The 144,179-nt window shown below is 37.2% G+C and overlaps 1 protein-coding gene across 1 annotated transcript; it reads right to left on the minus strand.

The window, feature by feature from the left end:
- Positions 1-32,883: 32,883 nt before the first annotated feature.
- LOC149238264 (ankyrin repeat family protein) lies at positions 32,884-100,527 on the minus strand. Its single transcript, XM_089372970.1, has 6 exons — positions 100,159-100,527; positions 82,926-83,013; positions 34,677-34,741; positions 33,680-33,748; positions 33,488-33,537; positions 32,884-33,300 (listed from the first exon to the last, which is right to left on the minus strand). The coding sequence occupies exons 1-6, from the start codon at positions 100,261-100,263 to the stop codon at positions 33,189-33,191; spliced, it is 489 nt and encodes a 162-aa protein (XP_089229096.1). The 5' UTR covers positions 100,264-100,527; the 3' UTR covers positions 32,884-33,188.
- Positions 100,528-144,179: the final 43,652 nt, after the last annotated feature.

Consider the following 144,179-nt stretch of genomic DNA (forward strand, 5'->3'; position numbering starts at 1 on the left):
ATGTAAAGGTCATGTAAATACCTATGATGTGATAATTGTCAAATTCAGTGATATAAGGACTATTGTGGTCAAGTCATGCAATCCCATCTTTTTGGGCATATGATGTAATTTGTAAACCCAATGTGACTGAGTGATTGATGTAAGTTTGAGTCCTTGGTGATAGGAAAATTCATATTCAGATGAGTCATAGAGTCATGTACTTCATTGCACACCCTTCATAGATTTCAGCATGTGCTCAGAGGGAGCATGGTTAGTATTCAGTGTCCATACTCAATAGTTCATATCTATAGTGCTCAAGGGAGAAGCCTTCATTCAGCATTGGTCAACCCTTTTCCATTGATTTCAAAGGGGAAGATTCACTTGGTGTTTGAAAATATTGGTGCTTAGCTTGATGTGTTGCAGGTTGTGGTGACCAAACACCAAAGTGGTTGTCATCAAGTCCAAAGGGGTAGATTGTTGGAATTATGACTAATGTGTTGTCCTTGATGGAAACCTACTTGATGTATTTTCTTTTTGTTGGCAAATTACTTGATGAAGATGTCAACAAGATGTGTTTACATGTGACAAAGATTATGATCAAAGGCATAGCAGTTCAGAGATAGAGGAATGATAAAGACGAAGTTTCAAGAAGTATATTCAGGTTATGTGAAGAAAATCCATGTACACACGTGGATATGATGAAGAAAATGTGTGTACAGTTTCTGCACCACGGTATTCTAAATACCAAGGGTTTTTACCATAGTATTGACCCATGGTATTGAGCCCAACAATGCATATTTGATCTCGTCCAAGAATACCATTGGCACTAGTATGGTTTTGACCTATGGTATTGTCTAAGGGCTAAGCTATATAAGGAGACCTATGGTATTGTCTAAGGGCTAAGCTATATAAGGAGATGAAGATCAAAGTGTTTGGTGTACAAGTGATGAATATTTCATGAATACTTAGATCAGAAGCAAGTGTGCATGTAATGGGTTATTATTGATTTGTTTGATCTAAAACTAATTATGCACTCGGGAATTTGATGATGGATCAGATCCAATAGATCTGAAATGACAATATTGGTTGTGGGTTGATTTGATCTATGATGATAGCATTTTGACGTGTGATTATTCTTTGTATTCTGAGATATGGGTATGTCTGAAGTTCTGTTATGCAACAAAGGTTTGTGCCAATAATTGTAGACCTATATGCAGGTTTGACAATCTGAAAGGCGCGTACACACGTGGATTTAATATTTTTAAGTCGCATATCTATTTAAATTTGTATGTGGGTTTGATTCCTGAAACGCGCATATACACGCAGAAATGTTTTGAGGAAAGCATGTATATAAGTTAAGGTTTTGCTGAATAAGATGTTTTATCAGGCTAATCAATATTGTTGTGTTTTTGTTGTCTGTCAATGAAGTCTTACTTAATGATCTGGTCTTAATAGTGATATTTGAATATGAATTAATTGGGATTGATATGTTGAAGAGTGATGATGCTACTATTTGTATATCATTGATGGTTCTGTGATTATTTAAGAATGATTTAGTGGTTATGTGTGTGACTTAAAAGTTTATTTCATAAAGGTAGTGATTCAATTTCAGGGTTTAATGCTTTAATATTTGTATACATGTATGCTTCAAGGAAGTCTCTTGTACATGCAAGTTTGCTGAAGTAAAGTAGTGTATATATTCTGACATTTTATTGATCAGGGTTTTTAGTTAGTTCAGTGAGTTGATGCAGTGTTTGGGTTTAGTATTGGTATTCTGGTTACAGTGGTATAACTGCCTTGGCTATTTGAAAATAAGTTGATTGATTTGGGTCTCAGTTGGTTCAGTGATTGGTTCAGTCGGTTCAATAATTGAGTGACTTGTTGCAGTGATCAGTTTTAGTTTTGATATTTGGTAGTGGGTCTAGTCTGAAAATTTGATGAAGCATGGCCTACATATTTGATGTTTTGTATCAGGTGGATCCAGTGTGAAAGGTTATGAAATGTGATCCAAAATAGTGTAGGGGATTGGAGCTCCCTTCCAGTGGGTGCTGGAAAACAAGAGAAGGATGTAGCCTTCTGCAGGTGGGTGCCTGTGTGTTGGTATGAACCTGCACCAATACAAGACTGTAAGAATTATTTCATCATAATAAAAGAAGACAGAGACGACATCGGTGGTGGTTTTTCCCACATTGGATTTCCACCTAAAAATCCTGGTGTTCATGTGTGTTACTTATGTGTAATGTTTTATTTTGTTCTTATTACACATTGTTACTGTTTTATTAATTTTTAATGAGGTATTGATACACTAGTTCAAGTTAAATAGATGTTGAATTAACTGAAAAGTAAGTTTATTGGATATATGTTAGTTGTCTGCATGACAGTCGCTTACATACGTTGGTTTCTTTCAGTAAAGTCGCATAGAGAAATATAAGTAAGAAAAGAAAATTTTAAAATATTGTATCACCCCCCTCTCAGTATTTTTCCCAACATTCTTAGCAATTTTGAGCTTCCCAATTTTTGTAAGTAGGTTTTGATTATGATTCCTTAGGCATGAAAACTATTCATTTTCTAATTTTTGGACTTCGTTTTCAATGTTTGAATTCTCAAGTTTCTCATCTTTTGAGCTTATGATTTGTTCTAGTAATCTTTGGTTAAGGTTCCTAAAGTGAGAATTTTCTTCATCTTTCTCCGAGACATTCTTCTTGAATTCTTTCTTGAGATCTTCCTTCTTTTGTTCTTATCTTTTATTATATTGTTTTGTATCCTTTTTCTTCTTGATTTGTGCAAATAATTTTGGACTGTGATCTTTAAAAGAGAAATTTCCTTGTCCTTTTATGTTAAACCTTCATAATATCCTTAAAATCATTATATTTTTATTGTGATACCTTCTTATTTTATTAAAGTTTCGCTATTTAGTATTCTACTTTTTAATATGTGATTTATTTTGAATTTCTAACTATAATTTTTAGGTAGATTAGATTGTGATATTTTGTGGAGACAATGTTTGGTGTTTGATTAAAAATTAGATTTCATATTTTTTTTATTCTCAAGCTATATATTTTTGGTTACTTTTCACTTCTTATATTAAGTAATTATCTTTATTATCAGAAAATTAATTTGCTCACAGTTTAATATGATTATGTTTAATAGTTAAAATACATTTACAATCTTTATATCCATTTCTATTGATATTATTATAATTGTTAAAATTTTGAAATAATAATTTTAATTTATTTAATTCTAATAAAAAACCCAAAAGCTTGGATACCTTCTTATATTCAAAAATTTGAAATGATAGTTTTAATTTCCTTAATTTTAATAAGAACCCAGAACTTTGGTACCTTCTTATCACCTTTCAATGATCCTTAATCTTTTAGGTGATCTTTTTAATTAATACCAATTTCACTTTATAAATGTTAAGGCCCTATAAATAGCTTCACGATTTTCCAAAAAGACCTTTATTAAATACCCCTCTTCTTACTTATTTAGATAGGAGTTTATATTTACCACCATATACTACTCTCCGCCTTATAAATATTTTGGTCACAATATGTAATATACTAACCCTAATTCATGTAAGAAATATATGATGCAATGTTTCTCTTGTTTAAATAAGCCTAGCTTTAGATTGGTAATTCAATAATTGATTTGATTTTTAGAGTCACGACCCTTCAAGCGTGTTTTAAAAATCATCTCCTATCATCAACCATGGAATATTATTTCCCCTTTATAGCTTAAGTGACATTCTCAACCACAACAAACTCTTTCTTCTTTTTAATTTGGTGGAAAGGAAAAAAATATGTTAGAACAATGAGTCCCCATTCTCCCATGTCTATTGAATGAGACACCTAGAAATGTAATGGATCAATTTATTTAAGTGGAAATTAGATAGCAAAACAGTGGCTACTTAATGTTTTGGATCAACCATTATTGTTCCTTATCCATTATTCTATTTAATTATAGTTCCCATTATCTTAGTCGACAATAACTCTAGACATGCCCTTGAAAATAAAAATGGTTACTACTATGGTGGTAGCCATGATTATATAGAGATCATTGATTATATCCATGTATTTGTTTTTATTTTTGTAAAATGCTCTTTTCTATTATTATTATTTTTAATCCTTAATTGGATGAGGATGAGTTAATGATTTTTTTTATTTTATTTTTTTTCCATGGCAATGACTACTAACAACTAATATTCAATTATTTGATATTCTTTTTTGGCAGCCAGTGATTTCCAAAAGAAATTATTATTTATCAAATGTTATATTGTAATCAATGGTTAAATTTAATAACACATGCTTCTCAACTAGAGTTTGTGATTTTGCAATAGATTTTAAGTTTGCATTAATAGATTGTCTTATTTAGCTTTTTAAATGGATAAAAGTCAATAATAATCAAATAAATATCTAAATTTAGTGTGGCCAAAGGTCAAAACAGTTTCATTTCCAATAGAAATAAAAATTTACCAAGGGTCTAGTTGCTAAAGATTAGCATCAGACTTTGATTAGATAATAAACTTCATGAACCATTTCGGTTCATAAACTAAATTTATAAAATATTTGAAATAATATAAATGTAACCACCTCCTCCCACACTTACCCAAGTTCATCGGTCCACCGGGGTAAATATGTGATGAGGAGTTACTATGATATGATTCAACTTCCTAAGTACAGTTAAGTAAGTGGAACCGACGAACCGAAACTTTACTGACCTCCCTCGGGTGCTACAGGAACCCCAAGAGCTGAACCACCCTTCCAAGTGCCCAAACCCTGAGTTAAATCTCTTTTTCAGTGACCTGGACTCCCATATTTCGGCATCACAATGCCTAAATTCGACTATAACCCTCCAGTTGCATGCATAAGCCTGCAAGGGAAATATTTCAGTCAATTTTACCTAGTTTTGTGCCTATGACCGCGAGACCTGAGCCACTTTTTTAGGGCTAGTCTCCAGACCACTGCCTAAAACTTGATATAACTTTCCATAATGACAAATGACACAAATTCCAAGCCTCTAACAAAAAACTTGATCAAGTACTTGACCTAACCAAGCCTAACCATGATAGACATTTCATCGAACACATGGCGAACATGTAATCTATAGGTCATGAATGCATAATTAAACATAGGGGCCTGATACTTATCTAAGAATCATCAAGAAGGTCTAATTCCTTCTCATAATAGTTTCAATAACACTTGTTAGTCCATGCATTCATCAACCATTCATATATTCATCAAACATGTCAAGAGCCATAAACAATATACATCATATAACCAACATATAACCAGCCTATAAACCATCAAATAACCAACATATAAGCCATGGAAACTCAATCATAAGATCACCATCATAATAAATGCATATGCTCATAGATCACGATAGAAAATACCTCTTATTAATATATGAAAATTCCAACCAAGTCAGGGACTTCCGTGTACCACCCGACCATAGATTAGGTTGAACCAAATCTTTCTTTCAGCGATCACCCCCATGCCATATTCCCAGCATGAATGTGGGATCTCATGGAATAAGCCAAGAAAACCAAACCAAGGCTTCTAGAGGCCAAACAAATCAACCCTCAACCAATAATTCCACCTCATGGTCGGGCATCACTAACCATCACCGATCAATCTCTATCCAAGTTGTCCAGGGCTCCAGAGAATTTGTTTCAACCTGAATTCTAGGACTAGTAACTCAACCCATAGCTGCTATCAAGCTCCAAAACATTTGTCTAACCAAGGCTTCTAGGATTAGTAACTCAACCCACCAAGGGCTCCAGATAATTTTTCCAACCAAGGCTTCCTAGACTAGTAACTCAACCCATCAAGGGCTCCAGAGCGTTTTTCCAACCAAGGCTTATAGGACTAGAAACTTAACCAAAGTTGTTACAGGGCTTCTAGAGCGTTCATCCAACCAAGGCTCCATGAACTAATAACTCAACCCACAGCCATAAGGAACATGAGCACCAACCATAAACAAAAGGTAAAACCCACAACACCATGGTTATCTGGGAAATGGAAAGGCTAGGAAAAACCATAGTCAATTGAGCCAATCCTTCATGCCAATGACATATCATAACCAAATAACCACATGCATATTTCATGCATGTCAAAACTAGCAAGGAAATCATACATGCAACTCAGTACCTGCAAGAAAAACCAGATGTAGTTGTTGATCCTGATGTTCCCTTAGACTTTCCTGCTCTTCCTTTGCCTTCTTGCTCCAAATCCAAAGTATGCCACAATGCTCCAAGAGTGATCCAAGAAAACTCTAAGTGTGCAATAGTGTGAGAGAGAGTAGAGAGAGCTCCAAGCTAAAACTAAAAGAATCCACGAACTGGTCCTCATAATATATTTTTATCATTGAAGCATCTATTTTCTTCATTTTCCTCTATTTTCCTTCAATTTCCTCCTCATTCAATTATGTGACCTTTCACCTTCCTTTTCTCCCATTTTCCATTATTTTCATAAATAAAATGCCAAATAATGCCTCGTTTCCTTTCCAAAGCCTTTGTCAATGCCTTTTCCAATTTCCCTTGGCCATAATAAACCAAATGAACACCCATTGGGATGTTTTTCCCACCATTTAGCTTGGAATATGTGTCCCATGACCTTTCTCTTATATTTTTTACATGAATTTTTTACCGAGGTTGTTACAATAAAGAAATACATATGGATAAATAATATATTAAATACAATATATGAGAGATGATAGTGTTGAATATGATACAATAAAGACCCCATATAAATGCCTAGGAAAGTGCATTTTCACTAAGAGACATGTCTTTTTATTAAGACGTGGATTTTGATTATGTTGTGCATGTTAAGTAAAACTCGACTCAGTAAAAAGGGTCAAAGTTGACTAGTCAAATAGTAGTGGTTTTGGGCACACTTTTTTGAGTACCCATGGTTTTGTGCCCATGGAATTCATGTAATGGAGCCTTTAAAATATAGGTAATGAATTTATCATAATAGGCCAAGGGATGTCAGCGGTGAAGACCCCCTTGGCTGAGTCTTGGCCAAGGGATCTAATGGGGTTTTCCCAAGGTAAACATTGTGTGCATATATGTTTTTTTAACATATACTTGTGTTAGATCCAAGTGTTGGCTTTAGCGGGACATGATGAAAACGAAACTAGGGGTCTCTCACTTTCATTTTTTTATGTTTCTAATTCATGTTCCTATGGGTTATGGGTCCACAATCCACCTTTAATATTTGATGTAGCACCCCTTTCATACTATAATTGAAAACTCCAAAATAGCATTGTTGTTGTTCACCAAGAGGAGTTAATGGAGATTTTGTTCTCCCCTCAACACATGCCAACAATAGATTATGTTGACAAACCCTGAACACACCAACAATCAACTCAGTGCCCCTCTAGGGTGTGATCTCTAAATTCTTAATATGCCAAGTCTATTTGACGTTGTAGGTTAAGCATCGAACTGCATGGGCTAAATAGCCACATATCCATTTATGTTAAAAAAATAAAACACAAGCCAAAATTTCGTACATCAGCTAGGCACATGCAGCATTAACTCCTCAACATAATCCATGCATTACATGTTTTCCAACCAAACAATGCATAGAGTGCAAAAACATAAATGTCATCAACGAATTTGTTCACTCAAAAAAAAGGAATTCACAAATATAAATCAATTTAAATCAATTTAATAATTCTACTATTGCATGGTGCCTTGGCTAGCCAAATCTTCATTCTAATGGTCACCCCTTTTCAGTGCTTGAAGGCTACAATTTATATTGGAAAAATACATCATTGTGGATCACTTCAAATCCACGATTTTCTTCACAAGGCTCTTAACATAATCCCTAAGATGCCTCATGGATCTAATTTTTCACACTTTTAATCCTTTACAAAATAGATATTACCCTACCTTTTAACAGTTGCAACTTCCAGAACTCGTTCTTACTGATTTTCTTGGAGATGGGTTGATGCACCTGCATCAAACTCCCAAGGTAAAAAAATTTATGACCTCCTAGGCATATGTTTTCTAATCATTCTATAACAGCTTCAACTCATGAGCTACAACTTGCCTCTGCAATAACAAGTATCCACCTTGTTACACAATACCTCACCTAAATTTCTCCTATGTTTGGGCTTTTGGCATCTTCTTGGTTCTCTTCTTTGGAACCCTACGAGCACTCCTTGTTCTGAGTTGCTGCAAATCTTCTCACCTTCCTCTGTTGTCACCTACATAGAGAAAAAAAATATCTTACCATATCTCCAATCAACATGCACCTTCTTCTACTACTCCTCCAGACTACACAGGAATCTTTTGTGCTTATATACCACTTGATGAAAATGAAACTAGGGATCTCTCATTTTCAATTTTCCGTGGCTCTGATTTTTGTTCATGTGGGTTAAGGTTCCATAATCCACCTTCAATATTTTATGCAACACCCTTTTTCTAATAAAATCGGAAACTCCAAAATAGTGTTGGTATGGTCCACCAAGAGGAGGGTATGGGGATTCTGTTGTCCCCTTGAAACATGCCAACAAAAGATTGTGTTGACAAACCTCAAACACACCAACAATCAACTCATATCCCCTCCATGGTGTGGTCTTTGAACTCTTAACACACCAAGGTTATTTGATGTTATAGGTCAAACATCAAACTGCATGGTCTGAATAGCCACATATATGTGCAGGTTAAAAAAGAAAACATATGCCAAAGTGCTTACATTGGCTAGGCACATTCAGTGTTGACTCCTCGACACAATCCATGAACTACATATTTTCTAACCAAACAATGCTTTAATTAATGCACAGAGTGTAGAAACATAAATGTCATCAACGAATTTATTCACTCTAAACACAGGAATTCGCAAATAGAAATAAAATTAAATTAATTTAATCATTCTACTATTGCATGGCACCTTGGATGGATAGATCTTTGTTCTAATGGATGCCCCTTTTCAGTGCCTAAAGGCTACAATTTATATTGGGAAAATACATCATTATGGATCACTTCGAATCCACGATTTTATTCACGGGGATCTCAACAAACTCTGTATGATCCCTCATGAATCTGATTTTTCACGCTTTTAATCCTTTACAAAATAGATATTACCCTGCCTTTTTACATTTGTACATTTTAGAACTTGTTTTTGCTGATTTTCTTGAAGGTGGGTTGATGCTCTTGCATCAGGACGCCTTTGATTTTTAGGTTAGCTTGACTCAGGAAAAGAGTTAATGTTGACAAAGTTAAACAATAGTGGTTTTGGGAACATTTTTTTTATCACTCAAGGTTTTGTGCCCATGGAATTCGTGTAATGAATAGTTTAAAAGGAATGGAAAAACTTCATTATAAGTAGGCCAAGGAGGTGAGTGATGAAGGCTCACTTGGTTAGCTTGGCCAAGCTTTGGCCAAGGGACTAATGGAATTTCGTTAGTTGGTTTTTCCCTAAATTGGGTTTTCTAGTGTAAACTTTATGTACATTTTTTTTTGTTTTATGTTTGATTCTAGTTTATTTCCTCTTAATAAATCTAATTCTCTTTGGTTAATTTTAACAAGGTATTAGAACCAAGTGTTGGATTTAAGGGAATTCCTTTGTTGTCAAGGATTTATTTGGCTTGGTGGATGTGAGATATTGAAGGCTTGGCTACATGGAGAGATGGAATAGAGTGCTTTTGAAAACCAGTGTAATCCAACCAAAGTCAAGGGGGCCTAGTGCATGGGCAGTGAAGGCTGAATCAACAGATGTAGAGGTAGAGCCACAACAACAATTTGTGAAAGTCTGGCATCAGAGAAACTTGTTAGTGAAATAGATTATGCAGAAGCAAGGCTTCGAGAAAATCATGATACTATAGAGAGAACTGATGTTGAGGTTTGAGAACAAGTAGCAGAAAGATTTTTGAGAGGGAAGTTGTAAAAGCAAGGGAATGGGAAAAAAGAGTTATTCCAACGAAGGTTGCAGTGGAAAAAATGAGGCAATGAATAAATGAAAATAACCTTGAATCCTTTTTTTGGTATGATGGATAGAAAAAACAATGCACCTAGGTAAAGAATAGGGACCTCGAATGTTACTATTGAGGTACAATATCAAAATAGGGAAACCTAGAGCTAATGATTGTGATGTTGCAAATCCAAGGTTGGGAATTGAGATGGAGGAGATAAAGTGCATGTAGTTTTAAGTCCATGGATATAGAATTGAGCCACTTAAGCGAAGGAGGACTCATGTGGAGGTTGAATGGGCAGATGTAGAAGGTCTTGTGTAGAGGAGGAGGTTTTTTGAAGTGATCATGGATGGATGCCTATTGTATATTTTGAAGGGAATGGAGGTTCTCTAGGCTTGTGAGTTAGCGCAGGTAGAGAGAAGTTGATGATATACCCAAAACCTTATTTCTCAGGTCCAAGTAGGTTTTATCCTATAGTGGTCTTAGCATGGGCATGTCATGGTTCATCTACGGGGTCTTCCTTTCAATTGCAGTGAGAGATACATTTTATATGCCAACATCAAAGAGAGAAAAGATGTGGATGTCAATGTAGAGTGGTGCCTTGTCTACTTGCAATAGCCTAAAAGGTGAGGAGGAGAGGTTATTATCATTGATGTTTCAAGAATTCATGGATGCTTCAGAAGAGTTTTCTTTGGGCAGTGATGTGGTTAAGCCATGGAAGGGCAAGAGAATCATGAGAAAAAAGAGGTAGTGTCAAGTTTCTCACTCATGGGATAATTGTGAAAAACTAGCGAGTCTGATGTGCCAACACTGAATAATTAGCAAGTTGTAGGCTAGCAAAATGGATTTGGCTTAGATTGGTAGGAAATCCAAATTGATAATGGACTTATGCGTGCAAATTGAAAGTGATATCTTGTTGGCATATTGTCAACATGGAGAGGAAAAGAGGAATGTAAGTGAATTTTCATTTATTTATTTATTTATTTATGTTTATAATATTCTTTTATGTTTAGTAAAAACTAGGTGGTATTCATCATATGGATCTAGTTAAGAATTTGATGTTTGGATGCTCTATTGATCTTGCTTTCAAATCACATGTTAAATGCAATAAGAATGACTTGAAACATTTTGATTGTGTAATTATTTATGGAAGTAGTATTCTTGGAACAAAGAGTTATGATCTTGTGCTTCATGCACATTTGCATGCTTAATTACCTTGGGGATGTTTGTTAAGGAATAGTAATAAATTGCAAAACATTTTAATTAATAAGAAAGTATTTTTGATATTATGATAAAAATGGGAGGATCTTCTTTTTGGAATTTTCTAAAAGAATGGTGACTCTTTAGGAAGGATCTTGGTTAGAGGATTGTGTAGTTACATAAAGATAAAGCTTATAATAGCACCTATGTGAATAGTAACTAAGTTTAGAAAAAAAATAGACCTCCCATAGTTATTGAAAGAGGAAAAGTCCACATTATTAATTGTTTATTGAGATAAGCTACTATGTTTTACATAAAGGACAAATTTCAATGAATAGAAAATGGTAATTAAACTTTACAATTTTGAGGAGTAATAATGATGGTAGGAAATATTGAAGAAATATATTTTCCTAAGAAGATTTTTGAATCATATTTGCTAATATGGATATATAGTTATAGATGAATTATTCATGTGTGCATTTTAGTTAACCTGGTATAGTTGCATAATGGTATTTATGGGACTTAAAGGTTTGTGTTATGGAATTAGAAGAAAAACAAGGAATTTAATTTAACATTATCCCATTGAATTTCACATATTATATTTGAAATTAAAGTTAAGGCTATAAGTAATTACCCAAAATAGGATTAAAAGAAAAAATAAAAAAATAAAATTATTATGAAAACAAGTAGCATAGGAAAGGCAATAATGGTTTTCCACTATATGATTGTTAACATTATACATTGATTGATTCATGTAAATTATGAATGTTAAGTATTTGTGTTGCATGTAATTTTGAAAATCTTGGTTTACGATTTGATGGATCTTTATGGCTTCCTACGACGGTAGCATAGTTGTTGTCATTTGGTAAGATTTGAAATGCATAAGAATGAGATGGTAATATATGACAACAAAAAGGGAAGTTAATAAATGGTCCTTCAGATAAAGGTAATTATTAACATGTGGAAAGTGAAATCAATAGTGATTGAGTTGTGAAAGTGATTTGTATTTATGAAACAATATTTTGAATAGGATGTCTTGATTTATGGTATGTTAATAGTTTTTTCAATGCTGTATAGTATATCATGGTAATATTAACCATAGTTTCCATGGGTGGTATGCTCTTACTATTAGTGCAGCTAAGTATGTTTGGGAAAATATTTGGTTTATGGTTTTGAGGAGATTGTAATGTGGTTATGAATTGGATACGAAGGAAATTTGTGTATTGTTGAGTATGATGAGATATGATTTGTGTGTATGTGGTTCCTTGTGAATGAGATGAAAATCAATTGTGTTAATGAGGAAATCTAGCCTTTGTATAGTTAATCACTTATGGTTTTGCTTGTTAGATATTAAAATTTGTTTTTGTATAACACTCAATTCTTCCTTATTGATTTATACGAGGAAGTTTGAATGAATTTGCAAATAAAACCTATTGAACGAAGAAAAAAATAGATTCAGTTAATTATATGAAATTACACGTGATTCCTTGAACTACCATTATGATGCACGTGAATCTAAGGTTATATTTATGATTTATCTTCATAAAACCCATTTCTTATTACTACATGCAAAATTTAGGCCAAGTTTTGTTCCAATGGGAAAGTATGTAATGCCTCTTTTTTCCTAACTCTATTTTGAGAAGGACTAGGAGGTTAATCCAAGGTTAGGGAATGAAATAATGGTTTTCCACTATATGAATGTGAACAATAGCATAGCATAATTCAATTGATTCATGTGAAGTAAAAATCTAAATGAAGTGTTGCATGTAAATTTGCAAATCTTGATTTAGGGTTTAATGGATCTTTATGGTTGTCTATGAAGTTAACATAATTATATTTGTTGTAGCTTGGTAAGATTTGAAAGGCACAAGAAAGAGATAGTAATCTATGACAACAAGAACAAAACTTAATAAATGATGCTTCAAATAAAGGTAACCATCAACATGAAAAATTAAAACTTGATAGTGATTGAGTTGGGAAAGTGGGTTGTTATTTATAAAACAATATCTTGAATAGGATGTCATGATTTATGGTATGTTAAGTGTTTTCCCAACCTTGTCTAATATACCATTGAAATATTAACCACAAATTCTATGGGCGGTATGCTTTTGTTTTAGTATATCTAATGGTTCTTGGAAAAATATTTGGTTTATGACTTTGAGGAATTTTGATTTGGTTATGGATTAGACATGGTTGGGATTTGTTTATGGTTGATTATGATGAGATATGACATGTGTGTGTGTGATGTTTCTTGTGAATGACATGAAAATAGCATTATGATAACAACAATAACTAGTTGTTGTATTTATAATAAACTGACCTTTGTAGAGTTTTTCTTTGAATCCTATTTATCAATATTCTTTTGCGAGGGAAAGTTATGTTTTATTTAATTTATTTTTTATAAATTTTGATAATAAATTTATTTTGAAACAATCATGGCTATGGTTTTTTATTACATAGATTAAATCTCCTATGGATCTATTAGCGCTAATAGACTAGGAGAATCTTTGTTTTTTCATGAGAGCAAACAGGTTTGATGTTGCTTTGAATCATTTATGGATAGAGTGTGGCCTCTAGCAATCCTTGCGACTTGAAAAGATTGCATAGTTGTTCTTAACGTGTAGCAGAAGAAGGTTCATTTTCCTTAGGTGTGGGTTGGTTTGAGGGGTTCCTATGGATCGTGCAGTTTTTATTCGATGAATTTGTTCTGATAAAATCCACCCATAATGAAAATTTGTTTAATATCTCCACAGATCAAGCAGCGGATCATAATAATAATTCATATCTGGAGGAATACTCTCAGGTTCATGCAAAATATAAAGAAGATTTTTCTTATGCACATTTGGGTTTGCGTTTATATGGGTGCCACTTTTTAGATCTTGAAGTTGTTAGGGTTTGATCATATATGTCATTGTACTTTGTTTTGTGAGTTCCGTGGATAAGGATTGTGATTGAAGATTAAATCTATCTTCTTTGGAAGATCAGAGTGTTGATGGTTTAACAATATGGGATTTGGAGACTGATACCCCCAAGCTTGTGAGATCTAAATCAAATTTGGGGGTGGACAGTGGAAAAGATTTAATTTTTTAGATTTTTATTAAGAATCTTGGTGGGAATACTTATGCTCCTTAGATCCAGGGCTTAGATCTAGTAAGAAACCTAAAGAAGATGATTCAAAAGAGTATGGGTATACCAATTTTATTCCAAGTCTTGGAATATGATAGAAGGTTCTAAAAGACGACCATTGGTTGGAATTTTACCTATTACAAAATATTCAACAATAATTTTAAATATGAGGATGCAGGGAGGTTCCAAAAACCCAAATAAAAAAGGAACCACATCATTCAAAGACGCGCTCAAAGGGGAGGTTGTTTCCACTCCATACATACAAACCTCAAATTTGACAATCCCAAGCCCCTACCTTATTGTGAAGACGGAGAAAGCACCAGATCTATCAGTAAAATTGCCAGAAGTGGGTGGGAATTTTACGGTTCTCCAAGACATAACTCTAATTTACCATTTTAATGGTTTCTTGCCCAAGTATGAAGATCTACATCAATGGATATACCTCAATTGCACCAACAACTGTGATATATACCTATGTGTGAATGGATTTTTTGTGGTTCAATTTGATAATCAGAAAGATCTAGATTATGTCATAAATGAAGGGCCATGGTTTTGGGGAAGGGTGGGTCTTTTCATCACCCCATGGTTTCCAACTTTTGATGCCACAACAATGGTGGTTACAAAGATGTTGATATGGGAAAGGTTACATAACCACCCACTTCCTTTTTGGCACCACCAAGGATTAGAAGGCATTGGAAATTCATCAGGAAGGTTTCTAAAAATGGATCGCGAAAGAATGGAAAAAGGTATATTTACCTTTGCTCGCATATGTGTGCATTATGGAACTTTTAAGGTCTAAAATGGGCCTCCTAAGAAAAATGTAAAACCAAAATAAAATTTATAAGAACCAATAGGATTCAAGATGATGATGTCAACCATGGGGGATGATTCACCATTTTTTGGGTAAAAAAGTAAAAAGATTAAAAAATAATAAAATAATAAAACTACTTTTTCAAATTATCTCCCTAAGTTTTTACTCAAATTTTAAGCGGGAGTACTCATTGGATGCAAAATTTAAGTCCTCATCCAAGGAGTACCCATGTTGCATACTTTCGTTGGACCCTGCTACACGAAAAATGAGAAATACTTGAAAATACGTGATTGCAATCGTGTTTTTCATGTATTTCTCATTTTTCATGTAGCAGGGTCCATCGAAAGTATGCAACATGGGTACTCTTTGGATGAGGAATCAAAGTATGCATCCAACGAGTGTTCCCGCTCAAAATTTGACTAAACCCATAGGGACATAAGTTGAAAAAGTAGTTTTTTCTTTTTTCCCTCTAAAATTTTATGATGTAATCTAATCTTATTTTATTATTTCCACTATTATTTTATAATTTCCTTAAGAGGCCCATTTAGACCTCAAAACTCCCCTAATGGAGATCGGCCTAAGCAAAGGCCTACCAAATCACATCCATTTGATGTATCAAGATTTCAAGTGGACACAATGGATAGACCTTGAAAATATTGTTTTCAAATGCAGAATCTGCTATAACACAGGGCAGCAACAAAACTCATGCCCTCAAGAGAAAAAAATGACAAAGAAAAGATCTCAAAAGCTAAAGGGATGGAAATTTCTAGAGTCACCTTCTTTAAATGTTGAATATGAAGAAATGGATGAGGGTATTCAACAACCAAAAGTGCAGAATCAATATGGCTCCCAAGTCGAGGAGGGAGAAGAGAAGCTAAGGGGTTGAAATGAACATGCCAAGAAAGCCACCGGCTAGTAGCTGATCCAAACTCCTGTAAATCGGCATGAGGAAATTGGCAACAACCAAGGAGCAGCTGGAACAAAACAAACACATGCATCTGAGAGTTCAAACTCAGATAAGGAAGTGTCATTAGAGAAATTTTGAGGTCTAAAATGGACCTAAAAACAAAAATGTACAATCAAAATCAAATTTATAAGAACCAAGAAGATTCATGATGATGATGTCAACCATGGGGGATGATTCACCATTTTTGGAGTAAAAGGGTAAAAAGATAAAATAAATAAATCAACTCGTATTTTCAACTTATCTCCCTACAAGTTTACTCAAATTTCGAGTGGGATAACTCATTGGATGAGTACTTCAATTCCTCATCCAAAGAGTATCCATGTTGCATAATTTCGATGGACCCTGCTACACGAAAAATGAGAAATGCATGAAAAATGTTATTGCAATCACGTTTTTTCATGTATTTTTCATTTTTTGTGTAGTAAGGTCTATAGAAAGTATGCAACATGGGTACTCCTTGGATGGGGAATTAAATTATGCATCCAACGAGTGCTCCTACTTGAAATTTGAGTAAAATCGTAGGAAATAAGTTGAAAAACTAGTTTTTCTTTTTTCCCTCTAAATTTTGATGATGTAATCTAACCTTATTTTATTATTTCCACTATCATTTTATAATATTCCTTAGGAGGCCCATTTTAGACCTCAAAATTTCTCTAATAATGCAAAATCAAAAGGAAATAATTTTCAATCGTAATGGCCACTCTCAATCAAGGAGTCTAGCGAAAGGTGGAAAAAAAGAAAGGAAAAAAGGGGAAACTAATTTAATATTTTCACACTTAGCCCCGAAAATTTTATGTAATTTTTATTTTTGTTTTTGTTTCTCTAGTGCATTGGCCCAAAGGATGATCTTATCAAATGCTTTCAAGCATCTACAAAATGTAATTTTGCTCCTTAATTTTTAGGTTGAATAAAATTACGATTTTTTCTTCGGGAAAAAAATGACCTTTGTATGATTAATCACTTATGGTCTTACATATTAGGTTTTAGGAATTTTTTATTTAATAAAAATCATTTTTTTTCTATTTGATTTATGAAATGAAGGAATAATGAATTTATAAATAAAACCCAATTGAAAGAAAAACAAAAAAACAAAAACAAAATAATTGGTTAATTATATGACATCACACTTGATCTCGGCTTACATTTATGATTGATTTTCATAATACCAATTTCTTATGACTATATGCAAACGTCAAGCCAAGTTTTGTTCCAAGGGGAAAGTATGTAATGTCTCTCCTTGTCTAACTCTACTTTAATAATAACTAGGAGATTAAGCTAAGAATTGATTGAAGAGTTTAATGACTATGTTTCTTACTATTATCTATATATGTGACTTGTGGAATGTACATGATTGATGGGATTTATTTGATGCTCCTCATTGTTTATGTGTGTGTGTGTGTGTGTGTGTGTGAATTTTGAGGGAAAAAAAATGTCCTGAAAAATTCCTATGAAAATAAACTTTGAAAAAACCAATAGGATTCAAGGTGATGATGACAACTATAAGGGAAAATATTTTTCGAAGGAAAGAAAAAAAATATATATATATATATATATGTTGTTGTATTTTCAGCTTAACTTCTTATAAATTTACTTAGCTCTCAATTGTGAGTGCTTGTTGGATGTGTAACTAAATTCCTCATCAAACAAGCACCACTCTGCATACTTTTGATAGACCCAAAATGAAATAAAATGGAAATACAAGAAAAAAAGTGTTCCATTTTATCTCAGTAGGAGTATTCCAAAAGTATGCAAAGTGGATGTTCATTGTATGAGGAATTTAATTATGCATCCAATGAGTACCTACACTTGAGATCTATGTGAAACTATAAGGAAATAAGTCAAAATATGATCAAAAAGTAATTTTATTTCTTCCTCTTTCAAAATACATAACTTTTATTTTATTATTTTCTTTTGGAGGACCATTTTAAATCTCAAAACTCCCCTAATGTAAATGAATACTTATTTTAATAACAAGTGTGAGTTGTTCCGAGTGAATAAGACCTAGAAGACTCCTAAGTGGACTTGATTGAATGAAGATGATTATGGAATCCAAATTAAATGTTGTAAAAGCTTAATGAAACCAATTGATTTTCATTAATATTATATTGATGATATCTTATATTCACATTATAGTAATATTAAGTAATCAAATTATTATGATTATTATATGATATGTGTGTGGTTATTACATGTGCGGTAGATAAGGAAAATATTTTCCAACTTTCCAACAGATGGGTGTGGGCTATAACCAGTGAATCCTTAATGAATGTTTGGAGTCTTAACTAAAGTATAGAGTTTGAATAGAGGAATGTAAAAAAATATGTGCATTATTATGATTGGTGGTGTGTAGTTAGGGTACAAATCTATGCTCCTTAGCAACTACATCTTTCAAATTATGAATTGATCCATGCTAAGTTGAAGAGACCTTAGGTGATCCATAAACTGCTATGGGTTCCATCAAATAATTTGTCACAATAGATATATTAAATTAAACTAAAATCTATATTATGAAGGGTTAATTCATTTAAATTTTAGATCTATCACTACATACTTTGTTTTTCAACAAAGTTATCAATTAAATGAGAATTGTATTGTGCTCTCATTTTTCTAGAGGTCATAACAAATCATGATTTTCATGCCACCTTTGAAAAGTGTTGATGCAACATCAATCTTTATTTTGGAGCATATTTTTGACACTTTAAATTTTCTTATATATTAAGTATGGACCATTTTTTAAATATTAGATATTTTCTTGCCAATTTTGAAAAGTGTTGATGCAACATCAACCCAATTTTTTAGGGGGGGAGCTTATTTTTTACACTTTAAATTTTCTTGTGTATTAAGTATGGATAATTTTTTTTAGATTTTGGTTATTTAACAATTTTTTTTCTTCTTCTTCTTCTTTCCTTGAGATGTTTGTTTTTTAATTGTTTTTAAAGTTTGTATTTTTTCTTCCTTTCTTTTCAATTTTTTTTATAATGATTTTTTTTTTTTTTTTTTGCTAAGTTAAAAAAAAAAAAAAAAAAAAAAAAAAAAAAAAAAAAAACTCAATATTTTGAAGTTGATATGTGTGTGTGTGTGTATTGTTAATTAATATTTAAATATACATCAAATAATTGCCGCTAAAAAAATAATAATTTTAGACCTTTGACAAAAAATTACACATTTTGAACATAGATATAAAATCAAAAAAAATACACATTTTGGGATTTTTTTTGCTAAAGATAACATATCAAATAAATTATTTTTATGGGAAAACTTGAACAAAAAAAAAGTTTAGAAAATATTATTATGAATTTTATGTTAAAAAAATAATAATGTGCAAAACAAAAAAAATCCAAAATTAATAATTCACATAAAAAATAAAGTGAAAATCAGATAATAAAAATACTAAAAATATAACAACAATCATTAGATAATTATTATCTTAAAGTCGAAATATTACAAGTATAACTTACAAATAGTTCTCAAATTTTACCTTGATTTTCATGCATAACTTAAATTTAATCAACAATATCATATAATCCATGCTCATTATCTTCAAAAGCTTCGTTATCGTCTTCTTCCATAGTACTTTATGCTTATGTTTGGTCATTTTCCTCTCCTATTGGATCTTCGGTGTCAACGAATCTCCCGAACCCTTTCCAAGCATTCTATCTAATGGTGATTGAGGTTCCTTTTCCTTTTTTCCCACACATGATTCATTAAAATCCCTTTTCCTCAAACCAATTTCTTACATTGCATCTAGAAGAACTTTAATAGCATCAAATCTTTGCTGAGTAAAATTGCATTGTAGTGGGTCTTTTCTCAATGACTATGTAATTTCTTCATTTTTGTATGTAGCATGCTAGTGTTGTACCTAATCATCAAGTACAAAATAAATAATTAAGTAAATTAGCATAAACACATAAAGAAATTAAAAATATATTGAAGTTCAATTTCATATCATAAAATTTTCTTAAACCTCGGAACAAATCCAAAACCAAATCTCCTTCATTTGAACATAAATCTAATAGATAATTAATCAATGTCTGTGGTTTTTTATAAATGTTAACAATCTCTCAATTTGCATCTTTATCCTCATATGTTTGTTTTCTTACCACAACATCATGAACTAGTACTTGGCTATAACTCTTTCCATTTACTATATTGAGCCAAAAATATTGAGCTATTTTATTAAATTGTGCAAATGCAGTATATTAGTTGGGAATAGAACTTGGGCTTGCTACAACAAGCAAAGCCAAACCCGAGTAATAATTATATTTCCCAAGTGCTAGATAGGCTCGACTCCATGCTCTGTGTCGGCCTAGAATTTTTTTTGTTGTTGCTACTCGACTTGAAATAGGAATTATGCTAGCCAAAGTGTTCAAAAAAATTTGTAACTTCAGCTGGTGTACTTTCTCCTCAATGCCGGCAAAACCCAGAAAGGGTTTGGATCCAAACCTGCTCTCCTGAAGGCCAAAATAATAGTGTGTTTCCCAACTTGTCCTCCTAATCGTACTATTGGTGCACTATTGTATAATTCTCCCCAAATCACCAATAGAATGCTTGTAGATTTCCCCTGCAATTTCCCTCTCAAAATATATGGTATATCGATCCCTTTTCTCCTCCTAAATTCCACCCTAAAACTCTGGTGCAATTCTTGCCAGTGATAGCCTGCACAAGCGATAAAGCCCCAAATTTGAGTTGAGGTTCTCCTCCACTCTCAGCCCTGCAAACCACTTCGAACCTCCTATAAATTCGATGGATAATAACCCCTGACAGACCCGTAAACTTACTAGTCCTAGAGCTACCTCTCCCAAGAAATGTGTGTTCCTTTTCTGCACACAGTTTGTTCTCAAAATGGGTCAAATTCTCCTGCAATCGTCTCCATAACAACTTTGCAGTGATGAAGTCAGACTCCCCTAGAGTGGCATTCGAATTCCACTGAAGGAGGTGAGATTCCTTCCCAGAAATCCTTTTTCTAAGCAGCACGAGTTGACTTCACTAAGCAACTCAAGCAAATTAGTGTTCAGATCTGGAATTGGAAAAAAATCCCAAAATGGAGCTCTTCTCTTCTATTTATCCCAATTTCCTTCTCTCTCCTTTTGGGCCCTCCCATTCGACATCCTTCTCTCCTCCTTCCCTCCAAGTCGAATTCCTTAAGGGAGTTCGAATTTCTCCTTAAGTGGCCCCCACATTCCACTACCCAAATATTTTCTCCTCTTATCTGATGTTTAGGAGTCTCATTTCTCACAAAAATTAATTTTATGTCTCTCAGCCACTTTCCTTAAGTTTTATGCCCAAAATTTCTCCTCCATAAAAATTGCAAAATTGTAGAATTCACTTAACATAATTTTAATTAGAGGGGACATTACAGCATGGCCCTCTAATTTCAGCTGCACAAACAAAATCTTCTATTCTTCCTCTATATGATGAACACTGAAATAAACTTCTAATTATTACAACTAGTGATTTAGCTTTAGAGTGTCTATCTCACCTTGATGCAACTCGATATCTACCTTCACTTCCATTTTGAACAAGGACTGTGAATGGTTCATGGAACCTAAACTAGGTTGATATTTTTCGGGTTCTTTCTTCAACTCCTTTGTTTCTTCTTAATCTCATGATCTCCCCTCTTATTAGACCTCTAATTTACAACCTCGATCCTATCTAAATAACCCAAGATTATTAGTCACGGTTGCCATGAGGAAGTTCAGATTATGGTTTATTTGCAACTTGTTTTTCCAACCACAAAAACCTCTCCTTTACGGGATCTAGAGGGTTATTCACATATTCGTTGGCCATGATTGGTGTTTTATGACTTTTGGATTAGCCAATCTAGATCCCCTACAAATATCCACAATATACCCAAAGAAACCTACTCTAACACTAATATGATATATAAAATGTCATGGATATTCCATTAGATAGTTTGTCACAATAAATTTGATAGAATTATACTTAAAAATCTGAAATCTACATTATGAGGGTTTATTTCTCTTTAGATTTATGGATTTGTAAATTATTGTTTATTATGTATGCATGCAAATTACAATTATGCATAAAATAGAGAACAACAAAATAAAAACTCAGAAACCACAATTCACACAAGACATAACCTAGAAAACCCTTTCAAGAGAAAACCCAGCTAGAAGGTGTGGATGCTCTATTCTCTTTCTCTGAATAGAAAATGGATGTGATTACAAAGAAGTAAGGTTTGTGGCCCATGGGATACTACAGTGCACAAATCCACATGGCGTGCTCTCTCCTTATCCCTCTCAGCTACTCTTCTCTTTTGTGGAACAAAATGCCCTAAAAAAGAATCAAACCCCTTTTCTTCCTAGTGGCCTAATTATAACACATCACAATAGCCTACTAGTGGTTAGGTTTAACTCCCTAATCTCTTAACCAAATTTGCAATATGGATTTTTCTAGAGTCTTCTTCATCATTATCATGTGGCTAGCCCCCTTTCCATGAGTAATGGGGTATGATGTAGCATTATTTCTAATCATGGTCGAAAAAACAGGGAGGTGAACTTCTAAATGGCATAAATTTTGCATAAAGACTCTAATGAGTTAATTTTTGTGTCGTTGAAAAGGTATTAATAATTAGAATAAAAAAAAATGGTGTGTCATTGAAGTGGCAAATTTTTATCCCAAAAAAAACATCGTTTGATGCCTCAAAATGCTCCTAGAAGGTTTTGAACCCTAATTTGCCAAATTGGGTCGCACTAGTAAAAGTGGTCATGTGAGATGATTCCTCCACTTTTTCTACTCTAAAATCATCAAGATGGGTGAAAAAAAATATAATGATCCAATCAGATTAACAAGTGTGAAGTTACACAATGGTGTCCCTTTTTGAGTAATTTTGTTATGTTATTAGAACTAACCAGTTTAGATGATTTCCCGCGGATACCTCTAAAATCAATTTCCTTATCCTCTATGAAAAATATTATGAAAGATCTTAAACTTAAGGACCAGCATTCCCAATGCTTGTAACCATTGCACCCTTAATACAACATCAACACCACCCATTTGGATTGCAATCATGGAACTACCCATTAAATATTTTTCCATATTTAGCTTAATACTATGGCACTTTCATGAACAATTTATGGTACCTACATCTACAATCATTACTTGACATTCTAGTGTTGGAAATACAAATAAATTGTGAAGTTCTACCAATTTCATGTAATTGATAAAATTATTGGTACTGCTAGAATCAAACAACATTGTTACATTTTTATTTTTAATATAATATTCAATCTTGAGGTTGTGTGGAGCACTAATTCCAACAAATGCATGACAAAAAATTGTTGGAGTAGTCCCTTCTATCTCTATATCTTGTGACAACTCCAATTTTTTATCTTCTTCCTCTTCACAATCTATGTAGAATAATTTCTTCTCACCACATTTTTGCCACTTGCTGTACTTGTTATCATAATTGAAACATAGTGTATTTTCTCTTCTTTCATCCATTTGTTGAGGTGTCAACCTTGTCAGTTTAATGAGGTTAAGAAAGAGAGCATGATGTTCTTTGTAATCATTAAAGACCACTCTTCTAGTAACCATATTTTTACTTTGAACTTTTCTCACTAGACTAAAAGCATGTTCTAGGGACTTAGGTTCAAAAATATGTACCTCATGTCAGATTCTTTCCTTTAAATTTCCCATAAAGAAGTCTAACAAATTATCCTCTAAAATTTTCTTTACCCTAAGACTCAACTTTTGAAATTGTGGAATACACTCTATAATTGGACCTTTTTGTCAAATATTTACCAATTGACTAAATAATGTCTTTCTCTTAATATGTCCATAATGTGCTATCAATTCCTCCATAAAAATGCATCAAGATACAATATAATCATTTTTTATTTCACAAAGTCATTGATACCATACAAATTGATTTTGTTCTAAACAAGACTGCAATATTTACATTTTGTAAACCTACCACTTAGTGCAGATAAAAGTATTGCTCCATATGGAATATCATGTTATATGATCATTACCATCAAAGTTCCTCATATCGATCTTTGGAATGAAGTAGTTCCTTGATGTTGACTGGAATTGCTAATTATATAGATTTTGAATTGAAAAATCATGATTATGGTTATGTGATTTAATATTTGTGCTCTCTAATAATGATAAAATACACCCCATATGTGATTGAGTTTCAATATAATGTGCTTGTTATTTTTGTGACTTCCTAGGATCTCCATATTTTTTTTACGAAGCCTCTCCCAAAGAAACTTTTCCATGGAATTCGTGGATTTTTGTATTTCTTCGTTGGATTTTTTTTATTCCTTGACACATTTTTGTATTTCTTTATTTTTTTCCTCAATATTTTGTTCTATATTTTCATTGATCCTTGCACCATGACATCTAAATTTCCAACTTGGATACTGAGTATTGGACATATTCTATTTCTTCACGGATCATTGATGAGATTTCTAGAGGTTTAAGTGGTGAAATAACTTTTTAGGCAAACTTAGAAACCATGTGAGTAAATAATAATTCTCCTATTTTCCCTCTTTACCACAAGTTTTCAATCACCAAAAATAAATCTTATAATCAAAAGTTATGCCAATTGTAACTTATGTACCTTTCGAAACCCTAATTGGTATACTATTTAAATGGTTCACCTTTTCCCTTATATATCTCTAAAATTTAATCCATTATGAATCTAAACATTTTTCTATAGTACTATAATATGTTTGCTAAATTGCAATTCATAATTTGACCAAAATTTGATGTGTCAAATGAAAGTTATGATAATTTTCCCGAAACATGTTGATTATTTACCTCTTCTTCAAAGTGAACTTGTATAGCATACCATGTGTCCAATTTTTCAAATATTATTCTAAAATTTTTACCTAGAATACCTTAGTATTTCTTCTTAGATACCCAAAAATTTCATAACCTAAAACTTCTCTGGAAGAAACTTACAGTAAAATTTCAAAGATCACTCGTTTGAAACTAATTTCAAGAGTATTAACTCATATTAACTTCCACAAAGGTATATTTCCACAAATGTAGAGAACCAGATCTAAAAAATTTAGCAATTGTACCTCAAGATCTCTCCTGTCTCTTAAAAATTTCATGGTTTGAGGCGTTCTAGAAAAAATTTATATAATGAAAATGCCAAGATCACTAGTTTGAAATCGATTTTAGGAACAGTCACAAACCCTAACTTCCATAGGTTATATCTTTGAAAGTATAGTGAACTAGTTGACCATATGTATTCCTCAATCTTTTCAAAATCTCATAATATGAAGCTTCACAAAAAAAGAATAGTGAAAATTGTACAATGATTCGTTTGAAACAGAAAAAACCTAGGTTCTTATGCTCATATTTATTAATTATGTACCTAAAAAATGATGAATAGCTAATAATTATAGCCCATTTTGAAGGGGGGGAGGAATACATTTAAAATGAATACAATGTATAAGATAAGATGAGATGCTCCTAAGACTAGGGCTCCTTGGTGTATATATAGGAAACAAAGGGCACAATTATAATAAGAGTACAATTACAGGTTCAAGTCTACATAATAAGATAACACTAGATATGTAAAAACTCAATTTTGAGGGCTTAATGAGGGAATTTAGGATTAACATGGAGCTTGTCTAGGGATTAACAATAGTTGATTTCCTTTTCCACATGTTTGAGGAAATGGGATTATGTGATGTGGAACTATTTTAGATAGTCACCACCCAAAGGAAATCTAAAAGAAGGGAGGGGTTTCAAAAAGAGTATATAAGTTTATGCACACCTTTATCAACCACCTCAAATATTTAATTTATCTAAGTAAAATAAAAGAGACCCCTATCAAATTTTATTTTAATTCTAAATCTTGTAAATTTACTATCTATTCTTTGACTATTTTTGGTTTATGTAATTAAATCTTTGGTATTCTTTTTGTTAAATTTTACAGGTCATAAATTGATGTGTAATTCACTTTTAAAGCACTAAGTAGGTTATTATAATTAAAAAATCTCTTAGTTCCATAATTCATATTCTGAACCACCATCACATTCTACTCATCAAGAGCTTTCCAACAATACAATTTTTTTCTCATTGAGTTTAGGACACAAAGTTATGGCCCTCAGAAGTTTTTGTATTATCAACATATTCTAGTGACGTGGAAAATGACATGTCCCCAAGATCCACATGGAATATAATTGTATTGAATGTGATGACATGTCAAATGATGTAGATAGTATTAATTCTTATCATTATTTTACTTTCATTGTTTTTGCTTTATTATTTTATTATCATTCTATTTATTTTTTTATTTTTTTATTTTTTTATTGGATAACATTAGCTAACATAATATGGTAACTTTTATGTTGATTAAGGGAATATGGTTAACAAAAAATATTCATGTCTATTGATGGAGCCTAGTTAAAGGGAATTGTTTGTCTATTGACAAAACCTCGTGGCTCAATTGATAGAATTTGGTACCCAATGGTCTAGTGAGCTAATTGACAAAATTTGGTGGGGTGATTTCTATGTCAGTAAAGGGGACCCAAGTAACAAAATGTTTGACATCAATTAACAGGAACACTAGAATATTATGATACCAAGCACTTTGGTTTTTCATGATTTTTAATTTTTTTGGTGGCCTAGTGGTTAAAACTCGTTAAGCTAGTTGATGGAATCTGGTGGTTCAATGGTTGTAATCTAGTGGAATTATTTTATTATTTACTTTTTATGAAATTTGAACAAAACACTTACATAGACCCAATAGTATATATTGTTGATTTCACACACAAATTAAGTGGGATAAAAAGATGAACTTGAAGGGAAAAATCAATTATTGCTAAGTGCCAACTTCTATTGGCTATATCTTGAATTTTAAATGGAAAAATTAAGCAACAAATGGCTCATTTAAAATATGGGAATATGAGGAACATGTTAGAAAAATTACTTTTGCATAAATAGAGTACAAAAGGCTAAAAAGTTGGTTGAAAAAAGAAGCACAAATTGGCTAAAATATTATTAAAAAAAATTACCTATATAAGGGGAAAATTGTTAAACTTAATTACTCAGATCTATTATGTAAATTCATCTTGTATGATTATATTTGACATTGAGATTTTTATTTGATTAGATGTAATTTTTTGTGTCGTTAATTATATATCTATTTGAGTTATATGAATGAAACAATAATAGAAACAATAAGTTTAGAAGCCAAATACTATGGAAAAAAATAATAATAAGGACGTATTCTAGATATTAATATTTTATCAATCTTTTAAAATAACAAAATTCTATTGAAAATGAAATGATTCCGCAATATAGTCATCAATATTCTATTGATTTTCTTTATGATTTTCAAAGAATAATTTCCTTCTAATAATAATATTAACAAAATATCTTTTCAAAAATGAATATTCATTATTATGTTTAATTTGTTTTGTGTAAGTGAAAGGTTTATTATGTTTAATTTGTTTTGTGTAAGTGAAAGGTAGACAAAGGAAGAAAAAATAACTTGAAAGATAAAGAAATTTATAGCGACATAATTGTTGGAGAAGATGTTATTTTTTCTTGGGATTGATTTTCTAAGAATTTTTGGGGAAAAAAATCAAAACATTAATTAGAAAATGCAATGAATGTAACTGTGAAACAAAAGAGAGGAGAGGAGCTATGAGGAATATGGTTATAAAAAGCTATTGGTACTTTAGAACAATGGGGGTTGAAAAATCCAAAATTATAACTAGTATTATTCTATCAAGATAAATGGAAGGACTGAAAACCTAGGAGCTAGGAAAACTTTTGAAGTATAACTTGTATATTGTTACCAAGTCTAATAAAAAAATTGAAGAATGGATGCTTTTTGCTTAGATCTGATACTGAAGAATTATTTATGGAAGTTTGACATAAGAAAACAATAATTCATGGCCAATTTGTTTAATTGTGCATTTCTATCAAATATTTTATCAATTTATTTTCATTATTGGGATCACTTGATGAAATATGATTGTCTAGTTGTGAATTTGATTGCATGGGTATGTTTTATATTGTTTGTATGTGGAATTTCTTCTCACTCATGTTATTTGAATATGTAGGGTGGTTTATGATGAATAATGAATTTCTTCTTTTTTTCTAGTAATGAACTACATGTCTGAAATCAACCTTTTATCACTTCTAGATTAGAATCAGTTAAAGAGTTAAAACATAATTACGTACACACATTAGTTTAGAACTGCATTTATGATTTAGAAAAACTTCAATGAGAAAGCATCATTTTGAGGAGTAATCTATTTAGTGGAAATTGTGTCTATACACCAGTGGTAATGGCCATACCAAGTGAGAGAAAGTATAATTGGGACTTGTCATTTATCGATTTTCCTTTTGTTGGTGGAAGAACTTTTCTAATTATCAACAATTTGACCAAAAAGGAGGAATTGCAAACTAATCCTTCATAGTTATTCTTGAGAATGTATTTACCTAATAATTATTGTTCCTAGTTCTGTTTTGGAAAATACTTCTAGTTCACCTAGGCCTACTGGGAGCATTTCCATTAAGATCTTGTGAAAAATGAACTTTAATAGAGAAGCTGAAATTTCTGATTTTCAGCATGTTTCTGAAATTATTCTCATTTTAAATTCTTTATATATATTTCATGAAAATGAGACCTACAAATTGTTTACCCTTACCTTGTGAGAAAGAATCAAAAGCTACTTACGGGTATTACCAGCCAAATCCATTCATTCATGGAAGTATTTCCTTAATCCCATCCAAATTTTGATTACGAGGAGTTGTGTTTAGAATTAGAAAATCTTCACATGTATGAAAGTGTCAGAGAAGAATTCCTTTCTATATTTAGATTGATTTGCTATATATTTCTTCTGACTAAAAATCCTTCTAGTCAAGATTTAATGGAAGGATCTATTTCACTTTGCTCTTTTCCATGTATAAATAAACAAAATAACAATGATATATATAATGGTATCCCGGTTAAAGAAAATATGAACTCATCAAATAATTCTAACTCTAGCTCTTATTTATTTATTAATCACCTTGAAATCCATCATAATTCTTCTTTTGAAAAAACTTAAATGAAGTTAATTCAATGTCATTAAATCATAGAAAAGAATTTAATTTAAAAATTAATAATGATCATTTAACCAGAAAATATGTTTTTAATTTAATATCTCTAAAAGTGGTTCATCGTTGTATCTAAGTCTATTTGCTAATTACAGTTCAAATATAAGTTATTCTATCAATTCTCACATGGAGTTTCATTTGTATACATATTTATATTCAAATTATAGTTCAGATAGAAGTTATTCTATCAATTCTCACATGGCTCACATGAAGTTCCATTTGTATACATATTTATATTCAAATGATAAGGAAACTATTCTAAAACAAAGTAATTATGAATATTCAATTAATTTAGGGTAGGATTATGAGATGGCAAATGATCAATCTATTACTTGTGTATTATTTTAGTCCATCTAATGATGTTGGATATTCTTATTATTCCTGCGGCAGGCAGGTAATAACGTAATTAATTTTGCATTAACTTTGAATTAATTTGGAGTTGACTAAAAATTAAACAGTATTTCACAAAGTTTTACATTAGAAATTTAATTTAATTTTTATTTATTAATAAATTGATTCATTTATATACATTTTGATTGGCTAGACTCTTATTTTTCCATCATTACATTTTGTACAAATTTACATATCTAGCATTTAACACTGTATTGTTCTCACTGATGTACCGTCAGTCATGTCAGTTTATAACATACGCACTACCAAACCATGCAATTGACAGACGATTCCAGGTGCGAAAAGGAATTAAAACTAAAATTTGTGTGTACATTGTAACAAAACAAGTCATGTCGCAAGATTGTTCCTAAGGAAATCCAAATGGTAAGACCGTGCTCTGCCTTTTGTTACCAGGTCCCGGAAGCAGCAAATTTTCCATTTTCCTTACCAAATTCTGGTTGCAGAGCAACAATGCATGACTCGAGGTGGTGGTAAAATGGAGTGAGCAAATGCAAAGTAAAGATTGTACTAATGCATTAACGAGCTCAAAGTCAGGTGCCATGCCAAATAAACTAACTATTTAATAAACATGCCACAAGCCAATAAAAACATGCCAACGAAGAAGAACTGCGTTTTTTTTCCAACCAACAACCTAAACATCATATGGGAGAGATGAGTTAGAGCGGGAGTTATTAGCCAACCAACAACCTAAACATCATATGGGAGAGATGAGTTAGAGCGGGAGTTATTAGCCAGACCAATAGAACGTAGAGAAGATTGTCAAATGGATTTCAAACATGGCACCAAATTCGAACCATTTCATTCTTTCAAATCAACCATCACCATCGCTAATGAATGTAACATATAAATGTGTACGTCAAATATTACAGAAACTCAGTTGTAATCAATTTAATAACTCAATTGTAATTATAAACCTTAAGCGAACAACAGTGAACAACCATGTTTTTATAACATTAAGTGACAAACTATTGTTAAACTCTCAAACCATTTAAAATTCACATATGGTATCATAATACTAAACAACATTATTTTGATGTTTTATCCAGTGAAAAACCATAAATCACATAACATATAAACTATATGTAACATATATTAATGTCTCCGAGTAGCATTATAACTCCAAAACATTCAGCCTTATACCTCATGATAGTGTGAATAGCATTGCAAACAATCCTATTACGTGACGTGCATTGCGAACAATCATGTTACGTGAGGTTTGGTATGGTAAACATTTATGCATAAAATAATTCGAACCACATAATACAACTCACGAAACTTTGTTTCGTATGCATGTACCCTAAATACCTTTCAACTTCGCTAAGAAACCTTTAACATAAAGCTTGAGACTATAATATATATTCTTAAGACTTTTAACATCATATGTGAATAGTGTTATACAATAATCAAAGTCTTTTTTGTATATCAAACCAACAATACTCCATGTGCTATGACAATCACATATAGGAATATTTACATACAGGGATATTTCTTTGTCTATTTACATATAGGAATATTTCTTTGTGTGATCAAAAGGAAAATACTAATCAATTTTTTAAAACTAATGATGTATATTGTTATAATTTACGCAATGAATATAGATCGAATTTTCGCAACTAAAATTTTAATATAAAAACTGACTTTTACACTTGTTTATAATAATGAGTTTAATTTTAAGAGTTTTAATGGTTTTAGAGGTAAATGTTTTGTTTTGCAGTCATAAATGAATATTTATTTTTGATGTAGTATGTTTTATATGTATTCCACATATTTGAATTTCATCTTTTTTTAAATAAATTTCTATTAATATAATTTTAATAATAATATCATATTTTCATACACAAATTTATACATTAATTATCTATACTATATCAATATTTGATTTGTTTTTAAATATTTATAATTTAAAAGATTTGAGTTTTTTCATTTTTAATAGATATTGAATTTAAATAAATTTGTGTTTAATAAAATCTCAATTCTTATTGTATGTTATCTATACTTCCATAATATGTTGTATTCCTTGTCATATTGTTCAAATTATAATTAAGTTATGTGAATTGAGACTTATTTCTATATAGACTTCTGGCTTATAACCTTGTGCAAAACCACTTGTAAAAATAGATAATATTTACTTGATTTTGGAAAGAAAACATTTGATGGATTGGGCAATGCTAGTAGCTTTTTATGCTCAAATTTTATTAAACAAATCAATAACAAGAGTAACCAACCAATAAAGGCATTTAACGCAAAAAACATCGAATAACTTCAAGATCGTCAGGCCACACCAAGAATACAACTTTATCTACATCTATGGCATAAACCACTGCACAACACATTCTTTGGCAAAATGGGTCATTTTCACATTACAATAATCAATCTACCTCACTCAATCATACTCAATAAATTCAATGGTAAAATGGACTGCCTGTAGATTTCTCGGTAGAATGTTCCAATTTTGCACACAATAGTCAATTGCTTTGTCCCATTATGTTGTTTTTTTGCTTTGATTTAATTATATTTAAAATAAGATAAAGAAGACAATAAATATTCATATAATTCATTTTACAATTTTATCATTATCGGGAGCACTTCTTACAACGTATCATGATATTAAAATATTTTATTTAAACTAAGCGGCAGGAACCGCTAGCTATGTGGCCTTGTTATCTTTTGACATGAAAGGAAGAGAAGATATTCTTGATAATCCATTGGACATTGATGACATTGAGGCACTTCAATCCATGGTGATGGTTACGTCAGATTATCATGTCATCAATTTCAAAGGGGTCCATTTGGACCATAAATATGAGGCCTTAGTCAAAGCTCTTTCAGATGTGTAGGCAGTAGTGCAACCCAGATTCAAGAGGACCAGACACTAGGCACAGAGGTCCCTGCAGACATCAATCCTTCTTTATCTATGTGGACTGTCTCTGAAAAATAAGAACTATGCGCAACTGAGTCTGATGTTAGCTCTCTTTTGGTCTTTCTTCCATGCTTAATACTAGGAAAAGTATATCCTCTATTATGAACTCTATGTTAGAATATTAGTCTATAATTTTTTGGCTCAAAAACAGCAAATGCAATTATTATATATCTATAACTAGATCTCTCGCGCTCGATAATTACATGGATTATATGAACAACTTGAGCAATAATGAAGCCAATCACAAGAATCAACTGGCAGAACCTTAGGGTCCCTGGGAAAATGTAACTTTTGTACCATTATTAAAATATGAGTAACTAATTATAAAAATAAATAGAACATCTATCAGGCCGATGAGATTTTGCCTTCATAACTACCATCTAGAACACTATAAACTAAATGAAATATCTTCACTCAAATTTCCATTGATTTTGTATTGATTGAACATCCATATAGAGAGAGATGACTGAACGTTGGCATAGAATTTAATAATATACGAACTCAACTTATCAAGAACATTTCAATGCCAACCATTACTCTTACATTCATTTTTACTAACGTTTGTAAGATTTTTAGCGATTTTAAAATCTGTTCTACTGATCTAAATAACAAGCTGTCTTGTACAACATTATCAACGAGATCATAAACTCCAGATATTTACAATATTTTCAACATAGAATCACTTTCCTTGATGAGCAAAGTTGTTGTCACTGACAGTGAAAAGACATAAATGAGCACCTATGATGCATATGATATCACTAGTTAATGTCGGTTACATTGAGTTCTAATGCAGCTGTTGCAACATTAATTGAGTTGACAACTTCCATTTTATCTCTGCTGACTGCCTCATCCAAGGGAGTTCGATCAAAGCTGTTTATTTGCACAATCTCAGTAAGTCACATTTATAATAACAGTGTGAATAGAATAAGTTCAAAGTCAATAACGAAATAAGCTAAATAAACAATAGAGCGTCAACTTCAATAAAACATTTGGTAAAGACCTCAGCTCTTTTTTATGCATTGTGGAAGAGAAATTAAGAGCACTGAAAGGGCTATACCAGTTTAAAACAGCTGCATTTGCACCTGCAAGAATCAGCTCATGAACAACCTGAAGATGAGACAAAAGGATGAAAACCTTTAGAATCAAATAAGATCTATGCAAAGCATAAGCAGGGTTAATTGCTTGACAAAATAATATATAATCAAATGCATATGCACACTCAAATGATTTGCAACAATCAGTCCTTAACCTGTGCATGTCCATTCAAGGCAGCCCAATGAAGAGGTGTATTCTCCTCAAAGTTGCGAGCATTCAGATCCTGTAACAGATATTATTTGCAGTATTGCTCAGGTAAATAACAGACAGAATACAAATATCAAAAGATACAAGTAGCTTATAAAGAAGCATGCAAACACCAAAATAAAAAGTACATGCATTAGTCCTTTTGCACATATATTTAACGACTAGAAAAATAAAAAAAATTGTAACATCCTCAACAAAGCATAAACCAGATATGGGTTGTCTTCACAACAGAGCAAAAGAATTTATTGAAAATAGCCTTTAAATGGTTTTGATGAGGAATACATTTTTAGTGTTGTTCAAGTAAATCTCCACATCTGCTAGATTAGAGATACAAGAAGCACAGGATCCTTATCACTGTGTCTTTACAGCTGTTTGATATTTAACTTTGATATATTACTCGCATTCCCATTATCGGCTTTTTTTGGCAATTACTAGCTATAACCACATAAAATTTGTTTGTAGATAGCTGATGAACTGAAAAGAACATCAATGACATGAACTAAGTTTGTTATGACATAGCAAAGGTATGTTCAATTACTCATAAATTGGAGCTTCTCAACTTATAATTATGTGAAAGTGCATGGAACATCAAGGAAATTGCATCCCTCCTCCATAGCTACCCAATAAATTCAACTGCTTTATTCAAACTCTCTTATTCCACATGCATGTTAATACAATACCACAATAGACACTCATGCATTCGAATTCAACTAGAACTTGATAATGACAGATGGAAGTAGGCAATTTTTCATTTCATTGATAGTTGACAACTTGACATACTACAGCAATAGTTTGAAAAGAGACCCTTTTATACAAATCATAGTATCAACCTACAGAAAGATGTCCATCCATTATGTGTCCAGAGATTCTGACTGATAACAACACTATTATATAGCTAGACATGTGACTATAGTTAAGCCTGATAATTCTTTTATCTTGCTTACCACTCCGTGACTGATCAAATAGTGTACAACATCAAGATGCCCATTTGCAGCTGCCATATGAAGTGCTGCAAAAATGAATAGCAATGACTGTTAGACACTTACATGAAAACTGAATGAAGGTACAAAAGAATCCATGGATGATTGTTAAGATTATGATTATGTCAAAATATGAAAGTGTGGCATGTATTTGCACAAATCTCTTTAAGCAGCTGTTACATTTATGCCTCTCATGCACATAAATGCAACTCTGCAATTGTTTCTCTTGTCCAAATCCATGTAAATCACAAATAGAGTTGCACATTCGCTACATGAGGTGGAATCAAACTCAGTGAACATGCATAGCCAATTTAGATGCAGATTTTGGTCCAGTTTACTATAGGTACATACCGCAGATCTCAATAAAAAGCGTTCAACATAGGATATATATTAGGAGTCATATGCATCACATATTCCTCAGCACTAGACTCTTTAATAAAAGCTACAGATACTGAACATTGTACCACTATGGTCCACTGATATATCTATTTCTATTTATTTAATATAGAACGTCAAGGATTAATTATCTTCTCAACCATAAATTGAATTCTTCATGAAAGGAAAAACAACAAAAAAAGGCATGCTACTACATGTAACTCACTGACTGGTGTAACTGGTCATAAAAATCCATAGAACACCAAATAACAACACTATTCTTATGTGCCCGCGGGGCTTTGGATTGATGGTGAATGGGTGCACTATTAAGCAACTCCTTGTGATAGGTCACGATTCAAATCCCCCATGGGGTAGCCAGCCAAAAAATAAAAAACACTTCTTATCTATAAATTGATTTCTTAATGAAATGAAACAGGGAACAAACACATGCTCCTAAATGAAATTCAGCAATTGGTGTGAATGGGCATAAAATCCATGTATTTCTAAAGAATTGGCTACACGTATCTAGTGATTGAGACCATTCCTTCCACTGTTATGGCTCTATATAAGATGATTCTTGTAGAAAGGTACTTAGCTTTGTGAACCTGTAATATGTTAATTTGGCAGCTCAGGGACAAATTCCCTCCTTTGGACAGCCTTCCTCGTCCAGAGAAGACCCTCTTTGCCCTTGGAAGAATTTAATTTGGTCAAGGAAAAATTTAATTTTTGATGGAAAACCCACAAGTGCACAAAAGTTTAAGTCGGCCTGGGCAAGGAAATTCGACCTCCTTGGACACATAAATACAACTCATGTCACATCAATTGGAGGCATCATCACACACATCTTATTCTCTTTGGAGGTTCGACTACTTCTGAAATTGCAAGTATTTTTCCACACGTTCGAGGATCGTCTCTTTGATTGGGCCTGTTACCCACCACTTAGTGGGTGATATCCCCAAGAGAAATTTTTCTCCATGATGAACCTTAGCCGACAACCCCTTGATGCCTCCTACTAGCTCATTGTGAAATTTCTCTGCCACCTGAGCCAGCCATGTGGTCCCTCACCCACTTGTATTGATCGTATGTTCGAAGGTGGGCCTCCCGAATCTAAAGGTATGTCTCGTCATTTGGTAATTGGGTATTGAGTTTACTTATCATGGATACTTTTGGGTATGGATTGATGGGGGAATTTGGTGAAAAGAATGGATTTAGTTTGTGCTCTTGTCCCCTTGATCTCTTTTGGTCGTTACCCTTGGATCTTAGTCCCGTAGGATCTCCTTTATTGACCATTTGGTTCTAGGGTGGTACTATTTGGGAAACCCCAACTTTGGGTGCGTGGTCTCGCTCCTTTACCCGCACATGTTACTCCTTTTACACTCACTATACCGCATTCATCATTTCTCCCACCTGGGTCCACATTCCCATTCTAGGTCCAGATAGGGCTAGCCTCCCTATCCCCTTGCCCCCACATTTGGTTAGGCCAATGATGCCCTGGAGGTTGAAGCAACTAAAAGAAAAAGAAAAAGCATAATTGGCCACATTTAAAAAGAAATTGTACCAAAAATGTAAAACATGGTCAAGACAAAATAATCAACACGTGGGCAAAAGCCAATGCATGAGCTCTACCCCAATCCATGGCCATCACCCTAGTTCCATAGGCCCTAGATGAGCCTCCTTTATCATTCAAGAACCCATGATTGTCCCAACCCCTAGAGGGCAATGAACCACGCTACCTTAACAGGGGTAATCACTACTATATCTTACACATCATGCTCTTGTCCTTTGAGCCCCGAGTAGTTAATGAAAGAAAATTCATAAAAGGAAAAAGGCATATCAAGAAGGGTGGAAAAATCAAGGCCAAGGTACTTCCTGTACCACGATTTCTCCTTCCTATACATTACATACCCAGGTATGGGCTTCCCCTTATCTAGCTACCCCTGTGCCCCAATATGTGGCCCAAGATTGCCCCTCTCATTCCCTACTCCATTCCACTTATTTATCACTTGCCACCCCCATTAGAGGGATGTACCTTGGACATACTATCCCTTTTAAGCGTTGAAACCACTTAATAAGGTACTTGGCTAACCCCCTTTGGAGCTTGGAGACGCTAGCACATGCCAAAGGCCACTACAGGAGGGCATGCCATTATGAAGTGCCCGCGTTGTTATCCATGATTTGTAAACTCTTTTACCCACTTATTTTGACTGGTTGTATTGGAAGCCTAGGGGACGCATTGGATCTTATGCAGGATTACAAGTGGTTTCCATTTGGGTTTGGTCTTCCCTATATGGGATCCTAACCCCCAAAGGTCTACATTGGCCCATGTAGGGTGTGCATAGAGAGCCATTAGCCTCCACAGCAGCAGACAGCACTCCACGGATCTTCATCGATGCTCAGAGACTACTAGCGATCCACTTTTGAGATAATGGTGATATGCTTGGTACATTTTGCCCAACAGGGCCCCATAGGAGCCCCACACTCTTGGCAAGTGTCCCAAGACTTGTACAATGTCATGGCCGCATTCATTCCACCATTCAGAGCCTTGTAGAGGATCTACAGGCATCTCAAATTCATATGGAGACTCATAGGGTCATTTATGTGCCCTCAAACCCACTGGGTGCACCATAGGTCTACTACTAGGAGAACAAGGGGCCACCCCCTTGTCCATAATATTCCAAGGCATTTATTCCTCAGTATGGCACTTCAAGACATTATTAGGCCTTTGGAGGACCCCACGACATGTACATTTTATTATTTGGCCCCTTGTGAAGCTCATTTTTACACTTGTGAGCTAGTTTGGTGGGCTTGTCACTAATAGGGGTTTTATTTGCACATTATTTTATCATTACGGGCTAATGTAGGCCCATAGGCTAATTCGAACTCCTTAGGAGGCTATATATTGATGTAAGATACATTCATTTGGATCATCACTTGACTTGGGATCTCTCTAATCATAGAGAACTTCGCATTTTTCCTTGGAGCATATTTTTTGGAGAGGATGAATTTCGATGTATGGATTTGGACTATTTATCTTGTCTTGGAGCTTTGTCTGGTAAATGAAATGTTGGTTGGATATACTCTATAATGTTGTATGTAAATTTTGATGTTATTATTCTTGTTGCTGCATACTGCTAAAATTAGGGCTAATTGTTGCATAATCCAAATGTGGAATTGAGCATGTTTTAGCTAATTTAATGTATGAGCCAATGTTATATGAATGAAATGTCCTAGAGATTATTTGTCTCAATAAACTTGCATCGTTTGCTTTGAAGTATAAATGCTTGAAGGTCGCTTTTCTTTTCTTTCTCTCAACATTGGATGACGCTGACTTTTCGAGCCTCCTTGATCAAGAAACCAAGTTCTTACTCATCATCATTTGACTCCATATCCCCAAGTGAATTAGGCACTGATTCCTTAAAAGGGGTGATCATTTTAACCCTCTTTTTACCATTCTCCCCTTTTTCCCTAAGTCTAGCCCCATAGGTCACCTAGGGCATCAATTTCCCGGGTCCCCTCCCTCTCCTCCAAATTTGAGGCAATTCTAACGATGGAATCTCCGAGAATCCCAAGCCCTAGCTCTAGGATCGAATCTTGCCTAGGCATCCCCAAGGGCAGACCCCAACAGGATCAATTCAACCTTTTGAAGTAAATATTCTTGTTTGGTCATTTTCCTTCACCTTATCCAGGATAGAAGCATCATCGGTTGTTGCATTCCATCCCCGAACCTGAGATGGGTCCACTTGGCCCCGTGCGGTCCCACTTCTTAATAAAGATTATTTGTCAAGGACCATTTGGGAATCCAAGTTTCCCAAGAATTATAGGGATTGAGAACCTCGTCTATAAGCCTATCCTTTCTCCCTCAACCCTCCAATCCTCACCCCATACCCCTAGCGGACCAAGTCCCTTTCTTAAAGAGCAAGCAAGACTTGTTCTTCACTCCATCCTTGGGAAAGGGTTTTCAAGGTCACTTTTCACCTATCCACTAACATATACTTTATAAGTGATCCCTACACTACTAGGGCTCCTCCCATAGATGAAAGTACATAAAGAGCAGGGAGACTTAGCGGTGGTGACAGTGGGCTAATCCTCCACCATTAGCCTTAACCTAGCAGTTGTCCTCTTAGGAACCCCTTTTAGGTCCCTTGCTAGTTTGATTGGTAACAGGGCTGAAATCTATCTTTGACTAGTGTTGACATGTTGGTGTTTGGGAAGAGTTTGACTGGGTTTGACTTGACATTTTGCATCTGTCTTGGAGGCTGAATTCTTTAGCAAGGAGGAAGAAATTTTATGGGTACTTTGATCTTGGTTGACTGCAGTTATGCAACTAGGGTTTCAGCAGACTTTGACTTTGACTTTGACCAATTTTGGAGGACTGTTTTGGGACTATTTTGACTGCATTTTGACCATTTGATGACAATCTAATAGAAGAATTTGAAAGCATTTTCCCCCTTGTGGGGTTTTTCCCTAGTCTTTGACCAAATCTTGTGTCTCTTGTTATTGCTCTTAATTGTCTTCTATTGCATTTATTGTTCTATCTAAAATTGTTATTTATCATTGGAAGATTAAATTCGATTGCTAATTGAAGAAAAGATTGGACTAAGTGATTGTTATAACATAGAATAGTAGAAAATTAACAAGGTATCAGAGGTCAGGTGAAGACAAACCCAAGGAATCAAGAGACAAAAGCAATCATTTTTGGAAGAAACTAAAGGAACCTATTTGACCTGGTCAAGATGTCTACCTCTTACTTCAAGGACACGGAGAAATTGGGTGACTCATCAATCTTTGTTGCTTGGAAGATCAGGTTGGAAGTCATACTAGATGACAATGACGTTTTGGAATGTGGAAGAAAAGGTACCTGAGCCTCCGGAAAATGCTCCTACTGCTACCAAGGCCAAATATAAGAAAGGTGAGCTCAAAGCCAATAAAATGCTTATTCAGTATTTGAAAGATCTTTTGCTTACTTATGTTGGACAATTGAAGAAATCTAAGGATCTCTTTGATACGTTAGTTGGGATGTATGAGGCAAACAATTTGAATCACGTCCTCTCCTTAAAGAATCAACTCAAGGGCATGAAAATGAACAAAGGAGAATCTGTCCAGTCGTATGTCACGAGGATATCCCAATTATGGGATCAATTGCACACTGTTGGTGAGCCAATTTTTAATAGAGAGCTAGTGTTGGTCACTCTTAAAGGTCTTCCTCCTATTTGGGAAACCTTCATTACTACTATAAGCAACAATGACAAATTTCCGACATTTGATGAGTTGGTTGGAAAATGTACTCAAGAAGAATCCAGGATGATCTCCAGAGGGAGGATTCAAAAGCATGAAGAAGGAGAGCCCTCTGCATTTGTTGCTCGAGATAAGAAAGGAAAGGAAGAGGAGGACCATCTAATTTAAGAAAGCCTGCTCCAACATCTAGGGACTCTAATAGAAGATCAAGAAGGGATAGGGATATGTCAAAGATTGAATGCTATAATTGTCATAGGTATGGTCACTATGCTCAAGATTGTCGAGAAAAGAAGAATGCTCCAAGGTCCAACTACAACAACAATCGTGGCTTCAACAACAACAAGTTCAATGATAGAAGAAGAGGTGATGATGGAAGAAGAAGAGATGCTCCTGATGATCATGAAGAAGGCCATCGTCCTCAAAAGAGATCAAGGAACTCCAAGTATGGAAATAATGTTGCTACTACTCAAACTGAATATGTAATTATTCTGTTCTTTCTAGTTCTCCAGATTTGTATGATGGTTGGTAGATAGTGGGGCTTCTAGATATTTCTCTTGATATCGGGAAGTCCTCTCAAATTTGGTTGAGAGGGAGACCAATCTAAAGATCATCCTTGGGGACAACTCTACCCATTCTTTGAAAGGTTTTGGTTCTGTTAAATTTCATATAGACTCTAGGGAATCCGTTCTTCTTTATGATGTTATGTATGTTCCAAGATTAAAGAAGAACTTGGTATCTATATCTTCCTTGGAAGATAAAGGGATGAGAGTTGCCTTCATAAGAGGAAAGGTCCTCACCTGGCCTATGGAGTCTCACATGAGGGATGCTTTCACCTTGGGATCTAGAATTGAAGGACTCTATAGAGTCAATGGAAGACCACTACGAGCATTGGTTCACGATAGCAATCATCAAAGTGAGCTATGGTGCAGCAGGTTGGCACACCTTCACTATGAAGCCCTGCATAAAGTTAGAAGATTGGTTTCTGGGATGCTTGATGTTCAATCTAGTCATAATGGAGTATGTTCGAGATGTCCTAGTGGAAAGAAGTCAAGGGGACGATTCCCCTACAGTAAAAGCAGGACTAGTGATATTCTACAACTCATTCATTCTGATTTATGTGGACCCATGCCAGTGCACTCCCTTGGTGGCTACCTCTATTATATTATCTTTATTGCTAACTTCTCCAAGAAAACATGGATCTTCTATTTGAAGAATAAGGACGAAGCATTTGACATGTTCAAGAACTTCAAGGCGTTGATAGAGAATCAAACAAGGAAGAGAATCAAAGTTTTCAGGTCCGACAATGGTGTAGAATATACCTCAAATGAGTTCGTTGACTTTTGCAAGGAGGATGGAATCAAGGAAGAGACTATTGTACCATATAATCCCGAACAGAATGGTGTGGATGAAAGAAAGAACAGGTCTATCATGGAAGTCGTCCGAGCCCATGTTGCATGATCAAGAGTTGTTGAAGTTCCTTTCGGGAGAAGCCACAAATACAACAATCTATGTTCAAAACAGGGTTCCTCATCAAGCCTTGGGTAACAAGATTTACGAAGAAATTTTCATAGGTGTGAAGCCCGATGTTGGACATCTGAGGATATTTGGCTGCCCTATGTACTTTCAAGTGCCAAAAGACAAGAGGAACAAGTTGGAAGCCACCAAAAAGATAGGTATGTTTTTTGGATATTGTGAAAATTCTAAAGCCTTTAGAATATATATATCTAGTCAAAGGAAGATCGAGTTTAGCGGGTATGTGACTTTCGATGAAGATGTTTCCCTTGGAAAGGCAAGGGACTTTCCTCTACCTCCTGCTGAGAAGAAAGATGATGATAAAGGCATAAAAACGTGGATTAAACCATATAAAATCAGTCATCTAGAAGTTATAATTTTCATCAACCACATGTCCACAAGTTACAAGTTCTCATTTACATAACATGTAAGGGTGAACATAACCAAAATAGCATCAAGTGCAATCCATTTCTAAACCGAAAATACATCAGCAAATAGGCTCAGATGGCCTCTAACATCCAAAAAACTTGTGCTACAACAAATACCTATATATCATCAAAATCATTGCATATCACGAGATCTTTGTCATTAATATCACCCTCTAAGCAATTAACATAAAATAGAAAAAACATAACATGTCAGGTCAAAATTTTGTTTGAGTGATGGGTACATTTTTAGTAGGGTCATGATAGAGGAGTTCGACAACCAATGTCACTAACATCAAGGTACATAGAGGGCTTGGTGCTCTTGATTAAATACGAGTTCCATACCCTAGTAAATGACAAAATCCAATGGAAATATTGCAATCCCCCAATCCTGAAATCATGAAAAATTTATTAGTCTACTGGATTTTGAGTGAGAACTAAAATTCTACTTTCTCCATATGAAATCCAATGAGGCCAGAACCACTCTCAAACATCCTGAGTGATTTCATGGTAATGTTAAAAATTTAAGTAAAAGGATGAAAATGAAAGCTAAAGGAGAATGTCACTTAAACATTACCATGAATTGCATGTCAATACTAGGGCCATAAGTTTGAATATTACACCAGCCTACTCAAACACTCTTGTTCCATTGAAGCAAAATTGTGTTTGGAACATCTTTGTGAAAAAAAAAAAAATTGCGAAAAAACCAAGGAGCGAATTTTTTTTTTTTCAGGAGCACCCTCCTGGGTCGCTCCCACTCAGAGTGCACTTCAAGGGCGGATTTGAGATGGGGGGCGCTCCCCGCAACCCTAGTATGGGCTAAGTTGCTGTAGAGAGTCCATTGTCAGTGTTGTCAATATATTATCGTTGAGTACTGAGGGAGATTTTGCTACACATTGAATTTAGTACACTGAATAATGGAGTATTTAAAACGCCTCCTAAGTCAACACAATAGTACCTTAGCAAACTACAATATAGACCAAAGAAAAAGGCAGAACCACAGACCTTTCTCAAGCGAAGTTCATGTTATTCTACAATTGGAGCAGCTAAGGGATTTGCAAAAAAAAAGGAGACAGGGAATTGGCTTTTCGCACTTGGGCCAGACTTGGAGAACATGAAGGTGATTGAAAAATCCCTCCTTAATCTGGAGAAAATACTCACTTCTTTCCAAAGTGGGTCAATCAGATCTAAGGCTTCTAAATTAGACCCTAAAACCAACAATGCTTGCCTTGATACAACAGAAGTTCTTTGAGCATCCTTGCTAGGCAGTAAGACTTATAGCTACTTCCTGTCTCAGTGAAATCATAGGATAACTTCACCTATACCTCCTTACAATGATGGTATTATGAGGGAAGTTTTCCAGTTGATAGTACAGAGCTTCCAAGAGTTGGATAACACCTTCGGTCCTAGCTTGGGGAAGAAGTTCAAGATTTTAAAATTCATGGCCGAAATCAAATCATATGACATCATGCTTGATCTGGAGTGCAATGATTTGATTCTTAAAATGTTCCATTGCTTCTTCAATATTAAGGAACATCATCCAAACAATGTCACAACAAACATACAGTGTATTTTGTCTTCAGTTATAGGGGACCATGATGCCATTTGCAATTTATTGCAATCTAAGTGGTCGGCCATTTGGAGAAATGAACAATTTTTATCACCTACTGCTTATGAGCTAGACGAAAGGTTGGTTGAGCAGAACATGAAACTGTTCAGAAGGCAGTTGACCAAGAAGGAGCTAATGAGGATTTGTGGTGGAGACAAGGATGCAAAGGGTATAACAAGAAGCAAGAATGAGTTGAGGAGGAAAAATCTTTGTTTCATCTACAAGGCACCTTGGGAGTTGTAATCACTCATGCTAGAGTAAAATGGAGGAAATGGCAAAGGTAGAACAAGAGGAGATTCCTTCTAATCATTCTAACGAGAGTGAGATGGGATCATGTATTGCAGAGTATGAGCAATCATGTGGAGGCGATGACAGCAGTCTAGCTATGCATCCATGTTTGATGGGTGTATGATGAGCAGTAGATTGTTTTATTACCCACCACCAGTGGGTGACACCCATAGGAGAATTTTTCTCCTAGATTTTGTCTTCAGCCGACAGCCAGCAGCCCCTTGCAACCGCCAGATAACACGATGTGCCACCATTCTCCGCCACCTGAGCCAATCATTATGTGCCCTCGCCCATCAGTTATGATCGTATGTTTGAAGGTGGACCTTCCGACCCCGAAGGTATGGCTTTCATTATGTAATTGGGTATATTTAATTGCTTTTCTTGGACACAATTTGTAAGATCCCAAATATTAGAAATTTTAATAGATCTACCACACTTTAGTGTTCTGATTAAAGTAAACCTTCAACAAGAACAAGAACACAGATGGGATCTAGAATTGCAGCCCTTTATTTATATTATTAGCTGAAGAAAATAACACATGCCCATACAATAAGATTGGAACTCCATGCAGATGGCATGCATGGCTGCTCAACACAAGAAAAAAACAAGACACTGAAGCCCACTTGTGAATCCTGAATGGATCCACCACACAAATGTCACCACGAGGTTTTCGTCCCGGGATCAACTTAGAACTGGCCATGCCAAGTTCTGAACAAAACACAATAAGATAGACAAACTCCCCATGATCCCACTGTTAGGCTCCTATCCCCTTTTATAGGCTTGACGAACTCTCTAGAAACTTCGTTTTATTGTTTTCCCTCAAAAAATGAAGGAAAATACCAATGGGCAAATACCATGGCCAGATTTCGTCAACTTTGACCATATCAAGAAAAGGGAGTATTACACATTTGGACATGGATTAGTGGAGGGATTTGGCGGAAAGAATGGGCTTGGTTTGTACTCTTGTTCCCTTGTCCCAACTTGGTGGTTAATCTTCTATCCTAGTCCCGTGGGATCTCCTCTATTGGCTACTAACTTTAGGCATGGCACTACATGAGAAACCTTGATTTTGGTTGGGTGGTCCCACTTCCCGACACCATATATCTCACTCCCCTCCACTCATTATAACCCCTTTTTCACATTTTTCCCATCCAGGTCCACATTTGTCCATTGGGTCCACAAGGAGTTAGCCTCCCCCTCCTCCTGTCCACACTTTGGGTCAGGCCTAGAACAATGCCCCAGAGGTTGATGCAAGTAAAAACGAAGTGAAAGCATAATTTGGACACTTACAACAAGGAATGTACCATAAAAAGCAAAAGATGGTCGGGGCATAAGAATTTAACACGTTGGAAAATGCCAAGCATGAGCTCTACCCCTTATCATTATGGCCATCACCCTGGTTCCTAAGGCCTCTATGTGTGCCCCTTGCATCATTAAGGAACCCATGATTGTTCCAACCCCTGGTGGGTGATGAACTGCCCAACCTTAAGCGAGATAATCACTGCTTTATCATACACATCATGCTCTCATCCCCTAGAACCCCGAGCAATTAAAAAAAAATCAATAAAATGGCAGAAGGCATATGAAGGGTGTAAAAACAAAAGTCGGGTAACTCATATACCACAATTGCTCCCTCCTACATCTATACACCCATGTGTGAGCTTCCCCCATTATAGCTACCCTTGTACCATGGCATGTGGCTTGGAGCCTCCCCTGTTGCCCCACTCTATTCCACCATTAGTTCACATGAGACTTGTCATTTGACGAATGTATCATGGACCTATTACTCCCTTAGAGGTTGAAACCACCTAATAGGGTCCTTGATTAACCTATCTTCTTGAGTAAGGAAACACGTGTACACTCTAAAGCCCATTTGGAAGGGCATGCCACTATTAAGTGTCCACTTTTGCCCCTGATTTTCAAGCCCATTTACTCAATTGCACTAATGGATTGTTGTACTGAAAAGTGAGGAGACGCATTGGATCTTATACAGGATTGCAGGTGGGTCTTCATCTTGGACTTGGCCTACCTACACGAGATCCAACCCTCCAGAAGGTCATGATGGCACTTGTAGGGTGAGCGTTGAGAGCCATGGGCCTCCTCCATAGCAGAGCATTGATTGCCATGCCATGGGCTTCTTCAACACCACATATTTATTGATCGTGCCTCAGTCATACAGAGAAATTATGATGCACTTGGGCCACATTACCCAGTCGGCCACATACTTGCACCATACACTTGGCAGTTAATCCAGAGTCCAAACAGGGTTTTGTCTCACCAGGGAAGACATGGGAGGGCTTGTATCATCATTCTAGCCCTTCTTGATGGAGCATTGACATGTTTGATCCAAATGGAGATCCATGAGACCAGTGATTATGCCCCACAGCCACATGGGAGACACCACAGATGTTTTTACTTGGAAACCAAGGGGTCACCCCCTTGGTCATCACTTTGAGGGCCCTCCTCTTCATCTTGGCACATGGAGGATTTATTTTGGCCTTCCAACGGCCCTTTGCACCACTATTTTATCATTTCAGTCTCATTTGGAAGGCTTATTTTGTAATTATGTGCTATTTGGTGGGCTTGTCACCAATAGATTTGTTATTTTGCACATTAAAGTTATTTTTAGGGGCTCATTAGGTTATTTGGACTAAATCGAACTCCTTATGACTCATCTAAATAAATGATAGCCTCATTTGTATCTCATCATCATTTGGATTCAGATTCCTCTTGTAAAAAGAATTCGGACCTGCAATTGATGGACGAAATCGGAAGTTTTTGATGCATTTTGATGTTTGGATTTTCGCTATTCTTGTCTTGAAGCTTCTAAATGCAATTATGATGGAAGGATATATTTGCATTTCCTTGTAAGTGAAATTTTGATGCTATATATTTATGTTTTTCATGTCTAATGTATGGAATAATTTATCATAATCTTGTTTGTGCCCAAATTTAATGCGAATTGTTGAAAAGTATTGGGTTATCGAAGTATTACATGCATTACTCATTAGGAAGTGTGAACGAATGTTCCTAGAGGCTTGTTTAATCTTGTATCCTCGAAACTCCATTATTTCTTGCCAAATGAAGTATAAATTCCTTTGTTGTTTAGTAGTTGCCCCATTAGAGTTAGAGAAAGTTGCATATGACTCCTTAATAGAGCTAAGTTCCTTCATCAAAGTTAATCTTGACTCCATTTCTCCCAATTGACTAGGCACTAGTCCTAATCCTAGTTGACCAAAACTAAAACTTTTTCCTTCCACTTTTTCCACTTTCTGCCCTAACCATAGAAGGCCAACTGGGGCCTAGTGTGAATTGCATTAGGGTGTTCATCTTGAAGAGAGAGTTCGCAAGCTATTGCGCTAGGGTTTCCTCTAAGTGTCCTCAAAATTTGATGCAAATCTCATGGATTTAGAGAAAACTCGAGCCCTAGCTCCAGCATCAATTCTACCCCTAAGCTTCTTTGGTTAGCGACATTCCTTTAGTCACTTGTTCTTGAGAACTCGTTGGAAGTTAATCATTCATTGACCTCTATCATCCTTGCTTGACCTAGGCATCTCATTTCCCTTGAAAATTCAAAAAATTGTAGGCCTCGCTTGGATTCTTCTAGGTCTCTCTTGTGGTCCCAAACCTTCATATAGTGGTCATCCTACATAACCCTAACAGAGGTCTTCCCTTTCCCTTAAGAAGCCTTGATCTAGGTGTATCCCTTGTGTTTAGCATCTGTCCCTCCTAGGTCTAAGCCTCCTTATAAGCCTTTCTTGGAAAGCCATTGTCTTGCTTTTGAAGCAACCAAGCCATTATTTGAGTCTCTCCTTTGAATGGGCTTTTGAAATCACACTATACCTAGCCATTGATCCTTTCATCCTGGTGATTTCTCTTATACCGAGACTCCTCCCATTAGTGAAAGTCCGTAAAGAGCAAGGGACACTGACTGAGGTGACAATGGGTCTTTGTCCCATTGTTGTCATTTGGTCTCGCAATTGTCCCTTAGGCACCCCTCCTAGGACCCCTGCTAGATTATGTGGCAACATGTTCACATGAGTGAAGATGGCCAAGAAGAAAACACCCAGAAAGATTTGATGGATGAGCCATTGATGATGATATAGCATGAAGAGCACACAAAGGTGCATGGGTATGAGGAGGAGGATGACACGCATAGTATGCATGATGAGTCACCTTTAGGGAGCCAGTTGAAGACTCAAGTTGGAGTCATGATTGAGGTAGTTGGGCATCCATCTTTGGGGCCAACCCTTGATGAGGTGCAAGCAGATGCAAAGGCATCCAACAGGGCTACAAAAATTTTAGATGGGAGCCACCATGAGAAGGTTGAGCATTTTAAGACCCGATCATATGGCATTGAAGCAAAAGATCCATACAGTTTGAGGCACCATCTTGTAGAAAAACTGTAAAGTTGAGGAGCTTAGAGCGGTGTGTGCCAAGTCAGCGGCCAAGCTATCTAGCATTGAGGGACAACTAAAGTTCCTAGCAAGGCAACAAGAGGAGTATACTTAGGATTTCAAAGCATCCCTCTTCAAGAGTACATAGATAAAGCTTGCAGCACCATCAACCCACCTCTATACATTGGAGGGAGAGAAGCAGAGTCTTCTAGATGGATCTTGTTGGTTGACAGGACAGAGCAACATGAGTTGGTCATAGAGTAGCATTGGCATAGTGGACTTGTCCCATGTGCAGGTGTTCACGCCTTTGATCTTTCCCATGGGATGGGCTAGCAAGAGATTATGAGTTGGTATTATCTTAATGGAGCAGCATCTATAGCCAGAGACAGAGTACAATTGAAAACATGGGGCATAAGCAATGACTGGCCATGGTGGCATTGGGATCCAGATGGATTTATCGATGGTAGGATGAGTCGACAATTTGTTTGGGATCCAGATATCGAGGGACCCATTCATACTTTGGCAGCACGAAGGCATGATGTAGTAGAGTGGTTTAAATGGGATCTTGGTATCCGTGTACAAATGTGGATTGCTTGAGGGCAAGCAATCTTGGGGTTAAAGGATTTGTAATGTCCCCATTTTTAGTTTCCCTTATGATGCAGTTAGGATGGATTTCTAGGGTGTGTGATAGCCAAGTCACAAGGGTGTGTGATAGCCAAGTCACAGGAATGAGATTACATCATCAGTGGGCCCAAAGGGTTTTGGAGGAGTTTTATGGGGTCCAACGACGTTCGCTCACTCTATTTCATCATCAGGGTTAGTTCTACACCGTTCATTCTTGGTTTTGTTGCATTCCAATGATTCTCGTAAAACGAGGTTATCATTAGCATGTGTTAATTAAAAACACTAAAGGTCTTGTTGGGGGAAAATTATTTGGAGGAACACCTAAGTGTAATAGCTCGTTGGAAACAGAATGAGGAGATCTACATGATGGGATGATGAAAAGTGGCTTTCACTGGCTAGAGAGATCGTGGAGGTGGATTTACTATTTTCCTAGATTAAAAGTGACTTTAATAAGTCACTTAATTAAATAAAAAGGGGAAATGCTTAATTGAAGAAAAGAAGCCAAAAGGGGAAAAAGTGACTTAAATAAAATAAATTAAAAGTCACTTAAATAAAGTAAAGGGGAGAATCTTCTAGAATGGAAATAAAATGATAAAATAAAGTGCTTCTAGAATATTGGAGAGGGATCCATTAGATCTTTAAAAGGAGGGGAAGCAAATGCATTTGGGACATCTTGGATTGGCTTTATTTTCTATTGGTGAGGTTTGAAGAACTTAGTTCTCAGCTTCAGTGAGCCCCAAGATGAAAACCCTTGGGTGATTTGGTGAGAGTGGACGAAAACCCATCTCATCCCTTGGTGAATTCATTCAAAATTCACAGAAGCCTGTATTGGTTTCAGCTACATTTTAGGAGGTAGATCTGTAGATTAGAGTGACGATCATCCATATCCTCGAATTGAACCATATTTCTAATTACAGTTTAGGAGGTCGAGATCAACATTGCAGCAGAATATTTGGAGTTCTTCTCAGCTCTTATCTCAGCAATTGTATTGGCATGTAACCTTGCTCCTATACTATAATAAATAAAACTAAGTTTATTTGTTGCAATATTTCGAGTTGTTTCTTGTGTTGCAGTGTTTTATGAGACCGTTATAGTAAATGCATTTTTGTATTCTTGGGTTTTATTGCTATTCTAAATATATTGTTGACAACAATTATCATGTTAAACCTAAGTCACCTGACACGGGGATTCGGGATTCGTAGTGTCCGATTCAAACACATTGACCCCCCGGAATAGGACAGGTAAGATTCGTTATATATTATTTTATTAAAAATATATATATATAAACATTTATTATTAATAATGTACATATTAACCTTTGTCATATTAATTTATAACTATACAAAAATAAAATTATTAAAATTTAATATGGACTTATTAACTAATATTCTACTATATAAGATAAAAATTATATTAATAATAAGTAGTTGATTGATGAGATTAAAAAATTATAAATGACGGTGGAGCATGGTTTTTAATACAATTTATAGTAACAATAAATATTTTATAAGATCAAAACATTAGAAATTATAAATAACCATCATGGTACTTGCATGACAAGTTGTCAATGGATAGACAGAGAATTTGGCTTCCCTTTAACCACTCCTTCTGCTTGTCGAATTGTCTATCGAATGGTGGATTCGAATTCCAGGTTATCGCGGGAACAATTAGACAATAAGCAGTGATTTAGTTTTGATATTGTCTACAGGGGAGGTAGCGTTATGCTGCAATGCCAATGGAATTTGATGCAGAGAATCGACCTGTGTGTCTTGGCAGTAGGACCATGACCAACAGAGCGACAAGCTTCATGGCAGTGTGAACATGGCCAACACCTTCGCGCATTGAGTCGCCAATCACTTGTTGCAGCAAATGAAATGGTGCCACGGTGTAAATATGAATCCCAAGCCTTGACAGTTGCAAGTTAATCAGTATATTAGAAACGAAAGTCACAGTACCACTTTATAAACAGTGTGGCTGTAATGAGAAAATGCGGCCTTTTCTAACCCGCGGGAGTCACTTTTCCGCCAAACGAATCCTGGAAAACAGGACACGCTGTCAAAAATCGAGACACGTTGGAGAATTTCGGGACACGCTTGGGATTCGACATGTCCTGATAGGATTCGACGTGTCATGTTTTTTGGACACGTTTTTTGGGCGAATCGTGTCCAACACGCCAGATTCGGACACGTGGCCCCTATATAACGAATCTGGTTACTTAGTGTTAAACTCTACAAATCTATGGGTTTTCTGCATGTATTTTCTAGAATAAATATGTCGTAACAAAATCCCAGCTATTTTAGCCAAATATTCCAAACAAGATATTACACCATTCTAGTGCACCTTGTTTGTTCTATTGATACTTCATTGTGGACTTACCCATTTTGTCATTATAAGCATTGTGATGCTTAGACAAGAGATGATGTTATGGACTCATTATTTCCTTGATGATTCATTGAGTTATTTTCTTTAATGATAACTGAGAAGTTGGAATATTTTGCGGTTCATGATTTAATAAATATTATGATGTTCTTTGGAAAACTTAACCTTTGTAAAAGGTTATGTTTCATAGGACACATTGACCTAGGTCAGATGATGGGAGCATCCCAAAAGAATGTGAGTGATTGGTGGAAATTATGCCCAAGGGAAGGGGCTCTTGCACAATGAGGATGGCCAACTTAGACCTAGTGCCATTTGAGAATGGGAAAGGGAATATTGACTTGAAAATGCTTCTGAAGTTGATTTGGGGGTCAAAACCCTAAAAGGCTTGAGTTCATTTCAACTATTTCCCATTATAACGAAAACACGAGCATATAGGGAAACCAAGAAATAACTTGGAAGTAATGAGTTCTTTGTATTTGGTGTAATTAATAAGAGAGTGAAGACTTTCTTATATAGGTTACAATAGCACTAAGTCAACCCACTTTATGAATGCGGGATTGATCAATAAGACATAAAAGCAAAAATATAACATAAAGTTAAATCCCTAAGTCTAATCAAGAATTGACCATTATTGCATAATATAATACCCTCCCTTAATGGTCAATTTATTAACTACACAAAGCTTATCCCAAATTTTTACATATTTTCCAGGACCCAAAGGCTTGGTAAGAATGTCTTCAGTTTGATCTTCTGTGGGACAGTACTGCAACGCAATAGATCCATCTTCTACAAGTTGTCTAATGAAATGGCAGTGTATATCAATATGTTTGGATCGCTCGTGGAAGACTGGATTTTTGGCAAGTTTCATCGCCCCTTGATTATTACAAAAGAGGGGTGTGGGATCTGTTTGCTGCATATGCATATCTAATAGCATCCTTCTCAGCCAAACTACCTCGCACGCTCCTTTCACTGCCCCTTGATATTCTGTTTTTGTTGAGTAAAGGGCTACTACATGTTGCTTCTTGCTAGTCCATGTGACTGCACCTATGCCAAGGCTGAAGACATATCCAAAAGTGGATTTTTTGTCATCAACAAAACCTGCCAAATTTAACTCTGTATATCCACACAACCTAGGTTCTTTGCTTCTATTATACACAATGCCAAAGTCAAGTGTCCCTTTCACATATCTCAGTACCCGCTTTGCTGCAGTCTAGTGCTCTACTTTTGGCGCTATCATGAATCTAGAAATGTAGCTCATAGAAAAACATAAGTCAGGTCTAGTGGTTGTAAGATATATCAAGATCCCCACTAGTTGCCTGTATATGGACTCATTAACTGCCTTAGAGTCTGTCTGGGCAGAAAGTTTCAGTCCTTTCTCCATAGGTGTAGACGAGATTTTGCAATTTGTCATTTTAAACCCATCCACCAAACCCCTGGCGTATTTTGATTATGAGATGAAAATGTTGCTACCTATTTGCCAAACTTCTACACCTAGACAGTAATGTAAGAGGCCTAGATCAGTGATGTCAAAAGTTTTGCTTATATTATTTTTTATGTGTTCTATACCCTTTTCCTCACTACTCGTGACAATAATATCATCTACATATATAATCAGAAGGATGATATCATTACTAACTCTTTTGACATACATGTTGGAATCTGAAGGACTCCGCTGGAACCCCTATTCATCCAAATATCTGTCAATTTTTATGTACCATGCCCGAGGTGCCTATTTCAAGCCATATAGAGCCTTCTATAGTCGACAAACCAAGTGCTCTTTTCCTGAAACCTGAAACCCCTGTGGTTGTTGCATGTAAACTTCTTCTTGCAAATCTCCATTGAGGAAGGCACTCTTTACGTCCATTTGATGCACCTTCCAGCCAAACTGAGTTGCCATGGCTAGAACAAGACAAATTATGTTCATCATTGTTGTGGGAGCATGTTAGTTTTTGTAGCATCGGATGTGTTTTAACCTTGAAATTTTGTGGAGAGGCTAGAATGCATGAGATCTCAAAAACCCATAAATCGTTTCTGGAAATTCCGCTTAAAAATGATTTAATTAGATTATTAGCCAATTTTTAAAGATTTGCTAAGTCTAAACTTAGGGAATATGACTAATTAATCATAATTAATTAAGTTATGGTGTGAATGTTCTAGAAACTCACATGAATCGACTTCAAGTTAATCATAGCCATTGATTAAGATCTAATCTTGGCCGTTGAAGCTTCAACGGAGGATTATAAGAAGAAGTCGATGGGGCTTGGAGAAATCACTTATGCAGTTCGATTTCCTGAGTAGCAGCATTCAGTTGCCAGAGAGAGAGCCGAAGAAATCGAAGCAGTCAGAGAGGGGCAGAGACAGTGAAGCCGGAGGAAGGATTCCAGTTTCGGTGAGTGCATTTGCAAAGAGACAGAGGAGCTAAAGTGAGGCTGATGCAGAGCAACGCAGCAGCCTCTAGAGGCAATTTCGATTTCGCTGGGGAGAAGCAGAGTTTCAATGCCAGAAGTTGGGCAAAGGTTCAAGAGGTCAATTGAGACATTTTCCTAGACAGCAGCTAATCAGACGATTTGAGGAGAAGTTGTTCCAAGATGAGTGCAGGAGCAACTGCGTTAGGGTGATGCAATGATTGCGCAAAGCCAGTTAGGACAACTCAATTTGAGCTGAGGTCAATACCCGTATTTGCCTGTGGAGTGAGGAAATTCCTCACTAGATTTTTCTTGCCAGTTTTTCTCTATAGGATTGCCAACTTGGGCATCCAGTTATACTCAAATTAATTCACTGCTGCATCATAATAAAACCCTCAACTGCTGCACTGGTTTTCCCAAGTTGGGTTTTAATGGGGACATTGGTCCAAAAATAACTATCATTTTATGTGTGTGTGCTAGTATTTCTTCTGTAGTTTTATTTGTGTAGGTTGCAATGTGATTGATTCAGTATTTGTTGTAGCACAAAGTAAATAAATTGTTAAAACTTAATTTAACGACAAGGAGAATTATTTCTAGTTGTTGCAATAGGAATCGGGTTTCCGATTTTTCACATGGTATCAGAGCGCAAATGATCAGCAAGAGAGCTCAATAGCGAAGGAAGAGGGAGTTTCGATGTTCAGTGTGGGCAGTGGATCGAAACCCCAGAGGCAACGCATTCACATTGGCCAAGAGGACGAATTTCTTAAGGAGAATCGATTTTCTGAGAGGGGCAGAAAATTTGATCTCTCCAGATCGAGGGATTTCAGAGGTAGAGGGAGCAACCCCAGTATTTTCGCAAAGCAGATCTCTAGCTGGACGCAGTAGTTTTGCAGCAGTTTGCTAGAGCAAAGCTAGCATCGGGTGGAAGAAGAGCACACGCTGAGGGAAAATTTTCCTCAATGATTTTCTAGTCTCAAGAAGTTCGATTTCCCTTGCAGATCAACGGTCGTTGTGAGCAGATTTCTCACTCCCAGAGGGAGTGTGAATAGCCTAGCAACAGCCAAGCAGAAGGGAAGAGGAGATTTTCGACATTATCTGAGATGGCCACTGTCGGACTACGAGATCAGGATAGGTTGGATGGTGCTTCCAACTATGTCATCTGGAAGGCAAATATGTCCTTACTTCTAGATGAATATGGCGTGAAACCATTCGTAGATGCAGTGGTAGCTATCCCCAAGGATGCAAATTAGCTGAAGGAGTACAAAAAGGAGATGGCCCAAGCAAAGAGGTTGATCCTTGATGGTGTTCGAGATCACATTGTTTCTCACATAGTTGGCAAAGGCACTGCCAAGGAGATGTGGGATACACTTTCCACGTTGTACTAGGGCACTTCCGAGCAGCGGAAGATGTACTTAGAAGAGAAGCTGAGATGCACCAGGATGCAGAAAGGGGAACGCATAGACCCCTTCCTCACCAGGATTCAAGAGATCCGAGACTAGTTATCAGTTGTTGGGGCAGCGCCTCAACCCACAGAGCTAGTGCGATTGGCACTAAACAGTGTCTCAGAGGAGTGGCAGGTATTTGTCCAAAGTATCTTGGGCAGAGACACCTTGCCAAGGTGGGACAAGATGTGGGCCGATTTGCAACAGGAGGAGTTGAGACGAGACCTAGTAAAGAGCTCCATCAGTGGTAGCAGCAGCGGATCAAAGCAGGTGAAGGAGGAGGAGAATGTGGCCCTCGCATCGAAGGGTCCCAGTCAGGGACAGGGGGAGCAGCGGAATAAGAAGAAGGACCTGTCAAAGGTCAAGTGCTTCAGGTGTGATGAGTTTGGTCACTACAGCACCCAGTGTCCTCTCAGGAAGAAGGACAAGGAGGAGAAGCAGGACCAGCAGGCAGCATCAACAGAGATCGATAGGTTGTCCTCCAGGATGAACGAAAAATTCGCCATGTTTGTTGTCATACTGCCAAGAGTGAAGTGGGGTGACTTGGTGTTGTAGCCCTAGAGTGCTACAGATGGGCAAGATCCTTGAGGAGGTCCACCTCATGAATCAATACCTCGCTACGAGGGCCCACAATATTTAGTAGCAGGATGGATCAGTGGCAATAGATGTAGTCAGATGCCAGAGCTACAAATGCAGAGTCTAGTTGTAGTCAGATGCTGGGGAGCGCAGTGTAGAGTTGGCAACAGTGCAGTTGGCACAGTGCAGAGTCAACAGCGGCGCAAATGCCTCAGTGACAGCGCAGATACTAGCAGCAGCTAGAGACTCAGAAGACAGATGCATTATACTGATCACAGTTGATTCAGTATTTAGGATGCTTTTCAGTTGCAGATGTTGAAGTTGTAGCAGCAATAGATGGAGAGGGAGTTGCAGTAAAAATGCAATGTTGGCAGAAGTTCTAGCAGGGTCAACAGTAACACAAATGCTGCACATATCAGAGTTGCGCAATAGTTGGTGGGCAATAGCAACCAGACATCAGGAACTTAACAGGAGATGATGCATAGACAAAGTGTTGCTATAGGGAGCAGCAACACTAGAACACATTCCTCACTAAGAGGGAGTGTTAATTTTTGTAGCATCGGATGTGTTTTAGCCTTGAAATTTTGTGGAGAGGCTAGAATGCATAAGTTCTCCAAAACCCAAAAATCGTTTCTGGAAATTCCGCCTAAAAATGACTTAATTAGATTATTAATCAGTATTTAAATATTTCCTAAGTCTAAACTTAGGGAATATGACTAATTAATCATAATTAATTAAGTTATGGTGTGAATGTTCTAGAAACTCACACACATCGACTTCAAGTTAATCCTAGCCATCGATTAAGATCTAATCTTGGTCGTTGAAGTTTCAACAGAAGATTATAAGAAGAAGTCGATGGGGCTTGGAGAAATCACTTGCGTAGTTCGATTTCATGAGTAGATCGATTTCTTGAGTAGGAACATTCAGTTGCCGAAGAGTGAGCCAGAGAAATTGAAGTAGTGAGAGAGGGGCAGAGACAGTGAACTCAAAGGAAGGATTCTAGTTCTGATGAGTGCATTTGCAGAGAGGCAGAGGAGCCACAATGAGGCTGACGCAAAGCATCACAGTAGCCTCTAGAGGAAGTTTCGATTTTGCTGGATATAAGCAGGGTTTCAATGCCAAAAGTTGGGCAGAGGTTCCAGAGGCCTGTTGAAACATTTTCCCAGACAACCGCTGATTAGACAGCTTCAGGAGAAGTTGTTCCGAGCTGAGTGCAAGAGCAACTGTGCTAGGGTGACGGAGTGACTACGCAGAGCCAGTTTGGACGGCTCAATTTGAACTGAGGTCAGAGCCCGAGTTTGCCTGTGGAGTGAGGAAATTCCTCACTAGATTTTTCTTACTAGTTTTTCTCTATAGGATTGCCAGTTTGGGCATCGAGTTGTACTCAAATTATTTAACTGCTTTATAATAATAAAACCCTCAGCTGCTACACCGGTTTGCCAAGTTGGGTTTTTCTGGGGACGTTGGTCCAAAAATAATTGTGTCATTTTATGTGTGTGTGCTAGTATTTCTTCCAGCATTTATTTCTTCCACAGTTTTATTTGTGTAGGTTGCAGTGTGATTGATTCAATATTTGTTGTAGCACAGTAAATAAATTGTTAAAACTTAATTTAACAATTAGTAGAATTATTTCCAGTTGCTGCAATACCATGTTGCTTGGGAGCCGGGAGCAGGAGCGAAAACAGGAGTGGGAGCGACCATTTTCAGAAGCTCCCGGTTTGGGAGCGAATCCGAGAGCGATTTTTTAAAATATATATATATATTTTATATTTTTAAATTTTTGATACATATATGTCAACAAAAACATGTAGAATGATGAATTAGACATAAAAAACATAAAAAAAGCATAGATTGATCATTGAACCATATCACATCAATCATCTAGAAATTATAATCGTCATCAACCATGTCCACAAGTTAGTAAAATATATATTACAACTGCAACATATTGAGTCTCATGAATCATGATTCATCAAATTCAATCTTAAAGTTTCAACTTCAAGCTTTCAAAATTGAAAATTCAATAACATTTATCATCATTGATCACCAAAGTTGTACTTGTAAGCTAAGTTTAACCATTACAAGAAGTAATATCTAAGATATTTCTAAATCCTAACTTCTAACTGTTAACATGATATGAAATGTTATAAATTTATAAAATGAAACATGAATAATGAAATGAAATGAAACAACTTTAGTCTTTCACGAAGCATCATATTCATAATTCACATCATTACCAATGAGTTATAATTGCCAAGGCCCAACTTCAAACTTCAAATTTTCATTGTCACAGTGATATATTGTTTACAAAAAATATCATTATGATATGAAAGAGTCAAGAGTCAAGAGTCAAGGACTCAAAACTCAATAGTTATGAAAACTAAAGTCTAATAGAAACTAAAAAAGACAAGTAAACTGTAAATCAGAATCTACATGTGGCCCTTGCCACGAGAGTCTCCAGGAGTATAAGCAGGTCGTGGTGGTCTTCTAGGAGTCTCCCGCACAGACCGACGACCAGAACTAGAACCTCCACGTGAGGGTGTAGATGGAGGTGGCTACAGCAAAGGAACAAGACTCGGACCTCGAGCACTGCTACTGGATGGTGGAGGTGGAGGTGGAGGTGGCATGGCTGCTGCAGCTGCTTCATCTTCATCCCTTACAAGTTCCTCTTCCAGTTCTTCAATATGTACAATGTTATCCTCCAAATTGTCATCCTCTGGGTGATTGTCCCAAATTTTATATGTGGGATCCTCATAAGCCCGATCACAGTAATGACTCAACAACCTCAAGTTGTAGTGCACATAAACCAGGCTTTCTGCTCGGTTTTCATTGAGTCTGTTTCTTTTCACATTATGTATGTAGCTGTTGGTGCTCCAACACCTCTCTGCAGAAAAAGTATTTACAACCTGTGAAAGAACTTTTTTTGCCAATTTTGGCAAAAGTCCATGCCCGCCATATGTTTCCCACCATGTGAGAGTATCAAATCTATCTCTGTCGTCCATTGCATGGAAGTTACCATACAAACCAGTGCCACTGAAGTATCTGCCTATTTCAAAGCGCACCGCTGCACATTCCTCCCTGTCAGGTACCAACTTTTCTAATGCTTCCAAATATCCTTTAGTTACCTCTGGATCTAAATGGGGTTTGGTCCTAACCCCACCCCCTGCTGCAGGTTGGCCCAACCAAGATGTAGAGTAGTATTTTGGCGTAAGGATATACGCCAAGCAATGTAGTGGAAGATTAAGCCTATTCCACCGTTCACACACACAATCATGAATCAGTTTGTACAAGTTGGGATCTCTGTTATGAACAATGTCTTTTATTTCCCCCAACATAGTATCCATTTTCTCATACACCTCGCCAATCACTGGTTTGTCTGTATCTGCAAACCGAATCATGTGATAAATTGGCTTGGTGAAATCCAATACCTGCCTCACAGTTGTCCAAAACTGCCCATCAAGAGCAGCCTCCTCCACCATTTCAAAACCTGCCATTTCAGCTACATTTGTAGCCCTTTCCTTTAATACCTGCCAATGTGGACTTGATACCATGCTAGCTAATGCCTCTCTTACCTTCAAAAGGTGCCTGAAGGTGAGGTAATAGCTACCAAATCTGGTCTTCGCAATCTTCAACAACTCCAATCTCGAGTGACTGCGGAAAAGGCCATGGGTATTGCTATGATTTGTAATAAATTTTATCATTTGTTTGCCTTTCTTGTACAAATCACCAATCCATTGGTATTGTTCATTTTTGTTCTTGACAATATCATGCAACAGAAGGTTCAATGTGTGAACCAAACATCCAGACCAAAATATGTTGGGGTATTTATCCTCAATAATTGCTCTCGCTGCCTTACAATTAGGAGCATTATCAGTGATGACTTAGATGACATTGTATGGGCCAATACGCTCAATTGTTTCAAGTAATGCTTCTGCAATGTTGATGGCGGTCTTGAACTTGCCTGAATAATCATGTGCAGCTAGAAAGATGGGACCACTAACAGACACAGCAAAAACACTTATCAATGGCTTGCCTTTTACATTTGTCCCTCCATCAGATACAATGGACACCCCATGGTCAGTCCAAGAACTTGTCATTCTATTCAAAGAATGTGATATTTTTGCTTTTTCATGATCAAGGCCAACGGTTCTTGCCTTGTCATACCCAGGGCTCTTGTATCCTTTAGGGGCATCATTTATGGCAGAAACCATTTCGTGCCAATAAGGTGAGCGAAGAACATTGAATGGTATCCCACATGCATAGAGAAACCTGTAAACCTTTGAATCCACATCATTCCTACACCCCTCATCAAGGAAATCTGATATGGTTCTACGCCTTAAAGATGATGACCCTGTGCCTCCATATCCACTGCCTTGGGAGGATGCTGAAGGAGTTCTTTGTGATTGTGAGCTTGGTTCAAAGAAACCCCTTGATTTTTTTGATCTGTGTTGGGCTTCCTCCTCTTCCCTTATGTATTTGGCTCTATCTGCCGCTGACACCGCTGTACAAGTTTTGATTCCTATTTGTTTGTCTCCATCCCATGGCCTTTTCCCGCAGAGGTGTCTTCTAGCACGGGTCTATGAACCTGTGTAATCAGTGTTGCAATGGGGGCAATGAAATTTCGTGGTTCCACCCCCTCTCCCTGTTTCAGCCCTGTTAACATATTTCCACAATGGAGTTTCGTCTTGTTTAGTTTTTTGAGGGTCATGTTCACCCTCCTCCAGCTCCTCCTCACCGGGGTTTTCACCAATTTGACTTTCTCCAGCTTCTTCATCCCCCTCTTCAGTTTGGCCCCTCCGTTTCCTACTCTCCAGCACCATAATAACCATAAAAGGGACCAGGAAGAGGAAAATGCCAAGAAATATAGCCAGGTCCATGGTGTTTGATGTTTGTAGGGTTTTGATTCTTGAATCTGCAAATTAATTTAATTTATTGGGATTAATTAATTTAATTTAAATTTATGATTTTTAAACTCAATAAACTAAATTAAATTAACTAAATCACTACCTAACTAACTAAACTAACTAAATTATTAAGTTACTTACCTCTGCAAGCTTGCTCCTCGCTCCTCGGCACTTGCTCCTCGCTCCTTTGCTCTTGCTCTTGCTCCAAACTCTTGCTCAATGAAGTCACAATGAAATTTTTTTAGGCCCATTGGGCTTTTAAAACCAAAAAAAGAAATTAAAATTTGATTTTTTTGGATCCGCGGAAATTTTTTCCGCTGGATCGCTCCTGGCGCCCGTCGAAACGCTCCCAAAGCGATTTTTTACGCCCGGGAGCGATCGGGGAGCGATCGCTCCTGGGCGTTAAAAATCGCTCCGGGAGCGACGGAGCGATCGCTCCCTGAAACGCTCCCGAACAGGGCAGGGAGCATAAAATTTTTTTAGGGAGCGCGCTCCCGAGCCGCTTCGGCCCGGAGCGCAATTCAGGAGCGGGTTCGGGGGGGGGGGCGCTCCCCCGCAACTATGCTGCAATAGGAATCGGGTTTCCGACTTATCACATGGTATCAGAGCGCAGATGATCAACCGGAGAGCTCAGTAGCGAAGGAAGAGTGAGTTTCGTTGTTCAGTGTGGACGGTAGATCAAAACCCCAGAGGCAGCGAGTCACCTTGGCGAAGAGGCCGAATTTCTAAAGGAAAATCAATTTTTTGAGAGGGACAAAAAATTCGATCTCTCCAGATCAAGGGATTCCAGAGGCAGAGGGAGCAGCCCCAGTGTTTTCACAAAGAAAATGTCTAGTTGGACACAATAGTTTTGCAGCAATTTGCTAGAGCAAAGCTAGCGTCGGGTGGAAGAAGAGCACACACTGAGGGAAAATTTTCCTCAGGGAACTTCTAGTCTCAAGAAGTTCAATTTCTCTTACAGATCAGCAGTCGTTGTGAGCAGATTTTCTTACTCCAGAAGGGAGTGCGAATAGCCTAGCAGCAGCCAAGCAAAAGGGAAGAGGAGATTTTCGACATTATCTGAGATGGCCACTGCTGGACTATGAGATCAGGACAGCTTGGATGGTGCTTCCAACTATGCCATCTGGAAGGCAAGGATGTCCTTCCTTCTGAATGAATATGGCCTAAAACCATTCATAAATGTAGTGGTAGCTATCCCCACGGATGCAAATCAGCTAAAGGAGTACAAAAAGGAGATAGCGCGAGCATAGAGGTTGATCCTTGATGGTGTTCGGGATCACATTGTTTCTCACATAGCTGGCAAAGGTACTGCCAAGGAGATGTGGGATACGCTTTTCACGTTGTACCAGGGCACTTACGAGAAGCGGAAGATGTACTTAGAAGAGAAGCTGAGATGCACCAGGATGCAAAAAGAGGAATGCAAGGATTCAAGAGATTCGGGACCAGTTGTCAGTTGTTTGGGTAGCACCTCGACCCACAGAGCTAGTGTGATTGGCACTAAACAGTGTCTCAGAGGATTGGCAGGTATTTGTCCAAAGTATCCTGGGAAGAGACACCTTACCAAGGTGGGACAAGATGTGGGCCAATTTGCAACAAGAGGAGTTGAGACAAGACCTAGTAAAGAGCTCCATCAGTGGCAGCAGCAGCAGATCGAAGCAGGTGAAGGAGTAGAATGTGGCCCTTGCATTGAAGGGTCTCAGTCAAGGGCAGGGGGAGAAGTGGAAGAAAAAGGACCTGTCGAAGGTCAAGTGCTTCAAGTGTTGTGAGCTTGGTCACTACAGCACCTAGTGTCCTCTCAAGAAGAAGGACAAGGAGGACAAGTAGGACCAGCAAGCAGCATCAGCAGAGATCGATAGGTTGTCCTCCAGGCTAGAGGAAGACTTCGCCATGTTTGTTGACATATCCCCAAGAGTGAAGTGGGATGACTTGGTGTTGTAGCCCTAGAGTGCTACAGATGAGCAGGATTCTTGAAGAGGTCCACCTCTTGAATCAATACCATCCTATGGGGACCCATAGTATTTAGTAGCAGGATGGATCAGTGGCAGTAGATGCAGTCAGATGCCAAAGTGACAGATGCAAAGTCTAATTGCAGTAAGATGTTGGGGAGCACAGTGCAGAGTTGGAAGCAGTGTAGTTGGCACAGTGCAGAGTCAGCAGCAACGCAGATGTCTTAGTGATAGCGCAGATACTAGTAGCAGTCAAAGACTCGGATGACAGATATATTATACTGATCACAGTTGATTCAATGTTTAGGATGCTTTTCAGTTGCAGATGTTGAAGTTGCAATAGCAACAGGTGGAGAGGGAGTTGCAGTGCAAATGCAATGTTGGCAGAAGTTCTAACAGGGTCAACAGCAGTACAAATGCAGCACATATCAGAGTTGCACAATAGTTGGTGGGCAATAGCAGCCAGACATCAACAACTTAACAGGAGATGATGCAGAGACAGAGTGTTGCTATAGGGAGCAGCAACGCTAGAACACATTCCTCGCTAAGAGGGAATGTTAATTTTTGTACCATCGGATGTGTTCTAGCCTTGAAATTTTGTGGAGAAGTTAGAATGCATGAGATCTCTAAAACCCAAAAATCGTTTCTGAAAATTGCGCCTAAAAATGACTTAATTAGATTATTAGTCAGTTTTTAAATATTTCCTAAGTCTAAACTTAGGGAATATGACTAATTAATCAGAATTAATTAAGTTATGGTATGAATGTTCTAGAAACTCACATGGATCGACTTCAACTTAATCCTAGCCATCGATTAAGATCTAATCTTGGTCGTTGAAGTTTCAACAAAGGATTATAAGAAGAAGTCAATGGGGCTTGGAGAAATCACTTGTGCAGTTTGATTTCATGAGCAGATTGATTTTCTGCGTAGCAGCATTCAATTTCCAGAGAGAGCCAGAGAAATCAAAGCAGTGAGAGAGGGGCAGAGAAAGTGAAGTCAGAGGAAGCATTCCAGTTCCAGTGAGTGCATTTGTAGAGAGGCAAAGGAGCCACAGAGAGGCTGACTCAAAGCAACGCGATAGCCTCTAGAGGCAATTTTGATTTTGTTGGGGAGAAGCAGGTTTCAGTGCCAGAAGTTGGGCAGAGGTTCCAAAGGCCAGTTGAGACATTTTCCCAGACAGCGACTGATCAGATGGCTTGAGGAGAAGTTGTTCCGAGTTGAGTGCAAGAGAAACTGCGCTAGGTTGATGCAGTGACTGCGCAGAGCCAGTTTGGACGGCTCAATTTGAGCTGAGGTCAGAGCCCAGATTTGCCTGTGGAGTGAGGAAATTCCTCACTAGATTTTTCTTACCAATTTTTCTCTGTAGGATTGCCAGTTTGGGCATCCAGTTGTACTCAGATTATTTCACTGTTCCATATAATAAAACTCTCAGCTGCTACACTGGTTTTCCCAAGTTGGGTTTTTCCGGGGACATTGGTCCAAAAATAACGGTCATTTTATGTGTGTGTGCTAGTATTTCTTCCAGTGTTTATTTATTCCACAGTTTTATTTGTGTAGGTTGAAGTGTGATTGATTCAGTGTTTGTTGTAGCACAATAAATAAATTGTTAAAACTTAATTTAACAATTAGGAGAATTATTTCTAGTTGCTGCAATAGGAATCGGGTGTCCGATTTTTCCCAGAGCAAAAGTCTCCTCAATAATCGATGCCTTCTCAAGAGAATCCTTTTGCAACCAATTGTGCTTTATGTTTGTCAAGTGTACCCTCTGCTTTATACTTGACCTTGGAGACCCATTTGCAGCCAATGGGTTTCTTCCCTAGTGGAAGAGATTTGAGATCCCAAGTTTGATTTTTCATCAAACTTTGATGTTCAGATGCCATGGCTTTCTCCCATTCAGATCTTCCTTTTGCCTCCTCAAAGTGTTGTGACTCAAAGATTTCCTGTAGATTGGCCATAACAGCAAAGTTAACCATAGATCGTTGTTGTATGCTGTCTCCTTTGGATGATCGTCCCTCGATTATTTCGCATATCCGAACATCACCAATGGTGTTATGCCACCATTTAGGTCTTTTCTTAGGATCCACCCCACCCAAATCAGTATTGCTACCATGACTTGGGCTACCTGTAGGGATGCCATCTGATCGTTGAATCGGGCTGTCAGGATCATAAATTATCGAACGATGAGTCTCATCTTCCCCCCTTCAGGTGGAGTTGTCTGAAGCGTGATACCTAAATCTCCTAGTACCTTTGGATGCTCAGTGATTATGGTCGCAAAAGAAGGTTGGAAAGGTCCAACATCCTCATCAACAACAACATCTTTGTTGAAGGTCACTTGATTAGTGGTTGTATCAACCAACTTGTAAACCTTATGAGTGTCACTATATCCTGTAAGCATCAATTTCTTGCTCTTTGGATCTAACTTGGTTCTTTTCTGAGCTGGAATCCAAGTGTAAGCAATAGATCCAAAGACTTTGAGATTACTCACTTTAGGCTTTCTTCTTCACTGCCATCTTTGGAGATATATTCAGCAGATAAATTGTTGTGAAGACTGCTTCAACCCAAAACCTGTGTGGAACACATCTGTTCTATAGCATACATCTGGCCATCTCCGTGATGGTGCGGTTTCTTCTTTCAACCATTGCATTCTATTGTGGAGTGTAAGGTGTGGTGCATTGTCTCTTAATTCCATGTTTAGCACAAAAGTTTTGGAATTCTTTGGAACAGAATTCGCCACCATTATCAGACCTAAGCGTGGTGAGGTGACAACTCGACTCTTTTTCCACTAATGCTTTGAACTTTTGAAATTCATTAAACACTTCTGATTTCAATTTTACGAAATACACCCACATCTTCCTACTAATATCATCAACAAACGTCTGTGTGAACCAAATGAAGCACAAACGTCTGTGTGAACCAACTGAAGCACTCTTTGCGCTCTCCAAGTATGTCCGAAAGTCCATCGACCAGTTTCTCTCGAGCCAATTGAGATAGACAAGTCATATATAGGTGCCCATACCTCAGATGCCATAGTGTACTGATATCTAATGCAGATTTAGCTGCCAATGCATGTTCTTTGACCTATCCAATGTCTACCAACATTAACAAACCATGATCTTCCACACCAAGAGCAACAATTTTCTTGGTGTCCTTGTCAACTATATAGCATTTATGATTTCTAATGTTGATATCTAGATTGGGGCAATGCCTCATAATCTGACTAACTGATAGCAGATTTAGTTCCATACCTAGCACATAGTAGACATTGAGAAATAGTAAGGCTTTCTCTCCAAAGAAATCTGAATATTACCTTTAACAGCTACTGTATACTCTGCCCCACCACCAAAGAATATTGAATCCTTGGATGAACATGATACAAACTCTGTGTACCAATCCTCCCTGTTGGTGAAATATCGTGAAGCTCCAGAATCAATATACCAAGCAAATGATTTGGACTGATCTGCTTGTGTCGTGGCTATGAAGGCATAGAAGGCTGACTCCTTCTCTGTTATGTGTTCTGCAACATGAGCCTTTTGTTGAGGCCCTCCCTAGTTAGATTTCTGGTCAACCAACCTTTTCCTGCAATATTTCTTCACAAGGCCTGCCTTGCCACAATAATGACAAGTGAAGGTCTTTTGTCCCTGCGAGCCATCCTCCCCATGGTGTTGGGATTGCTTCTTGACCCCTTTACCTTTTCCTTTGTAAATGGCCTCAAAGGCTTGCTCAGAACCCTATGTCTCAGTATTGTTGCCAAACTATTTCTTCCATCTGTCCTACTGTAAGAGCGTGTTGCAAATCTCTTCATACTTTAGGTCAACATTCGTAGTAGTGATGTTGAGGGTTTCTATGAAGTGCTCATAGGCTCACAGTAAGCTTTTCAGCGTGACAACCACCATATCCTCTTCTTCCAACTTCCTACCAATGGCTTACAACTGATCTTGGATGTCCTTGATCTTGAGCAAGTGCTCTTGCAAGTTTGCAACAAGGCACCCTCACTCATCGTGATCAATAACAGCATGTTCTTCAGAAAGAAAGCTCGCCCTTTGCCAAAAGTGTCATGAAGATCTTTCAAATGTTGCCAAACTTTTGTTGAAATTTTTCCTGCTTGAACTTCAAGAAGCATTGCATCAGTAACGGATAGTTTGATAACCATCACGGCTCTCTGTCTTAGCCATCAAACTTGTCCTAATCTTTACCCGCAACTGTGGGTCGGATAGTTTTTCTGAGAACAACTTCATCTAAGCAGCGGTACTCAAAGATTGTAAGCATTCGTTGCTTCCAAGTGTTGTAGTTTTTCCCAGAGAATTTTTGGCTGCCTTCCAACATAATATTGGTCAAAGAAGCCATCTCTGCAAGTCAAACTTGGTAGATCTGCTACAAAACCGACCAAATCCTCCTCAAAACCCACTGAAAATATACAAATCAGCAACTAAAACACCAAATCTGCAAATCTAGGCCACAAAGCAAGTACAAACAGGTCCAATATCTTCTAAAACAAACTGATTTGAAAAAAATTGAGGGAAATTGCACAAATAAACAGTCAATTTCGGAAAATTACAGCCAATTGACAGTCAATTTGAACAGATTATCACTTAATGTGGACAAATTGTGGTCCAATTTCGAAAATTACAGTCCAATTTCAAAATTACAGTTCAATTCAGATTTAATTTCGAAAATTGACCCTCAATTTCGGAAAAAAAAAAAAAAAAAACAGTAATCAAATGAAAAAATACAGACTATACAGCATGTACGGCTGCTTGGCAGTTGTCTGACGGTTGTACAGTTGAATTTTTTAAAATTGGCAACTAGGGCCAAATTCCACCTTAGGACAGCTCATATGATGGAGATGATTATTGCATTGGATTCCTCTTTTTGAGAGGTCCAATTTTGATGTAAAGATCATCTCATTCTGACAAAAAAAAATGGAATTTTGAATTTATTCTCTCATGCACAAATTGTCAAAGTTGGCCTCAGTCAAATGTAGGCTCATAATCCCAACAGATGTGTCTCCTCACCTTCAACGAAGTGTATAAATAGGAGTGACCTCTCTCCTCATTTGGACATCACTCAGCTCATCACATATCTCTCTCTCTCCTCTCTTGATTGGTTCGTACAGCTTGGAGGCAGCCTTCTCTACTTTGCACGTGTGAGAGGACAATTTCCAGACTATTTTGATTGCCGAAAATTTCAGGGTTACAGGGCAGCGTTGACCAGGATTTTTTGAACAAGTGTTGATTGCGTTTTGTAGGCAGGAAGTTCAATTTTTGGAGGCCGCATTTATTGGCACAGTTTTCAAAGAGTTTGGGACAGGTTGACTGAGTTGACTTCAGCGTTGACTTCATATTTGACTGCATAAATTACAGAAGTGTTTTCTCTCTCCTTTGACTCTGGGCTGACTTTGACCCTCTTGGAAGGTCGAATCTATCTATTGTTGACCGAACTGCTTGGAGAACATTTTGGAGCTGATTTGACCAGCGTTGACATTTTGGTTGGGGTTGCAGTGGGCTGTTGATTTGTCAGGACTGTTTTGGGCAAGTTAATTTCATATTTGTACTCTCTCTGTGCTGAACTATTGAAGAATAATAAGAAGATTTGATCAAAGGGTTTCCCCACATTGGGGTTTGTCCCTAGCATCCGCCATATCTTGTGTCCTCTTGTCTTGGCTTGTCTTATGCACATGTTTTTATGTTCTATCTGCATTTACTGTCAATATGTTTAAGTTAATGTGATTGCCACTAAATATAATTGGAAATTGTCATTGAGCTGATAAGGAACATTGAAGTAAATTGTACTAAAGCATAGAACATACCATTGTTATCTAAAATTAACATGGTATCAGAGCTCGGGTGAAGACAAAGCCCAAGCAAGAGTGAGAAAAAACAATCACTAAGGGAAGTTGTTGGACAAGGACTTGGAACTAGTCCCAATGACGACTACATCTTACTTCAAATTTGAGGACAAGCTTAAGGACAAATCCGACTATCATGCATGGAAGATGTCTCTAGATCTGACATTGGAAGAAAATGATGCCATGGACTATGTCAAAGGAAGAATAGTGGAGCCTCCTTCAAATGCATCCGCAGTTGCACAAACAAAGTACAAGAAAGGTGAGGTTAAAGCTAAGAAAATTATTGTTGATTCTATTCACAAGCCTTTGGTTGCCTATATTTTTTATTTGGAAACATCTAAGGAGATGTATGACAAGCTGGTTGGGATGTTCAAAATAACTAAGGCAAACCATATTCTCTTTCTCAAGAAAAATTTGAAAGACATCAAGATCGATAGAGGAGAATCCATCCAATCCTACTTCATGAGGATTATCGAGATCAAGAATGATCTCCTATCTATTGAAGAATTCATTGGTGACAGGGAGCTCACTCTTATTGCACTTGGAGGCCTTACAAGATGTGTTCAACACTACCATCCTCAACAATGACAGGATTCTGAGATTTGATGAATTATTAGCTAGATGCACTCAAGAAGAAGTAAGGGTGATGGAAAGAGACAAGCCCTCAAATGGAAACAATCCTACCGCCTTCTCCGCTCATTCTAAAAGAAAGAACAATGTTGGCCCAAGAAATCAAGGTCAAGGGTTCAGGTCGGGATTCAAAGAAGGAAGAAAAGGAAGACGCTTCAATTGTAATAGGTTTGGCCACTTCACCAAAGAGTGTCCTCACAAGAAGGATACTGCAAGAGATGATGACCATTGACAACCATAACAACAACTTCAAGGGAAATGGCAATCGAAGGAACAACAGGTTCAACAACAAAGGAAAGAGGAATGCTCGCATTGCTCGAAATGGAAATGGTCGTCCTCCCAAGAAGTCGAGAAACTCCAAGTATGAAGAAGTTAATGTTGTAAAGCAAAAATAAATTTATCTTATTTTTTCCCTCACCACTACCTCTCCTCCTGACACATTGGATCATTGGTTGATTGATAGTGGTGCCTCAAGGCAATTCACTGGGTACAAAGAAGCTCTCTCTAACTTGATTGAAAAGAAGACGAATATGGAGATTATACTTAGGGATAATGCCACTTATCCCGTGAAAGGAATTGGGACTATTACTCTTCACTTAAATCAAGGTCAAACTCTTCATTTACAAGAAGTGCTATATGTACCTGATCTGAAAAAGAATTTGGTCTCTATTTCTATGATGGAAGATAAAGGTTTCAAGGTGACATTAATTGATGGGAAGGTTCGTGTTTGGCAAAAGAACCCAAGAGATGCATTCACTCTTGGATTCAGGGTTGAAGGTCTCTATCAGGTTGGAGGAAGTCCGTTGGGAGCAATGACTTGTGATAATTCTCTTGAATCCGAATTATGGCACCAGAGATTTGCTCACCTTCATTTCAAAGCCTTGCCTGATGTAAGGAAGATGGTCACAGGTATGCCCTAATTCAACTTAGATCATGAAGGTGTTTGTCAGGGTTGTGAAGCTGGAAAACAAACAAGGGGACCATTCCCCTCAAGTGAATCTCAAACCACCGATATTCTTCAATTGGTCCATTCTGATCAGTATGTTGCCCGTGACATCTTTGGGTGGATATTTGTACTATGCTATTTTTGTGGATGACTTCTCTAGCAAAACATGGATTTATTTCTTAAAGAAGAAGGATGAAGTGTTCAAATGGTTCTGCTCTTTCAAAGCCTTGGTCAAGAATCAAACAGGGAAAAAGATCAAAATATTGAGGACCGATAATGGGACTGAATATGAGTCAAATAAATTCAAAGACTATTGTAGAGAAATTGACATTAAGTGGGAGACCACTACTGCATATACTCCTGAACAAAATGGTGTTGCCGAAAAGAAGAATCGTACTATCATAGAAGCCATCTGTGCCATGCTTCATGACCAAGGTCTACCGAAGTTCTTATGGGGAGAAGCTGCCAACATCGTTGTGTATGTTCAAAATAGATGCCCACATCAAGCATTGGACTTCAAGACACCTGAAGAAGTTTTCACCAGTAAGAAACTTGATGTTTCTCATTTTAGAATTTTTGGTTGTACCGTATATTTTCATGTGCCAAAAGAGAAAAGAAACAAACTAAATGCATCTAGGAAGAAAGGAACATTTGTGGGCTACAGTGAAACTTCAAAGGCATATAGAATCTATGTGCTTGGTCAAACGGAAGTGGAATTAATTCATGTTGTCACTTTCGATGAAGATTCTGCTCTTAAGAAAATCCGAGAACTTCCTATCCCTAAGAAGGGCAGTGATGATGCTAATGCAGAAAAGCAAGATGAACCTTCGTCTGATGAACTGATGCCCATTGATCTACCTCCTAGTGAGCCCACTACTTTAAGAAAAAGACCTTTGTAGCTCAAAGATACTCTTTAAGACACTGAGAAACATATTGCACCAAGGGGGGCATTTCGTGAAAGCATGAAGCTGAAAAGGTACCAAGGGTACTTCGCTGCCATGAGTACCATTGTACAATCTGAGCCTTGCACATTTGAAGAAGCCGTGAAACACCAAGTTTTGAAGGATGCAATGAACGAGGAGTATGATTCAATCATGAAGAATGATGTCTGGGATGTGGTTCCTAGACCCAAGGATAAATCAGTGGTTACTTCAAAATGGCTCTAAAAGATCAAGCATGGAGTTGATGGGTGTTGAGTAGTTCAAGCCCAGATTTGTTGCTCGAGGCTTCTCTCAAAAGGAAGGAGTACACTGATGAGATATTTGCACTAGTTGCCCAATATACCACCATCTATTCGATCATAGCCCTTGCTGCTTCATAAGGATGGAACCTACACCAGATGGATGTCAAAACTACCTTCTTGCATGGTTCGCTTAAAGAGGAAGTCTATGTGGAACAACCCGAGGGGTTCGAAGTTCAAGATTGTGAGACACATGTATACTAGTTGAAGAAAGCCCTCTATGGGTTGATGCAAGCCCCTAGGGCTTGGTATGAGAAGATTGATAGCTATCTTATGAAGCTGGGATTTATAAGGAGTGATGCTGACCCGAACCTATACTTCAAGGTTGAAAAGGACAAGCCTCTCATTCTGGTCCTTTATGTGGATGATCTTTTTCATGATAGGTGATGACCCCCTCATTCATCAATGCAAGAGGGAGTTGGCTTCCAAATTCGAGATGAAAGGCCTAGGACTGACGCATTACTTCCTAGGGCTGGAGGTCTGGCAAAACACAGGTGAGATTTTCCTTTCTCAAGGAAAATACATTGTGAAGCTACTTGAGAGATGTGGAATGGTGGATTGCAAGTTCGTGACTACTCCGATGGAACTCAACTTTAAGAAGCTATGTGGAAGTGTTGCTGGGCCCGAGTTAGCAAAACCTTCCGAGTATCACCAACTTGTGGGGGCCCTGATGTTCTTGGTCAACTCCCGTCCTAACATATGCTTCACTGTGAACACGTTGAGTCAATTTATGGTCGAGCCTCATCACATTCATTAGATTGCTGCTAAGAATCTCTTGAGATATCTCCAGGGCACAATCCACTATGGGCTGAGATACACTGCCAGGAACTTGAGGCTACATGGATATTCAGATGCTGACTGGGCTGGCAGTGTGGTGGATCGTAAGAGCATGTCTGAGTGTCGCTTCTCTTTGGGGTCTGCTTCTATATCTGGGATGAGCAGGAAGCAGAAACCGAAGCACTGTCGAGGTTGAATACATTGTTGCAAGTATGGCATGTTGTGAAGTTGTTTGGTTGAGGAAGCTCTTCGCTGAGTTATTTGAGCACGTGTTGGATACCACCGTGATCTTCTGCGACAACCGGAGTAGGATTATCCTATCAGAGAATCCCGTGTTCCACGATCGCTCCAAGCACTTTGATATCAGGTACCACTTTATCTAGGATATGGTACAATGGGGAGCAATAAGGCTCCAACACATCAAGACAAATGAGCAGGTCGTAGACATTCTCACGAAGCCTTTGGGAAAGGTCAAATTCTTAACCTCTCGAGAGAGACTTGGAGTCGTGGAACGACCCTCCTATGAGGGTCCCGTATGAGTTGGACACAGAGCTCTAGGAGCTCCTGGGGGCTTGGGGTACTTCTTGGAGCTATGAGTAGGGTGAGTGGTTCACCTTCCCCTAGTGGTGCACTAGATACAGAGTGAGTGATTCACCTCCCTTCTGATACCCCATTATGGTTGACATGTGTGTAGGGTGAGTGGTTCACCTTCCCCTACGATTGACATATGCATAGGATGAGTGGTTCACCTTCTCCTGTGGCATATGAGCAGGATGAGTGGTTCACCTTCTCCTGTCGATGCCCCAACACACATCCTACCCATGGAGTCTGGGACTCATGGGAAGTACCTCTCATCTAGCCAATGAGTTGGGAAAAGATGGCTAGGGACAATAGCACTACCAATGGACGCATCGTGTACTACCGTACTCCCTATGACTAGGATGAATGGTGTTCAACAACTTGATCTGGGATCAAGGACTGGCTTTTTTCAGTAGAGAGTGGTATAATCTTATGACTCACTCTCGATCACTTCTTCTTCATTATTACTTCATGGTTCAGCAGAGTAGAGTAGAGCAGAGCAGGGCAGTGATGACAAGGATGGTACAGGATGACAGGATAGCATGATGATGACAGATGGATTGGCAGGTGGAATTCTCCCTAGTTGAGAGAGAGTGTTAAGATTGGTAACTAGGGCCACACCTTAGGATGGCTCATATGATGGAAATGATTATTGCATTGGATTCCTCTTTTCGAGAGGTCCAATTTTGATGTAAAGATCATCTCATTCTGACAAGCAAAAATGGAATTGTGAATTTATTCTGTCTCATGCACAAATTTTCAAAGTCGGCCTTAGTCAAATGTAGGCTCATAAGCCCAACAGATGTGTCTCCTCACCCTCAGCAAAGTGTATAAATAGGAGTGACCTCTCTCCTCATTTGGACATCACTCATCTCATCACATATCTCTCTCTCCCCTCTCTTGATCGGTTTGTACAGCTTGGAGGCAACCTTCTCTACTTTGCACGTGTGAAAAGAGGACAAATTTCTTGACTGTTTTGCTGGCCGAAAATTTCAAGGTTACAGGGCAACGTTGACCAGGGTTGTTTGACCAAGTGTTGACTGCGTTTTTGAGGTAGGAAGTTTGCTTTTTGGAGGCCGCATTTATTGGCACAGTTTTCGAGGAGTTTGGGATAGGTTGATTGAGTTGACTTTAGATTTGACGGCAAAAATTATTGCAGTGTTTTCTCTCTCCTTTGACTGGTTTGACCAATCTATTTTGGGTTGACTTTGACCCTCTTGGAAGGCCGAATTTATCTGTTGTTGACCGAGCTGCTTGGAGGACATTTTGGAGTTGCTTTGACCACCGTTGACTTTCTGGTTAGGGCTGCAGTTGACTGTTGTTGACTGCTAATTTGACAGGACTGTTTTGGGCAAGTTAATTTGATATTTGTACTCTCTCTCTCTGTTGAACTATTGAAGAATAATAAGAAGATTTGATCAAAGGGTTTCCCCACATTGGGGTTTGTCCCTGGCATCCGCCATATCTTGTGTCCTCTTGTCTTGGCTTGTCTTCTGCACATGTTTTTATGTTCTATCTGCATTTACTGTCAATGTGTTTAAGTTAATGTGATTGCTACTGAATATAATTGGAAATCGTCATTGGGTTGATAAGGAACATTGAAGTAAATTGTACTAAAACATAGAACATGCCATTTTTATCTAAAATTAACAAATTTGGACAGAAATTGGCAGTTGTTCGACTTCCATTACCGAAATGGACACCAAGTTCTTCTTGTGATCAAGTACATCTGTAAATGAATCGAGTTACCCTCATTCAATTGAGGGGTAACACCCTTTTCGGGATAGGTGGCATCGGCTCCAAGTATAATCCCATGAATGTTTCCATCTCTACCAAATTAGAGGGAGAGCACCCTTTTATCCGATGGAGTGCCTTGAAGCACTACAATTAATAAGCCAGATTCCCAACGAATCTGAAGGAGAGGACCAATACAAGATAACTCTTCTTTATCTTATCAGAAACAACATTTGATTCTTCATACCTGGGGTTCCTTGCTTTCTCTGAAGAGTCAGTCGTTTCCTTGATGACCTGCATTGTCATTCCTCTAATCATTGAAGATGTCCCTCGAATGATTGTTATCATCATCAAGTGATGTGTCCCTGCCATTCGGACACTCCTTCGCATAATGGCCGAACTTATTTCAACCAAGGCATCTGCCTTTTCTTCCTCCCTTAGATCTGGACTTCCCATAGAAGTGATCTTCAAGTAGGCCATTAGAAACTTCCGCTGCGCCATTCTGATAATATTCTCTGCTTCGACTTCACCCTTGGTGAATTAGAAGAGGGATGAGGAATCCATTGATTCTTTTGTCCTTTCGCAACTGCCTTCGGTGATTGCTCTTTCACTCTTACTTGGGCTTTGGCTTCACCTCAGCTCCGATACCATGTTAATTTAAGGTATGTTCTATGCTTAGAGCAATTTATTTCAATTTTCGGAATTAGCTCAATATCTTTTCGAGATTAGCAATCACATCAGCATTAAAGTAAACTGCAGATAGAACATAAACATAAATCGTAGAAGACAAGCCAAGACAAGAGAACACAAGATGTGGCGCTAGCCAGGGACAAACCCCAATGTGGGGAAACCCTTGATCAATTCTTCTTATATGTTCTTCAATAGTTCAACAGAGGGAGATAGTACATATACATCAGAAGTCAACACTTTGACTTGACAAGGTAAGAGATCAAACATCAGAGATCTTCAACATGAAGATAACACAATGCAACAGATGATAAGCCTAGAGCAGCTCAACCAATTGCCCAAAATATTGAAGCTTTCCTTCTATAACGCTCTTCCTCCTTTACTGCTTCACTGATCATGTCAAGTCTGCCCACCTGGCAACTTGTGTAAGCTGAAAGGACTGAAGCATTTCATAGCAGACCTGGACACTAAATAGAGCACAAACATTGTGAGCTACAGCCTATGTTACTAGGATTCGGATGCAGATCCGGATCTGCTAGTTTCTTGAAAATCCAAGATCCACGCTTTACACCCAATCATTCTGGATAATGCTTGCATCCTCTGTTTTACCGCGGCTGCTGGCATACAGTTAGCCGATTCTTATTCCTCAGATACTGTCATTTTTTCTTCTCCGAGAAAAGAAGTTCATGACCCGTGGGCCTTCTGCCTTCACGATACAGCAAGGATACATCACGTACAAAAAATATATATATATAATAATATTTTTAAAATTTTAAAAAACACTTTAGAGTTCAAAAATCAAATACTCCATTGAACCACCAAACACTTTTAGAATCGAAACAATTAGATATATTATAAATATGAAGACTGAAACACTGAAATGATGCATCATCTGTCATACAAAGTAACAAAAAGGATCATAATATCATAAATGATAATAGTAAATACATTTACATATCTTCAAATGGATCTATATCTTCTGCATATTGCAATTCTACATCATGAATAGATGATGGGGGTCCTGGAATGTAGGAAGTTGCATCAATAGGCTGGACTGGTGGTGGAACAATATCCTCAAGTAGGTTGAGGTGAGTCATGGCATTTAGTGTTAGGTTCAAGTCAAAGATCTCAGGCTCCACACCGCACATCCTGTTCGGACCCTTTTTATACTCTAGTTCAACATGTGATAGAAGACGGAGGTTGGAATGAACATAAACAAGATCCTCAGCCTTTGCCGCTCCCAGCCTATTTCGCTTCACTGAATGGATGGAGCCATATGTACTCCAATTCCTCTCAGCTGATGAGGAACTAGCAACCTATGATAATAACTTGGTGGCTAGAATAGAGAGACGAATGTTATCCCCACCATGGAAGCCCCACCAAGTAATAGGATCAAGATGACCTCGATCATCCATAGCTATTGGATCTGAAAAGCTATCTGTAGAATGTACAAACCCTCCAAATTCTTGGCAGACTTCCATGAAAACTCCCATATCTCTATAAATTTTCCTCAAAGCTGTTTTGTATCCTTGTACCACTTCAGAATCCTTGTTTGGCATTGTTCTACCAGGTAGAGACAAAGTTTTGGAATGATAGTATTTAGGGTGCAATGCATATGCCAGAAGGTGTAATGGTGTGGTCATTTTGTTCCACCTTTCTATAACTATGTCCTTCACTAAATAATAGAATGTTTCATAGGGATCATTTTCACTTGCCCTAATAATTTCCCTTATCCTCTCCAACATACTATTAATGTTTTCATAAACTTCCCCCAAGCAAGGTGTATCTGTATCAAATGCCTTGATCAAGGTCAAGATTGGTTCAGTGAACCGTAGAAGGTATTAGACCTTGTCCCACCATGCATCATCAAGAATGATGGATTTGATTTTTTTCCCTCTATCAAAAGTGGAAGTCCTCCATGATTCCCAAAGAGGATCAATGACCATTGCTCGTAATGCTTGTCTCGCCTCCACAAGCCTCTTTATGACGAGTGTGGGAGGAAAAACGAGTTTCAACAACCTACAAGTTTCAAAAAGTACAAAAGTCAAATCTCAAGTTGAAATGAGAAATCATATATAAATTTGCAATTAAAAGAATTTCCAATACAAATAATATTGATTAAAAGAAAATACCTTTAGTAGCTCCAACTTTGCAAAACCTCTATAAATGGCCTGGGACATTGAATGATTGGTTATGAACATTTGGATTTCCTTTGCTGCTACATATATTTCATTAATCCATTCAATCTCACCAATCTTGGCAAGCATATGGTTCAACGATGTACTGCACATGGAGTCCAAAATATGTGATCATATTGACCCTCCACAATCAAACCTGCAGCTTTACAAACCTGTGCATTGTCCGTAATGACTTGGACAACATTATGTGGCCCCACACTTTCTATTGCCTCAATAAGAATTGTGGATATGAAAGATGCATCTTTCTCTATTCCACTGCAATTAACAGCCTTCGAAAACATTGCCCCTTGGGGGCATACTGCAACAACATTAACTAATGGACGGTTTCTTTGATCTCTCCATCCATCAGAAATAATGGACACCCATGTTCCTGCCCATGTATCCCGGATTGCCTGTAGCTGTCTATCCACAAATTGTCTTTCTGATGCCAACAAAATAGTGCGGACCTTTTCATATCCAGGGCTTTTGTACCCTTTTGGCGCTTCATTAATTGCCTTAATCATTTGTTGCCAATAAGGGGAACGCATCAAATTGAATGCTAGCTCATTTGCTTAGATGCAACGAGCTACATGTTCATCGGCTATGTCTCTACCTTGACTATTGAAAGCTGCTTCAAGAGGGCCTAGAGTGGGCATTTTATTAGTTGTGGCAGTAGGCCTAGATGGCAACGGAGGCCTAGTTGTAGAGCTTTGCATAAGGTGCTTTCCCTTAGCATGCTTCCTATCAGCAACGTCTTGCAAAGATACATAGAATTGCATTTTTCCAGGACTCAAACCTTTGCCAAGTTTGCCATTTGCATCTTTTGGCCCAGTGCATACTTACACCCCTGTGTTAGTTTGACCAGTGAGATGGGCCTTCACTCTAGTATATGAGCCATTTTTTATATCTTGGCATTTATTGCACTTCCATTTAAATGAACCACCTCCGGGATTTTTTCCAATAATCTCCACATACTACCATAGAGGAGATTTTGGGTCAGTTTTGATGATTTCCCCTTCACTCTGCTCATGCTGTGATGGCTCCATAATCATATATAGATTACGTTACTCAGTACTGCATATAAAATTCAAAATATAATGTATTAAAATTTAATAATTATCAATACACAATTTGAATTAAATAACACACACACATATATATCAATACACAATTTGAATTAAATAACATACATATATATATATACACAAAAACTAAAATATATATGAAATTTTAAATATTCATTTGAAAGCTACATATATATATTATTATTATAGTATTATGTATATATCAAATTATCAATACACAAAAACTAAAATATATATGAAATTTTAAATGTTCATTTGAAAGCTCCATATATATTTATATTATATATATACACAAAAAGTTAAAACTAAGATATCACCATATGGCATATATATTTCAATACCCTATCTTTAAACTTTACGTTATCCACATGGGTTGATTTAATTTACATTAATGACTATCGACATAAATCAAAATACTCCACTCTGAAATTTAATATTATTTTTAAACAAATTTAAAATTTATTTTAGTAGTAAGGTTAAACGAAAGGAAATCTCACCATTGGCATTACTATATTTTTCTTCATCATTAAAATTTAAAACAGTTTAATTTAAACTCACAGAACATTTTAACAAATACATGGTCGTGGCCTGTGGTTATCATATCTAAATTCAAGTTTCAAATGAACAAATTCAAATGGTCGTGTCTTTCAAGTTTCAAATGGTCGTGGCCCGTGGTTATCGTATCTAAAAAATGCGGCTGTGGTTATATAAAAAATTGCGGTCGTGGGAAAGATTTCACAGCAATGGCAGTAAAATAAAAAAATTAAAATACCTTGCGGGGTTTCTTGGTCCACACACGTTGAAACTTGAACCTAAACAGCGACGAACTTGAGCGACAAACGCTGGGCCCTAAAGAAACGCTGAAAGTGAAAGGCTGAAAGCTAAACGACAAACGTTGGGCCCTGAAGGAATGCTGAAAGCTAAACACCAAACGTTGAAAGGTAAATGTTGCCTGTTCTATTCGGCCTATTTGGTGCACCGCCGACCAAAGAGGGACCATCTAACTTTAACTAGCGTCAAAAACGAGAACACTAAACTCCAACACATACACCCATTTTAATTTTTAACTTTTTCGGGTTTTGGAATTTGGACAAAAGTTATGCGGGTTTCGGCTTTATAATAGAGATGCATTTCTGGTGAGGAGGAGCCGTTTCTAAAAATTACACATCCGCCACCTGTCGTATTTGGCACGTATTCCTACGGATCCGGATCAGATCTGAGGATACGGAGATCTTTGGCCCTCTACTGCCGGATCCAGTAACGTAGGCTACAGCATTCTAAATCAACCCCACAGTCCATCTATTGACTGCAGCTTGCCTGCACATATTTACTCCAACGATACCCTACCTTATAGGGTCTGAACACAACACTTAAGGAGGCCTCCAACTGTTAGCTATGGCCTGCAGCCTAGCCCAGCAGTTGATTGTAACCTTGTCCCTTCATACAGTGATCCAATTAGCCTTCAAGCAGCAACCTCATAGTTCCTCCTCATTGGATACTTTTGCCCAACATATCATACCCAAACATGGCCCTGTTGTCACCTTCAGCAACAACAGCTAGGTGACTGTGTAAGGCTTCTTTTTGGACAGCAACCAACTGTTAGTATTGCCTATGACCATCCTCCTAAAGCTGCGGATCATCCTCTAGCTGTGAAACAGCAAGGGCTTCCTAGAACAGTCATCCTCAATTGTGGATTGAGGCCTTTAATGATAATGTATTTAAGACACCTTATTATAGCGAACAAGGGCTTCTTTGTCACCCTTCACTGCGTATTAAGGTCACCTCTTCTTGACAGCATTTAGGGCTTATGATTGTGCTTTGAAACAACGGTTAGGGCATCTCCCTTTAGCCCTACGTTTATATTTCTTCCTAACTGTTTGAGGGCTTCATTATGACAGCGTAATTCATCTCCCTTTTGCCTGCAGCCAGATCTCCTCACTGCACTTCCAGCGTATAGGACTCTTCTCCTAGAGTCTCCATTATGACAGCATATTAGAACCTTTAAGGATTGCGGATTAGGAGCTCCATAGACACCAGATCAAGGTTCTCTTCTTGCTATGTTTGAGGGTCTCTTGAGACAACAAATTAGGGTCCCTTCATGACCCACGGCTAGGGCATTTGGGACAGCATATGAGGGCTTTACCTTCAGCTGTGTGAAGGCCTCTTTTACTGCGGCTAGGGCTCCCTCTAGGATTCCTTAGATTTGTGTTGAAGCTCCCTTAGACTAGAGAGCCTTTCCTTGGCTGCGTTGAGGGCTTACACTTCACTGCCCTTCTTGACTGCGGCTAGGGCACGTCCAAGACTTCTCCTTTAGGGCTGCGTAGAAGGCATCTCCTCTAGACCTCCCCTTCCACCAAAAACCCAAACAAGTGGAGAGTGAGATCATAAGAGATGAGTGTTAAATGACTTGAAGACCTCTCCTATTTATACTAAAACGTTGAGCACAAGTGGGGTTTATTTGGTTGTTGGCCGACCTTGACGAATTGTCCCATAACACTAATAAATTCATATCTCCATGAATACTTATCGGAATCAGATGATCTTTAGATCAATCCTACACCTCTCGATGAGAGGGATCCAAGAAAAATATCAGCTGCCATTAATAAGATGACCCACATGGAGTTTGGCCCTCGTTGCCAATTTTAACACAACAACAGTCCCTCGAATCTTCACACTCTCACAATTTTGTGGCTCGGTAACTTGCCTCTGATACCATATAACGAAAACATGAGCATATATAGAAACAAGGAAATAACTCAGAAGCAATGAGTTCTTTGTATTCAGTATAATTAATAAGAGAGTGAAGACTTTCTTATATAGGTTACAATAGCCCCAAGTCAATCCACTTTATGAATGTGGGATTGATCAATAAGACATAAAAGCAAAAATATAACATAAAGTTAAATGCCCAAGTTTATTCAATAATTAACCATTATTACATAATTTAATATCCATTTTATGACACTTATAATTTTGCCATAAGCCTAATTTCGCCCAAAGTGTATTTCAGAAGGGGGGACGGGAAAGGCCAAGATACTTTATTGAGCAAGTTGTTATCTTGTGAAGGATTCGAAAAAAAGTAGCTTGCCTTATGTAAGGGGGCTTGACTCTTGTTGATTATTGTGATTATTTCCTTCAAATGGAGAATGGTTAGGTCTGCGAATTTGATGAGAACAGTCTATAACTACTTAAGAGATAAATTCTAGAGTGGGTCTTCTTGCACACCATAGCCTCCACAGTTATGGGCTGGTTCGACCTCTCCACCATATATAACTAATCAATTAGATGTCTGACCCATTGATGTAATTGTTGGGTAGGCGAGTGATTTGAGTTGCGTGCTTGAAATGTTTTGACTTACATAATTATTAGGATTGAACTCTATTTGGGCAACAATACTTGAATTCAAGCAGCACTGTTTTGGAGAAGGCATTGGTCATCAACAGGGCACAAGGTTACCACTACATATTATTTCCATTGATTTTAGTATTACTCTTCCATTTGATTTACTTGATTGATTTAAAGAAAAAGAAAAAAGTCTAGTAGATACAAAGTAGTATCACAGCTTCCAGGGTTTTCATAATTGGTCCACCTCTAAGAGAATAGATGTTTCTAATAGAATTGAATCTATGTAACTTTTGTCGAAGAACCTGTCAAGCCTCAGTAAGTTACAATCAAGGAAGGGTTATTGATCCTAAAACTATTCTTTTATTGTTTTCGTTTAGTTGTTCAACTACATTAATTTTCTTCGTTTCTTTATTCATTTAATATTTCTTTTTTTGTTCTCTTCATTCTTTACTAGCTAGTTAAATTTGCATGATCTGATAGTCTCTATTGTTTGTCCATGGATTTGAATTTTGCAGTAACATAATTATATTTCTTGCATTGATTATTTCTTAAATAGGAAATAAGTTGTATGCAATAAATGATATTAATGTTAAATGTAATCATGTGAAATAAAGATCTAATAAGAATTCAATTACTACAGTCTACAATGTGCCCATTGAATTAAAATTTATGGAAACAACTACGGTAAACTCATAATCACAAGGGGTATAAGAACACAGCCCTGCAAGGATTCATAACAATAGATTGAAAGAACACCAAGTGTTGAACACTGACAAGCAATATAGAGTTGGATTTACAACTACATCCCTTAAACCCTCAATTTGAATCACTTCTCTGACCATTGTATCCTTGGCACAACCACGGCCTATGCACTTAGCACCTCTAGTTCCAGCAACATCATGTCAATAGTTTATTTATCACTTCAAAGATTAATCAACTTGAATAAATAAGACTGGAGAAAGGGTTAAGTATCAATCGTCTCTTTGTTTCTTAGAGACAATTATTAACTAAACACAAAACAAGTTAGGAAAAACATCTAGGAAAGAAGAACCTGTGCGCCCTTGAGAATCCTGCGAGTTAAGAAGAACTCCACGAGATGCCAGATCTATCACGTCATCAATATCTCCATACCTTGCAGCCTACTCTGCATGAATTCATTAAAGCCGAAACCCCTTACATTTCCTTGCCAAATGAGTCTCATATCTTTAATAGTCAATAAAGAGCAAGAAGTCGCTTTAATGATATAGAAAATCAAACTGATTATGACATCAGTAATGAATCATCTTTCACACACCATGCATGTCACCTAAAACTGAGATTTTGTAATCCTCGACAATGAAGAAACATAGGAATTGCAATTAAATTCTAAATTCAATTAGTGTCCTCTAATGAACAGAAAAGGGTGAATGAGCTTGAAAGACAAATTAGCATGTAAGGTGTTAGCTTTCGAGGCTACTCAGAAAGTGTTTGCACAATGTTTGGGGGTGCTTCATGAGATTTGAGTTACATAGTGTATGATCAGTGGATGAGCCATGATGGATTTTCGTATTGGAGGTGGATTACCCAATGGTTGTGTGACCTTAATTGAATACTTGCATGACATTCTTCCTTGGAGCATTGGAGATCTTTAGACAGCTTGGTGACATTCTACATGCTAGCCACATGGATGATGTTGCTTGCTAGCCACGTTGGAGGAGGAGCATTTGGCATTCTACAGAAGGGCATTGAGCCCAAGACAACATGGGGTAGCTTGGATGCTTGCATGAAGGCATGGAGTTGACTTAGGGATGCCTAGGTTGCAAGAATGTCCATGTAAGGGGAGAGGACCTAGTGGAGCACATGGCTTAGGAGAGTTGTGGAGTCCTTGAAGGCTTGTAAGAGGAGCGTTGGACACATCTTGTGGAGCAATCTTGCATTGGAGCCTTGCTTGTGTACAACATGACCTTGAAGCTTGACATGTATAACATTGGAGTGAAGTGCTCCACATGTGTTAGCCTACTTGTGGCTTTGTAGATTGCTTGTAAGAGTTTAGGCCCACACATATATTGTTGGCTTTCCTTACCTCTCATGTATATAAAGAAAGGAGAGAATCCTTTCCTCATCATCATTGTATTCTTTCCTTTGTATTTGCCTTCTTGGAGCAAGGTGCTAGATTTCACAAAGAAACCCTAGGATTTATTATGAAGGAGGATGTCTTTGTCAAAGGATTCTTGTGAGATACTAGGGTTTACTCTATTGAGAAGGATGTTGGATATGATGATCTAATCACATTCTCATTCATCATCATCTTGCGTTAAGATGTGAGGAGAGGAGCACACTAATCTCTCTCTCTCTCTCTGATCTTCATCTTTGTACTCTCTCTCTTGTCTTAGAGGCACTAGTGTTTCTTGAAGTTCTTGGAGCATCTTGAATATGGTTAGAGTTTTATCTCTTGGAGACATTACATTTATAGGGTTTTGTGATTACCCTATATTGTACTTGTTGAGAGCATAGAAAAGGAAGCATCTTGCTTTAGAAGACTTGCTAGTGTGATCCTTGCTTTTTGGAGCTCCTTGATGTTGGCTAGGGGTTTTATTGGTTTTCCATAACTAGGGTTTTGGAGAGCTAGAAGATGGTACTAACCTTGAGATGAGGCTATGGAATGCATATGGATTTGAACATTACATATATGTATATATGAAGTTTTCAGCTGTTCAAAAGTGTGTTATAGCAGATAAATTTTGAGCTGTTTAAAATTGCCTTATTGTAGATTTGATTTTCGGCTCTGTTTTTCTATGGTTTGGTAATTTCCAGTACTAGTATGTCTCACTGATTTGAGATAAGGCTGAAATTGTTAACTGACTTGACATTACAATTGAAGAGGATAAAGCAGATTTACTGCCGTTATTACTCCAGTTATAAGGTAATTTTAAGACCTGGTTTTTGCATGATAGTATTGCCCCAGTGGGCTGAAACTTGTTGGCACAAATCGGTATCTTTTCTCTTTGATTACCTTGTTGATTCATGTTGTTAAGAGGTGAAATATTGTCCATTGTTGCAGCTGTTTTATCATATTTCATTCAACCCTAAGGTTGATGTAGTGAGCTAGGGTAATTTTTGCCCTAGATTTTCCCTTCAGTAGTCAAAGTTTCAATAAAATTTATTTGTATTCAAATAAAAGAATTAACTAAGTCAGCATAAAAAGTATTCTTCAATAAAACATTCTTGAACTTTCAGTAATGCAACCAATCACACGATACAGAGCGAGTCATTCAGTATTTCAACAGTAAATATATGACCCAGATTCCGTGATTCAAGTAATCCAGTCCCTTTAGTACAATTTCCGATAATTGCAAGTAATTTCGAAAAATACAACACGAGCAGATAATAGTCCTCTCTAATGAATCTAATGACCCCAGCTACGATAATCTAATTGTGACCTGATAACTCTAGACCGATCTTCTTCTTTGCTTCAGGGCTATACTCAATACAATACATGCTGCCTCAAGAAGGATTGAAGGAGGGTTTGGCTCTGATCCGACCTTAACTTGGTGGATTGGTACTCGGTCTACTTTAGATGGTTTCGTTTAATGCTCATAAAGGTTTTTCCGCCCTAACCCTGTCCTCGAGAGCGATGCCAGTCTTGAACGTCAAAATTCATAATACCCTCGGCTAACTATAAATGATATCCGCAGATGTTGACTGTGGAAAGGATTTTTGCTCTGCCCAGGGCCCGCCTCAGGAAGAGTCCACTCAAATTTGACAAGTGTCACTTTGTCCAGAACTGACCTTAGAAGGAAATCCATTTTGCTTTGTGCAGAACTGACCTGAGAAGGAAATCTGCTCATCTTGGAAAACTTCGCTCTGTCCAGAATTGACTTCAGGAGGAAATCTGCTCGGCTGAAAATTTCGCTTTGTCCAGAATTGACCTCAGAAGGCAATCTGCTCAACTGAAATCTGGTTCAATCTTCCTTGACTCAGACTTTATCCACAAATACAATAATTCACTACAGCTTGTAGACAGAAAGATCCCTAGCTCCCTGTACCAGAACAACACGGCAAAGGAAAAATAGAAGAAAAAATAATTTATTCAACTAAGGTGGAATCTTTCACCACCAAAAAATTGATAGGAGAAAGGATTTTTTTATTTTTTTTGGCAAACAGAGATAATTGATCCAATCCAAATGAGGAGATCCTCAAATGAAATCATCTTTCTTGTATTTATAGATGTCTTTTCTTTTGTTTTTTGGCAACCAGAGATAATTGATGCAATCCAAATGAAATCATCTTTCTTGTATTTATAGATGTCCTTGAGAGGATTTTTCTCTTTAATTGATTGATTGAGGGAGGTTTGCTCAAAATCCCAATTTTGGGTTTTTTCTTCTAATTGTGGGTTTCTTTGCCCAGCTGCTCCAAAACTTGCTTAGAGTCTAGACATTAGATATTTTGAGGTCTTCCCTTTATCAATGACTATAGCTTACAGAGATCAATAAACTACTTTGTCACTTGGACAATTAATTTCTCAAGAACATTACAGTTCAAAATTCATAATGCTAAGCTCCAGGAATCCTTTAGAAAAAATGTGAAATCTCTGAAGTTGCATTACCAGATCTGGTAATTTCTAAATAAGGTACATACAAAGACAAAATAAGCCAAGTACTTTAGCCATTGTATACCTTCAGGGAGATAAATTTCCAAAGAATCATTCTGGTGTTTGTATTAAGTTGTAACTCTGATGTAGTTGATTGTAAGTATTATAATCTGCTCTCTAATTTTTGCTTTTCAGAGTGAATGATTCATGTCACATCATATGGTGATTACATTTAGCGCTCTTTTATTAGATATCATATCTCAAAGTAACATAGCATATGGTAACCAGCATAGATCCTTTTTCTAACATGAGCCAAGAGGGATCAAATTTCTTCATGTTCAAACTTATTTAGAGTGCAAAATACAATGTGTTATTTTGTATTGTTTAAATTGTATTTTTGAATGCTAAATAGAGTATATACTATATATAGGACCAAATAAACATTTTAACCATAAAAACTTAATTTTTTCTTGATATATACATTTTTAAAATGATATATAATATATACATAACTTACATTAAAATATTTTACATCACATACACATCGAGACATTTTATCATTCAAATTAAAATAGTTTTTTATTATTAATACATTTTAAGTATATGTCATTATTTTTATTAAAATATTTTATTGATAACCCGCATTGAATATTTTTTTATATACAACATTAAAATGTTTTATTTTAACAATTTTTTTGTATATATAGATATATATCGAGTTGATATCGACATAAATTAGTTAACATAGATTTTCAAATAGTTTATTTAAATCTATTGTTGAAATATTTTTGAAAAGTATAATATTTAGACATCTTATACATTTTTTTACTTCTATTCAATTTTTTTTGTTATAGCCAACAGACTTACACATCCCGTCATACTGGGCTGTAGAATGAGCCTCTCGGCTCAATAATTGTGGTAGCAGAGCAGAGATAATAAGAACAAGCATCCGAATTGGGTGTAACTAGACTTCTCAAGCTGATTTCTTGCTGACTTTTTAGAATTTTTGCAACTCACTCCTTGCTGCACGGCAATGATGTTTGTGCATGTCACTTTCTGAATTGAATCAAGGACTCCTTTAGCATGTTCGCATAGTTAATCAAGGATTAAAAAAAATGGATCAAAAATTTCTTAAATTAGCATTCTGGATAGGAATAAATCAAAAGGATGTCAAGACTAAAATAATGTATTCAAATTTTTTATGGTTCAAGACAACGGGCATCCTACCAAATATCCACACTTACGTATTCTTAATTAAAACTGCTACTCTTTTATTACATACCTAATCCTGAGGTCTAATTATGGTATTATTGCAGTAAAAGCTTTGGAAGTTAAGTAAAGCCTAGCTCTCAAGCTGATCTCTTGGCAATTTTTGCAAACTCTTTTCTGGGATTGCAGGACGGATTTCAATGATATTTTTGCATGATACTTTCTGGACTGAGAACTTGTTTAACATGCTAATAGAGTAGGCTGGGTTTAAGAAAGGATTTCTTAAACTACCATTCTAAAAGTGGAAGTCTGGAAGAAGTCAAAAGAATATAAAGAATTATTACAAAAGCTTATTCAGATTTTGAGGGTTTAAGGCATTAGAATTCCCAGAAAATAATAAACTAGACAGATAGAGCTTGGTTTGATGGTAGTAACACGGGGCAGCCAAGTAAATAATAAGCTAGACAGATAAAGCTTGGTTTGATGGTAGTAACACGGGGCAGCCAAGTAAATAATAAGCTAGACAGATAGAGCTTGGTTTGATGGTAGTAATAAGGGGCAGCCAAGTATTTGCAAGTTTATCTTGGACCACCTTCAAAATCCTCGCTGCTTGATGCTTTGACAAGTGATTATATCCAGTGTTGAATTCGGAAATATCACGATATTTTCGGCGAGCCGATATATCACCGACAAAATATCGCGATATTTTTGGCTTTTGAAAATATCGCGCGATTTCCGAAATATCGCCGATATTTCGGAAAATATCGCGCGACAATCGAAAATATCGGCCGGTGACTGTAAAAAATTTCTGCATGCCCTATAAAAATCTGATTTTGGTTTTTTCATATCATTTTCATTTCTGATTGCTGGAGAAGGAAGGGGAGAGCTATGTGGTTGCTGCCAAGGAGGGTTTAAGCGTTCTAGGCCCTAGTATTGATCAATGTTTTAAGACTCCGACTCGGCCGAGGATCGACTTCGACTCCGACTCCGAAACGGTAATGACTCGGCCGGCTCGATTTCAATGACTCAGTCGTTGTAAAAAATACATTAAATATTTTTTTTTTTATAAAAAAACATAATTTTAAAGATTTTAAACATAATTTTAGAAATTTTCATTCATGTTTCCAAACACACCTACAACTGGAGTCCTTGCTCGCTGTGAGACTGAGGATAGTGGATTGGGATCTGCATTCAACTGAACAGCATGTTCAAGTTCAATTGATGTCTCGATATCTAAATCTAAATCAAGATCCTCATCAAGATCAAACTCTGCTGGACGACTCTCCACTACCCAATCTCATGTTGGATCAATGTCTTCCAACACAATGGGATCTAAACCAGGTCTTTTGTTCAGCAAATGGTTTCGTCTGAGCCGGAGGTTGTATTGGACATAAACTAGATCATTTAACCGTTTTTGATCCAAACGGTTTCTCTTCTTTGTGTTATTTGGGAGCAGGAGCAAAAATGGGAGCGGGAGCGACATTTTCAGAAGCTCCTGGTTTGGGAGCGAATCCCAGAGGAGTTCGACAACCAATGTCACTAACATCAAGGTTCATAGAGGGATTGGTGCTCTTGATTAAATAAGAGTTCCATACCCTAATACATGACAAAATTCAATGGAAACATTGCAATCCTCCAATCCTGAAATCCTGAAAAATTAATAAGTCTGTTGGATTTTGAATGAAATCTAAAATTCTACTTTCTCCATATGAAATCCAATAAGGCCGAAACCACTCTCAAACATCCTGAGTCATTTCATGGTAATGTTAAAAATTTAAGTAAAAGGATGAAAATGAAGATTAAGGAGAATGTCACTTTTACTTTAAGAATTTAACATTACCATGAAATTTGAATAACATATCAATAGTAGAGAGCATTTGAGTGTGTTAAATAGGGTTTGGGAGGGGGAATGGACCCCAAATGACATTTAGCAAATTCATATAACACCTTGGAGTCCAAACCAATCAGAAATCACCTTAAAAATCCATTAAAAAAATATTAAATTGCTGTTTAACGTGTTCTGGGCTGGCTTTTTGTGACACGGCCGAGTCATAACAGAAACGGCCGAGTTGGCCGAGTCAGCCATGACTCGACCGAGTCATGGCTGACTTGGCCAAACGTACCGTTTCAAAGGCCGAGTCATGGCTGAGGGTATCGGCTCGGATCAACTCGGCCGTTTCGGTATCGAAACGGCCGTTTTTTAAAACAGAGGTATTGATACGCTATTCATCGTAATGTTAAATTCTTAAAGTAAAAGTGACATTCTCCTTAATCTTCATTTTCATCCTTTTACTTAAATTTTTAACATTACCATGAAATGACTCAGGATATTTGAGAGTGGTTCCGGCCTCATTGGATTTCATATGGAGAAAGTAGAATTTTAGATTTCATTGAAAATACAACAGAGTTATCAGTTTTTTAGGATTTCAGGATTGGGAGATTGTAATGTTTCCAGGTGACACCACCTGCCCAAGCTACCCCTGCCACCAGTAGAGGACGTGGTCTACCTCCTATAGCTCCTACTTCTAGTTCTTCAGCTTCTAGAGCATAGTAAACTCCACTGCCAACTCCACCAGCACCAGCATCTACATCTAGAGGGAAAGGGAAAGCTGTGGCATTTTCTCGCAAGAGGGGCAGAGGAAATCAATAAGATTAGACTTTAGTTATTTTCTTATGTGCTTGTAAGTTGTACATGAACAATGAACATTGAATATTCAAGAATCAAGACCAAGCATATCACATTCTAATTTCTAAATAGTAAACTTTGATTCTATTTTTTTTTTTAAGTGAACTATGAACTTTGAGAAGTAATTATATTTTAATTTGAATAGATAAGCTACAACCTGCAACACTGCGGGAGCATCAGCATCAACACCATCTGCTATAGATATAGAGAGCATAGCCCCATACCTAGCACTCATTATTTGACATTAGGTGCAGAGGCAGGGTCAGGGCCTCCTACTACTAGGGGCAGGCTTGGCAAACATCCCATCATGTTTTCCCGTAAAAGGGGGAGAGGGCAGTGATTTCAGATAGATAGCTGCTAGTTTTATTTGTTATGCTACATATAACTCATGATGATGAGATACTTTTATATATGTGATGTTATTTTGTATTGGTTCTCCACATTTGAGTCCTTGAATGGACAATTATCAGGGATCAGCAGGATTTGGTATCGCCTTTGATGTATCATTTCTATTTGACATCATATATATCAATGTTTTCTTCATATTTATGTGCCAATGTGTTTATTTCATGTTGTTATTGCTTTATATGTTTAAAAATCTTTTAAAAATGAATATATTATGCATTTTTTATGCTTGCCGATATTTGTCGATATTTTCGCCGATATTGCCGATAAGATATTTTCTAGACCCTCGCCGATATTTTCCCGATACCGATATTATCAACACTGATTATATCAGCCTTATCAAACATTGGATAAAACATGCATGTAATCGCACACACCAGCCATGGTGTGATCTTGATGTCTTCTCAAATCTTGAGCAATACATTTCCAGCCACACCATGATGGAGTTTCTAGCACATTCTCAGATGATATTTGATGTCTGATTGTTTTGGTTCATAACCAAACACAAGGGAAGATTTCATGTGTTTCCTGAGATGTTTGCATGGCTACATTGGCTTTTTTATCACACCTGATTTTGTATCTTCCTATTGTTAGAGTAGATTAGGAAGAATAAGCTTGATTGTTAGAGTAGATTAGGAAGAATAAGCTTGATGTTAAAAGTATTATTTCATTTATGGTATTTTACTTTTAGCATCGTGGCTAATGCCTTATTGTCAAATCCTCTCAATAGTGAGTAGTTAGATATGGGCACTTATATGTTTCTTTGTAATAAATTTGAATTGGATACTTGTATTGGGAGTGACCATGACAAAGGAGTTCAACCATCAACACCACCAACACTGGGGTACATATAGGGCTTGGTGGTCTTGATTAAATGTCAATCACATACTCTTATACATGATATAATCTAATGAAATGCCACAATTCCATTGATCCTGAAATCCTCAAAACTGTTAAGTCCGCCAAATTTTGAATGGGATATGAAATTATGAAGTCCAATGAGGTTGGAACCACTCTCAAACATCCTGAGTCATTTCATGGTTCCACCCAAAGATTGTCCGTAGATCCATCCAAGATGTGAATCGACTTCCTTAAAGAAATTTCAACCCCCACTCCAGTTATCAGTTTTCCTTATCATTCTAGTTATCAGTTTTCCTTATCATTCCATGCATTTAGTTTTAAATCCAAGAATGATAAAAATTCTAAAATCTGGAAATGATAATATTTTCTGAAAACACAAATTTAAAGATTTCACAACTGCTAAAATTGCAGAAATAAAGCACAGCGAAATTATGACAGCGACACACAGAAATAACACAGTGGTTTTTTGTCAATGTGACCCTAGGAAAACCCCCTACAACTCTTGGGGAAAACCAGTTTGAGAGCTCTTCTTTATTTCTGAAAATTTTTTACAGAGAAACTGAAATACATAGTAAAAATTCCAGCAACAACAAATTACAACTTATCTCGATTCCCGTGCTTGAACTCCACCTCGAAAATTGTGCCAATCAACAGACAGCCAAAACAGAAATTTCCCAGCAATAAAACAACATTAAATGTTGTATGGCATGCCTCGAAAACGTGCCCAGAACTTGTTGTATTGACCGTACGGATTTCAGCAGTACGATTACCTCAAAAATCGTGCCCAAATCTACCTCAAAATTCGTGCCCTTGCTGATGTCCCTCTTTCTCGATTTTTGTGCCTTCCTACTGCTGTACTGTTTTGCCTTGGAATGCGTGTCAATAAATTTTGCTACCCAGATTTGCTAAAATGTGTTCTCACTGCTCTCCTTCACTACCTCACTGCTCAGAAATTTTCTCCTTGCTCTCTCTTCTCTTTCTCTCAAATGTTCATGAAAGAATGAATTGATTTTTCTCTCTTCTCTTCTCCTTTCAATCTCTCAATGACCTTTTGGGTTACCCTAAAATCTAATGGTTGAGATTCATTTAGATCTAAGGATGAGAATAAATGTGCATTTAATTCTCACTTTCTATTTTTTAACTCACCCACTTAAATAAAGACCCACTTTAGCCTTTTATTTCCATAGTCACTTTTTCACTTTCTAATTCTTCATTGACTTTAATAAAATCACCTTTAAATTAAAACGTAACTTTACCACTTATTAAGTCACTTTTAAATTGGAATGTAACTTTAGCACTTATAAAGTCACTTTTAAATTAAATTGACTTTACCACTTATAAAGTCACTTTAGGAGAAAAGTACAAATAAATTTGGACACTTTTCCCTAGGCCAAAGATCAAAGCCTTAGGAAACCACCTGTCCTCTGGTACCCAAATTTTAACACTCCCTCTTACCGGCGAAAGTGTTCCTCATCACTCCCATCTTGTCTCTGAAGTAAACATGCTTGCACCGTGGTAAGGCTTTGGTGAAAATGTCTGCTACCTTCTCATTTGTGGAAATGTACTCAAGCTTGATAGCTCCCTTTTGGACATAGTCTCTAATGAAGTGATACTTGATCTCAATATGCTTTGACCTGTCATGAAAAACTGGATTCTCCGTGAGTTTTATGCAACTCTGATTATCACAGTAAATTACTAAAGGTCTCAATGCCTGACCAAATGGACCAAACAACATCTTGCGAAGCCATATGGCCCCACAACTAACCAAACTAGCAGGCATATACTCTGCCTCAACTGAGCTCAATGCAACTGACTGTTGTTTCTGACTGATCCATGACACAACTGTCGAATCCAACCCAAAACAGCACCCAGAAGTACTCATCCTATCTGAAGTACAACCTGCCCAATCTGAATCTGTGTACCCTATCAGTCTCACTCCATCACCAGATCTATAATCCAAACCAAAATCCACAATCCCCTGCAAGTAACGAAGAATGTGTTTTGCAGCCACCCAGTGCACTCTCCTGGGCTCACACATGAACTGACTCATAGTATTAATTGCAAAACATATATATGGTCGAGTGTTGACCAAATACATCAATTTACCAATCAGTTGTCTGTATAAAGTAAGATCCACCAACTCGAAATCAAAAGTGTGAAGCTTCTTCCAGTTAGTGATCATAGGTGTAGACATGGCTTTGCAGTCCTTCATGTGAAATCCCCTAAGAATATCCACAATGTACTTCCCTTGTCCCAGAAAGAGATGACCCTCCTCCTGCCACACCTCCAATCCCAGAAAATAATGCATCAAGTTGATATCCTTCATCTCAAACTCTTAAGCAAGATCTCTCTTGCAGCCCTCAATGAGTCTCTTAGCACCAGTGATGATCAAGTCATCAACATACAACACTAGAATGAGAGGCTCCTCACCCACCACAATGAAGTATAGGTTCGGATCAACCTCACTCTTTGTGAAACCCAACTGCTGCAAGTATGTATCAATCCTCGAGTACCAAGCTCTAGGAGCTTGCTTCAGGCCATAGAGTGTCTTTTTCAATTTGCACACATGGGAATCCTTCCCATGCACCTCAAATCCCTGCGGCTGCTCAATATAAACCTCCTCCTGAATGAAGCCATTGAAAAATGCGATCTTCACATGCATCTAGTGGATCTTCCAACCCATCTTTGCTGCAATCGATATAATGGAGTGAATATATGTATACCGAGCTACGGGAGCGAAGGTCTCCTCATAGTCAACTCCCTCTACCTGTGAGAACCCTCTCGCCACAAATTGAGACTTGAACTTCTCGATGCTACCATCTGCAGCATGCTTTATCTTGTAGAGCCATCTGGAAGTAACAACTGATTTATCTTCAGGCCTCGGCACTACCTCCCAAACATCGTTCTTCATAATAGAAAAATACTCCTCCATCATGGCCTCTCTCCAGAACTGCTGGCAGGCTGCCTCCTCATAACTAGAAGGCTCGGAGTCAACAATGCTTGTTACCAATGCCATGTAACTACAGAATCGCTCAGGTGGTTTACTCTCTCTAACCTGTCTCTTTGGCCCAGTAACTGATGTGGCCTCGTGCAAGGTATCTTGAAGCCACTTGGGCTTCCTCTTCCCTGAGCATACTTCTCCCACCGGAGTGAAAGAATCCCCATCATCATCAGAAGCCTAAACTCCTGAAGGCCTGCTAACTGACCTCATGCCTGAACCTGTGCCTGTAGATGCTGAAGTACCGTGCGAACTGTCCATTAGTGGACTACCCTATGAACTGCTCTATGGACTGCCTTGCATGCTACCCGAAGAACTACCCACCTGACTCTGAGAGCCACTACTCACTGATGGACCTGACACTGTAATCGATGTAACTCCTGATCCCTGACCACTGGATCCCTGTCACTGACTTAGCTGCTCCTGAGCGTCAGGTGAGTTTGGATACTCTAACTCCCGTGACCTCCTGAAAGCTCTCTCCTCCTCGAACTTCACATCCTGCCTGACAACCACATTCCTCTGCGCAAGAATATAAATCCGATAAGCTTTCAAGGTCTCGCTATAACCCACAAAGATGCCCTTTTCTGCAGTGGACTCTAGCTTGGTCCTGTTCTCCTTGGGGACATAGGAATATGTAAGGCACCCAAAGATACGAAAGTGCCCAACATCAGGCTTCTTCCCAGAAAAAGCCTCCTCTGGAGTCAGATTCCCCAAGGCACGATGTGGACTCCTGTTCTACAAGTACACAACAGTGTTGCAGGGCTCTGCCCACAAAAATAAAGGTGACCCCTGATCATGAAGCATGGCTTTGACAACCCCTATAATGGATCTGTTCTTCCTCTCCGCAACCCCATCCTGCTGGGGGTTGTAAGGAACTGTGAACTCCCTCTTAATGCCTACCTCAGCACAAAAATCATCAAACTCACCAAGGGTATACTCCCCTCCATTGTCCGACCTGAGGACCTTGATCTTCCTACCTGTCTGGGTCTCCACGAGAGCTTTGAACTCTTGAAACCACTTGAAGACCTCACTCTTGGTCTTCAAGAAATAAATCCAAGTCTTCCTAGAGTGGTCATCAATGAATAAAACATAGTACTCATAGCCACTCAAGGATACATGAGACATCCGACCACTCACATCGGTATGAATCAAGTCAAGGATCCCGGTCACTTTGTTGTCACTGCTAGGAAAAGAGGATTTGGCAAACTTCCCCATACCACATCCTCTGCATACATCAAGGTGATCAGAACTATAATCTGGCACACCAGTGGTGATCTCCCGCAATGTACTTAAGGCCCCATGATACATGTGCCCCATCCTACGGTGCCAAATCTCACACAACTCTGAACTACTAGATCTGTTGTCGGTCTTGTCTCGGGTGCTGCTACGCAATGCCATCAGGGGCTGGAATGAGAACTTATACATCTTGGCATGGCGCACACCGATCACTCTAGCTAAAGAAGCTGGAGTTCCCCTAGTATATATAAGCACTTGCCCTCTGTTGAACAACACATCATACCCTCTGTCCTCAAGTGTTGAGACGGATATCAGGTTCTTCTTCATTCTAGGCACATATAGAACATCTGACACTTTCAAGGGAGGTTTGGGTCCCCTATCAAAAGTCAACGTCCCCACACCGACTGCTCTAACCATGTTGTCATCACCAAGTACTACCTCCATATCAGTATCATCCTCTGAAAGCTCTGATAAGTATTCTCTGACTCCTATCATGTGGCGGGAAGCGCCACTATCAACATACCAAATGCTAGAGGATGCTCAGCTAGTAGCGTGGAATGCACACTCCCTATAAACCTGTATGGCAGGTGATCCTGCACTAGTGGCTTCACAAGCTATGAACCCAAATTCCCGATCAAAGCTCTCTGAGAAGCTCTCTATCTTTGCAGAAGTTGCCATGGGTTTGTCTCTCCCTTTCTTGTTCTTCTTCTCCGGACACACAATAGCATAGTGTCCCAACTTTTGACAATTCCAACATTTGACTTTGGAATAGTCCTTCTCCTAGTTTTGTTGCTTGCCTTTACCTTTCCCTTTGCCTCCACTGTTGGAAGCTTGCTTCTTTGCTCTGCCCTTCTTGCCCCTTGTTAACAATGCCACATTGTCATCCCCCTCCACCTGTTTGGCTGCCCCAAGATGGTTCTTTCTGATCTCATTATGAATGCAATCATCCCACAACCTCTCCCAATCGGAAAGGTTTTCCCGTGCAACAATGCCATCCACAAAATTCTCCCAAGTCTTGGGAAGACCATTCAAAGCAATCCGCACCAACTCAGTGGGTGCAATGATCTCACCTACGACTACCAACTCATCTCTCACTGAAGTGATCTTTGTGAGGTATGATGTAGCACTGTAAGTCTTAGCCATTTTAATGGCCTTCAGTTTCTCCTTTAAGACCATTTTTTTGTTTTCACTTGAGCTCTGGTAAAGACTGGTCAAGGTTGTCCACATCTCATGTGCATAAGTCTTTCCTCTCACATGAGGAATGACATGATCTTTGATTCCTTCCAAAATCAATCTTTTTGCCTTAGCATTCTTTTTGTTAAACTCTACCAACTGTACAGGGTCAGCAGGTACTACTACCGGGTTCTGTGTGGTATTTACCATAATGCCCTAGACCTTTGCTTCCTCAAAGATGCTCTGGATTCTCTCCTTCCATGCACTGTAGTTGTTCTACCCATCCAACCTGTCTTCTACTCTCAAACCCAAAGACATGTTTTACTGTCCTACCAAACTGAAATTTTCAAATTTGTGGTAAAGGTTTATGTTTTCTATGTAAAAATAAGCATGCTGTAATTTTCACTTTGTTGTCCCAAACTGCACTTTTCAGTCAACCAAGCTCTGATACCATGAAGAAATTTCAACCCCCACCTCGGTTATCAGTTTTCTTTATCACTCCATGCATTTAGTTTTAAATCCAAGAATGATAAAAATTCTAAAATCTAAAAATGACAATATTTTCTAAAAACACAAATTTAGAGATTTCATAACTACTGAAATTGTAGAAATAAAACACAGTAAAATTATAACAGCCACACACAGAAAATAACACAGTGATTTTTTGTCAATGTAACCCTGGAAAAACCCCTTACAACTCTTGGGTAAAACCAGTTTGAAAGTTCTTCTTTATTTCTGAAAATGCTTTTATAGAGAAACTGAAATACACAGTAAAAATTCCAGCAACCACAAATTACAACTTATCTCGATTTATGTGCTTGAACTCTATCTCGAAAACCGTGCCAATCAACAAACAGCCAAAACAGAAATTTTTCAGCAATAAAACAACATTAAATGTTGTAAGGCATGCCTTGAAAACGTGCACAAAACTTGTTGTACGGACCATACATATTTCAACAGTACTGCTGCCTTGAAAATCGTGCCCAAATCTACCTCAAAATTCATGCCCTTACTGTTGTCCCTCTTTCTCAATTTCTGTGTCTTTCTCCTGTTGTACGGTTTTGCCTTGGGATGCATGTCAATAAATGTTGTTGCCCAGATTTGCTGAAATGTCTTCTTGCTGCTCTCCTTCACTTCCTCATTGCTCAGAAATTTTATCCTTGCTCTCTCTTCTCTTTCTCCCAAATGCTCATGAAAGAATGAATTGATCTTTCTCTATTCTCTTCTCCTTTTACTCTCTAAATGACCTTTTGGGTTACCCTAAGATCTAATGGTTGAGATTCATTTAGATCTAAGGATGAGAATAAATGTGCATTTAATTATCACTTTCTATTTTTTAACTCACCCACTTAAATAAAGACTCACTTAACCTTTTATTTCCATAGTCACTTTTTCACTTTCTAATTCTTCATTGACTTTAATAAAGTCACCTTTAAATTAGAATGTAACTTTACCACTTATAAAGTCACTTTTAAATTAGAATGTAACTTTACGACTTATAAAGTCACTTTTAAATTAAATTGACTTTACCACTTATAAAGTCACTTTAGGGGAAAAGTACAAATAAATTTGGACACTTTTCCCTAGGCCAAAGATCAAAGCCTTAAGGAACCACTTGTCCTCTGGTTACCAAATTTTAACATTCCTGAACCAAGGGTGGACGATTCCTGCAACTCTGGAATGGTTACAAGAAAATTTGCCATGATAATCCCCAGAAGATGTCTAATCACATTTGTCATTAATTTTGATTATGTTAATAAAGTAGAATGTGATGTAGCACCTCTTGATGATGCAAAGTGATATTTGGCAATCCCTACTTATGGGATAGAGATGCAGCCTTCTACGAAACAGATACAACTTGGTCAAAGGTGGTAAAGGCGTGCCTCAACAAAGCAGACAAGGGGAGAAACAAAATATCCCTCATAGCAGCAACACAAGGGCAAACAAGAAAAATGACTAAGACATTCCAGAAGCAAGTAGCCTTCAGATCTGATGGAATAGTGGACTTCGAGAAACAAATGGAAGCCATGTACTTCCACTTTCTCCATTGTTTACATTAAATTAGTTTTTATCTCTACTTGCTATCTTATTATGCAATAATTCTGATCCTTATTTTTATTTTTACTTTTGTTAAAGGGGAATCAGTAACTGGAACACACCATCCACACCACCAAGGATTGCATCGCACCATACATACATACATGGGGGAGCGAATGAATAAACAAAAATAAAAACAGAGATGATAAACACATGAATGAATAAACAAAAATAAAAACAGAGATGATAAACATATTGGAATCTGATTGGGATTTTTCATTCCCTCCCTGAGGCACCCGCTAATGATGGAGGGGGTCAAAGGGACCAGTACCAGGACCCGCCAACAAGCGGGTGGGCAGAAGTAAACAGAGTAGTTGTTCACAGCCTTCCCAAGTCATTTTGTTTTACAAGATCATGCTTGAATGCAAAACAAAATTTATTTGGAGATTAGTTTTCCATTTGTGTTAGTTGTATTTCTAAAGGTAGAGTGCAGAGTAGCTTCTGTGAGTTGTGAAAAATATCAGATTCACTGTAATGTCCCATGTTAGAAAGTGTTGCTTGTATGTACTGATTAGAAGCACCTATCTAATTATTTCTTTTGAAAAAAAAAAACAGACAGTTATTAGCTGACTTGATTTGCAGGTATGTAAACTAAACTAGTATACTTGAGAAAAAGTTGAAAAATATACCAGAATTATCAGAATGCAACAGTAAAACGCCTTTCCTTGAAAGACCTTATTATAATTTAAAAAGGCATGAACCTGAATGATTAAAATGTTATATCTTATCTAAGTATGTAGTCCAGTTTTTGGCGGTATATTTGGTTCATCGTGATGGTTGGAACTGAGGATACAGGATGGCGACTGATCCAGAGTAGATGAAAACTTCAGAATAAAAGAACCATCTATCTGGCATTACAATGCACTCACAACACACACAAGAATTCAAAGCAAGAGACCTCAGATAGATCTGAAAAGCACATTTTTTTTTCAATTTCCTGTCTTGTCAAAACTATTGTAGAATCAACATACATAGCCCTAGGGTAAATTTAATTTTGTGAATAACTCGTGAGTACCCAAATAAAACTGTATGAGGAAGAGAAGCTAAACCTCGAGTAAAGCTTCAACAAGTTCGAAAGTCTCTTGATTTTCTTCATGATGAGAACCATTTGAGAGTACTGGAGGGCCATTGGGAGGGCCATTGGCAGTTGCCATGCTTCTGTTTCTTCCTTTCCTGTTCAACGATTCGATTGGAAACTATTTTTGTGCTTGCCCCCTTTGCTATGTTTTGGTTTTTGCCTTATTGCATGACGCCGTGGGTGTTGTGCTTCTGTCCTTTGAGATTGGATATCTCAGCTGGTGGCGATACCATCCAAATCACACAAAGTACTACTTAGCTGGTTGCTGTGTACAGCTTTCTAAATGAAACATGAAGGGAAAATTTCGGCAATCTCTTGATATATGCAATTGGTAACTCAACTTGGAGTCTCAATAATAATTGAGGGTGTAAATGTCCATTGTGGCATGGACCTATTAATTTTAGGTATAATAGAAAATTAAAATGAATGGGTATTGATTATCATTAAATACAAAGTTCAAGAGAAGATAATTTCTATAGAACCATTCTTAATTTTTTTTTAATATTGTTAAGTTTTTAATATTGTTGCTAATCACGAGTTTGGCGAAACCCTATAATCAAGACCTTATTGATTTTCCGATACTTTTATAACAAATAAAAGATAAATAAGTTAATATATATAATTAATCAAATTAATTTAAAATAATAGTTTATTTTTTTTTTTAAGTTTGGTGGTACCTTTATATTAATTTTTGAAAATAAAGTAGGTTACATCCATATGTCTAAGAGTTAGATAGCCTCAACCTGGCCAAAGGGAAACCAAGTTTGTTAGCCACCTAACCGCAAAATATTTCATCCATAAGCAAAAAATAATAAGTTTGTCTAGCAATGTTATATTAACATGAGAGTTTGTATACTTCATGTTTTCTAAATAACTACAAACATAACTGATAATAAGTCTAAAACTATGGGACTGAAACATTCAAAATGTAAAAACACGGGTGCATTGTCACTACTCATCATCAGCGGAATCCACCGAAGCAAGGGCCTTCACAGTGGAACCTGGCAGCGCTGTGTGGGGTATGCAAGGGATGTGTTGCTCAATTTAGCTCATCTGACCACTATGTTGTTGCAATTAGAATTGAATTTTTTGCAATTCTTCGGTATAATCAAACTACCCCGGGGGGTCTACATGCATGTCAAGAGGAAATTGTTCTAGAGCTTTCGCCAGAATGCTCTTCATCATCTAGAACAGGTGTATTGTCTGCTTGTATTGGGTTACTCTTCCACGAGTTTGCCCTGGATCCAGTGCCATTGCTTGCCACTCATCCACGTCCAAATCAAAGTCCTCCACGGTCTGTAGAAATCCATTTTCCCATTGTGCAATCAACTGCCTAACCGGGTTGGAGCTACTGGCATGGTAAGCTTGGGCCGCTTCTTCAATTATGCAAGAGGTTGGCTTGCACCCTCAGCCCACCCCAGTCGCCCCACTAGAAGAGTTGGGTTGGCTTCTCAATGGCGAGGCTACCTTTCTCTGCTTTCCCCGTCCTTAGCCTCCATTGCCATTTTTCCTTGTACCCTTTGCTCGAGCCATTCTGTTGTTGCCTAGCGAATACTGTTATTTTCCCAACACCGAATTTCCACCAGCACAAGATCACAGTTTGGGTGCTCGACGCTGCCAAAGGTCACGCCCACACTACAGACCTGCTTCAAATTCAAATGAAACCAATTAAGTGTTGGAATTTCTAAATCTAACACGTTAGAAACCCTTCATGTACTTTCTGATTTATTCCTACCTACTTGTTCTGTTAATTAACAAGTTATTTACCGTGTAAATACTGGAAATAAATACAAGTACATGCTCAACACATTACAGATCATCAACTGAAGGAAATAGAAACAAGCACACAAGTGACATCGTTGTTTTTTGACTAATGTCCCTGGAAAAACCCAATGCAGGAAAACCAATGCAGATATCTGAGGGTTTGATTTATTAAGCAGTTTCATAATACAATATGAGTGTCAAATCCGGCTCAACCAGCAGAGAAAAATCTTGGCAATAGTACCTCTCTACTCGGAAGCAGATATTCCGGCTAAAACCCCGGATAAACACTCTGACAGCTCCACAGCTCCAATCTGCCCCACAAAACCCTAGTGTCATCCTCTAGGGACTGCGTCAGCCTCTAGAGGCACTGCGTCAGTCCTCTAGCCCTCTATGTCACCCATGTTGGCCCTCTAAGGCATTACGCAACTCCTCGTTGCCTCTGCGTGAACCCTTGGCTACTTCTGCATCCCTCTCTTCGGCTACTACGTTGATCCTCCCAGTGTTATCTCTGCCTCTCTGCTTCTGTATTCGCTGCCCCTCATTTGCAACTCTGATCACTCTCTCAACTTTCTCAGCGAACCCAGCCCCAGAAAGGCGAAATCTTGATCAACTCGGTGTGTTCTCCAAGTGACCTTCAAGCCTCCTCTTATACTTTTCTCGTTGACAAATCAACGGCCGAGATTAAATCCCTGATCAATGACTAAGATTAGATCTGGCTTGATCCATAACTTTTGGACCATTCTAACACAGTTTTATATTAATTCACATTAATATTTTATTTTCCCTAAGTTTAGACTTAGGGACTCCATTAAAAATATTAATTATTTTAATATCTCCCAAACAGTTTAGAATTTGCCCAAACCCTTTATGGGTATTGGAGATCTCATGTGCCTTAGCCTTTCCACCAATTTTCGTGGCTAGAGCACATCCGATGCTACCCCAAATCAACATCAAGTAAGGAACCCACTCCACATATTGCGACTAATTAGATGCCAACATAAAATCATGGTACCATTGTTTGCAATTGCCTTCCTCTACCCATTGCAGAGCTTGAGCAAACTGGTCGTGCCAACCATTTCCAGGGCCTCAGTATTATAACAACACTTTCCACGGGTTCTTAACATCACCAGCGAAACATTATAAGAGGAATTGAAAGGGGATTCAAGATAGTCGCAAAACTGAGCCCATAGCCCACCACACCCCTTCTACACGACTCCATACAAAATGTTTGGGCTATGGGAATCAAAACCCCATACTCAAAGACTAGATTCATATGCTCGGCATCAAGCCATACCCAACGCCAAAACCAGAGTTGTTTTTTGTTTAAACAGAGGTTCCCAACCAAGGACATTCTAGTCCACAGGACCAGACTAGCCCAGAAACTAGCCAATAGGGCTCCTCCACCATCACCCCTTTACCACCAAAGGGTATATCTGGAGTTCCCTGAACCTTTGGCTTGACTACAAGCTCTCTATATATGGCAAGGTAATTTGGATCCACACCCAATTCTCCATAAACCCAACCCCCTTTCAGCTCTTCTAGACCCTCATGAGGGGAATTTCCACATTCACAACTCTTTACCACCCTAGCCAAGCATGCACGCATGCATGACAGACATATCCCACCCTACAGACATCGGGACAAGCAGGACATGGACACAGACCCAACTAGGAACCCAGCGAGGCCTTGCCTCTGGCACTTCCAGTGCGTGTCACCCCATAGCCTAGACACATACAAATACCGAACTAGAGGTTGAATTGACTGCTCCATGATAACAAAATTTGTTGAGTTAAGATGAAAAACATACCAGGAATCGTTGTCAAAAACTGAAGACAACAACAACCTTTGGCTACCCAAAATCCCCCTTGCACATCAGTTCCACAAGAGCTAAGTGTCCAAGCTACCTTACTCAACAAGTCAAACAGATTGTTTCCCACTCCCAGTGTCCTTAAAACTCTACCGCCTTCGGGCATTAAACATTGCATGCTTGTCACCACCACTCCAAGTGTTGCATGCATGCGGAAGGTGGTCATGATGATATTTAAGATCCGCATTAATCTTTGGGCCCGAACAAGCCCACTAGGGTCGGCTTGCACCCCAATCAGGAAAAAATAATATTCTAAATTTTATATATAATTTAATATAATATTATAGATTTTATGTTAATAAAAATATTTTTTTAAAGAAACAGATAAAGGTTTATATATTAATAAAAATTGGAATTTAGGCCAGAGCCTTCGTAACATTCCTTGGAATTTCGACATACAACACTTTCACGTGTCCACAAAATGGATATTCTCCTCCTCTAACATATTTTCCTTCCTATTATAAATACATATCTACTGAATATTCGGCAAAAAACCCTAATATCACAATGTACTTATACAATAGCATAATTCACCAAAATTATAGAGCTACAAACAGATAGACTATCAGTTTCGGACATGAGGCCAACCATTTTGCTCCAACCTTATCCTAAGGTTCCAGACCTCTGCAGGCAACGAGTTTTCTTCCTTGCAAGGGTAGCGCTAGTGTCGACTGCATCAACACCATGCTGCTCACCACCATTCTCCAGTTCCTTCAAAGCAATCGCCCTAATGCTCAGCGTTACAGGTTCTACATGCATGACGTCCATGAGATGCTCCAGATCGTTCTGTTGACGCTCCAGATTGTTCTGTTGACGTTCTTGCTTGGCTTCCATATAAAGTTGAAATGATTTCCTTTGTCTATCTACCATTTCCTTTTGTTGTTGCATTGTCACCAGCAGGCCTTCAACTGAATCCAGCAACCTCTCTGACAACAAGTTGACGTTAACATTCCCTGAATTTGGCGGTGGGCCTGTCATCACAGAGAAGAACCACTACACATGATGAGCCAATGAACAGGCAAGCTTCTGCCACACACTGAAGCCCACATAGAACAACAACACACATTGAATCTGAGGGACCTAACGACCCTTTAAATAACCAAGGCAGGACCTTTGTCATGAGCCTAAATGGAACGGAGAATCCATACCCTGACCAAAATCCAGATGAAACCAGAGAAGAGACAATCGAGAGATACGGAGGGATGAAAAAATTAACTCCATCCCACTGCAAAATGAATGTTTCTCCAGAGCCGAGGAAGTTTTCATAAAGCCCCATCCCAATCGAATTAAATTCGGCCATATGAACCAGAGAAGAGACAATCCAGAGATATGGAGGGATGAAAAAATTAACTCCATCCCACTGCAAAATGAAGGTTTCTCCAGAGCCGAGGAAGTTCGCATCAACTCCCATCCCAATCGAATTAAATTCACATAGGAATACCACCTATTAAAATGATTAAGACACAGGGGAAGTGCCTTAAGCCTTTGTGGCCGAGATTTCAATGTACATCGCACCCCAATGCCAGCCTTTTTTGAAATGTGAGCTGAGATCCAAGCAAAGAGTGGAATATGAGTTGGATGCCCCACACAATTCAGAAGTAGAGTTCTAATGGTGAGGACTTTGAAATTAAAACTATGATAACTAAGATTTCCAACCATAATTATGGGATAGGAGCATGTTGAATTAAGCTTTGATCCAATTCAATTCCACCATATTCCATCGTTGCCCCTAATTTGGCTATTGAATTTGTCATTGAGTTTAACTACCCGTAAAATGTGGAAGAACACTTGTTACTCAAATTGAGTGTAGGAATTTACAGGGTAAGTTCTTCAGACAAAACACCAAAGGACACCGTTCACAAACAGATCACAGATCAATACACCAGTATTTTGACATGGTTAAAACCCTCAAAGAGGGAAACAGTCCACGGCCTGAGCCAACGCGGCCACTTCATGCAATATATTAATAAAAAGAATGAAAATTTACATAAACTTCTCTCATGAACGGTTAACCTACAAATGACCCTCCATGCTCTTTAAATAGAGATCATGGACCAATCGGGTGTTAAGCCACGAATCAAGTGTCGATAATACCAAGGAGAGAACGAACCGTTGGATCACTACATATCTTGACCGTCGGATTGTAAGTTACAAAATGTACATAGTAAAGAAACACACTTTACCTAACTCTATAGTAGACCAAGTTATACTTAACTATTTCCTATGTGTCAGAATATCCTAACATCCCCCCCTTAAGAACAACTTGGGATAGGATTGAAGGATTTACAAATATGACACAATAGGAAAAGGAAGGAGGCACTAGAGCCTATCCCCCCTTAGTGACAACTCCCTGAACTCCAACCATAAATCGAAGTTTAGTGAACTTCGCCTCTGTGAGAGCCTTTGTAAAGATGTCTGCAACTTGATCATCTGTTGAACAATATTGCACTTCAAGAACATGGTCGTGAATGAGCTTTCTGATGAAGTGCATGTGCAGTTCAATGTGTTTGCTGCGCTGATGTTGGACTGGATCTTTGCATAGTTGAATGGCACTTTGATTATCACACCAAAGTGTAGTCGGATGTTGCAGCTGAAAGCCAAACTCTGACAGGATTTGACGAAGCCACAAGGCTTCTTTACTAGCTTCTACGGCACCACGATACTCTGCTTCTGCTGAAGAAAGAGAAATGGCACCTTGTTTCTTGCAAGCCCATGTAATAGGTCCTGAACCAAGAGTGAATACATAACCTGCAGTAGACTTCCGATCATCAAGGTCACCAGCCCAATCGGAATCAGTGAAACCAACCAATAGAGGAGCTGCTTCGGCACTATAATGAATCCCAAACTGAACTGTACCTCGAACATAACGAAGTATTCTTTTAGCTGCTTTCCAATGACTTTCATGTGGGTTTTGCATAAACCGAGCAACAAGGCCAACAACAAAGGAAAGGTCAGGACGAGTATGGGTTAGATACAAAAGTTTTCCTACAAGTTGACGGTATAAGGTAGCATCAACTTCAGGAGAAGTACAAGTGACTGAAAGTTTGACTCCATACTGAAAGGGAGAAGGGGTTGGCTTACAGTCTTCCATGTGAAAATGACGTAGAATATCACAGGCATACTTGGACTGGGAAAGGGAAACACCTTCCTTGGATTGCAAGACTTGAAGACCAAGAAAATAATGTAAGTGTCCTAAGTCTGTCATTTCAAACCTTCCTTTAAGGCTAGACTTCACATGGTTTATAAGGTTGGGATCACTACCAGTCAGGATAAGATCATCAACATAAAGAACAAGAATGATAAGAGACTTGCCCACTTTCTTGGTGTAGACAGTATTGTCAGAATGACACCTAGAAAAGCCATTTCCTAAAAGAAAGTTATCCATTTTGGCATACCAAGCTCGAGGAGACCATAAAGGGATTTCTTAAGCCGACATACAAGGCTGGAATCTGTTTGTATAAAGCCGATAGGTTGTTCCATATAGATTTCTTCATGCAAGTCCCCATCCAAGAGGGCAAATTTAACATCCATCTGATGGACTTCCCATTTGAAAGAGGCAGCAAGGGAAAGAACAAGGCGGATAGAGTTCATTTTGGCAACAGGGGAGAAGGTTTCAGTGTAGTCAATGCCTTCAACTTGTGAAAAACCCTTAGCAACAAGACGAGCTTTATGTTTATCAACTTTCCAATCTGGTCCATACTTGGTTCTGTAAACCCATTTGCATCTAACAAGTTTTCGTCCCTTTGGTAGAGGAACAAGATCCCATGTATCATTTGCCAATAATGAATGATATTCTTATGCATAGCTGCTTCCCAATCTGGATGGCCTGAAGCTTCTGCAAAGGTGTCAGGATCATAATTCACTGAAGCTTGAGCCAGTAAAGAAGAGGCTCTATCAAACTGAGAACGTGTACATCGCTGATCTGTAGGATCACCGGCAAGATCACCTGCTGCATCACGAGTAGCACAGACCCATTTTGGAAGCTGAGGAGCTGAAGGAGGATCCTGAGAAGGTGGGGGAGGATTTTCATCCTCGCTTTCATCATCTGAGGAAGAAATATTTTCAAAAGTAGAAGAGATAGGTAGAGGTGGCACATCCGCCGAACTAGGCTCGTAGGCCGATATATTTTCAGCAAACTTTACATCTCTTCTAATGATAACATTTTTGGACTTAAGTGGAATAAGTCTATATCCTTTACATCTTCAGAATATCCAACAAAAATACGTTTTTCACTCTTAGGTTCTAAAGCTTTATGTTTCTCATCTGGAATATGGGCCCATGCTTCACTTTCAAAAACATGAAAGTGACTTACATCTGGTTTAATTGAGCTCCATGCTTCTTCTGGAGTGATATTCTTTAAAACCTTAGTAGGAGTGCGATTTATTATGTAATTTGCACAGTTAATTACTTCTGCCCAATAATTAAGACTAAGTCCTTTAGATTGAAGCATACAATTAGCCATTTCCTTTAAGGTGTGATTCTTGCTTCAACTACACCATTTTGTTGTGGAGTATATGGAACAATATGTTGCATTTGAATTCCATTCTCAGTGCAAAAGTTGATGAATTTGTTGTTAACATATTCTCCGCCATTATCAGATCTTAACTTAAGAATTTGATGTCCAGATTGTTTTTCAACAAAGGCCTTAAAGGCCAAGAACATGTTAAATACTTCACTCTTGAGCTTTAAGAAGTATACCCAAGTGCGTCTGGAGAAATCATCAATGAAAGTTAAGAAATACTTGTAGCCAAAGAATGAAACAACTGGAAGTGGACCACATAAATCACTATGCACAAGCTGTAAAGGGGCTGAGGCGTGCCAAGAGGCACGTTTTTCAAAACTATCCCGATGATGTTTTCCAAGTACACATCCGGAACAAACACCATCTCTGCAAGATACCATTGGAAGACCTGTCACCATATTTTCTTTACATAGATTCTGAAGGGAGCGATAGTTTAAGTGACCAAATCACTCATGCCAAAGTTTGCTCACTTCATCGTTATGAGCAACAAATACCGAGGGAAGATTTGATGACCCAAAGTTGTGAAACTTATACAACCTTGTAGAATCATCAGCAATGCCAGTAGCTAAAATCTATCTAGGATCTCTTAGGTCCTTAATTACAACATTGTGAGGTGAAAATGCAACGATTTTACCTTCACCTGCATGAGTTATCTGATATACAGATAAAAGGTTGCAGGATAAGGTTGGAACACATAATACATCATTAAATTGACCATTGTCTATATGAACAGTGCCAGTCCCTACAACACTAAGAGATCTATCATCACCAACATATATATTTTTGGTGTTACAATCATTTAAAGAATAAAACATGGCTTTGTTTTTGGCCATGTGATAAGAAGCTCCATAATCAATGAGCCACTCATGAGAATGAGAAGAAGAAGATACATTTAATGCATAGCCAGACCGAGATGCTTGACAACCGCATGCAGAAAGTGCTATTCCTGAAGATGAAGTTGAAGTTGAAGAGTGCTCCAAATGGATGTTATGCTTCTTCATTGCTGCTTCCAAGGCTTCCATCTTCTTAAAACATTTGGATTCTAAGTGGCCATCTCGATTACAAAAGTTGCAATGTCTATCAGTCTTCTTCCCTTTGTTTTTATTTGTCTTATCATTTTGTTGAAATGATTTTTCATTTTGAGGCTGAAATTGCTTAGGACCCTTGTTTGGTTTAGGACCATTCCTTTTAGGATACAACTTCTTAGGATTCTTTGAATTTGGTTGTTGTTGGGCGGCTAACGCTTTCTTAGAAGAGTTTCCAAGATTAAGAAGACCAAGGTGTAAGAGTTTTTCTTGTTCTCTTATTAAAGAATCACAAAAGGAATCAAAGGAAGGGGACTTTTAGGCTTGACCTTGAGAAATGAAGGCTTCTCTTGTATAATGGAAGGTGGAAACAAACACAGAATAGGTTGGTCCCAACTTAGTAAGAATGGAATAGATAAGGCTACTATCTTCTTTCTTAACCTTAACACCTTCCAAGAGAAGTCTAAGGGTCTTGAACTTGAACAAAAAATCTTCAATGCAAGAAAAATTATTGGGGTCCAATGTAAGCAACTCATTTTCGAGTTGATGGGCTTTAAGTTCATTTTTAATTCCAAAAACTTTAGTGATCTGTTTCATTACTTCCTCGGGAGTATCAAGTTCTGCAATATGGAATCTAAGATCTGGAGAAATAGACATCCTTATCAACCCTCGTGCTTGATCTTGCCTATTTTCCCATTTAGCTGCCTTATCTTCATCTTTCGGTTTGGTTTCTTGGCCTAAGGCTATTCTGTAGAGACCTTTAATTCTAAGTAAATCCACAATGTAGGACCACCATTGGAAGTAGTTGGTGCTGTCAAGAATAAATTGGCATGGACTCTCCATTTTAACAGAAACTGAAGCTATATATGCTGAAACTAAGTGTTCCAATGGAAAGATCTCGAAAAATTAGGCTGGTTAAAAAAAACGGCTTCCGGATGAAGAAGTTATGGCTTTTTGAAGAAAATTTGATGAAGATGCCGACGAAGTGCGGGAATGTGCGGAAATGAAAAAATCCGCCCCCACAAAAAGGAGACTTGAACTCAAGACCTCTACTCTCATAAATTAGCTTTGGACCAAGTGAGCTAAACTAAAAGTTTGAGAGAGACAGAGAATGCGGGGGGGGGGGGGGGGGGGGGGTTTCTTTAGTCACTGAAGCTTTGGGTTGTGTGCTTGCTTGAGAAAGCTCTTTTTCCCTACAAAACAAAAAACAAAAAACCCAACACGAACATGCAAAAAAAACGGACCTTACGGCTCGAAGTTAGCTTTAGCCGAGATCACACTAAGGCGCAGCGGAAAAGAGCATATGCATGAAAAAAATCCTTCCTTTCTATTTCTGATTTGCCCAGATCACACAGAGTCGCGGGGCAAAGAGCATACGCAGAAATGAAAGGTATATATCCGGTAATAAAAAAAAAAACAAAAAACTAAATAAACTGAAACCGAAATAAACAGAGAGAAAATAACTGTAAATTGCAAATAAACATTGTATACCTCCAGATCTTAAAAATGACGTAGCTAGGGCTACCGGAAACCTTTTCGCGTGAAACGAAAGGGGTTCCTCACTGGAACAGATGCTCCCAACACAATAGAGCAGTCCTCTCGGCCCGAAAGTAGTCAGAAACAGTAGATCTAAGAAACGACAGTCGGATGCAGTTGTATCGGCTTCAGATTTGGATCACCAACAGACGCGACCCTCAAATAGCTCTGATACCATGTAGGAATTTACAAGGTAAGTTCCTCAGACAGAACACCAAAGGACACCGCTCGCAAACAGATCACAGATCAATACACCAATATTTTGACGTGGTTAAAACCCTCAAAGAGGGAAACAGTCCACGGCCTGAGCCAACGCGGCCACTTCAGACAATATATTAATAAAAAGAATGAAAATTTACATAAGCTTCTCTCATGAATGGTTAACCTACAAATGACCCTCCATGCTCTTTAAATAGAGATCATGGACCAATCGGGTGTTAAGCCACGAATCAAGTGTCAGTAATACCGAGGAGGGAATGAACCGTCGGATCACTACATATCGTGACCGTCGGATTGTAAGTTACAAAATGTACATAGTAAAGAAACACACTTTACCTAACTCTATACTAGACCAAGTTATACTTAACTATTTCCTATGTGTTGGAATATCCTAACATTGAGTAGCAATTAAAGTGATCCTTTGAACAATAGGAGGATGATCTAGGCTTAGCATTTTCTCGATCTTTGATAATTGGTGAATAATGATCATTGAGTCTCCCAATATTGATAGTTTGAGAACATTCTTAGCGAGTGTAATTTCCAAACCCTTCTATAGTGCTAAGTATTCGACTTGGTTATTTGTTGCTATGCTCAATCCCCAAGCATATTAAGACTCAATTTTAGTGTTAGATCTAAGACTTTTGTGATCCATATTACAGATAAATGTTTTTTGGATTAAATCACATCATTAGGATTTGGTCGACATTTCGCACCAACTAATGTAATTCATCCTTAGGATGAAAAATAACCCCTCTCGCTCTTGCCTCCCCTTAAACTAAAAAACTTTATTATAAAGTAATAAAAATTAATAAATATTATGATATAATTAATAAAATAAAAAATTTAAATATATAGATAGTATTTATAAAAAATTATAATATTAGAAGATAATTTTACAAAGTAAAAGTGATTTTTATAATTGTAAAAATATTTAATTTCTATATAATTATATAAATGTTTTAGAAAAAGTCACATAAAAGTATGTTTTTTTTTTGTTTTTTTCCTTTTTTAAAATAATGAATAAAAGAATCTTATATATTTGTTTAATTGATTTTAACATTTGATTGATGCGATAAAGTGTTGAGAATTAGTAACACTAAAGTGTTGAAAGCCTTAATAAATCATCAATACTTGGAGAGATGGCACCATTTGCTAAGGTTTTTATGTGAGGAAACGATGAATTGGTCAGTGTCGTCCTGCTTAGACTAACCCCTAGTGTGCTTGAAGTTGTAGGACGTGGAGGAAGTGAGAGTATGTATGCCTATTGTGATGATTATGGAGGATTATGGTATGCCTTTAAGGGTATGCAAATGCATTTCGAGCACAAAGTGCCATTGGAGTTTAAAGATCATGGGAGCCTTGTCCCTGTTGACGACTCCCCTATTTAGGGTCAACCCAAATTTGACCTCGAATTTAATACTAACCCCAGGATAATGGAAAATGGAGGTTATGTTTTAGCGGTGTTGGTGAAAAAGGAACACTATAAAGGTATTATGTCTTTATTCATCCCTGCCATAAATTATTTTCTTTTGTGTCGTTTCTCTTCATGGTTTTTCCCTACTCCTCCATCCCCTATCATTCTGGAGGATTTGCGGGTGTTGCGACTAGATAACCTATACGTTATGCCCTCTTGTGACGGTTCTCCATCCTCAGAGAGTGAGTTTTTACCATATAATTCTTTCAAATATTTCTAAGAAACCTTGGAGGAAAAGCTTCCCCTTTTGGACCACAAGGCATACTGTTTTTCCTATATAACAGTATATAGAACAAAAATGGGGAATTCTTATAATATTTAATGCTTATAGTTTGATGGGAAGGTTATTCAAGATACTTCCCAGTTCAAAGACTACAAAAATCTTTAAAAAAATAACCATTATCTTGAACTCCAGATTACGAGGGGGAGCTCTTGGTGCTAAGAATGTGAATGGAACTTCATCAAAAGGTACCTCTAAAAGATGTTATTCAATGGAAGGCCTAAGCCTAGGCAAATCAAAACCAAAATAGTCCAAGTCCCTATATGGTAGAACAAATGGAGAAAGCTCCATCCATGGAAATAAATCTCCCTGAGGTATCTTCTCTTTTCTCTATTCTTCAGTCTAAAGAAGTTATTTGTAGATTTAATGGCTTCTGGCCAAAACCTAAAGCTTTAATTCAATGGATTTTCTCCATATGGACTTTGAACCATGACATATACTTTTGCTCGGAAGGATTTTTAATTGTCCAATTTGAAACTAAAAAGGACTTGGATTATGCTCTAAATGAAGGGCCTTGGTTCTAGGGCAGAGTGGGGCTATTCATCACTTCATGGTTCCTTGAGTTTAATGGAAACATTATGGTGGTCTCCACCATGCTGATTTGGGTGAGGCTTCCAAACCTCCCACTTCCTTTTTGGCATCATAAAGTACTTGAAGATATAGGAAACACTTTGGGTAAATCCAAAAAAATGGATCTAGAAAAAACAAAAAATAACCTCTCCACATATGCGAGAATATGTGTGGAGATTGATCTTAGCAAAGGGCTCCCATATCATATAAATTTGAAACACAACAACTTCCTCTGGTCTCATGTTCTTAATTATCAGAACACGACAATTTGATGTCATGTATGCTTTCAAATAGGTCATTTGTAGAACTCATGCCCACGGGCAAAGAAGAAACCTAAGAAGAAAAAGAGGTAGTGTAATAGACCAAAAGGGTGACAGTTTTCAGAGCATCTTTCTTATGAGGATGAAAAAGAAGAAAACACAAAAATTCAACCCGAAAAAGAACAAATGAATGATATGGCCCAACATGGAGACAAACCAAATGAGGATGTCATGGTTCTATCAAGAACTGCCAACAACCAACAAAAAGAAATGGATCCTGAATACTCTCAGACACTAGATGTAATTGGGGGCATAAAAAGAGCTCATGTTTCAAAGAGCTTAGATTTTGAAAAAGAGGTCCCTCATGTGGGACAAGAATTGGCTTTGGTTCTTGTTCAACCAAATTCTGATGGTTGGCAGAAGGTGCAAAAAAGGAAAAACAAGAAAGAAAATATCATCACTAATTGTCAACCTCAAATGAATGATATGGCCCAACAGGGAGACAAACCAAATGAGGATGTCATGGTTCTATCAAGAACTGCCAACAACCAACAAAAAGAAATGGATCCTGAAGACTCTCACACACTAGATGAAATTGGGGGCATAAAAAGAGCTCATGTCTCAAAGAGCTCAGATTTTGAAAAAGAGGTCCCTCATGTGGGACAAGAATTGGCTTTGGTTCTTGTTCAACCAAATTCTGATGGTTGGCAGAAGGTGCAAAAAAGGAAAAACAAGAAAGAAAATATCATCACTAATTGTCAACCTTAATTTTCTCTTCTATTGTTTTTTCTCAGCATATGATTTGTGGTTCTTAAGCATTAAAATAACCTAGATTTTGTTTTTAATAGCTCTTAAGCTTTGTTGTGTTTTTTACTATTCCTAGTTGCATACACACTATGTGTGTCTACAAAATGTATTTTTTATACTATTAATAAAAACTAATATTTTTTCCTTCGAAAAAAGTCATCAATACCTTAAATTTTATCAATATGTACAAAATTTCTCTCTCAAAATGTTAAGATAAAGTTAATTGAAATGAAAATGGTATAAGATTGACATATGTGGATTTTGAGGGTTGTCCATGCACAATTTTTAACATTAAATAGGTTAATATTCTAACCAACAACATCCTTGAATCTATTTTGGTTTGTAAAATTACTTCGACTACAAGGAAAAGACCTTCTAGCAGAGGTTTTTGCGGAATCCCCTATAAAAATAGCCCAAAAAATTGTTTGTAGCAGAGGTGAGCAGGCGCATGTTTTTTGGACAGTGTGTCTACAATCTACAACCACACCAGTGCTTTACTATCAATATAAGCATCGATGCTGTATAGAACATGGTGCACCATGGAAAATTTATTTTTATAACATAAAAAAACACGATGGTCTAAATAGCACAACGCATCGGTGCTTGAATAATCGATAGCACCGGAAAAAAAATGCTAGTTTTAAAAATTGTCGGTGCTATATGCACATGTAGCACTAGTGCCTTTCATGTAGTAAAACATCCTAATGCATACAAAGAAGAAGCACCGCTAAAGTTTTTAAATTTCAAAAAAATGTGTTGCTATTTTCCAATGATGCACCAGTGCAGTACACCTACTAAAACGCCCCGAGGCGTTTTCTAAAGAGCATCGCTAGGTGGTTTTTAATTTTTTTAAAAGAATGGTGCTATAGTAAAACAAAACACTGATGTGGTATCTGTATTAGAACACCCTGAGGTGTCTTAACAAAACCGTGGTGCTCTTGGATATCTTCCCCACCAGTGTGGTTATTGTAATGCACTGGAGGAGGGTTAAATAAAAAAAAAAAAAAACTTCTCGACCGTCAATTTCATTTTTACCATCTACAATGTTGGAGAGTTGTGAGGCACTGGTGTGACTCTTGCCTCATGCAAGCACCCTAACATCGGTGCTTCTCTTGCTCACCATCCTTTCATATCGTGCTCATTCCTGACTTTCCAATTTTTTCAAACCATGGTAATTTTTTTTTCTCCATTATGTGTCAACAATGTCCCCCCAACGACCAAATGTCTAGGTAATGTCTATGTTTCTCTCTAATTATTTATTTATTTATTTATTTTTTATTTTTTAATTAATTAATTAATTTATTATTATTTTTTTTCGCGGATTAGAATTTCAAATTAGCTTAAAAATTCCATTTTTTTTGAAAGAAAAAAATTCCCTTTGCGTTGCACGATATGTTCGACTCGCACCAATAGTGGTGCACTCCGTAAATTTACAAGGTGAACTGTAGTATGGTGCATGAACGTAATGCACCATTATTGTTGCGATGTGTTTTGTAAATGTAAACGCACTAGGAAAGCTAAAAATTGTACGCCGGTGTGTTATGCCCGATGCATTTATATTTACCAAATGCACCACAAAATTAATATTTAAAAATATAGTTATAGATCAGTGCTTTCGATAACCTGAACATTTTGTATCGGTGCGAAAAGGTTATACGTGCGCATCGATGCATAGTTGTGACGCACCGCGATGAAAATTTAAATTTGTGAACGAACAACGATGTGTCATACATATGTGTGCATCGATGTCGGTGTAGTTGTGTTTGAGAGTGCACCGACGCTGGTGCATGACTGTGTTTTGGGTGCACTGATGATTTTTTTTTAATTGAAAGTTATGTTTCCATATTTATAAATACATTTTTCATTTAATAAAGAAATGTATTTTATGTATGAGGTTGATGTATTTTATATGTCAATCGTGTAGCAGAGATGTCAGTAGAGGGAGAAGCACCAGGAGCAGGAGCAAATGGCGAACCCATACAAGATTTTCTGACCATGGGAGGCTAGAGAGAGGGAGAGGGATTTATACCCTCGCCCTATTATTGCAACGACCTGAACGCTCTTAAGGAATGTAGGCCTCCTCAAGTACTATGAGGAGGCTACATCCATGAGGGCGCACTCTATCTTATTGGTGCCTTTGATCCACTGATGGAGTGCCTAGGATCAGGGTTTCCGTGTCACTACTAGGGCATGGTATAGGCCCTCTGAGAAGGACATATACTTTATCACTGACCTATCCAGAAGATGGGAGGATTTTCCCCAGTTCCTTGATGTCCCCATGGGGTTGCAGTTGAGACTCAGTTTCCCTACACTCAGAGATATGTCGAGCCTCATGTCGTATGTCCAACATATTTTCAGGTGCATGGTGGAAAACTACAGATTTCTTCTTTTGTTGCATAGGAGATTAGGTGTCTCTCATTATTAGTCACCACCATTTCACACTTTAGTAGTGATGGGAAACACATTAGTTTCCCTCTTTTATATTATGTTGATTCTTTGATTCAGGCGCCACGTTGTATCAAATGGTCTACCATTTTTTTTAGGCAATTTTGTATGGCTTTAGATAGATGTCGTGCATTGAGACATGGGAGGGCGACCTTCCCTTTCGCTTCAAAGCTTTTTTGTTTATTCTTTTAGAGGTTTCCAGAGATGAAGCCTACATTTGACTGTTGCCCTCTTAGGCCAATCCTCTGGTCTGGATACACATGTGGGGGTAGATGATGCCTAAGATGGGTATGTTGGAGTATTCGGTCAGGATTTTCATCGAGGCACTGGTGCTACTGGCTAGTGAGGATGACCAAGCATTTGTTGCATTGGCGTTTTTGTACACAGGGATTGATTAGAGAGAATGTACCAACATCCTCTTCACATTGGTTGAGCCTCCAGATGTTAGAGGTAATACTAGTGTTTTCTTTAAATTAATCTAGTTTCATTTTATTGTTTTAATTAATTAGAATAAAATTTATTCTAGTAAGTTCTTTAACTTGTTTTTATTAAATTGTTTAATGAAATTGTCTAATTATTGTTGTGTGCTATATATTTTGTAGACATAAACACATTCGATGGGGACATGTCTCCTCCACCACAAGATGGAGGAGATGAGGAGATGGGTGAGGCCCAAGAGTCTGAGGCACATCCTTAGGGGGGCATGGGTGTCTGGTGCCGTAGGGCTAGTTTGCGATTTCAGATGGACTACTGTGACAGATTGGTCAGAGTTTTGGTTGAGGAGGGAGTCTGCCCTGCGAGGGCTTGAAATATCAATGCAGATCCTAGGTTTGTGGATCTCTACAAGCACTGCCCACACAAGATGATGTCTCTTATGCATCATATCGTCAGAGCTAGTAAGGTACTGGTAGCGATGAGGGATTTAGGGCATGCATCGACATATACATAAGATGAGGGTGGTCATCATGATGATGAGGGAAATGATCATGATCTTGATGACGAGAGTGGTGATCATGATAATGATGATGAGGGTGGTGATCATGATGCTTTTGATAGTACTACCCCATCGGATTAGGGTTGTCAGTCACCTGATCATGAGATGCCAGAGCCAGAGGATGTGCCTTGTGTTTCTCATAACATAGCAAACCAACCATCTCCTCCTCCACCTCAAAGTTTGTCAAACCACATTGAGGTAGTAGTTGACCATCCATCGTTTTCTGATGTGGACCATCCACCTCCTCCTCCACCTAAGAGTTCGACAGACGTTGACTGGCGCTACTGGCTAGTGAGGATCACCATGCATTTGTCGCGTTGGTGTTTCAGTACCCAAGGATTGATTGGAGACAATTTACCAACATACTCTTCAAATTGGTTGAGTCTCCAGATGATAGAGGTAATATTAGTGTTTTCTTTAAATTAATCTAGTTTCATTTTATTGTTTTAATTAATTAGAATAAAATTTATTCAATCACGTTCTTTAACTTGTTTTATTAAATTTTTTAATGAAATTGTCTAATTATTGTTGTGTACTGTATATTTTGTAGGCATCAACACATTAGATGGGGACATGTCTCCTCCCCCACAGGCTGGAGGAGGCAAGGAGATGGGCAAGGCCTAAGAGGGTGAGGTACATCCTCAGGGGGGCATGAGCATTCGGGGTCATAGGGCTGGTCTGCGATTTTGGATGGACTACTATGATAGATTGGCCAAAGTTTTGTTTGAGGAGGGAGTCCACCCTATAAGGGCTTGAGATATCCATGCGAGATGATGTATCTTATGCATCATATCGTCAAAGCTAGTAACTACTTGCATCAATGAGGGATTCAAGGCATGTAGTGGTAGATACATCAGATGAGGGTGGTCATCATGATGATGAGGGAAATGATCATGATCATGATCATGAGAGTGGTGATCATGATCATGATCATGAGAGTGGTGATCATGATAATGATGATGAGGGTGGTGATCATGATGCTTCTGGCAGTACCACACAATTGGATCAAGGTTGTCAGTCACCCGATCATGAGATGTTAGAGCCAGAGGATGTGCCTTATGTTTCTACTCACAGAGCAAACCAACCACCTCCTTCTCCACCTTAGAGTTCGTCAAACTGCATTGAGGCAGTAGTTGACCATCCATCGTCTTCTTATGCGGACCATCCACCTCCTTCTCCACCTAAGGGTTCAACAAATGTTGATCGACGCTACTGGCTAGTGAGGGTGACCATGCATTTGTCGTGTTTGCATTTCCATAAGAAAGGATTGATTGGAGACAATGTACCAACATCCTCTTCACATTGGTTGAGCCTCTAGATGATAAAGGTAATATTAGTGTTTTCGTTAAATTAATCTAGTTTCATTTTATTGCTTTAATTAATTATAATAAAATTTATTCTAGCACGTTCTTTAACTTGTTTTATTAAATTGTCTAATTATTGTTGTGTACTATATATTTTGTAGGCATCAGCACATTCGATGGGGACATGTCTCCTCCCCCACATAATGGAGGAGACGAAGAGATGGGTGAGGCACATCCTCAAGGGGGTGTGGGCATCCAGGGTTGTACGGTTAGTCTGCGATTTCAGATGGAATACTGTGACAGATTGGCCAAAGGTTTGGTTGAGGAGGGAGTTCGCCCTACGAAGGATCGAGATATCAATGCAAATCATAGGTTTGTGGATCTGTATAGGGACTGTCCGCGTGAGATGATGTCTCATATGTGTCATATCATCAGAGCTAGTAAGTTACTAGCAGTGATGAGGGATTCAGGGCATGCAGCAACAGATACATCAGATGAGGGTGGTCATCATGATGATGAGGGAAATGATCATGATCATGATGATGAGAGTGGTGATCATGATAATGATGATGAGGGTGGTAATCATGATGCTTCTAGTAGTACTACCCCATCGAATCATGGTTGTGATTCACCTGATCATGAGAATCCAGAGCCAGAGGATGTGCCTTATGTTTCTCCTAATAGAGCAAACCAACCTCCTTCTCCACCTCAGAGTTCGTCAAACCACACTGAGGCAATAGTTGACCATACATCGTCTTCTGATGCAGACCATCCACCTCCTCCTCCACCTAAGAGTTCGAAAAGCATTGAGGCAGTGGTTGACCATCCATCATCTTCTACTCTAGACCAAACAACTGACACTAATATGTTTGTTGTATCATATATTTGATTGCAGTTATTTGAATTGATGTAGTTATTTGACTTGTTTGTATGTATATGTGTGTGTGTGTGCGCATTTCTTTTGTTCATGTTTATGTACTTAATTTATATGTTGGTGTTGATGTGTATATTGTTAGGTCATGTTAGATATGTTCATTTATTGTGCTTGCAGATAGATGTGTATGTGATGACAGTTATTTGACATGAGATGTATATTAATTTGAGGATGTGTGTGGTGATAGTGTTAGATTACAATGTTTGTGTTTTGTCAGATGTGATCACGATGATGATGCCCTGTTAGATTATTAGATTTGAGTGCTAGCTAATGACGTTTATATGTGCTAGAGGAGTATGTAAATAGATAATGGTAGTGAATCCGAATGTGTATCTTAGATGATGTTTATATTTGTTAGATGGTTATTATCATGATGTTTATTTTTATGAAATAATTATTATTATAGATTATGTATTGGTGAACTTATATGAAACTTTTATATATGAATTTGCATGCAAAACGACTTACTTTAAAAAAAAATGCAAAGATATTTTTATAAATTACAAAGTTTAGTATGGTTGAAACTATGATTGTAAAATTACGATAAATATTATTCTATTGTTTAGATAGTTCATTGATATTCAATCTAACTTAATTAGTAAAATATTTCAATGCTCACAAGGAAAAAATAATTAAAGGTAAAATAATTTAGTTAGTTCTTAATAAGACGAAAATGTGTAACTCATTCAATTTTTAATATAAAATATTAATAATAATAAATTATTCAAAAATACAATTTAACCAATTCAATATTGGTTTATAAAATTCAATCTATTGTTAAATTTAAAAAACTTAAGTCATAATTTTTTATAATTAATTTAGATTTAATATAACTTAAAATTTTATATTTTTATAAAATTTAATTTATTACTAAAGTTATGAGATTTTCAAAAAATTTAAATTTAATATTTATAGCAACTCTTACCAATTTAAATTAGAAATCTTTCTCTCTAAAGATGAGTATCAAAAAATGTAAAATAAGGCTTGTGAAGTTACTTGTAGTTGGAGATTTGTTCTATTGGAAGTTCTCCCTTAAAGAGGCAACTAAACTTTTTCTAGTAATAAAGATATAACATTTTGGTGTTATTTTCGTTATTTATTTGCCAATGTACTTGTTTAAATTTATTTATTTTTAATAATAAATATAAGTTAAATGATACTATACTAGATTTAGTTTTTTGACAGATAATATATTTGATTATTTCTTAATGAACAACTCAAAAAAAATATTTTTTCCACATACTTGTCATGAGATAGTCACTAAAATTCATGTTTTCATATTTCTCCTAACTAATATTACATCATGTTCACAATGATAAAGACATGTCTACTTTAAATAATTTATTTATAAATACGTAAAAATAGATATTTATTTTACATAATCTAAATAGGAAAGAAAAATGCATCACTAAGTCTATTTGAAAGTCAAACAAATGTCTATTAATCACCATCACATTATTTATCATTTAGTTCTTAACCATAAAATATTAATTAATTCAACTTTTATTTATAATTACCATTGAAAAGAAAAGTCAAAATCGTTCCATTATCCATGAAGAAAAAATTAAAACCTCTCATGCATCCATGTAAGGCCATTTGTTTCTCCTATGGTCCATAGAAAATGTAATCAACATTTTATACATACATAAGGCCTCCTTTTAGTTTACATAACGTTGCAAGAATTGTAATTTAAATATAATAAACATGACTTTACCTTTCATGTCAAGAATTGAATCTTACGTATTCATACACAATTTTTTCATTGTTAAAGTCCTCATAGAGTTATCAGTACATGATGATTTATATTGATTTTGAACTAAATAAGAAGAAAAAACATGTGAACTAATTAATAAACCAATAAGTATCTAAATTGAGACTATCATTAACCTTGCTCGGCCAAAAGTCCTCGGCGGATGGGGCATTATGAATATCAGCCTTTTTAACTATGCAAAACACTGTGGAAAGCTATTTTCGGATCCTACATTTGGAGTAAAATTATCAAAGCAAAGTATCTGCATAACAAAGATATTCTTGTTTGGTACAGATTAGGTTCATTTGGGCCCCCCAAAGGCTCGGCCATCTGGCGCAGTCTTCATAAGATTGAAGGTTTTTTTCTTAAGAATTTGGCATGGAATCTACATTCAGGCAGAAAGATTTTAATTAGAGTAGATCGATTGGTGGGTGAGAGTCCGGATTTTGATTTTCCTCTGCAGCTGCTTCATAATCTACAGAATAAGGGCATTTTTTATTGGGCTCAGACAATTGAAAAGTGGGTGGGTTCAATTCCCATTTGGAAATCGGCAGAATTGATTGGACTCTATGGTTCGTTGGCTGCACAATGGAACAAGATAACATCATATATGCATCACAGGGGTTTCTTCAAAACTATCGAGGATGATTGTCTCATATGGAATGGTCCAAAGGGAAGATCAGCTGTATATGTCAAAAGTGATTATATTTTCTTGGTTGGTCTTTTATAATAAGAATTTAACGTGGGACAATTTACAAAAAAGAAATTGGCAAGGGCCAGCTATTTGTCAATTATGTAAAGCTAATGAGGAAACAAACTATCATCTTTTTTTGACCTGTCCAATTGCTATGAGATTTGGAAAACAGTTGTTGATCTTTTTGGTTTGAATAGGATAACATTCTCTTCTTTTCGAGAGGCATTTCTGTGGTGGAGTAATCTGAGACAAGATGGAAGGTCTATTCCACTGGTCACAATTTGGTGCATCTGGAAAAACAAGAATCAAGCCTTATTTCATAATAGCAAAGTGAATAATGCTCTTATTATAGATTCTGTTTTAGCTCTTCTTCCTTCTTGTAAGGATCCATAGAACCTACATTCTTCCAAGAAACAACTTCATCGAAGTTTAGACCTGGATGTTCTTCCCCGTGCATATTTTGATGGAGCTGCAGCAAACGGTTTATGTGCCTGTGGAATATTCATCATTCCATGTATGGACCAGTCTATTAAAATCTTTTGGAATGGTGGCAAAGGATCGAACAACAAGGCGGAAGTTATGGCATTAGCTGGCCTCCTTTACTTTTGTGACTTCCTTGGCATACCTGGACTGCATATTTTTGGTGATTCTAAATTGATTATTGATCATGTGAAATCAGTTCATCACATTCAGAACATCAATCTTTTGGGGTGGTTGCATAGAATATCATATATTTGGCATGCTCACCAGGATTACTCCATTCAACATATTCAAAGAGTATACAACATAGATGTTGATTCTCTATCTAAAGCAGGTCTCTACACTACAGAACAATCATGGCAGGTACAAATCTCTGTGGGAGAAATTCGGCATGAAATTGTGGAGTTTAGTCTCCTTGGTATAGGCTAAGAGTTTTATTCCCCAAATTCTGGTAAGATTTGAATGCACCTTTTTAGTCTTGTTAATATGACACTCTACATCAGGTACGAAGATAATCCTGTAAATATTTTGGTTTTTCCATCCTTCTACTATCATCTATGTTTCTAAGGATTTTTGCAGACATCTTCATATATAAGTTATGTTTTGGGAGGTTTTTGGTATTTTCTATCTCATTGGGGGCAAAATATCTCATTTTCTTCCACAGGGAATGCAGTCTTAACATCAGTTTCTATTTGACATATGGTCTGCCATATACTATCTGCCCATGATGTATTTTATAACTGACCCATGATGTATATCTTCCATATACTATCTACCTATGATGTATATCTCGCTTACAATATCTGCCCCATGATGTATATTCACATTTTATATGAATATAATGAACTTTTTTTTCTTACTCGAAAAAAAAAATTTAAAAAAATAAAAAATAAAAAATCTTCAATGTTATTTCTAAATTCACTATTTTCTTTTCATTAAATAAATAAATAAAATCTTCAATGTTATTTCTAAATTCACTATTTTATTTTCATCAAATAAATAAATAAAATCTTCAATGTTATTTCTAAATTCACTATTTTCTTTTCATTTTCCAATTTGAAGAGTGTGAACTTTAATCCTTATTATTATAGATGTTGTACACAATTGGAAATACTTAGTTTTAAGTGTAAAAATGTTTCCACTGCAAAGAAAACATGTAAAATGTTTTGTGAATGTTATCAATTATATATAAAATGCCAACAAGATGAATAAAAAAAAATATAATTAGCGAAATAAAGAAAACAAAAACATACAACAATAGTATAAATGATGAAATAACACAAGTACATATCACTCTCCATTGTCATCACCCTAATTATCTTCCTCGCTTGGCATGATAACATTGTTGTTCTCAAAAATATGTTTTGATCTAGGGTCATGTCTTAATACGAACCACCAATCCCTATCCAACACATTTGGGTAAAAAAACACCTAGTTGTAGTGTTTTGGGAAAACATAAGGCTCCCTAGCTTCATGCCACATCTTTCTAGAGTTGATAGATATCAACCCACTATCACGATCTTCCTTTACATTATTCTAATCAAAGGTGTCCCACCACTTGCACCTAAAAATAACACATTGGAACAAAAAGAAATCCACTTGAATGATCTCTTATATATTTCCAACGTAACCTAACGTCCCTTGCATTAGGTTTTGATCGCGGTGGCTAGCACGACTAGATTGGTCGAACTCAACTTCCACTCCATAGTCTTGTGTCACACATCCATCATCGGCAACCTTCGTGCAAAAATGATGTTCATATGCCGACATAGATGGGAACAAATGCACCTATAAAAAAGTGAAAAATCACAGTGTCATGTGTCTAATAACCCGAACATAATTAAAAATGTAAAATATATATAGATGTTAAAATTCAAAGGTGCAGTATGAAGTTAAAACTGTATAGAAAGATATTATAATTACTGAGTTGTTGCACCCAATCCCTATGTTTAGCGCACCCTCTTTAGCATGTGGGCAATGACCATATGCACCATATTTCTCTCTGACTTGATCAACAACCCAACTGTTAGGGCATGTCATTGCCATGTTTTATGTTAAATGATTAGGATAATGCATGCTTTTACCATTCAACTGTTTGAATTCTCCCCTGTCACTGTCCCATTTCCTCCTCTTTTGTTTGTACAATGCGACCCATGGTAGTGTCGGTCCCATATTGTAAAGAATGAATTTGTTGATGGCTTCAATTTCTGAATTTGTTGATGAAATCAAACCACTATATATATATATATATATATATATATATATATATATATATATATATATATATACTGTGTAGTAAATTAACAAATGATAAGTCTGCACTTACTCTTTATCATGTATCTCTTTCCATTCATTTCAAGAAGCTCCCCTTCCCTTTTATCTTTATCCCTTTCGTCATCCCAAATCGTTGCACCTGGTGTGTTGTCGATCTGCTTGATGTAATCACTAGCATAATAGACAGACTCATATGATATATACCCCTCTCCCATAGACCCCTCAGGTTTTGCCCTTTGTTTCAATTTCTTCATGTACCTCTCTAAGAAGAACATCCAACAACAAGAAACCACCCCAACTAATTCAATCTCATCTACCAGGTGAATTAGAAGATGAACCTGCAAGTCCATAAAACTTGTCGGCAAGTCCTTCTCATAAATACAAACAAGCTCAGCTATCTCTTGACGCCACCATGGAATATTAGCCATATGAATCTTCTTTAATGTGATGCAACGTACAAATACAGATAATTTAGATATGACATGTCATAGGTCTTGGGGGAAGTCATGGTTCACACACTGACGCACGAGCAGAGGATAATGACATTGCACAGTAAATAGTATATTATACAAAAACTAATTATAAAATGTCCCATTACATAAAAATATATATAAAAGCATGTTTTTGACATACGTACTCTTAGAAGGTTCATTCCTAATTGGTGAATCTGGACGTAGTGAGAATTGAATAGATGCTTGATTCAACCATTCTTTGTATGCTTCCTCTTCAAGTATTGCTCTTAATGCAACCTTCTCTCAAGTTGACATTGTAGTGGGGTGCACTAGAAGATGGTAGGTGGGTCACTCATCATCACTATAATCCTAATTTCAAAAAATATTGAACATCATTAGTACAATATCAATGATATTAGTAAGCACATCAATGCAATTGGTTTGTTGAAATTACATTATACCAAACAATTATTACCATCATTGATCCAAGATTGTGGCTGGAAGATGCCATGTTCCAATTGGCAGGGTGAAGACACTGTCTATTTTCATCTACCAACTGCTTGTGATATGCTGCTCTGGATAAGAACTTCTGACGTTTTTGAAATGGAGGAATATTTATTGCATCTAAACTTGATTATGAATCAGGATCCTTCAAATTTGGATACATTTTTATTCAATTTGACACAGATTAAAAATAAATAAATTCAATTAGATAATCAAAATATAAATAAAATCTGAACTTACTGGAGATGGAAAGGGAGAACTCTATGAAGGACTTTGATCAGCAATATGGAACGAGTTGGAATTTGAAGAATTGGCCATTTGATATTATTGAGATTTTGTCCCTGCATTTGAGAAAAATCAGAAATTAATTTTTTTTGGCATATCTAAAATTAATCTCGAGAACTGTAACGACCCATCTAAATTGATCCATTATATAAAGTTTTAAACTTTATAATAAAACAAATATGATGAAATTTAAATAATAAATATGTTAAGTTTTATAAATATAATAAATTTTATAAAATATATAATTAAACTTTATATATATATATATATATTAAATTTTATAAAATATATAATGGAGCTTTATAATATATATAAATTAAATTTTATAAAATATATAACTGAACTTTATAAACATACATAATCTAAAAGCGTAAAACTAAACTATATGCTAAAACATACCAAAAATCATTGCAGGACCCTTTTAAAAGGGGGCGCTTTCAACCAACTGAAAATTGATAACAGAGCGCACTTGCCAGGATAATATCTGAGAGCTTAAATTTCATGGAAGGCGTGTCGAGTGGAGGGAAGGCGGTCACTGCAGGTAGGAGGGCGGCCACCGCCAGGCCCGTAGATAAAACCGGCAGCCTGGATCGAGAGTGGGGGGGGAAAAACCAGAGTGGAAGAGCTTTAAGCCGTCTGAGGTTCTGGGCACGGAGGGACAGAGAGCTTCTGTTGAGAAGCTTTCTGGATTGAGCAGCTAGGTTTGCTCAGTCTGGTTGGGTGGTATTGGTCTCCCGAAGATTGGATCAAATAGCCACGACATCACCAGCAGAATCACCAGTTCAGTAGCAGAATCAGCAGCAGTCAAGGTAAGTACAAATTTAAATTCTTCAGGCTTTCTGTATTTCAGATTCTAGTTACTGTGTTTAGGGTCATTACAGATGGTATCAGAAGTACTGTTGGACCAGGTCAATGACGGTTAGGGCCCCCATTTTTGGCCCAACCGATTGGCTTTTAACAATTCCATTTTTCGATATTTCTGTATTCCGACAATATTGGCTTTTCTACCATTCCATTTCCACAATGCGTCCAAAGCGACAAGATTATCATCACAGTTTCATCACAAGATGATTAAAACAATTTCCTTATTACTTATGATCGAAGGCAGCTGAACATAAACAAAATACAAAATAGTTGGTTTTGCCTTGCTTCACTATAGTTCTCGGTCCAATATGAATATTATCAATATTAAATTTAAAGCGATGGCTAGCAAAACTTACTTAAATTCCTTGGGCCCAAAATAAATACAATTTCAATAAAAAAATAAAATATCCAAATTAATCTTTCAAATAACGCAGCTTCACCTGGACATAAAATTGCTCTTAAACAAAATGCAGAACGCCCCTAATTAAATATCCCGAGATTCATCGGCTCGAAATCGTCTTACACATTAGAACTAGATAAAATGCTCGAATCAGAGTACGTTGAGCCTATTTATTCGTTGCTATGATCAAGGGCGGCTAGCCAACTACAACTGGAGGTGCTCGGCCGCGTTGCTGCTATATCCATTTCGAATCGCAGTGCAGCTGATGTCCCAAGATGTGCCGCTGTTGTTCAAACAACTGAATTATGCGTGCACACCCATGATCTTATCTCGTGCTGTTCCCACCCATGTTATATGACCTATTCGAAATGCTAACCATAAATCTCCCTCTACCAATAAGGATAGTCTCAGATAGATTCTAAATGGGGTTGCTTTAGCTCGGGTTTTCCCGGGTTTTCAAATTCGTCGTACAACTTCACAGGCAGATACTCAGAATTCAGTTCAAAACCGCATTGCATAATAGAATTAAGGAAATGGCTCGAACTCAGATAGAAAACCTACGAATTCATCGAAAGACAGTCTGAATTACTGTTAAACGAAATGCAGCACGACGCTGGATATGATCTAAAACAAAAATGCTTGAATTCCCCTGAATTCATCTGCCAGATAACTTTAATTGAAAAAAACAATGGCTCTTAACTTCCTTAAAATACTCTGCCAGATATTATAAATGACAGAAAACCAAAGAAATTACTGGATTATTTTTAAACAAAAAGCAGCACGCAAAGCTGAAGAGAAACAAAGACAAATACTTGAATGGACCTCAATTCAACTGCGAACGAACTTAAGAGCAACGGCTACCTATCGCCTTCAAATACCATTCTACGCGCTTTGGTAAATCACAGGAAACCAAAGAATTTAATCTAAGACGATCTAGGAACAAAATGCAGAGGTAAGTTGACATATTCGAGCTTACGCTTTAACATATACAGCCTCCTCAGCTGTCCTTAATTTTAGGGTTTTGGTTAAAGGAAAGAATTGGCTGTAAATGTCGTTAACTTCTACATTTTTTGTGCTTATGATCAGAGAAGAAACCGCTAACAACAATCAATTTCATTCTTCCTATACCAAGAACAACAAATCGTGGCCTGTAAGGTCGAAAAGGGTTTGAACAACACCCTCTGATACCATCTGTAATGACCCTAAACACAGTAACTAGAATCTGAAATACAGAAAGCCTGAAGAATTTAAATTTGTACTTACCTTGACTGCTGCTGATTCTGCTACTGAACTGGTGATTCTGCTGGTGATGTCGTGGCTATTTGATCCAATCTTCGGGAGACCAATACCACCCAACCAGACTGAGCAAACCTAGCTGCTCAATCCAGAAAGCTTCTCAACAGAAGCTCTCTGTCCCTCCGTGCCCAGAACCTCAGACGGCTTAAAGCTCTTCCAATGGATAATTATCTTCCTCCTGGTTTTCTCCTGGTGAATTTCTGCTTCTGGTTCTCTCTGCTCCTCTCTGGTTTCCCCCCCCCACTCTCGATCCAGGCTGTCGGTTTTATCTACGGGCCTGGCGGTGGCCGCCCTCCTACCTGCAGCCACCGCCTTCCCTCCACTCGACATGCCTTCCATGCAATTTAAGCTCTCAGATATTATCCTGGCAAGTGCGCTCTGTTATCAATTTTCAGTTGGTTGAAAGCGCCCCCTTTTAAAAGCGTCCTGCAATGATTTTTGGTATGTTTTAGCATATAGTTTAGTTTTACGCTTTTAGATTATGTATGTTTATAAAGTTCAGTTATATATTTTATAAAATTTAATTTATATATATTATAAAGCTCCATTATATATTTTATAAAATTTAATAAATATATATTATAAAGTTTAATTATATATTTTATAAAATTTAACTTATATATGTTTATAAAGTTTAATTATATTTATAAAACTTAACATATTTATTATTTAAATTTCATCATATTTGTTTTATTATAAAGTTTAAAACTTTATATAATGGATCAATTTAGATGGGTCGTTACAAGAACCATATAACCACAATCTAAATTTCAATATAGTTTTCAAACCATTTTTCAAGAATAAAACAACTTTAAGCGAAAAATGTTTACTATGAACTACTGTAATTCATGTGTATGCGTCCTAAAAGATAATTTGAGATTAATATGCCATTTTGTGTGAAAATAAAATTTCAAATATTTTTTAAAACCAGACTGGTGTGCTTATCAGAAGAAAGTGCAAAACACATTTAAATAATATCAGCATTGGGGCATTTAAATAATACCCACACTGATTTATGACATTTCGAAAAAAAATATATTATCATATCGGTGCTCTTGTACAAAAGCACATCGAGGTGTTTTAAAAATAAACAGCATAGGTACACCCCTGTTTCTAGATTTTAGAAAATAAAATAATAATGAATTCAACCATCTCGGTACTCTTATAACAATTAGAACATCAATGCTTTTAAATACAAATTGCATCACTGTGTTATTTTTTATTATTATCCAGGTAGATATTGGTGACCAACCGCTTATTCCACTTGGACCCCCATTGTTGTTTCTTTACAGTTTCCTTAATTGTAGCACAACTTATTATTTTTGGCAGCTTTTTGGGTCGTAAACTTTTGGAGCCGTTTTGAGGGACTAAATGACGTTTTTTAGGGAAAAAAAAAAGAGATTGAAAAAGTCTTAGACCAAATCTCTTCCTTTTTTTTGCTGGCTCTTTGAGATCTTCGAAACGCGGTATTATGATAGCCAAATGGAGATCGTATGCCAAAGTTACGACCCTGGGAAGTTGATACCCAAATGGGGCCCATAATTTTGATGCTTCATCTCATAGGGTTAGGTTTTTGGATGTTTAGGGTTTTCCATTATTTCTCAACAATAAATAGGTCTTTGAGCCTCATTATAACACAGTTCAAAGGCATGTAGCCGCCACATCTCTTCTCAGATATAAGATACCATGGCCCGAGCTAGTTCATTTCCATTTATGTATGTAAGCATATTTCAGTTCTTTGATATTAATGAAATGAAGTTTTATTTTGTTACATCTATGTTTTTATGTGCATATGTGTATTTTGTCGTGTTTTTGCATAAGTTCGGATCAGTGGCATTTGAGTGGTTTTCTCTTTCTTTGCTTTTCTTTGCATGTCCCCAACGAGGTCAAGGTATAAGGATTTAGGGCTCGAACTAGTTGAACCTTTGCAAGACCAGCCTCGCAAACCCCGACGACCTCCCATGGCGGAAGAAAAGAAAGATGAGGGGGCAGGAGATCCTTTCAAAATATTGCTCGAGGAAGCCCTCGAGCGACAAAGGAACATAATGATGGATAATTTTGCCCAAATCCTTTGACAAATACCTACAGGTGATGCATCTTCATCCAACAACCACTTTGGAGGCGCCACTCCTTTTAAGGTACAAGTTAACTTTGACATTCCCATATTTGAAGGTGAGATAGATGCAGATGTCATAGATAGATGGTTAAATCTGTTGGAAGAATATTTTTCAGTTCATGAATTTTCCAATCGAGAAAAGATAACTTTTGCACTCATCAAAGCCACTCCACATGTCAAGGACTGGTGGGAAACCTACTGTGAAGAAAAGGACAAGAGGGAATCCTCATTGTTTTCAACCACATCCACTTGAAATTCTTTCCAAGACGCCATCAAGGAACAATATTACCTTGTCAGGCACTATGAATATAAATACATAAAGTGGACCACACTGTGGAAGGGAAGGGACCAATATGTGCCAAAGTTCACAAATGTTTTCCATACTCTTCACATGAAGCTAGGTATCAAGGATTTTGAGTTTCCGGACATCTCCTGCTTAGCGTCGCTATTGATACACTGTCAAGATCGAATATAAATTTAAGCAAAAGAAGCGAGACTTTGGATCTACGAATCCGAAGCAAGGGAAAGGCGCCGCCAAATCGCAGAACAAAGGAAAAAGATAAAGCGAGGCGACCCAGAACAACCCACCGAAGCCGCAAGTAAAGAACAACACCACAAAGACAAAGAAGGACTGAGAGAAATGGTGTGAGTTCCATAAGAGCCCCACTCACAACACAAGTGAGTGTCGAGCCAAGCAGTCACTGGTGGCCAAGCTGAAGGCTTATGAATCAGAAGCATTTTCTGACTCTGATTCAAAAACCAACAAGGGGAATGACAAAGGGAAGCAGATTATCGATATGGAGCCTAGTGTCATTGTTGCCACCACCAAGATTCAAAAGGATGAGCTCGAAGATCCAGAGGAGGGGGAGCGAATCTTCCACTCACAGATGGTGGTGAAGGGTTCACCGTTGTTGTTCATTATCAACAACATGAGCCAAAAGAACCACATTTCACTAGAGGTCTTGAAGCGGTTGGGCCTACCGACCACACCACACCTACAATCGTACACCATCAGGTGGCTTCACCAAGGGTGATATCTCTGTGTCAGCCAACAGTGTTTCCTTCCCTACAACATCAAGCCCTTCACAGATGAGGTACTGTGTGATGTTGCTCCTCTTGAAGTTTGTGATGTATTATTAGGCGAACCATAGTTGTGGAAGAGACATGTTGTGTATAAGTCTAAGCCTCAGATTGTTATTATTACTTTGGGCAATAAGTTGTATTTGATACTAGAGGTAGCACCACTTACCGCAATTTCTTTTATCACTGCGAAGCAATGCAGTAAGATCATTTCCCAGACTAGGAAATTTATTTTCCTTATGATTCACCCTCAGGGCAAGAAGAATATTGTGGCCACGACCTCTAGACAGGGCTCCTCTGTATGAAAACAACAAATGGACAAGGTTTTGGAGGAGTACATGGACATCTTCACCTCACCCACTGGGGTACCTCTACACTGTCACGTCAAGCACTCCATCAATTTGACCTAGGGTGTGTCGCTACCCAATGGACCGATCTATCGACACTCCGTTATGGAGAATGATGAAATTAAAAGGCAGATTCAAGAGTTGTTGTAGAAAGGGAACATCAGGCCAAGTTCATCGCCCTGTGGGAGCCCGATTATGTTGGTACAAAAGATGGAAGGAACTTGGAGACTTTGTATTGACTATCGGATGCTGAACAAGATCACTGTCCGAAATAGGTATCCATTCCCACAGATTGATGACCTTCTCGACCAACTCAAGGGGGCCAAATATTTCAGCAAGATTGACTTCAAGTATGATTATCACTAGCTACCGATCGAACCCTCCAATGTGTGGAAGACTGCCTTCAAATCCAAGGAGGGCCTTTTCAAATGGTTGGTCATGCTTTTTGGGTTGATGACTGCCACCGCAACCTTCATGAGGTTGATGGACGACATATTGTGACCCTTCACTAACTCATTCATGGTGGTGTATCTAGATTACATTTTGATTTTCAGCTAGAATTGGGAAGAGCACCTCCACAATATTCGACATGTCCTTCAAACTCTACAACAACACAAGTTGGGTGTCAATTTGGAGAAATGCACTTTTGGTATGACCTAGGTTCAATATCTGGGGTACATCATTGATGACCGGGGTGTGCATGTGGACCCAACCAAGATACAAGTCATTTAGGATTGGCCAACCCTAACCACTCTAACAAAGCTCCGCAGCTTTGTGGGTCTTGCCAACTTTTATCGCAAGTTCATGTTGGGTTTCTCTCATATCACTTGGCCTTTTAGTCAAGTCACCAAAGGAGGATCAAAATCAAAGTTCTTTTGGTTTGAATCCCAATAGAAGGTGGTCGAGTTGAAGCATCGCCTCTACTCTGCACGAGTGCTCACATTACCAAACCTGTAGTAACCATTTGAGATCGAGACAAATGCCTCAGACTATGCTATTAGTGTAGTTCTTACTCAGTAGGGGCATCCCATCGCATATCACAGTGAGAAAGTTTCAAACATGGTCCAAAAGTATTCCACCTATAACAAAGAGATGTATTCCATTGTGCAGGCCTGCTGATAATGGAAGTATTACATTATGGGAAAGGAAACGATCATCCACGCAGACCATTTATCCATGCAGTTCATATAGGCACAGGGGAAGTTGCAGAATGATCGCCATAAAAAATGGTCCACATACCTGCAACAATTCCATTTGAACATTAAGTACAAGAAGGGAAGCACCAATAATGTTGCAGATTACCTCAGCCAACTACCGGTCATGGTGTTGACCACTGTGCTTGACTCTTGTGGGCACGAGACTACGGGGTGGCTGCATCTTTACAAGAGTGATCTAGAATTCGAGAACACATACTAGACACTACTGGAAGGCAAGCAAGTTCCAAATTTTCACCTCCATTATGCACTGTGATGCCACCTGGGAAGCCTCTGTGTTTCTTCCAGCGAGCGTTCCAATATGATTTGGAAGGCACACTACAGTTAGGTTGCTGGACATTTCAGGGTAGAAAAAATAGTGGTAGTGCTACAAAAGTATTTTTATTGGCCGAACCTTCGACAAGATGTTGGGAAGTACATTAGATCCTGCACCACTTGCATCATTGTCAAACCAACCATCTAGAAGCAAGACCTAAACACTCCTTTGCGTACTCCTAGTCGAACTTGAGAATCCATCTCCATGGATTACATGTCGGGCCTTCCTTCTACTAAGCATTGCAACGACTGCATTTCCGTGGTCGTCGAAAAATTCTCTAAAATGACCATTTTGGCGGCTTGTAAGAAGAGGATCACAACAAAATCCATTACTAAGCTCTTCTTTGAACGAGAGTGGGTACACTTTGGGATCCTATAGTCCATTATGTCAGATCGGGACAACATGTTCTTAAGTAAATTTTGGTAATGTTTCTGGTCGATGCTGGATACTAAGCTCACTAAGTCCACGACTTTCCACCCCCAAATTAAAGGTCAAATAGAGGTCGTCAACAAGATGATCGTACACATTCTGCGTATGTACAACTTGAAGCATCCACGCACATGGGATGATAGTCTCCCCTATGTCCAACACAACTACAACAAAGCTCTCCATAGCTCAACTGGTCACAATCCCTTTCAAGTGGGGTTGGGATACCAGCCACTATGTCCCATTAACGTGGCCATAACGTTTGCAGCTACTTAGGCAGATTCGACTCATGTCCAATTCTAAGCTTACGGGGCTAACAACTTCATTGAACGCATTTAGCACATCCGCTAGTAGGTCCATGACATATTGGACAAAGCCAATGTTAAGTAAAATCAACATCATGATTAACATCGGGTGCCACACAAGTTCCAGGTGGGCAAAAACATCTGGTTACATTTGCAGAAGGAGCACTTTTCTGGGCCCCACTGCAAGATTTTCCCAATTCAATATGGGCCTTACACCATCACTAAGGCTATAGGGGACAATACTTTCAAGCTCATCATTCCACCATTCCTTGGCATGCACCCAGTGTTCAATGTGGACCGCCTTCAACCATACTTTCCACCACTACTGGACACATCAGACATTGTAGAACAACTCACACCAACAGAGTTAAATCCAGACTACATGGAACATGCCACAACCAATCAGATCATGGACATGCAGATCAAGAACACTCGCAAACAGAAGATTCAACTGTATCGGGTTGTCAAAGTTGGCCAACTCTTGCACCAAGGCAAGTGGCTCACTAGGGACCAAGTTCAACAAAAGTTTCCCCATCTCATGGAGGCACTCAACGCAATGGGGACCATTGCTTCCTAAGGGGTCAGGACTCATCTAGGTGGATATTGGTGGCCACCCACCTATTCCACTTGGACCCCCACTTTTTTATTTTCCCTTAATTGTAGCACAACTTACTATTTTTGGTATCTTTTCGGGTCCTAAACTTCCGGAGATGTATTGAGGGACTAAAAAACGTTTTTAGAGAAAATAGGGAGATGAGATAAGTCATAGATCAATTTCTCTATTTGTTTTTGGCCTCCTCTTTAACATCTTCGAAACGAGGTATTATGATAGCCAAACGAAGATCGTATGCCAAAGTTATGCCCCCAAGAAGTTGATGTACCAATTTACCCAAAGGGGGCCCACATTTTTGGCTCTTCATCTCCTAGGGTTAAGTTTTTGGATGTTTAGGGTTTTTCATTGTTTCTCAATACTAAATTGGCCTTTGAGCCTCATTGTAGCATAGTTCAGAGGCATGTAGCTGCCACATCTCTTCCTAGAGATAAGCTACCATCACTCGAGCTAGTTTATTTCCATTTATCTATCTAATCATATTTCAATTCTTTGATATTAATGAAATCAAGTTTTATTTTTACTGCATCTCTGTGTTTATGTGTATATCTGTGTTTTGTTGTGTTCTGCATACATCCGGATCAAAATTAATCGTAGTGTTTTGGGGTTTTGAAAATAAAAAAAGAATTGTATCATGTTGGTGCATTGAAAAAATTTGAAGTCCCGACAATGTCAGTACGATTTTCTTATAAATGCACCGGTGCGTTTAACGATCGAATACACCGATGTTCGGATAAATTGAAAAAAAACAAGTACAATTCTTCTTCTTCTTCTTATTTTTTAATTTAAAATGAGCGGCAACTGATTTTTCAAAATCTAATTTCATAAAGTATTTTAAATAGTAAATAGTTATTCATTATTTCATTATTTTTCCCAAAATTTCAAGGGAGTGATTTCCAAGAGAGGCATACCAGGAGCACTATGCAACAACATAATACTTTGTAGCAACATAACTATTCAAAATATCAGAAGATGAAAGGTATGGCGATTCACCCAAAACCCTGCATGGTAAAAATTCATTATGCAAATTTTGAGGTTTAAAATGGGCCTCCTTAGGAATTTATAAAATAATAGTGGAAATAATAAAATAAGAGTACATTACATCATCAAATTTTAGAGGGGAAAAGAAAAAAACTACTTTTTCAACTCGTATTTTCAACTTATCTCCCTACTAATTTACTCAAGTTTCGAGTGGGACCACTCGTTGGATACATAATTTGATTCCTCATCCAAGGAGTACCCATGTTGCATGCTTTCGATGGACCCTACTACACGAAAAATGAAAAATATATGAAAATGTGATTGCAATCACGTTTTTTCATGTATTTCTCATTTTTCGTGTAGCAAGGACTATCAAAAGTATGCAACATGGATACTCTTTGGATGAGAAATTAAATTTTGCATCCAACGAGTAATTCTGCTTGAAATTTGAGTAAAAACTTAGGGAGATAAGTTGAAAAAATAGTTTTATTATTTTAATTTTTTTTTTTTTTTTTACCCCAAAAATGGTGAATCATCCCCCATGGTTGACATCATCATCTTGAATCCTATTGGAAAGTTTATTTTGGTTGTACATTTTTCTTAGGAGGCTCATTTTAGACCTCAAAAGTTCTCTAATATTAAATTTTATTGTTTATTTTACTAATGAAAAAATTTACAATTTCTGTTAGAATTTAATTAAAAGAGAGATTATTTGCAAGAGAGACATACTGAGAGCACTGTGGAGTAGCAAAATATTTTTGAACTGCAGAAAGATCAGAATTTCAAAGGTATGGTGATTCACTCAAAAACCCTGGATAAAAAAATTTAAATTTTACTATTGAATTTTTTTACAATTTCTATTAAGTTATTTATAATTCAAATAAAAATAAACTAAAATATATAATAATAATAATAATAAATAAAATAAAATAAAAATAAAAAACCCTGTATAATAAAAAAATTACTATGGATTTTACTAGTAAAAATTTTACGATCTCTTTTCCTATTTAAATTTAATTAAATTTCAGAAATAATAATAATAATAAAATTTAATACTTACCTTAACCTTTGCTTCTTCCTACAAAATTTCACCTTAGGGTTTAACTTCCTCTACCTCTTCACAATTACGGTTTTCTATTTTAGGCATTTTACATTTAATGGGTTTGTGTACTTATTATATATAGGGCGTTTGACATGTAGAGTAGGAGAATCACTTATTATATTAAATCCAAACCATATCGCCCTTGTCCATTTAAAAAAATGGCTATATATTCCGCAGTGCGCCCTGTATATTGTAACGCACCATTGCGCCCTTTGTAATGCAACGCACCAGTATATTATAACACTGTCGATTCTGTCAAGTTTGTTCATCGTTGCTCCTGGTGTAATATAATGCATTGACATGCCTCTTCCAAATAACACCATTAAATCATTGTGGTGTGTTTAGCCTTACAAATTGCACTGTCATAATTTTAAATTATTTTAAAAAATAAATTTTCCACGACGGTGTTGAACAATTAAACACCCGGTGCGTTTAATGGGATAAACACACTGGTGCATTTATTCAGATAAACACACCATATACCAGATCTATTTTTTGCTGAAAATTATTTGATTTATTTGTAAAATATATTTAATGGCCTCTATATTGAATGGTATAAGTTGTATACTGATAAAAAAATGTCTGAGAATGTGTCAAGTAACAAAAATACTTGTCGACACAATATGTTTGAACTATATGTAAGCTTGGTGTGTATCATGTAGAGCCACAAAATGAAGATAGCCAATACGATTATTTCTAATCTAAGTGCATAGGAGTGTAAAAGTCTGATTAAAAAATTGCATAAAGATGAATCAAGTGAATGAAAAAATACTATTCAATATGAGTTTTTTTTTGTTTGTTAATTTTCATTAATAATATACTTAAGAATATTAGATAACAAATTTCAAACAATCTATTAATTCATATATGTTTAATGTTCTAGAGTTAGCAACAACGAAGGAATAGATCAATGTTGTTCTAAGAAAATAAAAATTATAGAACATGTAAATGACAATGAATTGGTCCTTAACTCATATCGAGTGGTGCTGGAGGTTAATGAAAGGGGAGGAATTTTTTTGCAAAACTATGAGGGATCTAGTGGAACACAATTATATACGTACTTTACACTTACAATAAAAAAATCAATCCAATGATTCTAAGAACCAAATTATATCTAAACTACAAAAAGTGTTTCCAAAGCAATGATCAATGAGACATGTCAAAATTGCAATAGCAAAACATACAACAAAAAAATAATAATTCAAAATGTAATATTCCTAATTAAAATGATTTTCTAGAATTATATGTATATATTACTACAAACCATTCATTTATTAATATTGATTTTGTTATATTTAGTGTTAATATATCAATATAAAAATAATTTATTACCTTTTTTAAGAAGATTATGAAAATCTCAAATGATCAACGAGATGATATGCCAAACATACTAGTATAAATGTCCAAAAAAGTGTACACGGAGATGGTCAAAGAAATGGACATAATTGTATCACAGGAAGAGTCATCTCAACAACGACGTTATTCAAATGTAAGTAATCATGATTGACTTTGTACATATAAAAAATAATTTAGCATTAAATATTATTTTTCAAGTATTTTTTTGCAAAAAATAAAACAAAATGAAACTCATTCAACACATAAAACAAGACGATAAGGAAGAAAATGGTTAATTTCAAAGTTTGTGAGTAATTGTTAATGTTTCCTTATAACAAATCAATGTTTCATTTTTGTATATTTTAAGTTGTTTTACCACAACCATCTTTGAATGTCTTCAAACAGGTGTGAGCCATCGGAAAAATTGATTAACATTGGGTTAAATAAGGGTTGTCAGTATATGTTGGCATATAAAAAAATTAATTGTGGAATTTGTAAGTATTTATGTTGTTTTACTTCTCTGAGTTTATAATTAATAGAATAAAAAAATCCTTTATATTAAATATATGATTTATAATGGGGTTTAAAACATGCAGGAAACAAAGTATGGAACTACGCCAACAAAATACTTGTTGCAACAAGGCATGAGACTTGGTTTTGAAACCATGTGCACAGTTTATGAGTCACTTCTTGCTATGGTACATTGCTATTTGATTTACATTGATGTATATTATTTATTTCAATTTTCATTATTCTCACCAATGTAGATACACTCATTACACTTTATTTTTATGTTTGCAGATGGAACAAAATCAAGAAGACAAAAACAATTGATGCAATCAACAAAACATTCCTCCAAATAACCCAAGTCATGGAAGTAGCTCGAGCATTGACAACAGTTCCAGCGAAGAATGATGATCTATTTAGATATCAATGCAACCTGTTGTATTTTTTGAAATAATTGTTTGTGAAAATCAAACATTTTGTTTAATGTAATGACCCAATTGAAAGACAAGGGGTTACCACTAACAATCCCATTTTGTATGTCGAAGAGCCTCTTACTGATAGATAATAAAATACATTTTAATTTATTCTGTAGTGTTATCCAATGTGATGTGAATGTTACACCACTAATTAAATATATGGATGATTAAATATTATAATGAAGAGATGCAAAATCTAATAATATAACAAATTAATCTATACGTCATATGCAAATACATTGGTCAAATTTTAATTTATATGAATATTGTTATAATATATACGTCAATTTTTTTTTTTTTAATAACAGATTTAAAAAATTACAATAATTGCACTATCACAGGTTGATGTTTGCAAAAAAAGAGAAAATATCATACAAAAAATCGATGCGTCAATAACATAAAAACACATCGGTGCATTATGTTATATAAAAGCACCACGACGACATATTTTTGCATGATTGGTGCCTTTTTGGAAAACGAAAGCACTGGGGCATTTATTTCTTCAAACATTAGTATTGTTTGCAATTAATGCCTCGATGCATTGTAATTTTTAACACACCAATGCTTTCATAGAACTAACACCCCAATCCTACAAAATAAATTTTCCAAGCCTGGTGCATTAAGAAAACTAACAACATTGGTCCTTTTATATAACTAATGCATCGGTGCATTTATACAAACGATACACATCAACGTTACATGATTAAACAAAAGCACCGACAAAAAAATTATTTTGTGTGCCTGGTTTCGTTCCTTACAAGAATGCGTAGGGGCTTTTTTTTTTTATCTATTAGCATCGATGCAATATGTATTACGCACCAGTGTTCTTTGCATTCAACACCTCAATGTTTTTATTTATGTATGCATTTAGTGTGTTTTAGTATATGTAGTACATCGCAAAAAAAAACACCTGTTAAAACCTCTGACTGCCCAAATTTTTTCAATTATGATGAAGTTTTGTTACAATCTCTGCTAAAACATCCGCTATCACAATCGAATGGTTTAAGGCATGTTTTTTTGACAAAATTTTCCAATTTTATTACACTAAAAACCTCTATTATAACCTCTGCTAGAAAGTATTTTCCTTGTAGTGTTCTATCAAACTATCAAGATTATTTAAAGTATATAAATGAAATGAGAGGGAAGAGATTTTAGGGTGGTAAAAAATATTTCAAAACATGAAACAAGATCCAAATATTTATTATTATGTTTATTGCTCTTTGTTCATCATTCACACTCAAACACTCACCCAACATATCTTATAAGAGAGGAGGGGTAGGTCAAAAAAGCACTTATATCCAACTTGCAACAAATTAACCATTATGTTAGTAGGGTGAGCACTACCTATATGAACACCCCATTATTAGAAGAGTCATGATAAATTGGGACTGATCCAAACTTGAATAAGAATGAAACAAATTACAGGTATAACCATAAATACAGAGATGTAGCAGAAATAACACTTCATTTCATTAATATCAAAATACTAAAATATGCTTAAATACAAAATGGAAATACATTAGCTCAGGCGATGGTAGCTTATCTTTGAGAAGAGATGTGACAACTACATGCCTCTGAACTGTGTTACAATGAGGCTCAAGGGCCTATTTATTATTGAAAAATAAGGGAAAACGCTAAACAACCAAAACCATAACCCTAGGAGATGGAACGCCAAGAGTTTGTGGGCCTTGTTGGGGTTAGTTGGGCAACCAACTTCCCTAGGTCATAACTTCTTCATATTATGTATGTTTTGCATGTATGATACCTTGTTGGAAAGGTCTCTTGTAATACTACAAGATTTGCGGCATGCTTGCTGCGGGCCTTAGAAAAATTTCGTTTAGGGGGTCAAAACTGCTCTAGAAGTTCAGGACCCAAAAAAATACTAAAAATAGTAAATGTTGAAATAAACAAGGAAACAAATGAAACTAATTGGAGGTCTAGGTGGAATAGGCGGGTGGCCACTAATATCCACCTGGATCAATCCTCCCTCCTTATGAATCAATGGTCCCCATTGTGTGTAAAGCCTCCATGAGGTGAGGAAATTTCTGTTGAACCTGGTCCTTGGTGAACCACTTGCCCTGGTGAAGGAGATGGTCTGCTTTGACAACTCGATATAGTTGGATCCTCTGCTGGCGAGTGTTCTTGATCTACATGTCCATGATCTGATTAGTTGTGGCATGCTCCATGCAGTCCAGGTTTAGTTCTGTTGGTGTGAGTTGTTCTGCAATGTCAAATGTGTTTAACAATGGTGGGAAGTATGGCTGAAGGCGGTCTACATTAAACACTGGGTGCAAACCAAGGAATGGTGGGATGTTGAGCTCAAAGGCATTGTCCCCTATAGCCTTGGTGATGGTGTATGGCCCATATCGGAGTAGGCGAAGTTTGCAGTGGGGTCCAGCGAGGCGCTCCTTTTGTAAATGTAGCCAAACTTTGTCGCCCACCTGGAACTTATGTGGCACTCGATGCAAATCATGGCGCTTCTTGTACTTAGCATTGGCTATGTCCAATATAGCATGGACCTACTGGAAGATGTGTTGAATGTGCTTAATGAAGTTGTTAGTCATGTTGGTTTCGGATTGAAAGTAAGCTGAATCTGCCTGAGTAGCTACAAATGGTATGGCTACACCAATGGGACACAATGGCTAAAATCCCAGCCCTACCTGGAAGGGGCTATGGCTCGTTGAGATAGGGAGAGATCTGTTGTAGTTGTGATGGACATAGGGGAGGCTTTCATCCCATGTGTGTGAATTCTTCTAGTTATATATGCACAGAATGTGTATGATCATCCTGTTGACGACCTCTGTTTGGCCATTAGCTTGGGGGTGGAATTTCGTGGACTTAGTAAGTCTGGTATCCAACATTGACCAAAGACTTGACCAAAATACACTCAAGAATATGCTATCTCGATTTGAGATAATGGACAGTGGGATCCCAAAGTGTACCCACATTCGCTCAAAGAAGAGATTAGGAGTGGCCTCTGTTGTGATACTCTTCTTGCAGGCCGCCATGATGGCCATCTTAGAGAATCTATCAACGACCATGAAAATGCTGTTGTTGTCGTGCTTAGTAGAAGGAAGGCTCGACATGTAATCCATGGAGATGGATTCCCAAGGTCAATTAGGAGTAGGCATAGGAATATATAGTCCTTGTTTCTTGATGGTTGGTTTGGAAATGGCGCAAGAGGTGCATGATCTAATTTACTTCCCAATATCCCTACGAAGTTTCGGCCAGTAAAAATACTTCTACAATATTACCAATGTTTTCTCTACTTTGAAATGTCTAGCGACCCAACTGTAGTGTGCCTCCAAACTCATCTATGCACGCTGGTGAAGGAACACAAATGTGTCCTATGTCGCATAACAATTCATCCTGGAGGGGAAAATTTGAACTTGCTTACATTCCAGGAGTGTCTGGTATGTGTTGCTGAATTCTAGATCACTCTTGTAAAGATGCAGCCACCCCGAAGTCTCGTGCCCACAGGAGTCGAGCACAGTGATTAGCACCATGACTGGTGGTTGGTTGCGATAGTCTGCAACATTATTAGTGCTGGCCTTCTTGTAATTAATGTTCAAATGGAATTGTTTCAGGTATGTGGACCATTTCTGATGGAAACCGTTTTGCAACTTCCCTTGAGTCTATATGAATTGCAGGGGTCGGTGGTCTATGTGGATGAAAGTTTCCTTCCCCATAATGTAATGCTTCAATTGACAGCAAGCCTGCACAATGGAATACATTTCTTTGTCGTAAGTATGATACTTTTGGATTGTGTCTGAAGGTGTCTCGCTGTAGTAAGCCACTCGATGCCCCTGCCAAGTAAGAATTGTAACAATAACATAGCCAGAGGCATCCGTTTCAATCTCAAATGGTTGTTGCAAGTCTGGTAATGTGAGAACTCGTTCAGAACAAAGGCAACACTTCAACTTGGAAAATGTCTTCTGTTGGGTTTCAAACCAATTTTTTTTTGCTTTTGCTTCGCCCTTGGTGACTTGACTTAAAGGCCAAGTGATATGAGAGAACCCCAACACGAACTTGCAGTAGAAATTGACAAGACCTAAAAAGTTGTAGAGCTCTGTTAGAGTGGTTGGGGTTGGCCAATCCCGAATGACTTGTATCTTGGATGGGTACACATGCACACCCTTCTCATCAATGATGTACCTTAGATATTGAACCTGGGCCA

Source organism: Pinus tabuliformis, chromosome 8 (genome assembly GCF_031772625.1).
Source record: "Pinus tabuliformis cultivar Carrire ecotype Pingquan chromosome 8, CPIR1, whole genome shotgun sequence".
Classification (NCBI taxonomy): domain Eukaryota; kingdom Viridiplantae; phylum Streptophyta; class Pinopsida; order Pinales; family Pinaceae; genus Pinus; species Pinus tabuliformis.

What these genes read in the sequence shown, in the direction of transcription:
- LOC149238264 (XM_089372970.1), bottom strand. Translation starts at nt 100,263, where the DNA reads ATGGCAACTGCCAATGGCCCTCCCAATGGCCCTCCAGTACTCTCAAAT. An exon ending in GGATTCTCAAGGGCGCACAG is followed by an intron (nt 34,742 to 82,925) that starts GTTCTTCTTTCC and finishes TCATTTTTGCAG; the next exon opens with CACTTCATATGGCAGCTGCA. An exon ending in CCTTGAATGGACATGCACAG is followed by an intron (nt 33,538 to 33,679) that starts GTTAAGGACTGA and finishes TCTCATCTTCAG; the next exon opens with GTTGTTCATGAGCTGATTCT.